The sequence below is a fragment of the Thalassophryne amazonica genome, chromosome 18, assembly GCF_902500255.1.
Source record: "Thalassophryne amazonica chromosome 18, fThaAma1.1, whole genome shotgun sequence".
NCBI lineage: Eukaryota > Metazoa > Chordata > Actinopteri > Batrachoidiformes > Batrachoididae > Thalassophryne > Thalassophryne amazonica.
The window spans coordinates 60,910,343-61,017,836 of NC_047120.1; the positions used below are offsets into that span (position 1 = coordinate 60,910,343).

Genomic DNA, 107,494 nt, shown 5'->3' on the forward strand with positions numbered 1-107,494 from the left:
TGATAGTGTGTGTTGATGTGTGCATTAGTGTGTATAAGTGTGTGTTGGTGTGTGCATTAGTGTGATAGTGTGTGTTGGTGTGTGCATTAGTGTGTATAAGTGTGTGTTGGTGTGTGCATTAGTGCGATAGTGTGTATAAGTGTGTGTTGGTGTGTGCATTAGTGTGATAGTGTGTGTTGGTGTGTGCATTAGTGTGATAGTGTGTATAAGTGTGTGTTGGTGTGTGCATTAGTGTGATAGTGTGTGTTGGTGTGTGCATTAGTGTGTATAAGTGTGTGTTGGTATGTGCATTAGTGTGTATAAGTGTGTGTTGGTGTGTGCATTAGTGTGTATAAGTGTGTGCTGGTGTGTGCATTAGTGTGATAGTGTGTATAAGTGTGTGTTGGTGTGTGCATTAGTGTGATAGTGTGTGTTGGTGTGTGCATTAGTGTGTATACGTGTGTGTTGGTATGTGCATTAGTGTGTATAAGTGTGTGTTGGTGTGTGCATTAGTGTGTATAAGTGTGTGTTGGTGTGTGCATTAGTGTGATAGTGTGTGTTGGTGTGTGCATTAGTGTGTATAAGTGTGTGTTGGTGTGTGCATTAGTGTGTATAAGTGTGTGTTGGTGTGTGCATTAGTGCGATAGTGTGTATAAGTGTGTGTTGGTGTGTGCATTAGTGTGATAGTGTGTGTTGGTGTGTGCATTAGTGTGTATAAGTGTGTGTTGGTGTGTGCATTAGTGTGATAGTGTGTATAAGTGTTGGTGTGTGCATTAGTGTGATAGTGTGTATAAGTGTGTGTTGGTGTGTGCATTAGTGTGATACTGTGTATACGTGTTGGTGTGTATGATAGTGTGTATAAGTGTTGGTGTGTGCATTAGAGTGATAGTGTGTATAACTGTGTGCATTAGTGTGATAGTGTGTATAAGTGTGTGTTAGTGTGTGCATTAGTGTGATAGTGTGTATAAGTGTGTGTTGGTGTGTGCATTAGTGTGATAGTGTGTATAAGTGAGTGTTAGTGTGTGCATTAGTGTGATAGTGTGTATAAGCGCGTGTTGTGTGTACATAAGTGTGATAGTGTGTATAAGTGTGTGTTGGTGTGTGCATTAGTGTGTATAAGTGTGTGTTGGTGTGTGCATTAGTGCGATAGTGTGTATATGTGTGTGCTGGTGTGTGCATTAGTCTGTATAAGTATGTGTTAGTGTGTATCAGTATGTGTTAGTGTGCATAAGTGTGTGTTAATGTATATAAGAATGTGTTAGTGTGCATAAGTGTGTGTTAGTGTGTGTATTTGTCTGTTTGTGTGTAAGTGTGTCCATTAGTTTGTATTAGTGTGTGTGTTAGTGTGATAATGTGTGCATTAGTGTGATAGTGTGTATAGGTGCGTGTTAGTGTGTGCATTAGTGTGATAGTGTGTATAAATGCGTGTTGGTGTGTGCATTAGTGTGTTAGTGTGTATACGTGCGTGTTGGTGTGTGCAATAGTGTGATAGTGTGTATAGGTGTGTGTTAGTGTGTGCATTAGTGTGTTAGTGTGTATACGTGCGTCTTGGTGTGTGCATTAGTGTGTTAGTGTGTATAAGTGCGTATTGGTGTGTGCATTAGTGTGATAGTGTGTATAAGTGCGTGTTAGTGTGTGCATTAGTGTAATAGTGTGTATAAGTGCGTGTTGGTGTGTGCATTAGTGTGATAGTGTGTATAAGTGTGTGTTGGTGTGTGCATTAGTGCGATAGTGTGTATGTGTTAGTGTGTGTCAGTATGTGTTAGTGTGCATAAGTGTGTGTTAATGTATATAAGAATGTGTTAGTGTGCATAAGTGTGTGTTAGTGTGTGTATTTGTCTGTTAGTATGTGTAAGTGTGTCCATTAGTTTGTATTAGTGTGTGTGTGTTAGTGTGATAGTGTGTGCATTAGTGTGATAGTGTGTATAAGGGCGTGTTAGTGTGTGCATTAGTGTGATAGTGGAGTACACACGGAGGAAGACGTTGCATCAGAAGTTTGGCTCTCTGTTGGAACTGTTTACACAGAGACTGCTGTCGTGCGTTACCTGTGCTGCTCCACAGCCTGTCTAGTGGATTTTTATTTTATTTTAGCACCGTTGTCGTGCGTTCGCTGTTGCCGTGCGTTACCTGTGCTGCTTCATGGCCTGTCTGGTGCCTTAACTAAAGCACTCCTTCTGCTGAATCACCTCTAAATTATTTACACATTATTCACTTTGTGTGTTTTTAGGAATCCGCTAGGTTGCGTAGCTACTAGCTCTTAGCCGATTTAGCATGGCGGCTTCTCCTGTCTCTCCTGCACTTTTCTGCTCTGGGTGTGAAATGTTTAGTTATTCCTCGGCCTCCTTTAGCAGTAACGGTACTTGTAATAAGTGCAGCTTATTCGTAGCTTTGGAGGCCAGGCTGGGCGAATTGGAGACTCGGCTCCGCACCGTGGAAAATTCTACAGCTAGCCAGGCCCCTGTAGTCGGTGCGGACCAAGGTAGCTTAGCCGCCGTTAGTTCCCCTCTGGCAGATCCCGAGCAGTCGGGAAAGCAGGCTGACTGGGTGACTGTGAGGAGGAAGCGTAGCCCTAAACAGAAGCCCCGTGTACACCGCCAACCCGTTCACATCTCTAACCGTTTTTCCCCACTCGACGATACACTCGCCGAGGATCAAACTCTGGTTATTGGCGACTCTGTTTTGAGAAATGTGAAGTTAGCGACAATAGCAACCATTGTCAATTGTCTTCCGGGGGCCAAAGCAGGCGACATTGAAGGAAATTTGAAACTGCTGGCTAAGGCTAAGCGTAAATTTGGTAAGATTGTAATTCACGTCGGCAGTAATGACACCCGGTTACGCCAATCGGAGGTCACTAAAATTAACATTAAATCGGTGTGTAACTTTGCAAAAACAATGTCAGACTCTGTAGTTTTCTCTGGGCCCCTCCCCAATCGGACCGGGAGTGACATGTTTAGCCGCATGTTCTCCTTGAATTGCTGGCTGTCTGAGTGGTGTCCAAAAAATGAGGTGGGCTTCATAGATAATTGGCAAAGCTTCTGGGGAAAACCTGGTCTTGTTAGGAGAGACGGCATCCATCCCACTTTGGATGGAGCAGCTCTCATTTCTAGAAATCTGGCCAATTTTCTTGGATCCTCCAAACTGTGACTGTCCAGCGTTGGGACCAGGAGGCAGAGCTGTGGTCTTATACACCTCTCTGCAGCTTCTCTCCCCCTGCCATCCCCTCATTACCCCATCCCCGTAGAGACGGTGCCTGCTCCCAGACCACCAATAACCAGCAAAAATCTATTTAAGCATAAAAATTCAAAAAGAAAAAATAATATAGCACCTTCAACTGCACCACAGACTAAAACAGTTAAATGTGGTCTATTAAACATTAGGTCTCTCTCTTCTAAGTCCCTGTTGGTAAATGATATAATAATTGATCAACGTATTGATTTATTCTGCCTAACAGAAACCTGGTTACAGCAGGATGAATATGTTAGTTTAAATGAGTCAACACCCCCGAGTCACACTAACTGTCAGAATGCTCGTAGCACTGGCCGGGGCGGAGGATTAGCAGCAATCTTCCATTCCAGCTTATTAATTAATCAAAAACCTAGACAGAGCTTTAATTCATTTGAAAGCTTGTCTCTTAGTCTTGTCCATCCAAATTGGAAGTCCCAAAAACCAGTTTTATTTGTTATTATCTATCGTCCACCTGGTCGTTACTGTGAGTTTCTCTGTGAATTTTCATACCTTTTGTCTGACTTAGTGCTTAGCTCAGATAAGATAATTATAGTGGGCGATTTTAACATCCACACAGATGCTGAGAATGACAGCCTCAACACTGCATTTAATCTATTATTAGACTCTACTGGCTTTGCTCAAAAAGTAAATGAGTCCACCCACCACTTTAATCATATCTTAGATCTTGTTCTGACTTATGGTATGGAAATAGAAGACTTAACAGTATTCCCTGAAAACTCCCTTCTGTCTGATCATTTTTTAATAACATTTACATTTACCCTGATGGACTACCCTGCAGTGGGGAATAAGTTTCATTACACTAGAAGTCTTTCAGAAAGCACTGTAACTAGGTTTAAGGATATGATTCCTTCTTTATGTTCTCTAATGTCATATACCAACACAGAGCAGAGTAGCTACCTAAACTCTGTAAGGGAGTTAGAGTATCTCGTCAATAGTTTTACATCCTCATTGAAGACAACTTTGGATGCTGTAGCTCCTCTGAAAAAGAGAGCTTTAAATCAGAAGTGTCTGACTCCGTGGTATAACTCACAAACTCGTAGCTTAAAGCAGATAACCCGTAAGTTGGAGAGGAAATGGCGTCTCACTAATTTAGAAGATCTTCACTTAGCCTGGAAAAAGAGTTTGTTGCTCTATAAAAAAGCCCTCCGTAAAGCTAGGACATCTTTCTACTCATCACTAATTGAAGAAAATAAGAACAACCCCAGGTTTCTTTTCAGCACTGTAGCCAGGCTGACAAAGAGTCAGAGCTCTATTGATTTGAGTATTCCATTAACTTTAACTAGTAATGACTTCATGACTTTCTTTGCTAACAAAATTTTGACTATTAGAGAAAAAATTACTCATAACCATCCCAAAGATGTATCGTTATCTTTGGCTGCTTTCAGTGATGCCGGTATTTGGTTAGACTCTTTCTCTCCGATTGTTCTGTCTGAGTTATTTTCATTAGTTACTTCATCCAAACCATCAACATGTTTATTAGACCCCATTCCTGCCAGGCTGCTCAAGGAAGTCCTACCATTATTTAATGCTTCAATCTTAAATATGATCAATCTATCTTGTTAGTTGGCTATGTACCACAGGCTTTTAAGGTGGCAGTAATTAAACCATTACTTAAAAAGCCATCACTTGACCCAGCTATCTTAGCTAATTATAGGCCAATCTCCAACCTTCCTTTTCTCTCAAAGATTCTTGAGAGGGTAGTTGTAAAACAGCTAACTGATCACCTGCAGAGGAATGGTCTATTTGAAGAGTTTCAGTCAGGTTTTAGAATTCATCATAGTACAGAAACAGCATTAGTGAAGGTTACAAATGATCTTCTTATGGCTTCGGACAGTGGACTTATCTCTGTGCTTGTTCTGTTGGACCTCAGTGCTGCTTTTGATACTGTTGACCATAAAATTTTATTACAGAGATTAGAGCATGTCATAGGTATTAAAGGCACTGCGCTGCGGTGGTTTGAATCATATTTGTCTAATAGATTACAGTTTGTTCATGTAAATGGGGAATCTTCTTCACAGACTAAAGTTAATTATGGAGTTCCACAAGGTTCTGTGCTAGGACCAATTTTATTCACTTTATACATGCTTCCCTTAGGCAGTATTATTAGACGGTATTGCTTAAATTTTCATTGTTACGCAGATGATACCCAGCTTTATCTATCCATGAAGCCAGAGGACACACACCAATTAGCTAAACTGCAGGATTGTCTTACAGACATAAAGACATGGATGACCTCTAATTTCCTGCTTTTAAACTCAGATAAAACTGAAGTTATTGTACTTGGCCCCACAAATCTTAGAAGCATGGTGTCTAACCAGATCTTTACTCTGGATGGCATTTCCCTGACCTCTAGTAATACTGTGAGAAATCTTGGAGTCATTTTTTATCAGGATATGTCATTCAAAGCGCATATTAAACAAATATGTAGGACTGCCTTTTTGCATTTACGCATTATCTCTAAAATCAGAAAGGTCTTGTCTCAGAGTGATGCTGAAAAACTAATTCATGCATTTATTTCCTCTAGGCTGGACTATTGTAATTCATTATTATCAGGTTGTCCTAAAAGTTCCCTAAAAAGCCTTCAGTTAATTCAAATGCTGCAGCTAGAGTACTGACGGGGACTAGCAGGAGAGAGCATATCTCACCCGTGTTGGCCTCTCTTCATTGGCTTCCTGTTAATTCTAGAATAGAATTTAAAATTCTTCTTCTTACTTATAAGGTTTTGAATAATCAGGTCCCATCTTATCTTAGGGACCTCGTAGTACCATATTACCCCATTAGAGCGCTTCGCTCTCAGACTGCAGGCTTACTTGTAGTTCCTAGGGTTTGTAAGAGTAGAATGGGAGGCAGAGCCTTCAGCTTTCAGGCTCCTCTCCTGTGGAACCAGCTCCCAATTCAGATCAGGGAGACAGATACCCTCTCTACTTTTAAGATTAGGCTTAAAACTTTCCTTTTCGCTAAGGCTTATAGTTAGGGCTGGATCAGGTGACCCTGGACCATCCCTTGGTTATGCTGCTTTAGACGTAGACTGTGGGGGGTTCCCATGATGCACTGTTTCTTTCTCTTTTTGCTCTGTATGCATCACTCTGCATTTAATCATTAGTGATCGATCTCTGCCCCCCTCCACAGCATGTCTTTTTCCTGGTTCTTTCCCTCAGCCCCAACCAGTCTCAGCAGAAGACTGCCCCTCCCTGAGCCTGGTTCTGCTGGAGGTTTCTTCCTGTTAAAAGGGAGTTTTTCCTTCCCACTGTAGCCAAGTGCTTGCTCACAGGGGGTCGTTTTGACCGTTGGGGTTTTTCATAATTATTGTATGGCCTTGCCTTACAATATAAAGCGCCTTGGGGCAACTGTTTGTTGTGATTTGGCGCTATATAAAAAAAAAGTTGATTGATTGAAGTTGATTGATAGTGTGTATAAGTGCGTGTTGGTGTGTGCATTAGTGTGATAGTGTGTATAAGTGTGTGCATTAGTGTGTTAGTGTGTATGTGTGTGTTGGTCTGTGCATTAGTGTGATAGTGTGTGTTGGTGTGTGCATTAGTGTGTATGTGTGTTAGTGTGTGCATTAGTCTGTATAAGTGTGTGTTGGTGTGTGCATTAGTGTGTATAAGTGCGTGTTGGTGTGCATTAGTGTGATAGTGTGTATAAGTGCGTGTTAGTGTGTGCATTAGTGCGATAGTGTGTATATGTGTGTGCTGGTGTGTGCATTAGTGTGTATAAGTATGTGTTAGTGTGCATAAGTGTGTGTTAATGTATATGAGAATGTGTTAGTGTGCATAAGTGTGTGTTAGTGTGTGTATTTGTCTGTTAGTGTGTGTAAGTGTGTCCATTAGTTTGTATTAGTGTGTGTGTTAGTGTGATAGTGTGTATAAGTGTGTGCTGGTGTGTGCATTAGTGTGACAGTGTGTATAAGTGTGTGTTAGTGTGATGTTAGTGTTGTGTTAGTGTGTATAAATGTGTGTTGGTGTGTGCATTAGTGTGATAGTGTGTATAAATGTGTGTTGGTGTATGCATTAGTGTGACAGTGTGTATAAGTGTGTGTTAGTGTGATGTTAGTGTTGTGTTAGTGTGTATAAATGTGTGTTGGTGTGTGCATTAGTGTGATAGTGTGTATAAGTGTGTGTTTGTGTGTGCATTAGTGTGATAGTGTGTATAAGTGTGTGTTGGTGTGTGCATTAGTGTGAATAAGTGTGTGTTGGTGTGTGCATTAGTGTGTATAAGTGTGTGTTGGTGTGTGCATTAGTGCGATAGTGTGCATACGTGTGTGCTGGTGTGTGCATAAGTGTGTGTTAATGTATATAAGAATGTGTTAGTGTGCATAAGTGTGTGTTAGTGTATTTGTCTGTTAGTGTGTGTAAGTGTGTCCATTAGTTTGTATTCATGTGTGTGTTAGTGTGATAGTGTGTGCATTAGTGTGATAGTGTGTATAAGTGTGTGTTGGTGTGTGCATTAGTGTGATAGTGTGTATAAGTGTGTGTTGGTGTGTGCATTAGTGTGATAGTGCGTATAAGTGCTGGTGTGTATGATAGTGTGTATAGGTGTTGGTGTGTGCGTTAGTGTGATAGTGTGTATAAGTGTTGGTGTGTGCATTAGTGTGACAGTGTGTCTCGGTGTAGGTGTGTGTGTGTCTGTGGGTGCGTCTTCACAGCAGACTCGTAGTTTGCCAGAATGTTCTTGGCTTGTCCGAGCTCTTTCCTCAGATCGGCCACTTCCTGCCTCAGTGCTGAGTTCTCTTTCTCCAGGAAGCCGGCCCGGATGGCGATCTGGTTCTCTTTAAGCCGCCGTGCATCGCGAGAACGTTTGGCTGCTAAGTTGTTCTTTCTGCGTCTGGCCCAATATTTATCATCCTGCTCAAAAACAAACAAACAAACAAACAAATCACATCTAAGTGAAGTTGCTGCAATTCAGGGCAGAAATATACGTGCATTTTAACTGAGCGTTCGCGTCGACAACTGGCTGCGTTGTGAACATAACTGTTCGCAGACTTGCCTCTGGACTCCGCGTGTTACTGGAAGATTCCACCAGAGGGCACACCAAGGTACCACACAGAACGTCTGGATTCGCAGACTCCAAACAGTAAACTTAAAACCTGACTAATCTCTAACATAGGAGTATTTGTCGCTGTGCAGCAGCAATGATGCATCACAGACACGTGGGTAATTGCAAACTTTGCCACACAACTTCTCTTAAAAACTTTCCATTGTTTTAAAGTGTTATTTGTTGCTGCTGATCGTTGTGATACTGCCCTTACTGTTCATGTGTATATTGCATCTTGCAGACCATCATGAATACACAGTTAAAAGCACATATATTTACGCCCATGTCTCAGGGATCCACCTGGGAACATGCATTGGTGCTGCATCCACCACACTATGGAACTGCCTCGGGTTCTGAATGGCAACCATCCAGGCAGACAACAGGTCCATCCCCACCTCTCCAAAGTATAACATCTGCTTATAGATCTATCTATATCAGGCCTATCTGTAAATCTGACTGGTGTTAAAGACAATGTGTCTGCAAGGACGGTTCCTAACGAATGAAGGCGGAGCTTGAGCAGAGTTTAATCCTCTTCAGGTTCCTAATTACCTTCAGGTCTTCTGGGATGAAGACCTTTCGAGCTTTTTTAATCATCGGCTGTGGTTTTAGCTCCTCTGCCGTGAATCTGCGTTTGCGTGGATCGAACATCTCTTGTCCCGGCACACTGGACAGCTCCAGGTCAGCTGGATCGGGCTCGTAGCTCACCGGCACCTGGATGGAGTCTGGGTCTATGGGGCTGGGTGTGTTTCTGGACTGGAGGCCTAAGAGGGGCAGAAACAAAGTGAAAATCAGCTCAGACATCACCTTTAAAGTCTTCGAAATCATTTTCTTCCATCTTTATTTCTCTTATATTTTCCTTTTTATACGTAAAACCTTTTATTGTTGATCGTTCATTACATCTTGGCTGCAGCACTACAGAGTGGCCAGCGTGTGGCGATAGAAACAAGAACAAACAAACAAAAAACAAAGAAACAAACCCCAAATCAGAATCACCAATTTTTTGTCCTGAAAAGTTTTTCTGAAAACATGCATACAAATCTAATACCACAGGACGTTTATCCATCCATCCATTTTCTTCCGCTTTATCTGGAGTCGGGTCGCGGGGGCAGCAGCTCAAGCAAAGCTGCCCAGACCTCCCGATCCACACACACCTCCCCCAGCTCCTCCGGGGGAACCCCAAGGCATTCCCAAGCCAGCCGAGAGATGTAGCCCCTCCAGCGTGTCCTGGGTCTTCCCCAGGGCCTCCTACCAATGGGACGTGCCCAGAACACCTCTCCAGCGAGGCGTCCAGGGGGCATCCGGAAAAGATGCCCGAGCCACCTCAACTGACTCCTTTCAATGTGGAGGAGCAGCGGCTCAACTCCGAGCTCCTCCCGAGTGACCGAGCCCCTCACCCTATCTCTAAGGGAGCACCCAGCCACCCTGCGGAGGAAACTCATCTCGGCCGCTTGTACTCGCGATCTTGTTCTTTCGGTCATGAGCCAAATCTCATGACCATAGGTGAGGATCGGAATGTAGATCGATCGGTAAATCGAGAGCTTTGCCCCCCTACTCAGCTCTCTCTTCACCATGATGGTCCGATACAGCGACCGCATCACTGCAGATGCTGCACCGATCTGTCTATCGATCTCACGCTCCATCCGTCCTTCACTTGTGAACAAGACCCAGGAGATACTCCTCCACTTGAGGCAAGGACACTCCACCGACCTGAAGAGGGCAAAGCACATTTTTCCGGTCGAGAACCATGGCCTCGGACGGATTTGGAGGTGCTGCTCTTCATCCCGGACACCCCACACTTGGCTGCAAACTGCCCCAGTGCACGCTGAAGGTCCTGATTTGATGAAGCCAACAGAACTACATCATCCGCAAACAGCAGAGACGAGATTCTGTGGTTCCCAAACCAGACCCCCTCTACACCCTGGCTGCGCCTAGAAATTCTGTCCATAAAAATAATGAACAGAACCGGTGACAAGGGGCAGCCCTGGCGGAGGCCAACGTGCACCGGAAACAGGTTTGACTTACTACCGGCAATGCGAACCAAGCTCCTGCTGCGGTCGTACAGGGACCGGATAGCCCTTAGCAAAGGACCCCGGACCCCGTACTCCCGGAGCACCCCCCACAGGGTGCCCCGAGGGACACGGTCGAACGCCTTCTCCAGATCCACAAAACACATGTGGACTGGTTGGGCGAACTCCCATGAACCCTCGAGCACCCAGAGACTTAAGGTACTCAAGACGGATTTCATCCACCCCAGGAGCCTTGCCACCGAGGAGCTTTCTAACCACCTCAGTGACTTCGGCCTGGGTAATGGATGAGTCCGCCTCTGAGTCCCCAGTCTCTGCTTCCTCTTCGGAAGACGTGACGATGGGATTGAGGAGATCCTCAAAGTATTCCTTCCACCGCCCGACAACATCCCCAGTCAGGGTCAACAGCTCCCCACCCGCACCGTAAACAGTGCTGGTGGAGAGCTGCTTCCGCCTCCTTAGGCGTCGGATGGTTTGCCAGAATCTCTTCGAGGCTGACCGATAGTCCTCCTCCATGGCCTCCCCGAACTCCTCCCAGAGCCGAGTTTTTGCCTCTGTGACCGCACGGGCTGTGGCACGCTTGGCCTGCCGGTACCTGTCAGCTGCCTCCGGGGTCCCACCTACCAGCAAAGATAAGTAGGACTCCTTCTTCAGCTTGACAGCATCCCTTACTTCCGGCGTCCACCACCGGGTTCGGGGATTGCCGCCGCGACAGGCACCAGAGACCTTGTGACCACAGCTACGAGCAGCCGCATCAACAATGGAGGTGGAGAACATGGTCCACTCGGACTCCATGTCTCCAACCTCCCCTGGGATCTGGGAGAAGCTCTCCCAGAGGTGGGAGTTGAAGACCTTGCTGACAGAGGGTTCCGCCAGTCGTTCCCAGCAGACCCTCACGATACGTTTGGGCCTGCCAGGTCTGACCGGCTTCCTCCCCTCCCAGCGGATCCAACTCACCACCAGGTCGTGATCGGTCGACAGCTCTGCCCCTCTCTTCACCTGAGTGTCCGAGACACGTGGCCCAAGGTCAGATGATACGACTACAAAGTCAATCATCGACCTCCGGCTCAGGGTGTCCTGGTGCCACGTGCACTTATGGACACCCTTGTGCTCAAACATGGTGTTCGTGATGGACAAACTGTGACTAGCACAGAAGTCCAACAACTGAACACCACTTGGGTTCAGATCGGGGAGGCCATGCTTCCTGATCACCCCCTCCAGGTCTCACTGTTGCCGCCCATGTGGGCGTTGAAATCCCCCAGGAGAACAATGGAGTCCCCAGTCCGAGCGCTATCTAGTACCCCTCCCAGGGACTCCAAGAAGGTCGGGTACTCTGCACTGCCCATGAGAGACCTGTCCCCGACCCGAAGGATTTTTAAACAGATTAATCAAATGTGCTTAACTTTGTTCATCTTGTTTTGTTTTTTGCACATCTCCTTGGAAGGATGTGTAAAATAATAATTCAAATATAAGACAACATAAAAAAAATGCATATTATAAAATTAGTAAAACAATATAAAAGATCCAAATTTTGTCCTTCTATTTGTTTGCTCACTTTTATTTTCTTTATTTTTTTGTCTCATTTTTATTGTTATCCCTAATTTTGGTCCTTACTTCCTTCATTGTTTCTTCTTTTCTTTTTTCTTTCCTTATTTCTGTCCCTGTTTGTTTCTGTCTTTATTTCCATGGCAAGTTGAAATCCAGATTGAAATATGTTCCTGCTACCTGGACAAGTGCAGGATCCCCCTTTGGCTGCGCTGGAAGACTGTTGACTTTTGAGGCGTTTGGCGTTCAAATCCCACTGAGAGCCACAAAAATATGTCAATCAGTGGCTACACATCTGTTCCGGAAAATGTCTCAAAATCAAGCTTTTAACAGTTTCTGATTAGCCGAGCCATGCTGCCAATGTGAGCAGGTTGATGGCCTTGTGGGGGGGAGGAAAAAAGATTTGTCATGTCCTCTCTTCTTTTCAATATGAATGCAAAAATAAGTTATTAGTAATTAAAGCACCACAAATGTTTGGGCATTTCTAGTTAGCAATGGTCCACTTCAACTACCATTATACCAATCGTAGCAATAGTATAAAACAAACAAACAAACAAACAAAAAGCCTCTCTCAAAATTATACCATTGGTCAGATCAACTTATTTTACTTGATTTGGAACTTGGACATCATTTCATTGGAATTAAAAATACAATTTGCAGTTGTTTAATTATTAAGATCCCATTGTCTTACACACAATTTGTACATGTTCAATAAAAACCCCTCTATTAATCAATCAATCAATCATAAACAATATTTACATTTTAATGGCGTCTGCAGGAGGGCGTGCATGTATGTGTCCACCTTTTGACAAGAGCGGAAGCTAGCTTTGAGTTAGCGGACGTTAGCGTGCACGCTGACATGCGACGTGTGTTGTAAATCCTTCCACAGGTGTTATCAGGTTACAAAAACAGCGTTTTCAGTTTTAGAAGTGTTTATTTCTCGCTGGCTCTTCCATAATAGCTGATGCGTTCACTGAGCATCGGACATTTCAAAGCGTCACAGAAATTCGCCTCGTTTCTGCTTAAAACAGCTTTGTCTCTGCTTAAAACTGACTTTAGAATGATTTAAGAGGTTTTACCTTTATCATCTGATGTGTTGGGGAAAGTGTAGTGACACGGACCCACAACGGGGGCGCAAATGAACGGTCAATAGATGAGTCAAAAGGTAACAATTTAATGTTGTGAATGTGCACAACGAGTATACAGACAATCTCAGAATCTGATAGCAGTCAATACACAAAGGTGACGTGTGGGCAGGCTCGAGGATAGAAGACGTCTGCCCTGAGAAGAGCCGGAACCACACGATTTCCGCCGCCACCGAACCTGGTGAATACTGGAGCCGCCAAGTCCCGAATTCCCAGGTGATCACCGTCCCCGACTGTCGGATCTGGTACTGCTGGCGAGGAGCACAAACAGTGAGATGTGGGTGTGTGCACACCCAGTAACAAAAACAGTCAGAAGGTGGAAAGTCACCTCCTCCTCTAATCACACACTCGTGCAGCTCCTGTTAAACCACTTATCTGGTTGGGGTGTGAAGCGAAGCCGTCGCTGATCACACCAAACGCCAATCCCACAGATAAGGCAACACCCACAGGAAAACAGCTGCAAAGAAGTTCAGACTATAAAGTCAGTGTTAAGTTCAGACACAGCAGAGAATATTACCTTCACAGGTAGATGATATCTCGGCAATGAGGTGGAGATGACGTCCAGGTTTTATGGAGTAGTATGATGAAGTGTAGATGGGTGACAGCTGTCATGAGATAATGAGTGACAGCTGTCACCCCCGGCTGTGTCCGTGGCGGCAGCGCCCTCTCGTGCCTGAAGCCCGCACTTCAGGCAGGGCGCCCTCTGGTGGTGGGCCAGCAGTACCTCCTTTTCTGGCAGCCCACACAACAGGACACCCCCCTCAACGGGCACCTCCTGGCGCCCGACCAGGTTTATCCGGGTGTCGGCGGTAGAAATCGGCCAGGAGGGCCGGATCCAGGATGAAGCTCCTCTTCACCCAGGAGCGTTCTTCGGGTCCATACCCCTCCCAGTCCACCAAATACTGGAACCCCCGGCCCTTACGATGGACGTCCAGGAGCCGGCGCACTGTCCAAGCCGGCTCCCTGTCAATGATCCGGGCAGGAGGCGGCGCCGGACCGGGAGCACAGAGGGGTGAGGTGTGGTGTGGTTTCAGTCTGGACACATGGAAAACCGGATGGATCCGCAGTGAAGCTGGGAGTTGGAGCTTCACTGCGGCAGGGCTGAGGATCTTGAGGATTTTAAATGGTCCAATGTACCTGTCTTTCAACTTAGGGGAGTCCACTTGGAGGGGGATGTCCTTCGTTGATAACCACACCTCCTGCCCGGGCTGGTATGCAGGGGGCGGGGACCGCCGGCGGTCTGCATGGGCCTTAGCCCTCGTCCGGGCCTTTAACAAGGCAGAACGGGCAGTGCGCCACACCCGACGGCACCTCCGCAGGTGGGCCTGGACCGAGGGCACACCGACCTCTCCCTCCACCACGGGAAACAATGGGGGCTGGTACCCCAGACACACCTCAAATGGGGAGAGGCCGGTGGCAAAAGACACCTGGCTGTTATGTGCATACTCGATCCAGGCCAGATGGTTACTCCAGGCCGTCGGGTGCGCGGATGTCACACAGCGGAGGGTCTGTTCCAACTCTTGATTGGCCCGTTCTGCCTGTCCGTTCGTCTGTGGGTGGTATCCGGACGAGAGGCTCACGGTGGCCCCCAGTTCTCTGCAGAAACTCCTCCAGACTTGAGAGGAAAACTGGGGACCACGATCCGAGACTACGTCAGTTGGTATCCCATGCAGACGGACGACGTGGTGGACCAGGAGGTCTGCTGTCTCCTGGGCAGTTGGGAGCTTCGGGAGGGCCACAAAGTGGGCCACCTTGGAGAATCGGTCCACTATCGTGAGGATGGTGGTGTTGCCCTGGGACGGCGGGAGGCCCGTGACGAAATCCAGGCCGATATGGGACCAGGGGCGATGAGGCACAGGAAGCGGCTGGAGAAGTCCTTGGGACCTTTTGTGGTCTGCCTTGCCCCTGGCACAGGTGGTGCAGGCCTGGATATACTCCCGGACATCGGCCTCCATAGACGCCCACCAGAAGCGCTGTCGGACAACTGCCACGGTCCTTCGCACCCCTGGATGACAGGAGAGCTTGGAACCATGACAGAAATCCAATACTGCAGTTCTGGCCTCTGGTGGGACGTACAGTCGGTTCTTCGGCCCAGTTCCGGGATCCGTGCTCCGTGCCAGGGCCTCCCGGACGGTCTTCTCCACGTCCCAGGTGATGGTGGCCACGATAGTGGACTCCGGAATGATGGGCTCCGGTGGATCCGACAGCTCAGTTTTGACTTCGACTTCGTGTACCCAGGACAAGGCATCCGATCTCTGGTTCTTGGTCCCGGGGCGATAGGTGATCCGGAAGTCAAAACGTCCGAAGAACAGTGACCAGCTGATATACTCCAGGTTCCGATGGTCAGTGAAAACCGTGAACGGTACAGGCGCTCCCTCCAACAGGTGTCTCCACTCCTCAAGAGCCTCTTTCACCGCAAAGAGTTCCCGATTGCCGACGTCATAGTTCCGTTCAGCGGGGGTCAACCTGCGAGAAAAGTAGGCACACAGGTGAAGAACCTTATCGGTCTCTCCGCTCTGGGATAGCACGGCTCTTATCCCTGAGTCAGAGGCATCCACTTCAACCACAAACTGGCGGCTAGGGTCGGGCTGCACCAGAACTGGTGCAGACGAGAACCGGCATTTCAACTCCTTGAACGCGGCTTCGCACCGATCCGACCAGGTGAAGGGGACTTTTGGAGAGGTCAGGGCTGTCAGGGGGCTAACTACCTGACTGTAGCCCTTAATGAACCTCCTGTAGAAATTTGCAAAGCCAAGGAACTGTTGCAACTTCCTACGGCTTGTTGGTTGGGGCCAATCTCTCACCGCCGCAACCTTGGCCGGATCAGGGGCGACGGAGTTGGAGGAGATGATAAACCCCAGGAAGGACAAAGAGGTGCGGTGAAACTCACACTTCTCGCCCTTCACAACAGCCGGTTCTCCAACAACCGCTGCAGGACCTGACGTACATGCTGGACATGAGTCTCAGGGTCCGGGGAAAAGATGAGTATGTCATCCAGATATACGAAGACGAATCGGTGCAGGAAGTCCCGCAAGACGTCGTTTACCAATGCTTGGAACGTCGCGAGGGCGTTAGTGAGGCCGAACGGCATGACCAGGTACTCAAAATGACCCAATAGGGTGTTAAATGCCGTCTTCCATTCGTCTCCCTTCCGGATCCGAACCAGGTGATACGCATTCCTAAGGTCCAGTTTGGTGAAAATTTGGGCTCCATGCAGGGGCGTGAACACTGAATCCAACAGGGGTAAAGGGTATCGATTACGAACCGTTATGTCGTTCAGCACCCTGTAATCAATGCATGGACGGAGTCCGCCGTCTTTCTTGCCCACAAAAAAGAAACCTGCACCCATCGGGGAGGTGGAATTCCGGATCAGCCCGGCAGCGAATGAGTCCCGGATGTAGGTCTCCATTGATTTGCGCTCAGGACGTGAGAGGTTGTACAGCCTGCTGGACGGGTACTCAGCGCCCGGGACCAAATCAATGGCACAATCGTACGGACGGTGCGGGGGAAGGGTGAGCGCCAGATCCTTGCTGAAGACGTCAGCAAGGTCGTGGTACTCAACTGGCACTGCCGTCAGATTGGGATGGACTTTAACCTCCTCATTAGCATTTACACCGGGAGGAACCGAGGATCCTAAACAATTCCGGTGGCAGGTTTCGCTCCACTGAGTCACAACCCCAGACGGCCAATCAATCCGGGGATTGTGTTTAATCATCCATGGGAAGCCCAAAATCACGCGGGAGGTAGAAGGAGTTACAAAAAACTCAATCTCCTCCCGGTGATTCCCAGACACTACCAGGGTTACAGGTAGTGTCTTGTGTGTGATAAAAGGGAGAAGAGTGCCATCTAGTGCTCGCACCTTCACTGACGAAGAAAGCGCCACCAGAGGGAGCCCTACCTCTCTTGCCCATCTGCCTTCCAGCAGATTCCCTTCTGACCCCGTGTCCACCAGTGCTGGGGCTTGAAGGGTTAAATCCCCGCTCAGGATTTTAACTGGGAGTCGTGTTGACAGATGTGTATGATCCACGTGAATGTTTTGACCCCCCCTCAGCCCAGTCTCTAAGGGCGGGCGTTTGTGTTTTGACCGTTTGAGGCAGTCTCTCTGCTGATGCTCACTCGAGCCGCAGACAAAACACTCCCCGCGGACCAACCTCCTCTGTCTGAATGTGGCCCTGCTCGTGTCCCTAGCACCGTCAGCAGGGGGAGCTGTAGCCACACGGAGGGCTGTGGCTGTGGAGCGTGGGGATGACGGCTCCCTTTCGAACCCGGGAGGAAGAGGGACGGCTTGTACCTGACCACGCCCTTCGCCTCGCTCCCGTCGGCGTTCTTCTAACCGATTGTCCAATCGTATAACCAAATCGATAAGCTCAGCCAAAACCCGCGGTTCCTCCTTAGCCACCAGGTGCTCCTTCAGGACCGACGACTGTCCGTTTATGAAGCGCAGTCATATTCCAGCCGGATCTCGCAGCCGTGATGCGGAAGTCGACTGCATATTCGGCTGCACTCCGGCGCCCCTGTCTCATTGACAGCAGCACGGTAGACGCGGTTTCGCCTCTGTTAGGGTGATCAGAAACAGTTCTGAGCTCCCTCACAAACCCAGTATAAGTGGCGAGGAGCCGTGAACCTTGTTCCCAAAGCGCTGTAGCCCAAGCGCGTGTCTTACCTCGAAGCAAATTAATCACGTAAGCCACCTTGCTGGCGTCAGACGCGTACATCACGGGACGCTGTGCAAAGACGAGCGAACACTGCATAAGAAAGTCCGCGCACGTCTCCACACAACCTCCGTACGGCTCTGGGGAGCTTATGTATGCTTCAGGGGATGGTGGGGGGGGTCGTTGAATGACCAGTGGAATGTCTGTATTTGGCACCGGGTCGGCAGGAGGAGGAGCTGCAGCAGCGCCCTGAGCGCGCGCTTCCACCTGCGCGGTGAGAGCCTCCATCCTGCGACTAAGGATGATGTTTTGCTCGGTCATCAGGTCCATCCGAGCGGTAAAGGCGGTGAGGATATGCTGCAACTCACCAATCACGCCTCCAGCCGACGCCTGTGCACCCTGCTCTTCCATTGGCTGTCCAACAGATGGTTGACGCCCCTCGGGATCCATGACGTTGGCCGAGATATCCTGTTGGGGAAAGTGTAGTGACACGGACCCACAACAGTGGGCGCAAATGAATGGTCAATAGATGAGCCAAAAGGTAACAATTTAATGTTGTGAATGTGCACAAGGAGTATACAGACAATCTCAGAATCTTATAGCAGTCAATACATAAAGGTGACGTGTGGGCAGGCTCGAGGATAGAAGACGTCTGCCCTGAGAAGAGCCGGAACCACACGATTTCCGCCGCCACCGAACCTGGTGAATACTGGAGCCGCCAAGTCCCGAATTCCCAGGTGATCACCGTCCCCGACTGTCGGATCTGGTACTGCTGGCGAGGAGCACAAACAGTGAGATGTGGGTGTGTGCACACCCAGTAACAAAAACAGTCAGAAGGTGGAAAGTCACCTCCTCCTCTAATCACACACTCGTGCAGCTCCTGTTAAACCACTTATCTGGTTGGGGTGTGAAGCGAAGCCGTCGCTGATCACACCAAATGCCAATCCCACAGATAAGGCAACACCCACAGGAAAACGGCTGCAAAGAAGTTCAGACTATAAAGTCAGTGTTAAGTTCAGACACAGCAGAGAATATTACCTTCACAGGTAGATGATATCTCGGCAATGAGGTGGAGATGACGTCCGGGTTTTATGGAGTAGTATGATGAAGTGTAGATGGGTGACAGCTGTCATGAGATAATGAGTGACAGCTGTCACCCCCGGCTGTGTTCGTGGCGGCAGCACCCTCTCGTGCCTGAAGCCCGCACTTCAGGCAGGGCGCCCTCTGGTGGTGGGCCAGCAGTACCTCCTCTTCTGGCAGCCCACACAACATGATGGCTAATAATCCCATTAATCCATTTGATTGCTTTGAGTGAAGAGACTCTGTCTCAGACATGCTGCTGTGGTCCGAAATGACGCATGCGCAGACACAAAAGGCGGACAGATTTTTAGGGGCAGACCATTCGGTCTGCGACACCGGTTCTTGTTGTAATACTGTTCCTTACAAAGAACAAACTCTTTTATAGAAAGTGACGCTGAAAAACAGACCTGGTGTTGCAGACTGAATGGTCCCACCTAAAAATTGGTCTGCCCTGCCTTCACTACGCATGTGTCATTTGGGACCACAGCAGCTTGTCTGAGACTGAGTCTCTACACCCAAAGCGATCAAAGGGAATAATGTGAGTATTAACCATCAGATGACAAAGTAGAACCATTTAAATCATTCTAAAGTCAGATTTAAGCAGAAATGAAACAATAATCGCCTCATTTTGCTACTGACGCACCGATATGACGTAGGTGCAACTGCTGTGCTCTGATCAGTCCGCTGTCTTTATTATGAAATAATGCTGAATTTATGTGAAAATGATTGTTGTACAAAAGCTTCAGATATCTGTCGCTGAGACAGATGATGAGTGGAGTGCACTTTGAAGCAGAAACGAGGTGTTAATCGGTGAACCGTGGCTGATGCTTAGAAATGATGATGCTGACACTCCAAAACGATGCATGCACAGTGACCATTCAATCGGTGACAGCGGGTACCCAGAGAGGCAGCCCACATAGTGGTTTTATTCCCACAACACCTAACCTTATTGGTTCGCATAGGGGTGATTCTTAGACTACGGGCACTTATTATGTCCTCTGATCATATTGTATGAAAAACAGAAAAAAGGGCAAATTTCACACTTTTATAGTTATCTTTACAATGAAAGTGTGTTAAGAAATTTGTTCTAGTAGTCTATGATGACTTTTTCACCTTTTTTCAGCATCATTATATGCAAATATTGCCGTTTTGTGCTTGTCCCACACCCAGACTTTTGATCTTCAATGATAAACATGAATGGTAAAGAAACGTTTTTTCTAATGTTTTAAAATATCTCTGAATAAAATATCAGTAAAATAATCAAAACATAATTGGGGTATTCAATGTCATACAACTGTTGTGATTTTTTTAAACAAAATGTAGTTGTCCCACACTATTGCCGTAATTTCCACCACAACACTGTAATGTCCCTTTAAACAGTTTGTATGAAAGATTGTTTGGGTAGTTTCTATGGAGATAAACAGTGACATCAGAGCACATGTATATAGCGCCAAATCACAACAAACAGTTGCCCCAAGGCGCTTTATATTGTAAGGCAATGGTGTGGTGGAAATTACATTTACAAGGCCAATAGTGCCCGTAGTTAAAGAATCACCCATAGACAGAGGGGAACCCCCCCTTATCTTCATCACAGTTGTTCGGTACCTGATAAAACCTAAACAGATAGCTAAAACTCACTAGAAAATACAACCATTTAAGCATAGCAAATACTTGATATAGTAAAAAATAAACACACAAATATATCTAACATATTTAGCCAAACATGAAACAAAGTTAGCAGCTAGCGACACCAGGAAGTGACATCACCACGCTAACTTCTGCAAGCTCATACCATAAAAATAGGAACAAAATGTGACTTTTTAACCTTTAAAATACGCCAAGGCTTTGAACTTGTCCAAGTTCTGTGTCCCAAGAATATTCCTTGTGAATTTAAAGACTCTGGCAGTAATAGGATTGGGCTTATGCTGAACACAGACAGACGGCTGGACGACAGGACAGACGGACGGACGAAAACCCTTCGCAATACCTGATGGCCATATTTGATGGCATTGGGTATAAACAAACAAACTTACATTTTGAAAGGTTTTAATGTGCATTAGTGTCTCTATAAGATCGTCACTACTGAGACTATTGAATGTCTCTACAAGTTCAACACTTTCACCAAATACAGGTACACTTCTGAAGGACCAGTCCAGGGAGTCACTGAAGCCGGGATCTTTGACTGGATCCAGGACCATCACAAACCCAAGCACTCTGATTCCTCACTCAGCTTCTCAAGTACTGGAATCAGAGGATCCATTGATTCCACAAAGATCACAGCATCGTCCATGACGTCAAGCTCAGTCAACATTTCCTCACCAACAAAAGCAGCTGATTGCCACAAAAAAACATGGTACCTGCAAGCATTGAACAAAGATTGATATACAAGAAGAAAGAAGCTTATTTTCAACTTGATTCATGCTAGTTGGGTTTTTGAGCCGCCAGTGAAGTGACCCCACTACCCAGAATGCATCTGTACGAACATCCACAATGTAATGGCAGTTACAATTCCACCATTTCAGCTGGAATGTGCAGAAGGATTGACCCCACTACCCAGAATGCATCTGTACGAACATCCACAATGTAATGGCAGTTACAATTCCACCATTTCAGCTGGAATGTGCAGAAGGATTCACTCTCCGCCGCATTACCTGCTCCCGCCACGCTGCCGTGCTGGCAGTTTGGCGACACTGTGCGCACAGAGATGGTGGTGCAGTTGCTGAGGTCCATCACTGAGCCTGACGGCGCTGGTGGGGGTTGGGGCACAATTGGCGGCTGGCACTGAGCATGTGGTTGATGTTGGTCATGATGGAACTGGGAGGGGCTGGAGGGGATGCCGTTCTCAGACAGAAACTCTTCAAGGTCCATGTACTCCAACTGGAAAGTGTCTCCATCGTAGGGCAGCGTCTTGTCCCACAGGGTGGGGCCCAGGAAAGCTGACTGGGTGGCTCTGTGCTCCTCATTTAGCTTCTTCTCTTTCTCCTGCTCCTTGCTGAAAGCTACATTAGAACACAGAGAGCATATTTAAATCCACCTAAACAAAAGCACTATCACAGAATGTTTGTAAATGGTTTTAGATTTGTTAAATTCCAGAAAATGTATTTTAAAAACATCTACATGGTTTACTCTAAAGCAACTGCATTTTTTCTTTAGTTTTCAAGACCTTTCATTGCTCAACCAAGTGAACATCTTCAGGAAATCACAAGAAGTCCACTTGTTTCATCACAAACTTGGATATCTCAGACTGCAACCAAATGGTCACATTTTATAACCATTTTTTTTATAATAATTGTATTATAATACAATTATTAATAATGTAATTCATTATTATCAGGTTGTCCTAAAAGTTCCCTGAAAAGCCTTCAGTTAATTCAAAATGCTGCAGCTAGAGTACTGACAGGGACTAGAAGGAGAGAGCATATCTCACCCATATTGCCTTCTCTTCATTGGCTTCCTGTTAATTCTAGAATAGAATTCAAAATTCTTCTTCTTACTTATAAGGTTTTGAATAATCAGGTCCCATCTTATCTTAGGGACCTCATAGTACCATATCACCCCAATAGAGCGCTTCGCTCTCAGACTGCAGGCTTACTTGTAGTTGCTAGGGTTTGTAAGAGTAGAATGGGAGGCAGAGCCTTCAGCTTTCAGGATCCTCTCCTGTGGAACCAGCTCCCAATTCAGATCAGGGAGACAGACACCCTCTCTACTTTTAAGATTAGGCTTAAAACTTTCCTTTTTGCTAAAGCTTATAGTTAGGGCTGGATCAGGTGACCCTGAACCATCCCTTAGTTATGCTGCTATAGACTTAGACTGTTGGGGGGTTCCCATGATGCACTGAGTGTTTCTTTCTCTTTTTGCTCTGTATGCACCACTCTGCATTTAATCATTAGTGATTGATCTCTGCTCCCCTCCACAGCATGTCTTTTTCCTGGTTCTCTCCCTCAGCCCCAACCAGTCCCAGCAGAAGACTGCCCCTCCCTGAGCCTGGTTCTGCTGGAGCTTTCTTCCTGTTAAAAGGGAGTTTTTCCTTCCCACTGTTGCCAAGTGCTTGCTCACAGGGGGTCGTTTTGACCGTTGGGGTTTTTCCGTAATTATTGTATGGCCTTGCCTTACAATATAAAGCGCCTTGGGGCAACTGTTTGTTGTGATTTGGCGCTATATAAATAAAATTGATTTGATTTGATTTTTTTGACAGTGTAAGTATGTTTTACATAAGGGACCTGCAAATGATTAGTGACCAACGTTTCCATCTTCAGATGTGCAATTTTCTGGTGATGCATTCATGAGGGCCAAGATAATTCAGGCTATTTGCATGACAACTCAGTCATACACAATTTTACAGTAGTCAAGAACTTTCCTCAGACTGGTCCGTGCGTGCTACCTTGTGGTCTGCGAGTATATTGGTAAAATATAGCATTTGAAATTAATATCCTATTCTAACTTAAAATTGATTCTCAGACTCTTAAAAAATGACTTCAAAGTGTAATAGATAGTGTAATACTCTTGTAATATCCTGTAGTGGTAAGCAGAGCTGTTGTTTTTGAAAACTTGGGGAGTTAAGTGGTCCACAAAATTTTTCAATTGGTTAAGTGGTCCTTTGTCTAAAAAAAGTTTGAAAAACATTGTTCTAGCCAGAACCACAACATGTCTCATAACAGAGTTATTTTTCAGTTTGATGTTAAATTTTATCCACTGAATTTCAGACTGTGACTTAGCCCAAGACTTTTTAGTGCTGCTTCATAAAACCAGGCAAAGGGGTATACTGGTTTTTAAGTGGTTAAAGTAAAGAAACCGGCTTACACTGGTTTTTAAGTGGTTAAAGTAAAGAAGGTGGCTTACAATGATTTTAAGTGGTTAAATTAAAGAAACAGGTTTACACTGGTTTTAAGTGGTTAAATTAAAGAAACCAGTTTACATTGTTATGTGTTTGTTACAAGTGTTAAAGTAAAGACACTGGTTTACACTGGTTTTTAAGCAGCTAAAGTAAAGAAATTGGTTTTTAAGTGGTTAATGTAAAGAAACTGGTTTACACTGGTTTTTAAGTGGTTTACATTGTTTTTTTAAGTAGTTAAAGAAACTGGTTTACACTGGTTTTTAAGTGGTTAATGTAAAGAAACAGGTTCACACTGGTTTTAAGTGGTTTACACTGGTTTTTAAGTAGTTAAAGTAAAGAAACTGGTTTACACTGGTTTCTAAGTAGTTAACGTAAAGAAACTGGTTCACACTGGCTTTTAAGTGACTAAAGTAAATAAACTGGTTTTTAAGTGGTTAATGTAAAGAAACTGGTTTACACTGGTTTTTCGTGGTTACAGAGAAAAAAAACTGGTTTACTTTGGTTTCAAAGTGGTTTACACTGGTTTTAAAGTAATTAATGTAAAGAAACAGGTTTACAATGGTTATGGAGTACAGAAACCGGTTTACGCAGGTTTTTAAGTGATTAATGTAAAGAAACTGGTTCACACTGGCTTTTAAGTGACTAAAGTAAATAAACTGGTTTTTAAGTGGTTAATGTAAAGAAACTGGTTTACACTGGTTTTCGTGGTTCCAGAGAAAAAAACTGGTTTACTTTGGTTTCAAAGTGGTTTATACTGGTTTTAAAGTAATTAATGTAAAGAAACTGGTTTACACTGGTTTTTAAGTGGTTAATGTAAAGAAACTGTTTTTTCAGTGGTAACTGGGTTACACTGGTTTTTCAGTGGTTTCCACTGGTTTTAAGTGTTTAAAGTAAAGAAACTGGTTTTTAACTGACTAAAGTAAAGAAATGGCTTTTTCAGTGGTTAATGTAAAGAAACTGGGTTACACTGGTTTTTCACTGGTTTGTCAGTGGTTTACACTGGTTACAGTAAAGAAACAGGTTTACACTGATTTGTAAGTGGTTAAAGTAAAGAAACTGGTTTACACTGGTTTTTAAGTGGTTAATGTAAAGAAACAGGTTCACACTGGTTTTAAGTGGTTTACACTGGTTTTTAAGTAGTTAAAGAAACTGGTTTACACTGGTTTTTCACTGGTTTGTCAGTGGTTTACACTGGTTACAGTAAAGAAACAGGTTTACACTGATTTGTAAGTGGTTAAAGTAAAGAAACTGGCTTACACTGGTTTTTAAGTGACTGCAGTCTTAAACCACCTGGATTCCGGGGTGGTGACTGACTTGGTGACGTTTATTTGCCGACATGTTCTGAATGACAGGGTGTTTTTAGAGGTGGAAAACTCTGGCTTCAGAAAGTAAAGGTCCACCTTCCTAATAAACCAGCTGATTGTAATTAGTTCAACTCTTCCGGCAGGTGGATGAGCTAATTATTGAGATCACCTGTTTTAGTTAAATAACACATGGGGGGGTCGTACTTTCTGAAGCCGGAGTTTTCCACTTCTCGTGTTTTTTTTAATGGTTTAATTGGGAACAGCAGATGAATGAAAGTCACAACTGAATCCGGTTTAAGTTCACCTTCGTGGAGCAGCGGGAGCTTCACGGGTCTCTCCAGCAGAGACTTCAGCACTCCTCCTGGTCCTCCTCCTGGTCCTCCTGCTGCTCCTGGTCCTCCTCCGTGCGTAGCAGAAAAATTGCTGCTCATTACGAGTCTGCACATTTTCTCCATCACGGCTCGTGCACGGAGAAAAAGAATAAAATAAATAAAATAAAAAAAATCCACCGAGCAGTTGACAGAGTCCTCAGAGCCACATGGAAGAAAACCGTCCGAGAGACGATCATCGATCATCGATCCATGTGTGAGGACAGACGTTTGATGACGTCAAACTGCGAGCCAAACAATGGCTCCCCTACACAAACTCTCTCTCTCTCTCTCTCTCTCTCTCTCTCTCTCTCTCTCTCTCTCTCTCTCTCTCTCTCTCTCTCTCTCGCTCTCTGCTTCCGTTAGGGGGCGCCACAGCAAATCATCTGTCTCCATCTCACCCTGTCCTCTGCATCTTCCTCTGTCACATCAACCACCTGCATGTCCTCCCTCAGCACGTCCATAAACCTCCTCTTTGACCTCCTTCTTCTTCTCCCGCCTGGTGGCTCCATCCTCAGCATCCTTCTCTCTACATACCCTGTGCCCCTCCTCTGCTCATGTCTAAACAATCTCAGTCTCACCTCTCTTTGTCTCCAAACCATCCTACCTGTGTTGTCCCTCTAATGTGTCCATTCCTAATCCTAAATCACAGCATCTTCAGCTCTGCCACCAATTCCTCATGTTTATGTTTGTGCCACCGTCTCTAAGCTGTACAACATAGCTGGTCTCACTACTGTCTTGTAAACTTTCCCCTTCACTCTTGCTGATATTCTTCAGTCACAAATCACTCATGCCACCTTTCTCCACCCACTCCACCCTGGCTACACTCTCTTATTCGCCTCTCTATCACATTTTTCATTTCTTTGGATAGCTGACCCCAAGTATTTAAATTCACCTTATCCCCCTCTACTCCTTGAAACCATGCTATTCCACTGGGCTCCCTATCATTTACACAAATACTCGGTCTTGGAACTACTTTAATTTACTTTCTCTCCAGAACAGATCTCCATCTCTCCATGCTCATCACAACCTGCTCTCTACTCACACTACAGATCACAATGTCATCTGCATTGTCCATGGGGACTCATGTTTGATCTTGTCCATCAACCTGTCCATCACCACTGCAAACAAGAAAGGTCTCAGATCTGATCCTTGATATAATGCCACCTACACTTTGAAAACATCTGTCAGTCCTACTGGACATCTCACCGCTGTCGCACTGCCCTTGTACATATCCTGCACCTCCTTCGCATACTTCTTTACCACTCCAGACATCCAGACTTTTATTACACAATCTGGTCAAAAACTCCACTGCCATCTCTCCTAAACATTTCCATGCTTCCACTTGACTAACTGCCTTTCCATTCTTCATCCTCTTCATAGGCATCCTCACTTCATCCTTACTCATCTCTCGTACTTGTTGATTTACTCCTTCCACATCATCCAACCTTCTCTCTCTCTCATTTTCTTCATTCATCAGCTCCTCAAAATACTCCCTCTACCTTCTCAACAGACTCTCCTTGCTTGTCAGCACTTTGCCATCTGCATTCTTTATCACCCTAATGTGCTGTACATCATTTCCAATTCAGTCCCTTTGACTGGCCAGTCGGTACAAGCTCTTTCCTCCTTCTTTAGTGTTTAATTTCATGTACAGCTTGCTATATCCCTTTTCCTTAACCTTTGCCACCTCTCTATTTTGCCTTGCACCACATCTCCTTGTACTCCTGTTTACTTTCATCATCCCAAGTCTTTTTTGCCAACCTCGTCCTCCTTATACTTTCCTGAATATCTTCATTCCACCATCAAGTCTCCCTGTCTCCAGATGTTACACCCAGTACCTTCATAACTGTCCTACAAACCACCATTTGATGCTGTCCAGCTACATCACCCTCTGCTCCTCCTTTTTCTGAAAGTAAGTATTCACCACAGTCATTTCCATTCTTTAAATAGGTCCATGCTCATATATATATATATATATATATATATATATATATATATATATATATATATATATATATATATATATATATATATATATATATATATATATATATATATATATATATATATATATATATAACTATTTCTCTCTGTTTCCTGTCAGCCAAACATCCATCCATCTTCTCAACCCGCTTAGATAAGGGTTACAGGGAGGGGTTCAAACCTATCCCAGTGGTCACTGGGTGAGAGGTGGGGTTGACCCTGGTCAGGACATTAGGACACCAGTCTGTCTCAGGGGCCAACATATATAGAAAGACAGACAGACACATCCACATGGTCCATCCCACTGATGGTCAGTTTAGAGTCTCCCATTCCCTTAATCTGCATGTCTTTGGAAGTGGGAGGAAGTTGGAGCAGGATACCTCAAAAAGTAACAGATGGATTTTGATGAAATTTGGTGAGCAGATACACTACGTTCTGGGAAGTAAATGACTCAGTTTTGGAGGTGATCAGGAATATATTCTGGAACTGAATAATATTTGGTACATAGCAATCTTTAACTTAAAAAGTGGGGAGAGGATGCTGATGAAATGTGGTAAGCAGATGGATAATCTACACAAGGGATATTATTTCAAATTACATCTGGAATATATTTTGCATCCAGAATAAATTTTAAGCAATATGTGGCCTTGGCAAAGACATGCACTCTCTGAGTGCCTTGTAGTTATTATTATTATTATTATTATTATTATTATTATTATTATTATTATTATTATTATTATTATTATTATTGTTATTGTTATCATTGTTGTTGTTAAATTATTTTGATTTGGCATTTTGGGTATTACTTTTACCTGAAATAGAAATCATTACAAATATTAAATTGTTTATTTATTTTTACTTAAACATGACCTGCAGTCATTAAAAAGTATAATTTATTCATTTTTGTTTGTATTTATGAATTTAGATTTATTTTTCAATTACATTATTTTTACAATCTGAAATGTAATCTGTCAGTGTTGACAGTACTATTTGTTGTTTTTTCAGGGTGCTGTACATCTTAAAAGTATTAATTTATCTTTAACTTGACAGAAAAACTGCAAAATGACGAAAACAACAGTTCTTACATTTTATGAATTTGTCACATCACAGCTTTCAGACTAAATCTACTTTTTTTGCGCTTTGATTTGCCTTCAGTGATTTGGTCCCCCATACGCACACGACACGCACACGCACAGCCTGACAGCCTATTGAAAGGAGTGTTCGGTCACATGACGTGGCGGGACTGACCTACTTTTATCCAGTGAGAAGCCACTGTGTGTCTGTCTCCTCCCTCCTCCTCCCTACTGCGTGATCACGTTGAATCTCATGTGTTCAGGACGTGAGAAAAACAAACCTGTGAGAGGACAGCAGCCAGAGGGAGACAGGAGAGTCGGGGGAGACGAGGGGAGTCAAGGGGAGACAGGAGAGTCGAGAGGAGACAAGAGGGAAGTCAAGGGGAGACAGGAGAGTCAGGGGGAGACAAGAGGGGAGTCAAGGGGAGACACGAGAGTCGAGGGGAGACAAGAGGGGAGTCAAGGGGAGACACAAGAGTCGAGGGGAGACAAGAGGGGAGTCAAGGGGAGACAGGAGAGTCGAGGGGAGACAAGAGGGAAGTCAAGGGGAGACAGGAGAGTCGAGGGGAGACAAGAGGGAAGTCAAGGGGAGACAGGAGAGTCAGGGGGAGACAAGAGGGGAGTCGAGGGGAGACAGGAGAGTCGAGGGGAGACAAGAGGGAAGTCAAGGGGAGACAGGAGAGTCGAGGGGAGACAAGAGGGAAGTCAAGAGGAGATTCAAGGGGAAACATGAGAGAAGTCAAGGAGATACAGGAGCGGAGACAGTAGGGGAGTCAAGGGGAAATATGAGGGAAGTCAGGAGGGGAGGGAAGTCAAGGAGAGACAGGAGGGGAGTCATGAAGAGACAGGAGTGGGGTCAAGGAGAGATAGGAGGGGAGTCAAGAGGAGATAGTAGAGGAGTCAAGTGGGGAGTCAATGGGAGAAAGGAGGGAAGTCACAAGGGGAGTCAAGGGGAGACAGGAGGGAAGTCAACTGGGGATTCACGGGGAGATCTGAGGGAAGTCAAGAGGGGATTCAAGGGAAAATATGAGAGAAATCAAGGGGAGACAGGAGGGGAGTCAAAAAGAGACAGGAGGGGAGTCAAGAGGAGACAGGAGAGGAGTCAAGTGGGGAGTCAATGGGAGATAGGAGGGAAGTCAAGTGGGGATTCAAGCGGAGGCAGGAGGGAAGTCAAGAGGAGATTCAAGGGGAAACATGAGAGAAGTCAAGGGGAGACAGGAGGGGAGTCAAGAGGAGACAGGAGAGAAGTCAAGTGGGGATTCAAGGGGAGATAGGAGGGACGTCAAGAGGGGATTCAGAGGAAACATGAGAGAAGTCAAGGGGAGACAGGAGGGGAGTCAAAGGGAGATGAGGGGAGTCAAGTGGGGATTCAAGGGGAGATAGGAGAGAAGTTAAGAGGGGATTCAAGGGAAAACATGAGGGAAGTCAATGGGAGACAGGAGGGGAGTCAATGGGAGACAAGAGGGGAGCCACAGGGAGACAGGAGAGGAGTCAAGGGGAGACTGGAGGGGAGTCAAGGGGAGACAAGAGGGGAGACAAGAGGGGATTTATGTGGAGACTGAAGGGGAGTCAAGGGGAAACAGGAGGGGAGAGAAAGGGGAATCAGTGGGAAACAGGATGATAGTCAAGAGGGGATTCAAGGGGAAACATGAAGGAAGTCAAGGGGAGACAAGAGGGGAGCCACAGGGAGACAGGAGGGAAGTCAAGGGGAGACTAAAGTGGAGTCAAGGGGAGACAAGAGGGCAGACAAAGGGAGAATCAAGGGGAGACAGGAAGAGAGACAAAGGGGGAATCAAGGGGAGACAGGGGGAGTCAAAGAGAGACAGGATGGGAATTAAGGGGAGAGAGGAGGGAAGTCAAGGAGATACAGGAGGGGAGACAAGAGGGGAGTTTATGGGAGACTGAAGGGGAGTCAAGGGGAAACAGGAGGGGAGAGAAAGGGGGAATCAACGGGAGACAGGAAGAGAGACAAAGGGGGAATCAAGGGGAGACAGGGGGAGTCAAAGAGAGACAGGATGGGAATTAAGGGGAGAGAAGAGGGAAGTCAAGGAGATACAGGAGGGGAGACAAGAGGGGAGTTTATGGGAGACTGAAGGGGAGTCAAGGGGAAACAGGAGGGGAGAGAAAGGGGGAATCAACGGGAGACAGGAGGGGAGTCAAGGGGGACATGAGAGAAATTAAGGGGAAAGAAGAGGGAAGTCAAGGGGATGCAGGAGGGGAGACAGGAGTCAAGGGGAGACAATAGTGGAATCAAGGGGAGACAGGAGGGGAGCATCATAGCATTTTATTTAATGTGTTCACATTCCTTAAATCATAATAGAAAAATATTTTCCACAAAGTATCAAGTAGAGAAGCTTGACTCTTTGACTGGACTGGGTTGCTTGTAGTAGTAAAGTACCAACACTGTTAAATTATCTTTCCATTCAGTATTTTGCTGTTACCCATAATGCAATCTGATGCTCATGATTTCCACTGCACAGGTGCGTGGAATCATTGGAAGCATCGCTGTTTGAGTAATTTTTGCCCCCCCTTGATCATCAAATAGACACACCCCTTTATGTGAATTGTTCTTTGTCATCCTGGGGGGAGAAAAACAAATATGTTTGCAGCAGTCTGTTTGTTCTTTTTGAGTGTTCAAGCTAAAAACACACTGCACAAGTCATTGATGATTGCAGTATGCAGTTTTGGAGATTTTATGACATATCCCCTGAAAGGTATCTTCATAGTTGCACTGAAAAACTAAATCTGTGTATGCCACAACAGGGAAACAAGTGCAAACTGTAACTCTTCCAATAATTCCACATGCATGTTGTTTGGCGCCTCACCACACTGCATTGTGGGTAATGTGGAAAAAAGTAACAAACTATTCATTAGATGATTTGTGCACATTTAAATATTTACATGAGCTGCACATATTGACTTTAGCGCCATGTTTTTAAGTACATGCTAACATGCTAACTTTTGAAAGTAAACTGACTAAAATCGAGGCGCGTAATTGCTTTTATTTGATAAATTTGTTTTTTATTAAATGTTAAATAATTTCATGAACAGATAAATGCAATTGAGTGGTGAAGACTGAATAGTACTAATAGCAAGCTAGCTGCATCAGAAAGGCTAACTTAGCTAATTAACAGAAAGTTGCTTCACCAGAGAGCTTGTTTCATTGTTTGGGGTAACAACCAATCAAGAACAAACTGACGTCACTGCTAAAATAAAATTGCCTGATATGAAAATATGATTTGAGTCAAGCTTTACATGCGTGATGAGTGTTTCAGCTGGTGGATATTTATAGCGTTACTGCTCAATGGAAAATCAATGCTAGGAGCCCGAGGTGGGGAACATCGGCTCATTCCTCTCACGCACGCGCTTTAAAAACGACATGTAATCATCAAATGATTTCTACAGCAACATCAAGTCTTTACTTCAATGCAGGTTTTACAGAACTAAACAACGTATCATTATTTAGTGAGAAAAGATTCAACACCGATCACATCAGACATCAAATAATTATTTGGATTTTTGGGTATTTTACTTTTTGGTGCTGAAAGGAAAACTGCAACAGCAGATGCTGTCATTCTCCATGCTGATATCATTTATTTTGGCTAAAAAACAAAACAACATACAACACTAAATATGAATAGTTGCTCTGACATTATCATGCTAATCACTGTAGCACGCCTGCTCATGGCGCATTAGAACCAAAATAACTGAATACCTGTTAGCTGCATCAGACTCTGGAGTTTGCTTTATTTGTGTCAGAGAAACAGAACTTGTGGGGACAAATTAGCTTGAATGTTGAATCCATTTTTCTGTTACAGCTAGCTGAATGCCTTAGCGATAACAACAACATCGAGTCTTGTTGGTGAAGGTTTTGCTGGTCTACATGTCTGTCTCCAGGCTGGGCCTGAGGTCTGACTTGTCGTCCCCGTCGCTGTCCGGCACTAGACTCTGTGAAGGCAGGGGAGGACTCGGCTCAATGACGCTTGACACAGGAAGACTCCATGACGTCGTCTGAGTCATGTGACTGCAACAGGTCAAAACACAAACGTGGTCAAACGTACGAACACATTGACAAAACATTCCACAAATTCACGTTAGATTTAAGTCACAGTTTTGTAGAAAAGATTGTATAATCACAGTAAACTTTTAAAGTGGTGTTTTGGTAATAACACATTCCTGGAAACACAACGCTGACCATCCAGTGCTGATTCTGTTCGTGACTAATCTGACATACTTGATGTAGTACTTTACGCCGTCCATAGTGTAGGCCTCCTCCCAACCATATGGCAAGCCTATAGAGACAAAAACATTCATCAGTAATCAACAGGACATTAACTGATGCCTACTTCCTTAACTGATTATTTCCTCAGGCTACTTATGTAGAAATTGAAAGGCATCAAAAGGCTGGTACATACCCTGCAATGCCCAATTTCAATTTCAGTTCAATTAAATTTCAATTTATTTCATTTATATAGCACCAAATCACAACAAAGTTGCCTCAAGGCGCTTCACACAAGTAAGGTCTAACCTTACCAACCCCCAGAGCAAGCATGCAGGTGACAGTGGTAAGGAAAAACTCCCTCTGTTGATTTGAGGAAGAAACCTCAAGCAGACCAGACTCAAAGGGGTGACCCTCTGCTTGGGCCATGCTACCGACACAATTGACAAAATGAATATACATACAGGAAATTTTGGTATCAAGTGATAAGATGAGATTATCAGAATTATGACAAAGAGGCAGAATGTGATAACTATGATATTGTCGTAATTATGAGACATAAAGGTGGAAAAAAATGATAATTATAATAAGACAAAATTGTAAAATGTTTTCATATGAGAAAGTGATAAGTTAGAATTATGGGATACTAAAGCATATTTATAAGTTAATTACAATTAATCAGAATCAGAATTAATCATAATTCTGAAATAGGAAGTCATACTATTAAAAATAGTCATAACTCTAAACTTAAGTTTGAAAGTTAAATCAACTCTAACTTACAAACTTAAGTTCAAACAACTTAATTCATTCAGGTTTTTACAAATTGTAACACTTTTTAAAGTTGGTTCAAACATTCTCTTTTTTCAGTGTGTGTGAAGTTTGCATTTCGGTTCACACTGGGTGCCGCTTTCTCCCCCTTCCAGAGACATGTAGGTTAGGTGAACTGGTGACTCTAAATAGACAGTAGGTGTGTGTGTGAATGTCTTTGTCCATCTTTATGTGGTCCTGCGATAGACTGGCATCCTGTCCAGGGTGTACCATGCCTCACACCCTATGACTGCTAGGATAGGCTGCTGTCCCTCCTGTCCACCCATCTCCCCACCTCACCCCCATGACCCTTGATTGGAGTCAAGCAGGTATAGAAAACGATTGAATGAATAATATTCTCACCAAATTTGAAGGAAATCATCCAACTGTTTTTGAGTTATCTAGTCCACAAACACACACACACGCCACTCAAAGCAATACACTGCTAGTGCTGCTTCACCAATGCACAGGGTAATAATGCTAAATTTAGTCTTGTTCCTGTGACATTTTTAATCTGTTTTACATAAACGCAAACTGTTTTAAAGTGATATTAAACAAGCTACTCGCTTTTGAAGTGTTTTTAAATTGTCGATTAAAACTGGTTAAATTTGGCAAAAAAGTGGTCTGGCTGTCATAACGGCAGAAAACTGCATTAGGATAGACAGATCCTTCATGCCATTATTCCTGAATTTCATAAAAACCTGCAGAGTTCAGTTACGTAAGCGCAATCAGAATGAATCTGTGAACTCGCGTGAACTTTCCCCCTAAAATAATGTGTTGTCATGGAAACAGCATCTGAGTTTCTGCTGAGAAACGATTGTGTTTGAGGCGATTGTTTTTCTGTTCTGAAAAGTGACAGAAGCAACAGAAGCCTCCTGCAGTCGAAGACCAACACGTATCCAGGCAACCAGCGGCAACACAAAGCCGCCACCTGTAAGACCTGAAGTGGACTGACCTACTTTGGGTTTTTTTTTGGGGGGGGGGGTTTGTGGTACTCTGATTACCTTATTGGTAAAAGTGGCGGTTTCTCTGCTGGTAGTCAGTGAAACTGGATCCCTCCCATTAATTATGCGACAACATCAGCATCTTTGATTCACTAAATGACTAAAACCGTCTTCATTAGAACGGGTTACCACAACGGCAACAACATACGATCTGGTGTGTTTGTTCCCGTCGAGTATAAACAGATGTTTTTTCTTCCCCAACTGTCAGGCGGGACAGAAGAAAGGCAGGAATTCACATTACTGTTTTTGATTTCAGTCTACACATGCCAGGAGCACCGTGCAGTCAGATACAGTCCTTAAACATCAGCTCAGTCTGTGGGACTGGATCAAATAAGCTTCTGTTTGTTTACTTCCGTCGTCTTCACGAAGTCTGTCTCTCGCCCTTATCTGGTGGAAAAGAACCCATTTTACGACAACAACATGTTATTTGCATTATTATCACTTTTTACTGAGATGCACAACACGTAACGCGTACATAGAAAGTTGGCTCAATTTAACTTTTATCGTGTCGGCTGGCACGTGCTGCTCTCCAAATTCGGCAGTGCGTCCTCATCAAGCTGGCTGCTGTTCATTGTCATACTATCCATGAGAAAATCATCTGGAATATCCATATTGGGACCAACACACACTTCTCGCCTTTTTAGTTTTTTTTTTTTCCCTCTGCGGACAGGTCTTGGCTGCGTGCGCGCTATGATGTCATTTGTTTACGCACAGCGGGCGGGTACAGCCAGGTATCGTCGACGTAAGTCTACGCTACCGGCCTAGCAACGCCTCGGTAAAGTGACAATAATATGTGGTACCGACTACACTGAGGTTATGCAGCCCTACGTGGCAATATGTTGTTGACGGACGCAAAGGGGTCTGTGAAATGGATCCAAAAAATTAAACGTTTAATTTTTTTTCGCAGAATTTCAGCACTGGATGGAGTGCTCTCCGCAACTCTATGCAACACTGTGCTACTGTATGCAAGTCTACGCAATACTGCGCTACTGTACACCAAGCCTCCGCATTTGTACCCTATGTCATTCCGGCGAAAAATCGTTTTCTTTTATCAGTTTTATTCATACTGCTGGACTCTGCTGACCTTTGCTGGCAGTGACGTTTCAAAACCACAGAAGAAGAAGGGCCAAGCTTCCGCCTGCGTGAAACATAGGATGCGTTCACAGGATGCAGGACTGCTCTGTGTTCCAAGGGTGAAGAAAAAGTCTGCAGGTCATACTGTGCTCCTGTTTTGTGGAATGGTCTCCCACCCTCTAGAAGACATTCAGATTCTGTAGAGACTTTTAAGAACAGACTAAAAACACATCTTTTTACTCAGTCCTATGGTTAGAATGTTGTGTTGGCATCTTTTTTAATTCTTTAAATTTTTTTTTTTTTACTTTTAACCCCTTAACGCCTGAATTTATATAGCTGTATATAAAAAAATGTTTTGTGTGTGTTTTTGCCTTTAAGTAGATGGTAAATAATGTTGAGATTATTCATTTCACTTTTGCACAAAAAATAAATAGTAATTTTGGTATTTTGGTAATGACTTTATGTTATAATGTTATAATAATAATAATGGTATGTTGCAAATTTGTGACAACGGGCATACAGGTCAATTTGGTATGTTGCATATTTGAGTCAAATATTGTAGCATATATGCGACAATAGGCGTTAAGGGGTTAATTGTGCTTTTGATCGTTTAATTTTATTTTACTTTACTTCAACTGTTTTGTGTGAGGTGCCTTGAGGCGACGCTGTCGCGAATTGGCGTGTTATAAATTGAATAAATTGAAATTGAAATGAAATTGAACATATGCAGCCATTCCTGCATACTAGATACGCAGCACAATGCAACTCTACATAGGCCTGGTGTGAAAGGGGCTAAACGCATGACATCATCCGAGTTCCCAGTCCTCATTTAATTTGTCGTCATTATAATCCGTTGTTATTGCCTCATGTCTGGAAAAAAAACCCAACAAATTACAGCACAGTTCACCAGTCAGCACATGGCACTGATGTGGCTGTTGTCATCAGAGGTACACGATTTGTCGGCTACGTCTTTTTTTTTCTTGGTCCAATCTGATTTAACGTATAAAAGATCAACAAATGGGTAAATCTGAGCAAATATTTCACTTTCTTATGCCTTGTCCACAAGGAAACAGAAAATTCCCTATACCATCTTTTTGTTTTGTTTTGTTGAGAGACAGTAGTAAAAGTACTTACCGAGTGTGTTATCATAAAGTTTCACATTTCTTCAGCTCATTCATGTTTCAGGTCTCTTTGTTACGGTGTTCCAAACTATGAGCCTACAGCCACTGAGCAAAAACATACAAGTGTACGTGCATATACGCATTATAACAATAAATGTAAATTCTTATTTGAAATCCCTAAATCTGTTCACATGACAGAGTTCTGGAGGCTTCTTTTTGACAGTGCAGCCAACGGAGTTTTGTATTTATGACATTTTATATCAATCATTAAATGTGTTGAAAATGCGTCTTTTTGTAAACCAGATTTCATCGACCAGTGAAAAATGAATTTGGAGAAATTTCACCACAATAATCCGTATCACTTCTGTTTAAAGCTTCAACTGAATGAATCACCCATTTAAAGAAAGAAATTTGCACTTTGTGATGCTTTAATAATGTAACCACATTTTCGCTTGTTTCAAAGTTGGTGAAAAGACGTTTAGACGGACATCAGCCAGTTTTCATCCAAAAATCAAGTTTGAAATTACGTCTTGTGCTCACTTAGCTCGACAACCGGCACTGAATTGGGCCAGATACTGGCCTGTCTCTGCTAGTCTGTGATTGGTTGGCAGCCGAGACGCTGACGTCAGCTTCACTTTGGTGTTGCGCCAGCGCTGCTCTCCTATTGGTCGTTTAGGAGTGGGAAGCCTCACTCCAAGATGGAGGCCAGTTTCCGGCCCACTTCATAGTCGGGCCAGTTGCATATTGGTAATATACACACACAAAGGCGGCTTTTTAAATATGGCTATTATATATGTTTATTATATGGCTATTTTATATATATATATATATATATATATATATATATATATATATATATATATAAACACACGACCTTCTGGTATCGCCCGAATATGAAAACTGTTGACGGTGTTGGGCTCATAGTCAAACCCGTTCGCTTTCTTCATCTCTGTGAAGAACTTACTTAAGAGCTGTCAGGGTCGTTCAATCTGTGTGTTTTTTCCGATGCCGTTTAGATATTTATGGAGTATGTTCTTGTCCAACTTGGTTTTTCTAATCGTATTTTTAGCTTTCTGTTTTGTAACAAAGTTTCCAATCTGTTCTTGACTGTTCGGAGCTGTGTTCTCATCTAGTTGGTCTTCAGTTTGCACGTCCACTTTGAGCTCATTTGCTGTTAATGCCTCCATTTTCTTTGTTCGCTTTTTGTTTTCTTTTTTTTTTCGTGCCATGAAAATTGTAAACAAAGTTGTAAATTGATTGTCATGGTCTGATATGGGAAAATATCAGACCGGAAATCAGCCAATCAGAGTACAGTCGTAGAAATATAATAATGAGATTTATCCACTCTGGGATCCATCTTCAAAAACGTTTTTGGCCTTCGAAAACGCTGGTTTCTTGTGCATGAAACGCCGATATGATACAAAACCTTTGTGGATACACCTAAATTCGTCTCCAGGTGAACAGGCCCGTACTGGTTAACTCACGGCAGCAATTTACACAGAAAGGTGTAACATTCTTGCCTGACTTTTAAAGAGCACGTTTGTCAAAAATGCTGTTTCTCTCTCTTTTGGGATGTTAAATTTTTTTCTGAAAACTGCCAACAAATTTCTCAACATTTTCATTATTTCATGAAAATGTTTTCTTCCGTTTTTTAGTAATTTTTTGAGATGAAAGCGAAAACATCGCCTCTTTTGAGTGCGTTCGAAAAATGTTTGTTGTGTACATAACTAATACAAACAGAAACACAAAGCAATTTGTACACAGAATATTTATTGAAGGAAAGACCGAAGCTGTCCTCACCAGACAAATTACAGCAAAACTCGTTTGTGCGACAAACAACGGCTAGCGTTCTCCTGGCATTGCCCTCTGGTGGCCATAACAGTATGCAACGCAGCTCCCCAAAGAGCAAGACTTTATTTTCCACAACTTTCTTCTGAGTATCGTGTGCACACCGGACAGCCCAGTGTATTCCAAAATAAATTTTAAAAAGTTCTTCACGTGTTCTTTTGGATTCTGTACAATGCAGCAAAGGATTCTGGTCAAAAGAGCTCTCCGGCAGGAAGTCAGAGGGAGACGATTCCACGCTGTCCACTTCCTATTCGGTGTCCCATCAACATCCAGCAAGGCTTTCCTCAAATCATCCCAATTTTATTTACTTAACTGTAATCATAAAAGATGTTTATTTGTTGATACATTAACAAACTGCTAATTCAGTTGTTTAGGTGCCTGTTAAAAAAGTTTATTTCATGTATTTATCGGCATTTTTGTCAGACGTCTCAGCTTCGATCCAACGAATCCCATCAACAAACAATTCCTTATTGGAAATTATGTCAATATAAAAAAAAAAAAGGCGAGATCTGCCTCCATATTCAGGAACAATTTGAGACATGATACGGGACAGAAGGAGGTGCTATTTCTTCATCTGTGTCACATTTCTTTTAATCAAGCACTGTAGTAACTTCCTTTAATCACCTTTACAATTAATGTCATTTTGGTTGCATTGTGGATTGTGGATTTTGTGGACATTTGAATTTAATATTGAAATGCCTCTTTGCATTACATGTTGCATTATATCTCAATCAAAAGTGCCTCAATCACTCATTTGTTTTGTGTTATGGATTTACCTACACCAACAAAATTGGATGGAGGCTCCAATTTTATGCCTGTTTATCCAGTTCTTCCAGTTATCACTTACAAACCAAGTACCAAAAAGCAATGACAGATTGTGCAAAGCAGAGATAACCAATGTTCTGTGAAAATAATCTGAAAGAAAAAAAAAAAAAAAGAATTTCAAACTTGAAAAGTTGAAAAAACAAAAAACAAAACAAAACCTGACAACACCACAAAAAACTTTGAGTCAAGTGCATGAACTAAATCCATACTCCTGACATTTGATCACTTCTATTTTAGCTTATGAAAAGTCACTTCTAACAGGACTTTGACCTTGAAATTTTTTCCAAGGCAAAAATTTTGTGGAATTGGAAACTAGTGTTGGCGGAGGTTTGCAGCACGGTGCTCTAGTTCCTCATGTGACCTCCAGCTTAGTCATCTTGTAACCTCTGAGTTTGAGAGGGGTCACAACCCTTAGATTGGGAAACACTGGCCTAAATGATAAGTGACGTGCTTCACAGAAACAAAACAGTATTTCATGCAGATCTGAGACAAAAGTCCGGTTCAGGTTGAGGTTATGGAGGAGTCGTTAGGGAGGAGACAGACATCTGGCATCTGGCTGATGATTTGTAGCTGGTTTAGGTTCTGGTCCTCTAGAAGGTCAGCACTGAAACGGGGAGGAGAGTCACTCACAGGATTGGCTTTAGTTTCGGCTTCATCTCATGGGAGGGGCATGCAGGGCACAGGAAGAGAGCAGGAGGTCACGTGGAGCTGCATGCGAGGAGGCGAGCTAAGGTCACTTACAGTCAACCTCCAGGATGGCTCTGACAGTCCTCGTCAGTTCCTTCGCCTCCTGCGCCAGAGTGGCCGCCATCCACTGGCTCTTCCTGTATCGAGGAGCGACGCTTTGGGACGACGCCCCGACTTTAACGTCTCCAGAGCTGCAAACAGAGAAGAAGAAAAGTGCAATTAGTAATTTCTCCATATTTCCCTTTCCACTTGTCACGTGGTCGTACATCTCCTTTCCTCATCCATCTTTCCCTCTTCTCTCCTCATTTATCTTTCACTTTTACTTCACTCTTTATCTTTTTTCTACTTTTTTCCCAATTCAGTGCCTTTATTGTAATCTCACAGTTGTACATTATGTAAAAAAACAGAAAACTTCATACACACATCTGTAAAAAACAAACAAACAAAACAAAATAGCAGCAGTAACTGTAAAAACAGGGATATTCAATAGCATGAAAAGTGATTCTTACACATCAGAAAACTGACTCATTGGATTGGATTTCCATCTAGTACATATATGTAGTCCCAACTAAATTAAATTATATTGCATGGATGGAAATCCTGCACATAATTGAATTGAGTTCATCCAATGAGTCATTTTTTGTGTGTACTATTGCACAAATACACAACCTTCCCCTTTATTGCACATATTTCTAGCATAATGCAAATTACAATGACAATAAAGGCGATTCTGATTCTGATTCTGATAATGGTTAGGAGTTAAGTTCCTTAAAGGCAGTGGACTCTTTGAAGGTAGAAATATTTCTGGAAGTGTGGGTTTCTAATGACCTGTAGCACCTTTCCAGAGGGCAACAAGGGTTCTCTAAATGTCCTCTTGTGATGGTAACTGACTGCCAGTTATTGTTGGTTCTGCTTTTCCTGTTAGCAGCAGTGCAGTTGATGAACCAGCATTCTGTAGGTCAGGAAGCTCTCAGTCGAGCAATGACAGAATGACAGAAGCAGCTGTTGGGACCGGTTGCTTGTTTTCAGTATCCTGAGAAAATAGTTGCCTTTCTTCACCAGTGTAGTGGTTTCTGGAGTCCATGTGAGGTCCTGAGAGATGTGTGAGCCTCAATATTTGAATGAAGACACTGTATCTCCTTTGATATATGATGGAGCAGGTTTCCCTGTCAGTTTGCTAAGACTGACCGATCATCTCCACTGTTGTGGAGATGTTGAGATCCACGTTGTTGATAGAACACCTGCTTATCAGCCGGCAGACCTTATCACCATATTGGATCAGGCCAACATCAGTGGTGTCCTCTGCAAACATGATTCTGGTGTAGATGCACAGTTGAACATATACTGTGAGAAGAGAAGAAGACTCAGCACAAGTTCCTGTGGAGCTCCAGTGTTTGATGTCAGGGTGGAAAAGTAACCAGCCCCCAACCTGATCTGTCTGCATTTCTATTCCGTCATCCTCTTTGTTTCCTTTATCCCTTCCTTCCCTTCATCATTATGTCTTTCTTCTTTTCATCCTGATGTTCTTGAATTGTTCTTTGGTCTTTGTCAGTGTTCTTGTAACTCTTTTCTTTGTCTTTAGATGAGTTGCAGTTGGTGGGTTTTATACAAGTAATCGTTATTTGAGTTTGACACACAAATCATTGATTATGTCGGCAGCATAACCTTGCGTTGTTGTTTTTGTCCTGAACGGTTGCAGAGTTCACGCTTTAATAAAACCTTATTATCTCTTTCTTGCTGCGCAGACATCAGGGTGACTAATGGGCTCTGAGTGAGCAACCTTCAGAATGATCAGACAGTTATTATGGTGGAGTGAATGGACCACACAGAACCGTTTATTTCTGATGAAGAAGAAGTGTTCGTGGAGCTTGCTGCCTCGCTGAGCTGCCCTTCAGCATGCAGTTATGCTTCCTACTGGCCTAGAAACACATTGATACCTGAATTAAAGACAAACAAAAAGTGGGGGTCCTGGTCTTATGAAACCTGAGTCCAGGTGTCCCACTGACCCGATAACAAGAAGCCAGGCAAGTGATGTTGTGGAGCAACTTCATAACATGACAGATCGACCTGATTTAGAGAAGGTGTTGATAAGCTGGTGGTACGGTCCACAAGCTACCAGATCAGAATTCACCATCAACAGAGGCTGGTATCACGCTGACAGTCAAAACAGTGGAAGACTGTGTCCTGCTCCATCATGAAGCTGTGCCTGCTGAAGCAGCAGATAAAAGTCTCTCTGATCACTGAAACTTACAACTCCTTCAGAATGGGCACTGGTATCTTGGTAGCTTCCCTCACTAGTCTCCTTTGTGAACACTTAGCTCTTAAGGCTCAGTCACACTGGAGAGAGGATTCATTGCGTATGAATTGAGCATACAAATTTTGGGTGTTCGTTGTCGTATCAGTATGAATTATGGATATATTAATAATGTATAGCGAATTTATGACGAACAATCACGGATGTATAACACATGTATTGAACAAATAGATCGGAGGCATTGCGATTATCATGGAAGTATTACGGATGTATTGAGAATGCATTGTACACGTGCTGCGGAAACAGTGGTTGTATTGCGCATGGGCGGCATCTGCATTGCGGTCATAAAAGAAGCGCACTCAGGCCTTTCGGCATCACTATTCACACCAACACCACAGCCTCTGGAGCAATTGCTGGACTTGGACAAGTTGATTAGTATGTTGTTGGATGGCAGCAACTATCACACTGCATCTTTAGGGATCCATAACTACATCTGTACGTCTCCACAGCTGGACTGGAAATGACTGACAAGTATGTTGATTTCTGCCACATTGGTTTACGTGAAGTGTTTATTATGCATTTGCAAAGTGTCCGCAAATCAGATGCAAAGGAGACGTAATACAGACGCTTTATTCATGGCCAATCTGTATGCATTCGCTACAGCTTATTTTAGTCCGTGATGTGGACGTGATAGGCATGTTATATATCCGTTTTACATACTGTCCCAGTCTGCTGTCAAGCCGCAATACCCCGTCAGTTGCAGATATCAGTGGATAACAGTGGATATACAGCGCATAGATTGAGTATGTATTGAGTATGTATTGCGTATGTAAGGCGGATCTCATCCGCAACCAAAATTTAGTGCAGCTCAAAAATCCTGGCAACGGAAAAACGTGCCTCTGCAGATAATTGTAGACATGTGCAGATGTCACCCAACTCATACAAGCATGTTTCACTGATATTGCGAATGTTTAGCGAATATAAACCAATTTTGTGCGCAATTCATACGCAAATCTTCCTAAACGCCAGTGGGACCGGGCCTTTAGAGACTCTTTAAATCTTCATAATGATGAAATTCACTAAACTACAGGAAAATGTTCTTTATCCATATGCTGACTGTCCAAAGACCGCTGGCTATAAAAATGAAGATTTACCACAATTAATCAAAAGCGCATCAGGCTTCTTTGTGTCAAAGTTGAACTTGGAGAATTATTAATCAGATTCAGCAAACTGAGTGTTTCCTAACATAGTAGAGCTGGCAGGTCAGTGGATAAAGAGTTGGTCTACCAGTATGTAGACCGGGGTTCGAATCCCGTTCATTCTTGTTGCAAAACCAGGCTGTGAACTCCCTTGCAGTGAACAACAATGTTTATGTAGATCCATCCATCCATTTTCTAAGGGCTGGAGCCTATCCCAGCAGTTTAGATAAAAATAAGATAACACAAGGGCAGCCCAGCAATAGCAGCAGTCCTGTCAACGGTGCCGCAGGAGGGATTTCCAGGAAGCTAGCAGGTCATTTACAAGAAGCAGTCCAATAAAGGTGACAGTATAGAAAAGACATTCAGCAAACTCAGGGATCAGGAAAATGTAGCAAACACAATAATCACAAGAATATTAATGATGTTTACTTCAGAACACTGAAAAAAATGCTCCCTTGAAGGTAAAAACATGTGATACAACCACAATGATCTGGCAGAGGACGTGTGAAAAGAAATGCCTTATAAGAATGCCCATATATTAATGGAGATGGAAATGATTGATCTGCTGTGGCGACACCTAACTGGGACAGCCAAAAGACAAGGAAGAAGAAGATTAATGGCAGAAGTAGTGAGACACAGGACCTCAGTGGACTATAACTAGGAAAGAGCACGAGGAAACTATGACAACAGATTTCGACAAGAACTACGATCACTGAGGGGACGTGAGAGAAAACACAAAAGGCACAGAGGAAAAAACATACAAACATGAGGCAGAAAACAGAACAAGGAGTGCACATCAAAACAAAAGTAAACCAAAAAGACACCAGCACATTGCTCCATGCACTGTGGTAAAAACCAACAGTGGAAGAAATGACAGCATGGAAACACACAGAGAAACCATGAGGTTGCTCTAAGGGGTAAAAACACAGAGGAAAAATGAAACAAGCAATAACAAAACAGAAACAAAACCAGGACTTGGACATGCGAACATCCACGCACCCTATGTTAGCATGTGCGTGAACGTGGATTGTGTACATGCCCGTATCCTTGGACAAGACACTGCATCGTCGCACTCCACCCAGCTGTAAATGGGAACTGGTTTTCACTGGGGATGTCACCTCTGACAGACTGACATCCTGTCCTGGCGGAGTTTACTACAGAACCCAGAGATGAACACTGACACCAATGGGCTTCTGCACATGTACAGAACTTACTCCCTAACGTGTGAGAGTGCTACATTAGCCACATGGTGCTAGAAACAAAGAGGCACCCAGTGCAGTACTGCCAAAGAAGATCAAGAAGATTTTTTCCTGTGAGCAGGATGATGTCCTCCATTATCTGGGATAAAGAGGGCATTGTGTTAATGGATGACCAAACTTTAAAGAGAGAACAATGCCAGGCTACAGAAGCAACCATGTGAGGCTATCAAGACCAAATACCCAGTAAAGCTGAAGAAGGGTCTATTTTTTTAATATTTCATGAGGACAGTCACCCAGCTCCCAAGTCATTGGCTGCTGTGGTTCACCCACTGTTCTCTTCTGGTTTGGCACCATCTGACATCAACTGGTATTTTGAACCTCAAAACTACACTCACATGAGCATCATATTTGAACTATGAAGCTTTCAGCCAACATTTTCATACAGTTTGAAAGATTACACTTTTCTAACGGTTACATCACATGGACCAGATAAGACTTTAACAACCTGATTTTTTCATCTCTTTTCATTTTCTTTTCTCTTTTCTTTCTTTATTTTCCACAGTTTGTTGGGTTTCCAGCTGTCAGTAGGTAACAGCGGCTCATCTCAGGAGTAAAGTGGGTCAACCAATGTTTGTGTCACCTGAGCTAAAGAGATTCTCAGGTATCAGGGTCAAACTCAAACACTTTAAATGATCACTTCATCTGTTTTTGCTGTGATTAATCATTTCATCTAGAAAACATCAGGAAGTTATTTAAAAAAGAAGAGCTGAAACCTTCATAAAGACTATCAGCTCACCATCAAACAGCTCAGAGGAATTAAAGCGTTCATGTTGTGCACAATCAGATTTTAACACACGCACACACACACACACACACACACACACACACACACACACACACACACACACACACACACACACACACACACACACACACACACACACACACACACACACACACACACACACACACACACACACAATTAGACCTGAAATAGTCTATTTTATATGTTTGTGACTTACATCACAGACATACCACATTTGGTCTCTGTTTCATTTATATATATATGAGTTTTGTAAAGATGAGTTTTGTGCTTTATATGTTGCTATATTGTAAATGTAAATTGTTCGGTAGCATTCGGATTGTGTCCTGTAAACTGAAGTGATTAAAGTGGTTGAAAAAGGGAGTGGGAATATATAAATTTTACTTCCCCCACTTCTTTTTGGACTAGATTAAACTGGATATATAATCCAGAAATATAAATTGTCGCAGTACTGAGCTGGCAGATTGTATTTTTAAATTGTGTGCATATTATGTTATCTTTTCATCACTTTTTCTATGGTCTGAATAAGCCATTTATATATATATATATATATATATATATATATACATATGATTGGAGGATGCAAATGTGCAGTCGAATCTGGCTTAAAATGAGTCTTTAAAAAATGATTTGTAGCCCACTGCAAAACACAAACTGACAGACAAAAAGTAGAATCATTTCAAAACATATTAATCCTGGATAAAAATGCAAAAATAAATAAATAATTGTTTAACTGGTTAAAAACAACCTGTTTTGGTTTTTGTATTACTGAATTAAGTAAAAAGAAGAAGAAGAAAAAAGAGTTAATCTTTTAAAATGAAAAAACAGCAATGTGCTGCAGATGCATTTTGAAAATTTTCATATCAAAACATGCTGAGATGCAGAGCAGGCTGTTGCTGCTGGCAACCAATATTTATCTCATTAACATAAATGTGTCTGTCAATCATTCTCTTGTTTTTACCTGGAACTCTTCGGGGGTCCGTGACCTTCGAGCAGGAATTCTTGAACATTCTGCAGAGAGACAGTTGGGGGGGTGTAATCACAGGTGATCTTTTATCGATAACGAGAAAGTGATTTAGATGACATCCTGTTTGTGGCTGCGGAACATGTTGGTGCTTGTCTGTGGTTTGAATCCAGATCAGATCAGGTTTATGTATTTAAACCGTTCTGTCATTTAAAGCTTCTAAACTGACAAGTGACAAAAACAAACAGATGAGATCATTTTGTTAAGAAAAAAAAAAAAGAAGTAAACTGCTCCTGATGGTCATTACCTTTTTTAGAGGCTATACCTTAAATTAGGAGAAAGATTATGACAAAATAAATAAAATACATAAAACCACCTCTTAAATCTTGACCTTTTAACTTGACCTCAGAAATTGTGGCTTACCTCCACTGATGATTGATGATTGCTTTTTGCTCTCTGCTGGTCACGTTAATAGTTCTTGAGATATGAAATACACATTTTGTCAACTTTTAAAGGTTAAAATGAGGCTCAAGGTCAAAGGTCAAATGCTTCTTGTTGTGTGCTGTTGGCTCTGTGTTGATATGTTGTACAGTTTTTGCGAGGTTTTCCTGAATTTGAACTTGACCTTTCTCTAAAAGGTAATGGACAACGTGTTGATTTGATTGAATTTTATTTGAGCAATCGAGCTCTATTACTACTGAGATGGTCAAGTCAAAGGTCAAAGATGTCTTACCAAACAGTGCCCGCCTGCTGTTGTGTCGGTTGTCTAACGGCTGCTGAAGGTTCAGCTCAGACCTGGATTTATTTTTACCTCCACAAAACTCAGCAGCTTTGCTACTGAAATCTCAAAACTCTTTTGGGTCCCTTCACTCTTCCGTAGCTGACACTCGAGGACTGCGATTCGCTTCTTCAGCTCCTCCGTCTCGTCCTGGATGAAAAAAAGACAACGAAGCGAGTTTGTCAGGAGGCAGGTGAATCTGTTGAGGGTTATTATATTGAATGTGAGAGCATTTTGCATTTGGAGGAGGAAGCTTGGTAACGTTGACTTCGTGTTTAGTCTCCATCACTCCATTACCAGAAAAACTTCTTTCGACCAGATCGTGGAGCAGCTTAGGTAAAATTTCCGTAGCAGTTGTTCATTTTGTCATAAAGGCACCAAATTTGGCACACATATGACAGACTTCAAGGTCTGGGTATGAAAAGTGTGACATTTCTGTGAAAAAAATCCTGTCGCTGCCACATGATCTGAACTTGTACTAGAAAGTGTCTTTCCCATAGTAAAAATTGTTTACTTTCTGTTGAAGACATCCCCAATAGCCTAAAATCAGCCCTTCATTGGGTATTTTAATGGTTTTAGCTCAGAAACATGCAAAAATTAGGAATTTTTGGTGACAAAAAGTCTGACTCTTTCACATACAATATGTTATATGTTGAAAAATATACCTGGAATGTTACTAAAAACAACTGTGGTTAAGTGGTGGTTTTGCGGTCTATGTATACTAACATTTTCAGCAATTTATATTTAAATTTCTGGGACTCGGAATGATTTTTCTTTGCAGATAACATCTTATGGTAAGAAAATTTTTTCTTTCTTCTAATCCCAGAGCAGTAACATTAAGAGAAAGAGCATGTATTATATATCAGTAATTTCAGAATTGAATGCACATTTGAATAACATATAGCACACATTAGTTATTATCATGTGATAAGAAAAAAAAATTAATTTAATAAGAGTAATCCCTAAAATTTTGAATGTGTGAAAAAAATACATGGTGTTGTAAAAAAAAATACTTCTCTTACAATTTTCATCGTATCATCACCAAAATCGAACTTGATCAAGCCAATTATATTTGCTACAAACACTTTATACTATTGAAGCATAATATTTCATATTGTGAGTGTGATTTTTTTTTTTTACAAGCGAAATGTTTCGTTTTCAGTTCAATGTTTTGTGGCCGAAAATTGATGTATCATACAGCATCTGTCTCTGTCAATTTTTTCTAAGCATGTGGAGCTGCAAGTATAGTTTTAAATCAAGTTTCAAGAGTAAACCTATTTTCAACACTTTCACTTAAAGGTTATTTTGTAATAATTGCATTTTCTAAATTTATGTTGCAGAGTGACTTTGTGAGAATAAATGTAAGATAACTTTAAAACTAAAACAGATTTTGCATTTCTGATTGCATTTTTGTAAATCTGAAAATGCTGAAATACTTGTTTTTTCACCCAAATGTCTGATTAGTCTGACTCAAAGCTTGAAGTGTATCATATTCTAAATTAACTAGTGTTTATTTTCAGATATTGAGGCACCCTGGAGCTGACCTCAAATGACCTACAGGGGTCAATGAAGAATTACATAGGGGTCAAAATTAAAAAAAATGTTCCAACCATACTGAAAAGTATACCATATTATTTGTCTCATCATAAAGCTTCCAAAAAGGTGTAGATTGGACTGTCTGTGAAAAGTAAAAAGCTTCATTTCAATTTGTACAGGGGTCAAAAGTTAAAGTTGCTCCAATTTTGGTAAAAAGTGATGCAAATTATTGTTTGGTTTGATAGGGTTCTAATAAGGAGTAGTTTGCACCATGTGTCATGCTTAGTTATCATTATACAGGGTAATGTGTCAAATGCCATAGAATCCAGTGGACAATGACCTTGTTTGACCTTTGCTTTGGGCACCAAGCATTTAACACAGTCAAAAGTATTCCACTTATTAATCCTATTAGCTCAACCAATAATTCGTATCACTTTTTACCAAAACTGGAGGAAGTTTAACTTTTGATCCCTGTACAAGCTGAAATTGACCTTTGTCACCATTTTTTGCTGTTTTTATCCCATAACTCCACAACATTCAGTCAAAGATAGTCCAAACTATACCTTTTTGGAATCTTTATGATCAGACAAACAATATGGCACCTTTCAATGTGATCTGAACATTTTTAAATTTTGACCCCTATGTAATTCTTCGTTGACTCCTGTAGGTCATTAGAGGTCAGCTCCAGGATGCCTCGACATCTAAAAATAAATATTTGTTAATTTAGAATATGTGTGCAAATTTGGGGCTTTTATGATGCAATGAACAATAGGGTAGCTATGTGCTGCCACACTAAGATTAAACCTTCACTCTAAATGGCAAATAGCAAACAAGTTCTGAGTTCTGTTGGCCCCACCCCTTAGTTGACTCACCTTGGTCTGTGACTCCGCCCTCTGGGCCTTTAGCTCAGCAATCTCTGCCTCCAGCAGGTGGATCACCTCCTCGTAGTCCATCTCCATCCCTCTCGCCTGCTTCTGCGCTGCCTCGGCCAGCTGGATCCTCGCCAGCAGGGAGAGGCTTTCCTCCGCGCCCATTTTGACGTCCTGTTGGGAGGAGGGCAAGCGTAGTGATGATGTCACTGAGACAACAGCTACAAAACCCATCACGTCACAAAAAAATTCAGAGTCTTTGTTTTGGACGATGGGTCATGACTCAGCATATTTTAGAATCCACTGGCAGCGGCTGCTAGCTGTTGCGGAGGGCTGTGTGTCATTATGAGTATTTTATTACAAACACCTGGAATAATACAGCGTGTTGTGTGTTGAAATGTCCTAATGCATCGTCTAAGACGTCCCTGCTGCAATATTTGTGTCGAGCTCTCACCTAATTTAATGTGGTACGCTAAGAGCATTAGCACTTTTAGCAGCTGTAGGTAGCTTCATCCGTTAGATCTATTTAATGCACACTTGCTGGGAACATAAGAGGCTCATAACTTTTTATGCCCAAACCAAAGTTAACCTTTAATAAACACCCGAACTGAGGTTAGCTTGTTAGCTTAGCTGGTTTGGACTCAAAGATAGGGTGTGTTCAGGCTTCTTTTGTCATATGGCGCCACCCACGTGGCATCTCTTTGTCCATTTATGAAATTTGTTGTGATATAACCAAAGTCAACGCTGCTACCATGGGCTTCATATTGGCTGTTCTGGGTCACTGTAGAAAACCTATGGGTGATGTCACTCAGGCTTTGTCCAGGATATTGTTGTTTCTTTATTTCTTTCCTCTTATTGCATTGCATACGTCTGCTGTATGCACACCAGTCCTGTATGTGGCAGTAATGCTGCATTAGGTAGCCAACTGCCAATAAGCACAGCCATAGAAGAAAAAAAAAACAAACAAACCAGAAGAAGAAGCTAGTTAGCTGCCAATCACAGCCACTACTGGGGAGAAATATTTCACTTGTCATCTTCTTCTTCTTTTGGCTTAGGGGGCGCCACAGCAGATCGGTCATTTCCATCTCACCCTGTCCTATGTATCTTCCTCTGTCACACCAACCACCTGCATGTCCTCCCTCAGAACATCCATAAACCCCCTCTTTGGCTTCCCTTTTCTCCTCCTGCCTGGTGGCTCCATCCTCAGCATCCTTTTCCCTACAGTAGTGTTCAGAATAATAGTAGTGCTATGTGACTAAAAAGATTAATCCAGGTTTTGAGTATATTTCTTATTGTTACATGGGAAACAAGGTATCAGTAGATTCAGTAGATTCTCACAAATCCAACAAGACCAAGCATTCATGATATGCACACTCTTAAGGCTATGAAATTGGGCTATTAGTAAAAAAAAAAGTAGAAAAGGGGGTGTTCACAGTAATAGTAGCATCTGCTGTTGACGCTACAAACTCAAAATTATTATGTTCAAACTGCTTTTTTAGCAACCCTGTGAATCACTAAACTATACTCAACAAAAATATAAACGCAACACTTTTGGTTTTGCTCCCATTTTGTATGAGATGAACTCAAAGATCTAAAACTTTTTCCACATACACAATATCACCATTTCCCTCAGATATTGTTCACAAACCAGTCTAAATCTGTGATAGTGAGCACTTCTCCTTTGCTGAGATAATCCATCCCACCTCACAGGTGTGCTATACCAAGATGCTGATTAGACACCATGATTAGTGCACAGGTGTGCCTGAGACTGTCCACAATAAAAGACCACTCTGAAAGGTGCAGTTTTGTTTTATTGGGGGGGGATACCAGTCAGTATCTGGTGTGACCACCATTTGCCTCATGCAGTGCAACACATCTCCTTCGCATAGAGTTGATCAGGTTGTCAATTGTGGCCTGTGGAATGTTGGTCCACTCCTCTTCAATGGCTGTGCGAAGTTGCTGGATATTGGCAGGAACTGGTACACGCTGTCATATACGCCGGTCCAGAGCATCCCAAACATGCTCAATGGGTGACATGTCCAGTGAGTATGCCGGCCATGCAAGAACTGGGACATTTTCAGCTTCCAAGAATTGTGTACAGATCCTTGCAACATGGACCCGTGCATTATCCTGCTGCAACATGAGGTGATGTTCTTGGAGGTATGGCACAACAATGGGCCTCAGGATCTCGTCACGGTATCTCTGTGCATTCAAAATGCCATCAATAAAATGCACCTGTGTTCTTCGTCCATAACAGATGCCTGCCCATACCATAACCCCACCGCCACCATGGGCCACTCGATCCACAACACTGACATCAGAAAACTGCTCACCCACACGACGCCACACACGCTGTCTACCATCTGCCCTGGACAGTGTGAACCAGGATTCATCTGTGAAGAGAACACCTCTCCAACGTGCCAAACGCCAGCGAATGTCAGCATTTGCCCACTCAAGTCGGTTATGACGACGAACTGGAGTCAGGTCGAGACCCCGATGAGGACGACGAGCATGCAGATGAGCTTCCCTGAGACGGTTTCTGACAGTTTGTGCAGAAATTCTTTGGTTATGCAAACCGATTGTTTCAGCAGCTGTCCGAGTGGCTGGTCTCAGACGATCTTGGAGGTGAACATGCTGGATGTGGAGGTCCTGGGCTGGTGTGGTTACACGTGGTCTGCAGTTGTGAGGCTGGTTTGATGTACTGCCAAATTCTCTGAAACGCCTTTGAAGACGGCTTATGGTAGAGAAATGAACATTCAATACACGAGCAACAGCTCTGGTTGACATTCCTGCTGTCAGCATGCCAATTGCACGCTCCCTCAAATCTTGCGACATCTGTGGCATTGTGCTGTGTGATAAAACTGCCCCTTTCAGAGTGGCCTTTTATTGTGGGCAGTCTAAGGCACACCTGTGCACTAATCATGGCGTCTAATCAGCACCTTGATATGGCACACCTGTGAGGTGGGATGGATTATCTCAGCAAAGGAGAAGTGCTCACTATCACAGATTTAGACTGGTTTGTGAACAATATTTGAGGGAAATGGTGATATTGTGTATGTGGAAAAAGTTTTAGATCTTTGAGTTCATCTCATACAAAATGGGAGCAAAACCAAAAGTGTTGCATTTATATTTTTGTTGAGTGTAGTATTTAGTTGTATAACCACAGTTTTTCATGATTTCTTCACATCTGCAAGGCATTAATTTTGTTGGTTTAGAACCAAGATTTTGCTCATTTACTAGTGTGCTTGGGGTCATTGTCTTGTTGAAACACCCATTTCAAGGGCATGTCCTCTTCAGCATAAAGCAACATGACCTCTTCAAGTATTTTGATATATCCAAACTGACCCATGATACCTGGTATGCGATATATAGGCCCAACACCATAGTAGGAGAAACATGCCCATATCATGATGCTTGCACCACCATGCTTCACTGTCTTCACTGTGAACTGTGGCTTGAATTCAGAGTTTGGGGGTCGTCTCAAAAACTGTCTGCGGCCCTTGGACCCAAAAAGAACAATTTTACTCTCATCAGTACACAAATATTTCTCTTTAGGCCAGTTGATGTGTTCTTTGGCAAATTGTAACCTCTTCTGCGCATGTCTTTTATTTAACAGAGGGACTTTGCGGGGGATTCTTGCAAATAAATTAGCTTCACACAGGCGTCTTCTAACTGTCACAGCACTTATAGGTAACTCCAGACTGTCTTTGATCATCCTGGAGCTGATCAATGGGTGAGCCTTTGCCATTCTGGTTATTCTTCTAGCCATTTTGATGGTTGCTTTCCGTTTTCTTCCACGCATCTCTGTTTTTTTTTTTTTTTTTTGGCCATTTTAAAGCATTGGAGATCATTGTAGATGAACAGCCTATAATTTTTTGCACCTGCGTATAAATTTTCCCCTCTCCAATCAACTTTTTAATCAAACTACGCTGTTCTTCTGAACAATGTCTTGAATGTCCCATTTTCCTCAGGCTTACAAAGAGAAAAGCATGTTCAACAGGTGCTGGCTTCATCCTTAAATAGGGGACACCTGATTCACACCAGTTTGTTCCACAAAATTGACGAACTCACTGACCAAATGCCACACTATTATTGTGAACACCCCCTTTTCTACTTTTTTTTACTAATAGCCCAATTTCATAGCCTTACGAGTGTGCATATCATGAATGCTTGGTCTTGTTGGATTTGTGAGAATCTATTGAATCTACTGGTACCTTGTTTCCCATGTAACAATAAGAAATATACTCAAAACCTGGTTTAATCTTTTTAGTCACATAGCACTACTATTATTCTGAACACTACTGTATATACCCTGGGTCCCTCCTCTGCCCATGTCCAAACCATCTCAATCTCACTTCTTTGACTTTCTCTCCAAATTGTCCCACCTGAGCTGTCCCTCTGATATGTTAATTCCTAATCCTGTCCGTTCTCATCACTCCCAAAGAGAATCGCAACATCAGCTGTGCCACCTCCAGCTCTCTGCCTCCTGCCTTTTTGTGCCACCATGTCTAAGCTGTACAACATAGCTGGTCTCACTATTGTCTTGTAAACTTTCCCCTTCACTCTTGCAGATACTCCACCCTTCCTGCACTCTCTTCTTCACCTCTCTACCACACTCTCCATTACTTTGGACAGTTGACCCCAAGTATTTAAACTCATCTACTTTAATCACTTCTACTCCTTGTAACTGCACTATTCCACTGACTCCCCCTCATTCACACACACGTACTCAGTCTTGCTCCTACTGACTTTCATTCCCCTTCTCTCCAGAGCATATCTCCACCTCTCCAGGCTGGACTCAACCTGCTCTCTACTAGAAATGTTTAGAAATGTCTAGAAATGTTCCACTTGTCATCACTGACTTAAATCATCAATATCAAAGTGTTAACAGCTGATTTTAAACTGATAAAAACAGTGCAGTTTTTGCGAGGCAGTGGATACCTGTATGTAGCAGTATTCGTATAGTGAAATTCTGTTTGTACGTAGCGTCTGTGTCATTGGTCAGTATAGATCATATGATCATGATGTTATGTACTTGTACATGTACGAGGTCTATTAGAAAAGAAACCGACAGTTTTATTTTTTAAAAAAACTATATGGATTTGAATCACGTGTGATTACATCAGCCAAGCTTGAACCCTCGTGCGCATGCGTGAGTTTTTTCACGCCTGTCGGTGACATCATTCACCTGTGAGCACGCCTTGTGGGAGGAGTGGTCCAGCCCCCTCATCGGATTTTCATTGTCTGAGAAGTTGCTGAGAGACTGGTGCTGTGCTTGATCAAAATTTTTTCAAGAACTGTGAGGCACATCCGAGTGGAGACCATTCGAGAAATTCAGCTGGTTTTCGGTGTAAATTTTAACGGCTGATGAGAGATTTTGGATTGTTTCTATCGCTGTAAGGACTTCCCATGGAGCGGGACGTCGCGCAGCACTCTGAGGTGACGTCGTCATCCTGTTTCAAGCTGAAAACCTCCAAATTTAAGCCTCTGTTGACCCAGGACGTCGTGAGAGAACAGAGAACTTTCAGAAGAGGTCGGAATCAGCAGTTTATCCAGACATTCCTCTATTAAAGGAGATTTTTTTAATGAAAGACGCCCGCCACAGGAAAAAACACCTTCGTGTTGATAACCATTTGTAAAATCCAGGCGGCTTTTGGTGGCTTTCAGTTGAGTGAGTATCTGAGAAATTGTTTAACAGCAGGGCATGTTCCAACTTGTCCTTAAGGCTTCCAACGGAGGTGTTTTTCCTGTGGCAGGCGTGCCGCGCCAGCTGCGAGCTGACGCGCCAATCCGTCCGCACGTCTTTCATTAAAAAAATCTCCTTTAACAGTGGAATGTCTGGATAAACTGCTGATTCCGACCTCTGCTGAAAGTTCTCTGTTCTCTCACGACGTCCTGGGTCAACAGAGGCTTAAATGTGGAGGTTTTCATCTTGAAACAGGATGACGACATCGCCTCGGAGCGCTGCGCGACGTCCCACTCCATGGGAAGTCCTTACAGCGATAGAAACAATCCAAAATCTCTCATCAGCCGTTAAAATTTTCACCGAAAACCAGCTGAATTTCTCGAATGGTGTCCACTCGGATGTGCCTCACAGTTTCTGAAAAAATTTTGATCAAGCACAGTGCCAGTCTCTCAACAACTTCTCAGACAAAGGAATTCCGACGAGGGGGCTGGACCACTCCTTCCACAAGGCGTGCTCACAGGTGAATGACGTCACTGACAGGCGTGAAAAAACTCTCGCATGCCCACGAGGGTTCAAGCTTGGCTGATGTAATCGCACGTGATTCAAATCCATATGGTTTTTAAAAAAAAAATAAAAATAATAAGGTCGGATACTTTTCTCACAGACCTCGTATTTACTATTGATACGTAACCACAACCATGAATCCTAACCATAACTTCTAACCCTAACATAACAAGGCTGTGTTAAGTACATATAGAATGTAGAATTTTTAATATGGGCATGTATGAATAGCCACTTCTTTTTTGCTAAAAGTTGCAGTTTGTCAAATGTTTAGAAATGAAGAGAAAAAAACTCAAACAGAAAGTGGAACCAGTCCTTGATGGGTAAGTTATTATTATTATTATTATTATTATCATTTCTGACCCTATATGTTTTAATGCGAGGTTAATCATTGACGAACTAGAACGGCACTTGGTGCATACCTCTGCTATGGTACCAGATTGCTGCTTTTTCTCATTACCTTCCTTTCATATGACTTTTAAAAAACAACTATCTTCTTCTTCTTTGTCTTTCGGCTGTTCCCGTTAGGGATCGCCACAGCAGATCAATCGTTTACATCTCACCCTGTCCTCTGTATCTTCCTCTGTCACACCAACCACCTGCATGTCCTCCCTCAGCACATCCATAAACCTCATCTTTGGCCTCCCTCTTCTCCTCCTGCCTGGTGGCTCCATCCTCAGCATCTTTCTCCCTATATACCCTGGGTTCCTCCTCTGCACATGTCCAAACCATCTCAATCTCACTTCTCGCCTCTCTGACTTTGTCTCCAAACCGTCCCACCTGAGCTGTCCCTCTGATATGTTCATTCCTAATCTTGTCCATTCTTGTCACTCCCAAAGAGAATCCCAACATCTTCAGCTCTGCCACCTCCAGCTCCGTCTCCTGTCTTTTTGTTAGTGCCACCATCTCTAAACCTTACAACATACCTGGTCTCACTACTGTCTTGTAAATGTTCAACATACTTCTCTGCCACTCCAGACTTCCTCATACAATACCACAGCTCTTCTCTTGGCACCCTGTCATAAGCTTTTTCTAAGTCCACAAACACACAATGTAACTCTTTTTGGCCTTCTCTGTACTTCTCCAACAGTATTCTCAGAGCAAACATTGCATCTGTAGTGCTCTTTCTTGGCATGAAACCATATTGCTGCTCACAGATCTTCACCTGTTTTCTAAGCCTAGCTTCTACTACTCTTTCCCATAACTTCATGCTGTGGCTGATCAACTTTATGCCTCTGTAGTTACTGCAGCTCTGCACATCACCCTTGTTCTTGAAAATAGGAACCAGCACACTTCGTCTCCACTCCTCAGGCATCCTCTCACTTTCCAAGATTTTATTAAAAAATCTGGTTAGAAACTCTACTGCCATCTCTCCGAGACATTTCCATGCCTCCACTGGAATGTCATCCGGACCACTCTGCCGCTCCTATCACCACTCTTTCATGCTTGGGCACACTCTCCACCACCTCATCTAACACACTCCAGAAATCTTCTTTCTCCTTCATCTCACAACCTACCTGTGGGGCATATGCACTGATGATATTCATCAGCACCCCTTAAATTTCCAACTTCACACTCATCACCCTGTCAGACACTCGCTTAACCTCCAACACACTTTTAACATACTCTTCCTTTAAAATGACCCCAACATTTCTCTTCCTGTCCTCACCATGGTACAACAACTTGTACCCACCGCCGATGCTCCTGCTTTTACTTCCCTTCCACTTGGTCTGTTGCACACACAATATGCCTACCTTTCTCCTCTCCTTCATATCAGTCAGCTCTCTCCCTTTACCAGTCATACTACCAACATTCAAAGTCCCCACTCTTATTTCCACCCTTCTAGTTTTCTTCTTCTCCCGCTGTTTGTGGAAACATTCTCCTCCTCTTCTATGTCGTCTTCGCACAGCAATAGCCCAATTTCCACCAGCACCCTGTTGGGCAACAGCACGGGTGGCGGACGGTATTAACCCGGGCCGTGACCGATCCGGTATGGAAATTCGATTCTTCGTCTGTATAGTTGGGTTGGTTTGTTTTACGCCAGATGCCCTTCCTGACGCAACCCTCCTCATTTATCCGGGCTTGGGACCGGCACTCAGAATGTACTGGCTGCACACCCCATGTGGCTGAGTTAAAAAAAAAAAAACAAACTATAATGCAGATTTTATTTATTCTGTAAGGCACTTAGTAGTTCATTTAAAATGAAAATATTGGAATGAATAAACTCCCTTTGTGCTGTTTTATCTTTAATTTGATGAACGAATGGATAAATTTATTTAGAATCACTAGCTTGAAGGCAAATTTCCCCCCTTTTTTTCTTTTTTGTATTTAGTTAGTGTATTAAAATCATTCACAGTCTAAATTTGTATTATGTGACTGTAAAGTGGAGTCATTAGTGTCGGGTAATTCCAGCAGTGCTAAATGATATAAATTTAGTAAATTTGTAGCTGACATTGTTGATTCATCTTATTGCTGTTTAAAGTAAACAGCATGCTGATGTTTTTTAAATTAATTTGATTAATTATTAATGCTATTGAAACAAATCGGATGACCTAAATAGTTTTCCTAATCAATTCCACGTCTTTATATGTACGTAAAATATGTATGATAAATATCTACACAAGAAGAAATAGCTCCACATTTTGTGGAAAAAGACCCCTTCCTAAAGTCAAGTCAAGTCATGGTGCATACACTTTGCCACATCCACAACACCATGGAACCACCTTGGGTCCTGGTCTTGGATGGCAACCACCCAGGCAGACAACCGGTCCATTCCCACATGTCTAAAATATCCACCTATCTGCCGCAGCCAGGTGAAACGTGGGCATCCCCGTGGCCATCTCCAACCTCTGGTTTCCTCAACACTCAGACACCTGCATTGGATTAATGCACAGAGAAACGGGCCACATGGTCAAACTGTCGAAGCTGACGCTCTGTCACAATGCAAGTGATACTCTTCAGCCCAGCCTCTCTTAGTAACAACAACAACAACAAAAAAAATGCTGAATATGATCTGACTCGACACACGTTCAAGCAACAAAATGATCCAAAAATGCACTTGAAATATTTTTGCAAGAATCAGTCACGGCACTAAAGTAGATCTGACTGCAACGAATGCACAAAGGCTTGTGTACAATATAAATTAAAAAGTCAGTTATGAACTCTTGAAGGACATGTCGCACCAAAATCATAACAATTTAGATTTAGGCTGTTAGTGACCATCCGCTGATCCACCGGATTAATTTGTGCACTTCCTTCACCGGTTTCAAAGTATACGAAAGTTTATAAATGAAAGTATACAAAACAAAGTACTCTCGAATACTCGGGTATTTCCAACAAGTGACGTTGCAACTAGAAGCATCCCAGCGTGTGCTTCAATAGAATGTAGCTGATAACGTTAAGAACGGAGGCACAGATTAATTCCAAAGTTGACATAAGTGTGATGTTGTGTTAGGATGACTCGTTTTTAAGTGATAACTGTTCATTTTGATGGAGTCACGGTAAAATCTGCAGCTCCAAGAATATTTCTGTGCACCTGCACGGCCATGAGTCATAAACGCAGCCTGTCAATAACCATCCCTGCTCCAGGATCAGCTTTATGCACAATTAATTATGAGTGTTGTTATCAATAAAATCTAAAAAAATACATCTGCTGTCAGCTGCACAGTGCACGTACACACACACACACACACACACACACACACACACAGAGTGAGCTTTGCAGCGCACATACACATGCACACATTCCAGCTCCAAATTTACACTCTCTCACAGTAAAAAAAAAAGAAAAGAAATCTAGCCACAAAACACAAAAGGGGAACATGCCACACTCACCATCGTGTTGTGGATGAATTTAGAAATGTAAACTTCATGTGATCAAAGAAACGCGTGCAAGTGAGATCACCATGGCTGCATCTCTGCCTCTCTCTCAATTGTGGCACATAAAACTCCTGAAAATAATGTGTTCTGACTTTCCAATGTAACAAATCCATCTCTGTGTTCAGGCAGTCCATTATAAACAGTGTCAGATGTCCCCACCTTCATGTACACAGCTTCAGTAAATCAGCATCCACACAAACAGCGCTTCACCACTTTAGGCTCCAAAATTTGACACTCTGAAAAAGTTAAGAGTTTTGGGGTGAAGCGTGTTGTCTGTTCTCTGTAAATCCGAGCCATCACTTTCGAACAGCAGCTCAGAAGCTTTGTTTTTAGACGGAGCAGGTTCGTTTCTCTGTCTGTCAGTCACTGGGATGTTTCTGTTTTGTTAATAAGGATGTCACACACTGAAAAGTGCCGAGAATTGCCAAGTGAAACGTTTTCCAGAAATGCACCTGCTAACGCTCAGAGTGAGCGGAATAAAATACATCAGAGATCACTAATTATTAGCACGTGTGCAAAGACACTTACAATTATAAGTACTTTTACGTTGTCTTACTAACTGGGATGTTAAAAACATGAGACGTGTCCTTTAAATGTCAACTTCATGGGTGGTGGAGATTAAATTGTTGACTCCCAGCAGTAACTGTGGCTTCTCTCCAGAGCGTGACCGGGAGTGCCCCCTCCAACCCCGGTTATGCACTCTGACCTGTGCTCTATTGACTGAGCACGTCAGCAGCTCTGCAGGAAGATCAACACAAATGATCAAATCTGTGGCAGCAAGAGCAAAATGAATAATAATAATAATAATAAAAAAAAAAGATTTACGGAATAAATATGAAATAAAAGTCCTGATGTTCCAACATCTTTAGAAGGCCGGGTTCGAACTGAACTTCCTCAGAAACACCTGATGGGGCCGGTCCCGGTCTAGATCCTTACATCTGTTGGCTGAGTCTAAATGTGGACATCGATCGGTTTATGCAACAATATCAAACCTGAGAGGCGAGTGAGTGGGAGCCGCGGACCTTTTGGCCATGAATCACGTCGCAAAGAGGAACTATTTCAGGACCAAAAAATGCTGCGTGTTCTCCAGCTGCTGTGTAGCCGAGTCCGCCTCAGCCTCCTACACACACGCACACAAATAATCAGTAGAGCTGAAGAGGCGCGGAACGCTCAGCTCCGTCCAGTTGCTATTTAAAAGCTGCAGGTTCAAGTGAGTGGAGGTGTCTGTACAGCGCCACCCGCTGAAGCATTTTGAAAAGCCCACTCAGCCCCACCGGAGGAACCCAAAATACTCACCACTCTAAAAACAAACAAACAAACAAACATTTTGCCTGGGTGGAACAAATCTGTCCACACCTGTAATTTAACAGTTCCTGACCTTTTGACCTTATAGAGGATGCTTGACTAGGCACTTTTGTTTTTGCTCCTTAAACATTTTTTAAAAAGGTTTTGATGAGTGAGTGAATGTTGCATTTTTACAGATTTTGATTTTGTTTTAGCTCCAACCCCCCCAGTGACCCTTAATTAGAGTAAGCAGTTGAAAAACCAAACAGGTGAAAAAGGTGAAAAATCCTGTTAAGTCGCACACGCATAAGTCTCGATTCAGCTTTACTTGCGGCCAAGTTGTGGACACCGAAAATTTAGAGCACTAATAAAAGTCGTTTGATTTGACCGTTTTTGGGAGGGATTGTCACTGTGGGCAATGATTCCTTCTTCCTCCTCTATCTGGCAATAAGGGTGAACGATTCTGTGTGGAAGATTCCTGATGATTCAAAGTTTTTGGATGCAACTCTTTAGATCCTTACCATCAGTTCAGATTGGGTCGGAATTTATACACACGCCCACCACACTAAAAAAAACAAAACAAAACACTGAATGAACTCAATTGAATTATGAGCAGGCTTTCCATTTGGCTTAGGGGGCGCCACAGCAGATCCCCCACTGATGTTTTTGAAATTAATTTAATGAATTATTAATGCTATTGAAACAAATCAGATGACCTAAATAGTTTCCCTAATCAATTCCACATCTTTATATGTATGATAAATATCTACACAAGGAGAAATAGCTCCACATTTTGTGGAAAAAGACCCCTTCCTAAAGTCAAGTCAAGTCAAGTCATGGTGCATACACTTTGCCACATCCACAACACCATGGAACCACCTTGGGTCCTGGTCCTGGACGACGGCAACCACCCAGGCAGACAACCGGTCCGTTCCCACATTTCCACAACCAGGAATGTGGGAATGGACAGCTGGATTACACCATTCCCAAATAACGCACATCCATTAGGGCTGTTCATGCTATACGAGTATAGTGAAAAAATAAAACTTATGAAAGACTTTGGGCCACATGTTGTTTTTGTTGCACTTGGGGTTTTATAGGCGCAGACTAAATTTGAACTCAGTCAGATAAGATTTATAGGTCCCCCAGAGTGACACATTTTCCTCTCCCTCCGCTGGCAAGGGAACGTCACCCTAATGGGAGAAGACACTGATGTCATTATTTTTCTTTTACAGGTACATGTGATGGGTTCTAATTGCAAAAAAAGTGGTGTTTGATTTGTCACCCAGAGCAGAACATTACTGGAATTACTGGATTACTACATTGCTTGTTTGGGGAAAATTGTTGCTTTGTGGGGGACCTCTAAACAATGTCCGATTACAATAAAATTTGGCACAGATCTTTTATTTTATTAGTGGAACAAGAACAATATGTGGCCCAAAAGATTTTGTTACAGTTGACATTTTGAACAGGTCTGACATCCATGCAAGATAATTTAATTTAATTTAGTTGGGACTACATATATTTATTAGATGTAAATCCAATCCAATGAGTCAGTTTTTTGAGTGCACACACACGCGTGCATGAACCAAAAAGTGCAAAAACTTTGAATCGTCAGGAGTCACAAACATGCCCTCACAGACAGATGTATATTTAGTTGTACATTTATATTGTGGTGTGATAAGCGTACAGAGCGTGAATCAGCCCTCTGGCGCCTTCCATTGCTCTTTGTGTTGTCATGATGTCACCGCAGACAGTAGACGGTAACCTCTGATTTGACTTTGACCTATGACCTGTGTTTGTGAGACTGACCTGTTTGACCCTGCTAAGCTCCTCCTCCATCTGATTGTGAACTCTCTGAGACTCCACCAGCTGCTCCTGTCATGGAGATTTGGGATCAAAAACACAGGTCACCAACACGTTGAGGAGATGCAGAGCCCACTGACCCAGAAGGCATAAATAATGTGGATTTTACTGTCACGTTGCCATGGCGATATTTGTCTTCCTGTAAAGCTTCCTTGCTGTAACACTGAATAGTTTGCGAGTTCAGAGACACACAAACTTGATTCCTGATGGTTTACAGTGAAGTTAGACTGAGATATTTCGAGATTTATTGACAAAATTTGAGGCACCATCATGCCTGATGATGACAGGGCCTTCATGCGGCGGCCAATCGCACTAATCATCAAACACAAAACATCTAACCTCGTAAGATTCAATTATTTAGAAAATCACTAAGTGGGAAGCAGCCTAAAGTCGTCTGAACATTTTTATCTGATTTTAAAGGGAGCTACACGTAAATTAATAACACAAGCTAATTTCACGAGCTGCCGTAGCAGCTAGCTTAGCTAGCAGTTAGCTTGGTGGATGTGTTTTTTGTAATTTTTTTTGTGTGGGTAGATTTTAAAGCTTTTGGCAGAGCAGAATTTTATAGAACAAGCTGCAATTTATAATCAGTAATTCTGTTGCCTCAAACCTCAGCAGTTTGGTTCTTATTTGGGCATCAGGAAATATATGTAAAAGGTCACCAAAATTAAACTCAAGTTCAAATGGATTGTGTGATAAATTAGAAGTAAAATTTGGATTTTTAGAATATGTCATAGTTTGGGTCAGCGAGTGAGACACGCTTTGTTTTTTTTTTTATTTTTTAATGGCAAAAATGGAAATGATTCATTAAAACACAAAATGTTTCACAATGATTTTTTTTTAAAAAAGCAAACAAATAAAATACGAACAAAATCAAGAAAAAATAAAATTACAGGCCCTCAGCGAGCATAGGCAGCCGAGAACACAAAATAATGAATAATAACATAAGATGTTATGATTTGTCAAATCAAGTAATTTACCAGAGTTAATCAAATCATTACATAAAATAAAAACACCAACAGAATTCACCATAATCTTCTGTATATTATACTGACAGTTTGCCACCAAATAATAAAAATCAAGAATCAATATAAACTTACTGACACCTCTGGGGGTTGGGGGCGACTTGAAATGTAATCAACATAAATAATGTGTTTGAGTTTTGTTATATTAGTGGTAGATTTTTAACTGGAGATAATTCTGATTTTAAGATGACAACTAAATTGATGTACGATGACTCAGCAAAACAGAAAATGTAATTTTAATGGGCCTGTGCATTATTGGTCTTTAGTGTGGTAAAGACCTGTGTCGTTGTTGTTGTCGTTTACCTGAAGCCTCTTGATTTCCCTCAGAGCCTCGATGTGCTCCTTCCTCAGCCTCTCCATCTCCTCCAGCTCCTCTGAGTCCGACAAAGATGACTGCGCACAAGCAACACAAAATTTATGCAAATTCGTGTCTGAGATTTTTTGGCAGATTCTGATGTCCTGGAATTGATTCCATTAAATGTTAAACCACATTCAGGGATGGAGCCAAACACTTAATAAATAAACAAATTAAAATATTAAGGCTGTTTGACTAATAAACATATTTCAGCGTTTCCCCTAGAATTTTATTTTATTACCAATGAAGTTGGAGGAGGTTGTTATCGCCCCTCTTTGTTTGTTTGTGAACAGCCTGGAGCCCACAATTTTTCATATATCATTATGGAATTTTTACTGAAGATTCATATCCTCATAAGCAAGAACTGATTCAATTTTCAAGGTCATAGTTTAAAGGGAAAAGTCAAGAAAAATCCTGGAAAATTGGAAAAATCTATTGTGAAAGTGTAGGAACACGGACCCACAACAGGGGGCGCAAATGAACGGACAATGGAGGAAGTCAAATAACACTTTACTGTTGTGAATAAGCACAACAAACACGGCAAATTACAATAGTAGACAATGAAGTCAAATCACAAAATGTGTCACGTGGGCAGGCTCGAAGATAAGGGACGTCTGTCCAAAGCAGAACCGGAACCACACGATTTCCTCCGCCACCGAACCCCGGGAATACTGGAGCCGCCAAGTCCCGAACTCCCAGGTGGCCACTGCCTCCGCTTGTCGGATCTGGTACTGCTGGCGAGGAACAAAAACAGATGTGGGTGCGTTTGCACCCAGCAACACGTATGGTGGGAAAACCACCTCCACCTCTCGTCAGGAAAAAACTGGTAAGTGCAGAGTGTGAGTACTTATCCAAGAGGTAGAAAAACAGTCCAATACAGTCTCCAGCTGTAATACTCACTATCTGCTATCCAACACACAAGCAACAAGGTATTATCGTCAGAAAGACAACACAGTTGGCTGAGTACTTTACCTCCTCGGTAGAGCGATATCTCGGCAAAGAGGTGGAGATGTCGTCTTGCTGATATACCACTGAAGATCAGATGATTGGTGACAGCTGTCGTAGGTGATAAGTGACAGCTGTCACCCCGGCTGCTCCTGTGAGGCGGCAGCGCCCTCTGGTGCCTGGAGCCCGCACTCCAGGCAGGGTGCCCTCTGGTGGTGGTGGGCCAGCAGTACCTCCTCTTCAGCAGCCCACACAACAGGGCCCCCCCCTCAACGGGCGCCTCCTGGCGCCCGACCAGGCTTGTCCGGGTGGCGGCGGTAGAAATCGGCCAGGAGGGCCGGGTCCAGAATGAAACCCCTCTTCACGCAGGAGCGTTCTTTGGGTCCGTACCCCTCCCAGTCCACCAAATACTGGAAGCCCCGGCCCATCCTACGGACATCCAAGAGCCGGCGCACAGTCCAAGCCGGCTCGCCAACGATGATCCGGGCAGGAGGTGGTGCCGGACCCGGAGTACAGAGGGGTGAGGTGTGATGCAGCTTTATCCGGGACACATGGAAAACAAGATGGATCCGCAGTGAGGCCGGAAGCTGAAGCCTCACTGCGGCTGGACTGATGACCTTGAGGATCTTGAAGGGACCGATGTAACGATCCTGCAGTTTAGGGGAGTCTACTTTAAGAGGAATGTCCTTTGTTGACAACCACACTTCCTGCCCTGGCCGATACGCAGGGGCCGGGGTCCGCCGACGGTCTGCATGGGCTTTTGCCCTCATCCGGGCCTTTAGCAAAGCAGAACGGGCGGCACGCCACACCCGACGGCACTTCCGCAGGTGGGCCTGGACTGAGGGCACACCGACCTCTCCCTCAACCACCGGAAACAACGGGGGCTGGTACCCCAGACACACCTCAAAAGGGGAGAGGCCGGTGGCTGAAGACACCTGGCTGTTATGGGCATACTTGATCCAGGCCAAATGGGTACTCCAGGCCGCCGGGTGTGCGGCCGTCACGCAGCGCAGGGCCTGTTCCACCTCCTGATTGGCCCGTTCTGCTTGCCCGTTGATCTGAGGATGATACCCGGATGAGAGACTCACCGTGGCCCCCAGTTCCCGGCAGAAGCTCCTCCAGACTTGCGAGGAGAACTGGGGACCGCGATCGGAGACAATGTCTGTTGGAATCCCATGCAGCCAGACAGGAGGTCCGCTGTCTCCTGGGCAGTCGGGAGCTTCGGGAGGGCCACGAAGTGGGCCGCCTTGGAGAATCGGTCCACTATCGTGAGGATGGTGGTGTTGCCCTGGGACGGCGGGAGGCCCGTGACAAAATCCAGGCCGATGTGGGACCAGGGGCGATGAGGCACAGGCAGCGGCTGGAGCAGTCCCGATGCCCTGCGGTGGTCAGCCTTGCCTCTGGCGCAGGTGGTGCAGGCCTGGATATAATCCCGGACGTCGGCCTCCAGGGACGCCCACCAGAAGCGCTGCCGGACAACTGCCACGGTTCTTCGCACCCCCGGATGACAGGAGAACTTGGAGCCGTGACAAAAGTCCAGGACTGCAGCCCTGGCCTCTGGTGGGACGTAAAGTTTGTTCTTCGGCCCAGTTCCGGGGTCCGGGCTCCTTGCCAGGGCCTCCCGGACGGTTTTCTCTACGTCCCAGGTGAGGGTGGCCACGATAGCGGACTCCAGGATGATGGGTTCCGGTGGATCCGACAATTCCGTTTTGACTTCGTCTTCATGCACCCGGGACAAGACATCCGATCTCTGGTTTTTGGTCCCGGGGCGGTAGGTGATCCGGAAGTCAAAACGGCCGAAGAACAGTGACCAGCGGGCTTGCCTGGGGTTCAGCCGCTTGGCGGTCCTGATATACTCCAGGTTCCGGTGGTCAGTGAAAACCGTGAATGGCACGGACGTTCCCTCCAACAGATGTCTCCACTCTTCAAGAGCCTCTTTCACCGCAAGGAGTTCTTGATTGCCGACGTCATAGTTCCGTTCGGCCAGGGTCAACCTGCGGGAAAAATAGGCACACGGGTGAAGGACCTTATCGGTCTCTCCCCTCTGGGAAAGCACAGCTCCTATCCCTGAGTCCGAGGCGTCCACTTCAACCACAAACTGGCGACTAGGATCGGGCTGCACCAGAACGGGTGCAGACGAGAAGCGCCGTTTCAACTCCTTGAACGCGGCATCGCACCGATCCGACCAGGTGAAGGGGACTTTTGGTGAGGTCAGGGCTGTCAGGGGGCTAACTACCTGACTGTAGCCCTTAATGAACCTCCTGTAGAAATTTGCAAAGCCGAGGAACTGTTGCAGCTTCCTACGGCTGGTAGGTTGGGGCCAGTCTCTCACCGCCGCGACCTTGGCCGGATCAGGGGCGACGGAGTTAGGGGAGATGATAAACCCCAGGAAGGACAAAGAAGTGCGGTGAAACTCACACTTCTCGCCCTTCACAAACAGCCGGTTCTCCAACAACCGCTGCAGGACCTGACGTACATGCCGGACATGGGTCTCAGGATCCGGAGAAAAGATGAGTATATCGTCCAGATATACGAAGACAAATCGGTGCAGGAAATCCCGCAAGACATCATTAACCAATGCTTGGAACGTCGCAGGGGCGTTTGTAAGACCGAACGGCATGACCAGGTACTCAAAGTGACCTAAGGGGGTGTTAAATACCGTCTTCCACTCGTCTCCCTTCCGGATCCGAACTAGGTGATACGCATTTCTAAGATCTAGCTTAGTGAATATTTGGGCTCCATGCAGGGGCGTGAACACTGAATCCAACAAGGGCAACGGGTATCGGTTACGAACTGTGATTTCGTTCAGCCCCCTGTAATCAATGCATGGACGAAGTCCGCCATCCTTTTTCCCCACAAAAAAGAAACCTGCACCCATCGGGGAGGTGGAATTCTGGATCAACCCGGCAGCTAAAGAGTCCCGGATGTAGGTCTCCATTGATTCGCGCTCAGGTCGTGAGAGGTTGTACAGCCTGCTGGACGGGAACTCAACGCCTGGAACCAAATCAATGGCACAATCGTACGGACGGTGCGGGGGAAGGGTGAGCGCCAGATCCTTACTGAACACATCCACAAGGTCATGGTACTCCACCGGCACCGTCCCAAGATTGGGCGGGACTCTGACCTCCTCCCTAGCCTGGGAAACGGGAGGAACCGAGGAACCTAAACATACCCGATGGCAGGTCTCGCTCCACTGAACCACTACCCCGGACGGCCAATCGATCCGGGGATTGTGTTTTAACATCCAGGGGAACCCGAGAATCACACGGGAGCTGGCAGGAGTCACAAAAAACTCGATCTCCTCCCGGTGGTTCCCTGACACCACCAGAGTTACTGGAGGTGTCTTATGTGTGATTAGAGGGAGTAGGGAGCCATCTAGTGCCCGTACTTGCACAGGTGAAGTAAGTGCCACCAGAGGGAGCCCTGCCTCCCTGGCCCATTTGCTGTCTAGCAAATTCCCTTCAGAGCCCGTGTCCACCAGTGCTGGGGCCTGAAGGGTTAAATCCTCATAAAGGATTGTAACTGGGAGTCGTGTGGCGATATGGGTGTGTCCCACGTGAATGTCTTGGCCCACCCCTAGCCCAGTTTCTAGGGGCGGGCGTTGGTGTTTAACCGCTCGGGGCAGTCCCTCACTTGATGCTCTATCGAGCCACAAACAAAGCAGACCAGCCTCCTCTGTCTTTCCGGTGGTCTAAATGTGGCCCTGCTCGTGTCCATAGCTTCATCAGCAGGGGGAGCTGTAACCACACGGAGCGTAGAGGCCGTGGAGCGTGGGGAGGGCGGAGCTCGGTCGGAACCGGAAGGGAGAGGGACGGCGCGTGTCCGGCCACGCCCTTCGTCTCGTTCCCGACGGCGTTCTTCTAACCGATTGTCTAATCGTATAACGAGATCAATAAGCCCGTCTAAATCCCGCGGTTCGTCCTTAGCCACCAGGTGCTCCTTCAGGACCAACGACAGTCCGTTTACGAAGGCGGCACGGAGGGCAGTGCTATTCCAGCCGGACCTCGCAGCCGCGATGCGGACGTCGACTGCATAAGCAGCTGCGTTCCGGCGCCCCTGTCTCATTGACAGCAGCACGGCTGAAGCGGTCTCTCCTCTATTTGGGTGATCGAACACTGTTCTGAACTCCCTCACAAATCCATCATATGTCTGAAGGAGCCGTAAATTTTGCTCCCAGAGCGCTGTAGCCCAAGCGCGTGCCTCACCGCGAAGCAGGTTTATCACATAAGCTATCTTGCTAGCATCAGTCGCGTACATGACGGGACGTTGTGCGAAGACGAGCGAACACTGCATAAGAAAGTCCGCGCATGTCTCCACACAACCCCCGTACGGCTCTGGAGGGCTTATGTATGCTTCAGGGGAAGGTGGGAGGGGTCGTTGAACGACCTGTGGAACGTCACTGTTGCGCACAGGATTGACAGGAGGGGGAGCCGCAGCAGCGCCCTGAGGGTGCGCTTCCACCTGTGCGGCAAGAGCCTCCACCCTGCGGTTAAGGAGGACGTTCTGCTCGGTCATTAGATCCAACCGAGCCGTAAAGGCGGTGAGGATTCGCTGCAACTCACCGATCATTCCTCCTGCAGACGCCTGTGTGCCCTGTTCTTCCATTGGCCGTTCAACAGCCGTTTGATGCCCCTCGGGGTCCATGACGTTGGCCGAGATATCCTGTTGTGAAAGTGTAGGAACACGGACCCACAACAGGGGGCGCAAATGAACGGACAATGGAGGAAGTCAAATAACACTTTACTGTTGTGAATAAGCACAACAAACACGGCAAATTACAATAGTAGACAATGAAGTCAAATCACAAAATGTGTCACGTGGGCAGGCTCGAAGATAAGGCACATCTGTCCAAAGCAGAACCGGAACCACATGATTTCCTCCGCCACCGAACCCCGGGAATACTGGAGCCGCCAAGTCCCGAACTCCCAGGTGGCCACTGCCTCCGCTTGTCGGATCTGGTACTGCTGGCGAGGAACAAAAACAGATGTGGGTGCGTTTGCACCCAGCAACACGTATGGTGGGAAAACCACCTCCACCTCTCGTCAGGAAAAAACTGGTAAGTGCAGAGTGTGAGTACTTATCCAAGAGGTAGAAAAACAGTCCAATACAGTCTCCAGCTGTAATACTCACTATCTGCTATCCAACACACAAGCAACAAGGTATTATCGTCAGAAAGACAACACAGTTGGCTGAGTACTTTACCTCCTCGGTAGAGCGATATCTCGGCAAAGAGGTGGAGATGTCGTCTTGCTGATATACCACTGAAGATCAGATGATTGGTGACAGCTGTCGTAGGTGATAAGTGACAGCTGTCACCCCGGCTGCTCCTGTGAGGTGGCAGCGCCCTCTGGTGCCTGGAGCCCGCACTCCAGGCAGGGTGCCCTCTGGTGGTGGTGGGCCAGCAGTACCTCCTCTTCAGCGGCCCACACAACAAAAATCCTTATCTTTAACATTGAACAAATGTCCAAAAATTCATAACTCTGTCAAAAATAATCAAATGTTTTTCATAGTTGAGAGCATTATGTAGGATGGTATCCTTTATCAACTGACCAAATTTAATCTGGATCTGATCCAGATTACAGATTTTGTGGCCATTTAAATTTAACATTGAAAACCCCATTTAATGTATATTTTACATTATACCTTAATAAAATGTGCCCCAATCACTCTCACATTTGAAAGTGCGGTGCAGACTGGCTCTCGCTGTCACCTGACAAAGTATGATCCGGATCTGATCCAGATTGTGAATTTTGTGGACGTTTGAATTTAATATTGAAAAGCCCATTTGATGTACATTTTGCATTATATCTCAACCAAAAGTGCCTCAATCACTCTCAGTTGTGACAATGAGGTTAATAATAATAAATTTGATCTGCATCTGATCTATATTGCGGATTTAGCGGATATTTGATTCTTTAACATTGAAAGCCCTTTAATCTATATTTTGTATTATATTTTATATTATCAAAAGTCAGTTCTAACAGGACTTTGACCTTGAAAATTTTTTTTCCAAGGTAAAAATATTTTGGAAATGGAAACTAGTGTAATTTTGTTTTTATTTTTTTTATTTAATTTAGGACACAAAAGCTAGACTTTATGAAATCCTGCCACAGCCCTGCAAAGCTTGATCATTGGTGGTTACAAAAACAACAAAACCAAACAAACTACTTTTCACAGAACAATATACAAGTATTTTTCATATTAAAGGATACACAAAGACTAGGATCACTCAGTTCCACACCAATAACTGCATGGTTAAAATGCATATTTATTGTCAGAATCCTTCCACTCATCAATGGGCATGTGCAGTCATTTTTCTTCAAAGTTTACATCCATCCACCCTACTGTATAATCACAGTTTTACAGTTTTTCCAGTGACACTTTGCCTTTAGCATCGCAGATGTCTGGTGTGAAACGGGAATTAATGAAAAAGATTTTTAATGGCATAACAGGTTACACAAACAGAGTATGTTTTGTTGTGTGGGCTGCCAGAAGAGGAGGTACTGCTGGCCCACCACCAGAAGGCGCCCTGCCTGAAGTGCGGGCTTCAGGCACGAGAGGGCGCTGCCGCCTCAGGAACAAGCCGTGGTGACAGCTGTCACCCATCATCCGTGACAGCTGTCACTAATCAACACATCTGGTATAAAAGCAGGAAGACACCTCCACCAAACTGCCGAGATATCATCTTCATCTGGAGGTAATATCCTCAGCCTTTTGTAAAGCTGTTTATTGTGAGTGTTTGCAGGAGAACCGGTCGTTTTTGAGGAGGCTGTGCAAGACGGCGCTCCTTTTCAGCTGAGACCGCTGCAACGCGCTGAGTGAGAGGTGGAGGTGGCATTCCCACCAGTGTTACTGGGTGTTCACACACCCACCCTTTGACTGTTTTTTGCTTTCTGCCAGCAGTACCAGATCCGACACGCCGGGAAGGTGGCCACCTGGGGACTCCGGGACTTGGCGGCTCCAGTATTCCTCGGGTTCAGGTGGTGGTGGAAATCGTGTGGTTCCGGTTCGTTTCCAGACGGGCATCTCCTATCGTCGAGCCTGCCCACACGACACCTTTTATTAATTGACTGTTGCACATTCTGATTCTGCTGTGTTTGGTTGTGACATTCACACCAGTAAAGTGTTATAATTTGACTCCTTCCATTGTCCGTTCATTTACGCCCCCTGTTGTGGGTCCGTGTCACTACACTTTCCCAACAGGATATCTCGGCCAGCGTCATGGACTCCGAGGGGCGTCACCAGGTTGTTGAACAACCAATGGGAGAGCAGGGAGCGCAGGCATCTGCAGGAGGCGTGATTGGTGAGCTACAGCATATTCTCACCACCTTTACGGCTCGAATGGATCAAATAGCCGAGCAAAACATCCTCCTGAACCGCAGGGTGGAGGCTCTCTCCGCGCAAGTGGCGGCGAGCGCTCAGGGCGCTGCTGCAGCTCCTCCTCCTGTCGATCCTGTGCTAGATATTAATGTTCCAGTGGTGGTCCAACAACCCCTCCCACCATCCCCTGAAGCATACATAAGCCCTCCTGAGCCGTACGGAGGTTGTGTGGAGACGTGCGCGGACTTTCTTATGCAGTGTTCGCTCGTCTTCGCACAACGTCCCGTCATGTACGCGTCAGACGCAAGCAAAATAGCTTATGTGATCACTCTGCTTCGGGGAGAGGCACGCGCTTGGGCTACAGCGCTTTGGGAGCAAAATTCACGGCTCCTTCACACGTACACTGGGTTTGTGAGGGAGTTCAGAACTGTGTTTGATCACCCTAACAGGGGAGAGACCGCTTCAACTGTGCTGCTGTCGATGAGACAGGGACGCCGAAGCGCAGCTGCTTATGCAGTCGACTTCCGCATCGCGGCTGCGAGGTCCGGCTGGAATAACGCTGCGCTCCGCGCCGCCTTTGTAAACGGACTGTCGTCAGTCCTAAAGGAGCACCTAGTGGCCAAGGATGAACCGCGGGAATTAGATGGGCTTATTGATCTCGTTATACGGTTAGACAATCGGTTGGAGGAACGCCGTCAGGAACGAGACGAAGGATGTGGCCGGGCGCGCGCCGTCCCTCTTCCTTCCGGGTCCGAGAAGGGTCCGCCCTTCCCACGCTCCCTGGCCTCTACGTCCCGTGGGGCGACAGCTCCCCCTGCTGACGAAGCTATGGACACGAGCAGGGCCACATTTAGACCACCTAATAGACAGAGGAGGTTTCCACACGGGGCGTGTTTTGTTTGTGGCTCAATGGAGCATCAATTGAGCGATTGCCCCGAACGGTTAAACACCAACGCCCGCCCCTAGAGACTGGGCTTAGGGTGGGCCAAAAACTTCACGTGGGACACACACATATTGCCGCACGACTCCCAGTTACAATCCTTAGTGGGGATTTAACCCTTCAGGCCCCAGCACTGGTAGACAGGGTCAGAAGGGAATCTGTTGGACAGCAGATGGGCCAGGGAGGTAGGGCTCCCTCTGGTGGCGCTACCTACACCATTGCAGGTGCGAGCACTAGATGGCACCCTACTCCCTTTACTCACACACAAGACACCACCAGTAACTCTGGTAGTGTCAGGGAATCATAGGGAGGAGATTGAGTTTTTTGTGACTCCTTCTACCTCCCGTGTGATTCTGGGGTTCCCCTGGATGTTGAAACACAATCCCCGGATTGATTGGCCGTCCGGGGTGGTGGTACAGTGGAGCGAAACCTGCCATCGGAGGTGTTTGGGATCCTCGGTTCCTCCCGGTTCCCAGGCGAAGGAGCAGGTCCAAGTACCCCCCAATCTGTCGCCGGTGCCGGTTGAGTACCACGATCTTGCTGACGTTTTTAGCAAGGATCGGGCACTCACTCTTCCCCCGCACCGTCCATATGATTGTGCCATCGATTTGTTGCCAGGCATGGAGTTCCCGTCCAGCAGGCTGTACAACCTCTCCCGACCTGAGCGCGAATCGATGGAGACCTACATCCGGGACTCCTTAGCTGCCGGGCTGATCCGTAACTCCACCTCTCCGATGGGAGCGGGTTTCTTTTTCGTGGGAAAAAAAGATGGCGGTCTTCATCCATGCATTGATTATCGGGGGCTGAACGAGATCACGGTTCGCAACCGATACCCGTTGCCTTTGTTGGATTCAGTGTTCACCCCCCTGCATGGAGCCAAAATCTTCACAAAGTTGGATCTTAGGAACGCATACCACCTAGTTCGGATCCGGATGTGAGACGAATGGAAGACGGCATTTAACACCCCGTTAGGTCATTTTGAGTACCTGGTCATGCCGTTCGGCCTCACTAACGCCCCCGCGACGTTCCAAGCTTTGGTTAATGACGTCTTGCGGGACTTCCTGCACCGATTCGTCTTCGTATATCTGGATGATATACTCATCTTTTCTCCGGACCCTGAGACCCATGTGCGGCATGTACGTCAGGTCCTGCAGCGGTTGTTGGAGAACCGGTTGTTTGTGAAGGGCGAGAAGTGTGAGTTTCACCTCACTTCTTTGTCCTTCCTGGGGTTTATCATCTCCTCCAACTCCGTCGCCCCGGATCCGGCCAAGGTCGCAGCGGTGAGAGACTGGCCCCAACCGACAAGCCGTAGGAAGCTGCAACAGTTCCTCGGCTTCGCAAATTTCTACAGGAGGTTCATTAAGGGGTATAGTCAGGTTGTTAGCCCCCTGACGGCCCTGACCTCACCAAAAGTTCCCTTCACCTGGTCGGATCGGTGCAAAGCCGCGTTTAGGGAGCTGAAACGCCGGTTCTCGACTGCACCGGTCTTGGTGCAGCCCGATCCTGGTCACCAGTTCGTGGTTGAAGTGGATGCCTCTGACTCGGGGATAGAAGCCGTGCTATCCCAGAGCGGAGAAACCGATAAGGTTCTTCACCCGTGTGCCTATTTTTCCCGCAGGTTGACCCCAGCAGAGCGGAACTATGATGTGGGCAATCGAGAGCTCCTTGCGGTGAAAGAGGCCCTTGAGGAGTGGAGACACCTGCTGGAGGGAGCGTCAGTGCCTTTCACGGTTTTCACTGACCACCGGAACCTGGAGTATATCAGGACCGCCAAGCGACTGAACCCCAGGCAAGCCCGCTGGTCACTGTTTTTCGGCTGTTTTGACTTCCGGATCACCTACCGCCCCGGGACCAAAAACCAAAGATCCGATGCCCTGTCCCGGGTGCATGAACAGGAAGTCAAGACCGAGCTGTCGGATCCACCGGAACCCATTCTCCCGGAGTCCACTATCGTGGCTGCTCTGACCTGGGACGTGGAGAAGACCGTCCGGGAGGCCCTGGCACGGAGCCCGGATCCCGGAACAGGACCGACGAACAGATTATACGTCCCACCAGAGGCCAGGGCTGCCGTCCTGGACTTCTGTCACGGGTCCAAACTCTCCTGCCACCCAGGGGTGCGTAGGACCGTGGCAGTGGTCTGGCAGCGCTTCTGGTGGGCGTCCCTGGAGACTCATGTCCGGGCTTACATCCAGGCCTGCACCACCTGCGCCAGGGGCAAGGCTGACCACCAGAAGGCACAGGGACTTCTACAGCCGCTTCATGTGCCTCACCGCCCCTGGTCCCACATCGGTCTGGATTTTGTCACGGGCCTCCCACCGTCCCGGGGGCACACCACCATCCTCACGATAGTGGACCGTTTCTCCAAGGCGGCCCACTTTGTGGCCCTCCCGAAGCTCCCGTCGGCCCAGGAGACGGCGGATCTCCTCGTCCACCATGTTGTCCGGCTGCATGGGATACCAACAGACATCGTTTCGGATCGCGGTCCCCAGTTCTCCTCGCAGGTGTGGAGAAGTTTCTGCCGGGAACTGGGGGCCACTGTAAGCCTCTCGTCTGGGTATCACCCACAGACTAACGGACAGGTCGAACGGGCCAACCAGGAGTTGGAGCAGGCCCTCAGGTGCACGACCTCCGCACACCCGACGGCTTGGAGTAAACATCTGGCCTGGATCGAGTACGCTCATAACAGCCAGGTGTCCTCTGCGACCAGCCTCTCCCCATTCGAGGTTTGTCTGGGGTACCAGCCCCCTTTGTTTCCTGTGGTGGAGGGAGAGGTCGGTGTGCCCTCGGTCTAGGCCCACCTGCGGAGATGCCGTCGGGTGTGGCGCACCGCCCGTTCGGCCTTGTTGAGGGCCCGGACGAGGGCTAAAGCCCATGCAGACCGTCGACGGTCCCCGGCCCCTACTTACCAGCCCGGGCAGGAGGTGTGGCTTTCCACCAAGGACATTCCTCTCCAGGTCAAGTCCCCCAAATTGAAGGACCGCTTCATTGGACCCTTCCCCATCCTCAAGGTCCTCAGTCCTACCGCAGTGAGGCTTCAACTCCCGGCCTCACTGCGGATCCGTCCGGTCTTTCATGTCTCCAGGGTAAAACCGCATCACACCTCACCCCTCTGTGCACCCGGTCCGGCACCGCCTCCTGCCCGTATTATCGACGGAGAGCCGGCTTGGACAGTTCGCCGGCTTTTGGACGTCCGCCGAATGGGCCGGGGTTTCCAGTATTTGGTGGACTGGGAGGGGTATGGACCCGAAGAACGCTCCTGGGTGAAGAGGAGCTTCATCCTGGACCCGGCCCTCCTGGCCGATTTCTATCGTTGCCACCCGGACAAGCCTGGTCGGGCGCCAGGTGGTGCCCGTTGAGGGGGGGGTCCTGTTGTGTGGGCTGCCAGAAGAGGAGGTACTGCTGGCCCACCACCAGAAGGCGCCCTGCCTGAAGTGCGGGCTTCAGGCACGAGAGGGCGCTGCCGCCTCAGGAACAAGCCGTGGTGACAGCTGTCACCCATCATCCGTGACAGCTGTCACTAATCAACACATCTGGTATAAAAGCAGGAAGACACCTCCACCAAACTGCCGAGATATCATCTTCATCTGGAGGTAATATCCTCAGACTTTTGTAAAGCTGTTTATTGTGAGTGTTTGCAGGAGAACCGGTCGTTTTTGAGGAGGCTGTGCAAGACGGTGCTCCTTTTCAGCTGAGACCGCTGCAACGCGCTGAGTGAGAGGTGGAGGTGGCATTCCCACCAGTGTTACTGGGTGTTCACACACCCACCCTTTGACTGTTTTTTGCTTTCTGCCAGCATTACCAGATCCAACACGCCGGGAAGGTGGCCACCTGGGGACTCCGGGACTTGGCGGCTCCAGTATTCCTCGGGTTCAGGTGGCGGTGGAAATCGTGTGGTTCCGGTTCGTTTCCAGACGGGCATCTCCTAACGTCGAGCCTGCCCACACGACACCTTTTATTAATTGACTGTTGCACATTCTGATTCTGCTGTGTTTGGTTGTGACATTCACACCAGTAAAGTGTTATAATTTGACTCCTTCCATTGTCCGTTCATTTACGCCCCCTGTTGTGGGTCCGTGTCACTACACTTTCCCAACAATGTTTCATGAAAAAAAACATTGTGTGGTGCAAAAATATATTTGGTGGTGGAGGTTAATGATCGATTTTGGTTGTTAGGAGTCAAAATTGATGGAGAAGATGTCAGATTCTGACGTTTGACGCCTTCTATTGAAAGTTTTGGCTGCTAACTTTAATTGAAGCAGCCAGCAGCAGAAGATTCTAACATCTCTCTGCTGTCAGATGACTGCTGGTAAGATCAAATAATAATAAGCCGATTAGCACCAGATCACTAGAAAATAAGTTACTTCACAGAAGATTGTTTGTGTGAAAGAATAACAGAATGAAAGTGAAACTGACATCCAAATTAATGTATATTTGGCCGTATTTTTGTTGGCATTATTAAAACAGTATTTCTTGCCTGGTGGGGGTTCTCAGGCGCCTAGTGGCTCGCCAGACCTATAATACTGAAGGGGAACACTTAATTTGTTGACCTTGGCAGAGGGATGTAGTCTGAGTGCAGCTTCAGTTACTTCATATTTTATGCACAGATACATTTTTAACGTTGTTTGTTTAGTTTTTTTTTTTTTTTTTGACTGTTGCTCATGTTGTTGGTCTGAGGCTGTGATTGATTGCTGATCTGACACTGTGTGTCCTCGGCGCTGCAGACGTTCTTTCCATCATGTTGATGACACTGTTCACATGCACCGCCCACTGACACCGTCAGTAAATCGATGTGGGATTGACCCTCCGCCCATACTGACATGACCGACCAATCATCCGTTGATGAGTTAACGAGATCAGGAACACAAGATGATTTAATCTGCTTTTATTCCTGTCACATTATTGCGAGTGAAAAAAAATGTTTGGAATAAGAACAGTTTAAATTGTACTTATGTATTTATTGTTGACTTTTTTACCGTACATGCAGGCCCAAAATGTTCTGCAGTTTTATCATGATACTGCATGATGTTATTTTTATAATGTAATCATCTTTTTCTGAATATGAACTGCACTGGCCTGTAGGAGGCGTATGCATTCTTTAATCCACGTGGTAGTCAGCTAACTCCTCCCCATCAGGTAACTATGCTCATTACTACATCAGTTGGAGCAGCATATATAACTTTACGTTTAAAGGCGTTTCTTTGGCCACCTGTTTGCTAAATCATTGTTTAATTTCCCATAATGCTTATGCTATGACTCAAAACCTTTCTTCTTTCTTCTTCACATCTTCCAACAGTGTGTAAGATGTGCTAATGCTAGGAGCTAACAGTGCTCATAGATGCCTTTACGGTGTCAAATCTCGTAGGTAATCACGTTCTCGCTGGGGAGGCCGAGATTTCGTTGTCAGTGTAAACAAGTGTTTGCGGCAACTTGTTTGCAACATTGCGTCATTATGGAGGTGAGTTCAACCGAAATATGTATTTATATTCCATTCTCCCTATTGACGTTTCAAATCCCGCAAAACCTCGGAGAGGTCGCCACGCTGCGAGATCTCAGTAACATTGAGAACTACATTGAGACGCTCTGATCACGATGCACTTTAACCGCTGCACACAGACAACACCATTAACATCGCAACATAAAACTATTTTTATATTGTGCCTAAAACTCTTATGAATATATTCTCTGGGTTTATAGACGTTATTGCATTTATTTTATGTAAACATGCAAGAATCACACTGTCTCTCCGTTATTTTCAGTGGGAGCTGCTGTCAGCTACGCTCGCTTCCTGATCATGTCGTTCTGGGGGAAAGTGAAGTTTGCTCTTTAACGTCTTGATTATTGTTCTTTACAACACTGTTTGTCCTCTTTGTGCCAGACTAATATATATAATACGTATGTCTGAAATTCAGTTTGTGTTTATTAAATTCCACGCAGATTAAACGTAACAGACACGGATTAGTTGTTATAATTGTTTTAGCAAGTTTTCAGGGTATCATGCAGCAGTCTCTTATTAATGTGACGAAAAGCATAAAAAATACATTTTTGTAGTATAATATTAATTTACAGCTGTCATCGTGTTGCTTCTCTATACGTTGTTTGACTGCAGTGACTCTCGGGCACGCAAGGGATTATGGGATACGTCAATAGGGCGAATGAGCCAGTCATGAATTTTGACCTAATCGGTACCACTTAAGGGGGGAAAAACAAAACGACACTTAGAATCCAGCCTCAGTGTATCATGGCCTACACAAAAATGTATGATAGTCATCCTAGGGTGGTAGCTGTAGCCAGGTAGGGGTCAATGACGAATTACACAGAGGTCAAACTTTAAAAATGCTCCAATCATGTTGAAAACTATATCACATCATTTGTCTGATCATAACGATTCCAAAAAGGTATAGTTTGGATGATCTATGACTGAATGTTGTGGAGTTATGGGGTAAAAACAGCAAAAATGGTGACAAAGGTCAATTTCAGTTTGTACAGGGGTCAAAAGTTAAAGTTGCTCCAATTTCAGCAAAAAATGATGCAAATTATTGGTTGAAATAAAAGGATCAATAAATGGAATAGTTTTGACCCAGGTCAGACTGAAGGTCAGTGTCTGGGTTCTTGCTACCAAAGGCATCCTGTGGTTTGGGTCCAGGTCTCATACCAAGTACGCCAAATCTGCCTAAAGTCTGCCTAAAGCCAGACATGATCAAAAAGGAACCACGGCTCTGAACACAAGGACATTGCTTAAGAAGAGAGCAGATGAAATCAATCCCAGCATGTAGGTGACTCAAGCTTTATGATGTCATAAAACAACAAAAATATGTAAGAGGCTAAGAATATGTATATATTTTTTATATCCACTGAATGAAATATCCTTGAAAGTGACAAAAAAAAAAACCCAAAATGAAGCAAGCGTTTGTACCGGCAGGTTGGTGGGTGATTCCAGCAAACTGGTGAGGTCGTCAGATGTGAACTTTGACCCTGGCTGGGTGATGGACAGCTCCTCCAATTGAGGTTTGAACAGCTCCCTGGTCAGACTCTCAAAGTCTGAAATGTGCACACCAGGAATATGGTTCATCAGATCTTAGTCCAAAAAATAATCCGTTAACGTGGGGAAAAAACTAATTAATGTTTCACATGAGAAAAAGAGCAATAAGTATGTATTAGAGGCCAGGAAACTACGGGGCTCTTTGATGATTTAAAGGTAAAGAGTCTCACCTGTGTAGGACACTGTACCGGCTGGATCAACCTGGAGCCGTGAGCTCAGTGCCTGCCGCTGAGCCTCTGTGGGTGTCAGACCGAGCAGGTCCAGAGCCTGGACACAAACGCACAGATCAATAAACGCACATAGACCTGAAAGCAGCAGCGTCACCGCTTTATAGGTCACAAAGAAAACAACTACACTGCCAATCGCAACCCAATCCCATGCTGATTTAACCTATTAGTTCATAATACCATCACATAAATGTGACGCATTTTGTGACAGTATTTGGGAATGAAACCAAAACATCATATATGGGTAATAAGATTTAAACTCAATGTTAAAACACCTGATTTCAATTTATGTATTTCATGAGGCAGTGTTGAAAATTAAAGTCTTCCTGTCAAACTAAGTTCAACATCAGTGGCTGCCTCCAGTGCTGAGAAATGAAGCAAACGCGGAAGCAACAGATCCTCTGATTCTGAGCTTGCTGAGATGAAAGAATCGTGGAGTTTGTACCTGCTCGATCCTCTCCTGTCTGAGGCGGCAGCTGCTGCTGATGAGGGAGGATTTGGACTGAAGAGTCTGACTGCACGTCTGCTCTGAGACAAACACAAGTCAATATGTTGCATGTCTGCATCCGGAAACGAGCACAAAACGCCACCGTGTCTTCTGAGTATTTTGAGGAATAAATGTCTGACGAAACAAAGAGTCTTGTTTTTAAAAATGATTGAAGCACAACTGTGGGATCAGAGATTAGTGAGAAAGAATGAAACGTTTGTGTTTTGCGTAAAACAAGATGTAACGACTATCAAAGTGCTTTTAATGAAAACATTTGGTGAAATAACCGAGTGTCAGTCCATGTGGGTATTTGCCCCGTACACTGCCCACAGAACAGCGAACCAGACCCGCTACACTCTCCTTTCAGCTGCAAGTCTACATGGAGGTGATGCCATGTTGTTATTTTGAGCTGACTCCAACTGAGGCCCATCGTTGTGGACACCTGGCCAACAGGCGCTCCCTGTAAGCCCACCCACCCCACCCAAGGCTTGGCTCCAGGAAGAGGCCAACGGTTTCCTTACTCGAGGCGAGGTGACTTCAACCTGGTCAAGGTCACGCCCACATTCCACCTGGCTGTATGGTGACTTTGGAGACATCAGAGTGATGGGAAAGGACCAGCTTTCTGCATGGGGGGCTGCCAACCAGGACCCAAGACAGCTGTATGGACCAATGCATTCTCCCAGACCTGACCTGATAAGTCCAAAATTGTGTCTTGTCATGAGATGGGCTCTTGGGGTACCTTCCAGGTTCACATTGGTGCAAAGGGACTCTGAAAAAAATACCCCAATTAATATCTGAGCAAAGCAGCGATAGATACCAGGGTTTACGCCGGAGACATCTTCACCGTGTGGTGAGGAAGACACTCGTGTCTGCTCCGTCCTACTTGGAGACACTCGAACCTGCAACACAAAACCAAGAGATTGAAGATTTTTAACCATCACCAACCTCCCAATCAGGTTGAGAACACAGGTTTAGACCCATCACAGTTGGCCCTTTAGTATTATACGTTTGCAAACGTATTGATGCCCACCACACACAGACTACCCATTCAATTAATTTTGTATTTTCTGCCACTAACGTTGCTCTGCACAGCCCTCACAGTGACCGTTTACAGGCCGGTTTGTTCTTTTCCAGGGATGAGGATCCAAAGGGCTTGACCCCATTCCCTTCAAAACATGTTTTTCCCCAACAGAATGCAGCAGCAGAACATCTTGTTTTGCATGATGTCTTACCTGAGGGTTCATGCCTAGTAGATTGAGACCCTTACAGTCATCTAAATTTGATAAATATCCTCCCTGTGGGAGTTTGTGGAGACTGGGGCTAGGGCTGGTACCTGGGTCATGTTCATCGCTGGCAAAGTCTCGCTAGCTGGGTTGCGGCAAGAGGTGATCTTGGTGACCCCAGCTGGCTGCAGAGGTGGAACACCCGGACCAGGGGCCCTTGTGTTGGGCACACCTCCAGCACTGGGGCCCTGGAGGAGGATGGGACTATGAGGCCCGCTGCTGGAGCTGGATGATGATCTCCGCCGTATGAAGGCAATTTCCACCGTAGGATCTGGTCTACATAGGTGACACATCCATCGTTTATGTGAAACCGGTGAACAGTTTTTACATGAAATGTTTTTAGGATTACATTAAAAAAAATGGACACACATGGTATCTGCAAAGAGCCGTTTTGTTTTAACGTTTTACCCTGAACATATTTTGGAGTCAGACTCTTGCTTTTTGCCAAGTTGTCCTAATTCTAATGGTCATACGTGTGTTGCACCTGAGTTTGGTGCGTGTCATGATGCTCCTGGCCTCCTCGTACGTCACGCCGATCAAAGACTCCTTGTTGATGGACACCAGCTGGTCTCCAACCTGCAATCGGCCATCCTGAAAATGCCCAAAAGATACAAACTGGTTCTGTTAGGACAATCAGAACCAATGGCTTGGCTTAGTTTGAGAAGATTGACAAATTTCTATGCACACTTAACTTTGTTGGAACATGTCATAGCTTTGTAAATAAGAGCTTATATAACACCAAACTACAGCTCAGCAAAATCCAGGATCAGGATTTGGATTGGGATCTGCTGTTTAAATTTAAACACCCCAGTGGGTGGGAAACCGGCACCTGGGTATAGGATACTCGTGCACATAAGCGCACTCCGAAAGGACACTGACCTTCTGGCAGTCTCCTCCTGGCACAATTTCTTGAATGAACACCATTGGTCCTTCAACTCGGTTAGCTCCGCCATTAATGACAATTCCTAGTCCTGTTCCCTTGGCAACACATATCAACTGAATGATGGTGTCACTGGAGAGAGGGGGGGATTCACCATAGTTAAAAAAAAACAACAACAACAACAAAAAAAAACACCTGGCACCAGGTCGAACCGTCGCGTCATAATTTGTTCTTTGTGCTTTCAGATATTTTTCGTCATGGCTGTTTGTGCATTCTGTAAACAACAAACAATATATTTGTGGGCTTTTTTGTGGCTATCTTGCACTGTACACAAACAACTTTTTCAGTCCTGTAGAATAGATTATTATTTTTTGCTTCAAAACATTTGATTGTTTATATGTACCGTCAAACAGTGTGTGTGTGTGTGTGTGTGTGTGTGTGTGTGTGTGTGTGTGTGTGTGTGTGTGAAATGTGAGTTAGGGGGCGCTGTGTTGAGCATCGTATTCTTAGTTCAGCTTCGTAGCCTTGTTGTCGCCCTGGTGGTGTTTGGAAAAACTGCAGCTGCATATTGAATAAGCTTTTACTCTGAATAAAACTATTAAGAGTTATTGTGAAAATCAGTTGAAATTTCATCGTTTCTATTTTTTTGTTCTAACTTTTTGAGTGAAAATCCAAATGGACTGCAGGTCTGCTGGGTGGTTCCATCAGGTGGCGGTGCCCCTGGACCTTACCTGGGACTGCACTTTTTCATTAATCTGTGCTGTCTGGCTGATTGTATAAAAAGTTATCTGTGAGTTTTAAAGCGATTAGACCAAAATCTGTTTTTTTTTTAAGTCAAAATAAATAACTGTCCACAAATCTTTGATTTGTCATTAAAGCATATCTTACGTAAAGGCGTGTGAGGGTGTGTGCACGCTGTATGGCGTGTTGGCGGTGTAGGTGGGGCTGTGAGTGTAGGTGGTGACCGCCTCCTTGGGGCTGAGGAGCTGTGGACTCTCTGATCTGGAGGAGGAGGAGGAGGAGGCCGTGTCTGTCAGCTTCCCTGAACCCAAAGAAGAAGAAAAGTGGGAAACAAACATATCTCACAATATTCAACTGTTTTTTTTTTTAAATCTAACAGCTGCATCCCTTTATTCAGGCATTTTCCCAAAATGTTATGTATTTATTCCAGGCCACGCCCAACAAGCAAAAATTATTTATTAATAAAATTTCTAAAACTTGTAACACGCTTATATAGAATATTTTGGCCTTACCCCTTATTTTACACCCTGTCCTGCAAATAAATAAATAAATAGATAGATAGGTTAAAGGCTCTCACGGCACCTCCAGTTTTCACAAATTCAGTCCAAAAGGTAATTGGTTTCTCTTTTAGGCCAAATCAGGTTCCTTGTGTCATTTCATTAAGGTTTTTTGGAGTGTTGGTAAATTATACATTTTTTAGAAAGCTTATGAAATGAGGAATCCAAATAACAATGTTTTCATTTTTTTCAAAGGTTGTTATGGCCGCCATCTTGGATTTCCTAAATTGGTGACCTTCGGAAAGTAACTTTTCACTTTCTTGACTTCTGGTTATTTGTGGTATGCAGTTAACAAATAACCGCACCATTCTTGGTTTAAGGATTCATAACCTTTATTACAAATTCCAAGAAGGGTTGAAAACATGTTTTGCGTTTTAATAACAGTTACAAATGTCTGAATCTGATAAGTTAGTAAAACACACCTACATGGATCAGGTTCCTATATCTCATAAGACACTGATATCAGCTACACCCAATAAAAATCCAAAATGGCAACACATTCTCTTACTGTTCATCAGCTTCAGTAATTTGTAATCAGTATATGTGGATCCTTGCCCTTGACATGTCTTATTTAGTCACTTCAGTCATGATCCTAGGTTAACCAGAAGTCCAGAAAGAGAAAAGTAAGTTGTCAGAGGTTTCCATTTTTAGAAATCCAAGATGGCCGTCGCACAACCTTTAAAAAAATAAAAGGAAACTTTGTTTTTTGGATTCCTCATTTCATAACCTTTCTAAAAATGTATACTTTATCAAATGTCCAAGAACTTATCGAAATTACACAAGGAATGTAAATATTTTTCAAAGGTCGCCAACTTTGGAAATCCAAGTTGGTGGCCATAACAACCTCTGAAAAAAAATGGAAGCATTGCTATGGCTCCTCGGCTGCCCCTGCTGCTCTGGGGTCCTATCTCATGCCTTCCCTGGTTCGGGGACCTCCGGGCAGGGTGGCCCGTCCATCCACAGCTCCCTGGCCCCCTGACCCCCCTGTTGGTTTGTTCCTCCCCTGGGCTTCTGGTGCTCCTCCGGGGCTGCCTGCCTCCCACCATCTCATGGATTTCCTGGTGCCTCCGCTGGGTCTGGGGTTGAGCCAGGGGCCCGGTGGAGCCGGTATATGTGGCCTGCTCCCTGCGCCGCGCCTCTCCTTCTGCCGGCTGCTCGGGGTCGGGCCTCACATGTCACACCCTTTTAATGCACTTTAGTACATGCACGCACGTCATATTGGGTTTTAATTAGCACATTATAGGGTTCACATAGTTTTGCAGTCAGGTGTTGGGGATGGGTCTGCAGGGCAGTCTGTGGCACAGCTGTGCGCTGCAGCCTTCCTCTGCGATCTCCATCCGTCACTACTGCACTGCCATTTTAATGCACACACTTTATTTCTACATATTTAGTAAACACACTCACAAATTTAGAGTCGGGGTCACTAGGCGGTGGTGAGTTTGAAGGGCAGGCTGTGGTGCAGCGGCGTGCCGCGGCCTCCCACGGCAATCTGCCACCTGCTGTCTCCTGCCCTGCTTTTAATGCAACACTTTATCTTTTCTCACTTAGGGGGTCGCACACAGCAAGGGAGATTAATTACAACAACTATGGTGGGGTTGGTAGGTAGGATGAGTGTGGCATGTGGGGTTGGCCACAATGGCTGTGGATGTCTGGGACTCTGGGGTGGGGGGGTCTGCCTCGCCGGTTCTGCCGTGGTCCCGGGGCCCTGCTCTGGGGCTGTGGGGCCCGGGGTCCCGCGTGCTGTCAGGGGTATGTTCCGGCACCGCTGGGCCGCTCCCCTGTTGGTTTGCTGGCTCTGGGTTCCTCCTGGGGCCCTGCGTCCTGGACCCATTTCTGTCATGCTCGCGGCCGGCCATATGGCTCCTGACAAACCAGAGTGGTCCATGTCATATGGTAAGGTTCTGTACTTTTGTCTTGGCTCAACACACCAGCCACAGCAGTGATCAGATATTTACCTGTGATCTGGGTCTCTGTGTGTGGATGGTTGCATGTTTGTGGTCGTCACCACAATTCGGTTTTTGGGTGCTCTCAAGGGGATCAAGACTCTGGTGTTCTAGACTAGGGTATGGATGCTCACTAATTAGACAACAGACTGTTGCTCTCACTGTTTGTTCATGTGTGGTTGTTTGTCCTGGTATGTCATATGATTGGGGTCCCGTCTCCTTGGTGTCTCACGTCACAGTTATTGTCTTCACCACTTGTCTTTCTTTCTTGTCTGTCTTCATGTTGCTTTGGTGGTCGTCCCTTCCTGATAGAAGTTGTCTGTTGGCTTTGAGTAGGATGGTGTAGGCTGATCAGGAAGGGCAGATGGGGTTCACACATGCACACCACGTTCACTCATGCACTACATACCTTCTGTCTTGCAAGAATAAATTGCATATATGTGTATTAATGTTCATAAATGGTTCTGCCAATGTGGCATTTACCATTAATATATATGCAGACAGGGGAAAAAAAATGGAAGCATTGATTTTTGTACTCATTTCACAAGCTTTCTAAAAACAAAAAAAAAAATGTAATTTTCCAAATTTCCAAAAAAATTTTAACGAACCTATGAATCTTTAGGTAAGGAACCTATCACCTCACTACTCTTCAGTTAGTTTTGAGAAAACACCGTAGAAATTTAATGGTTTTGGAACTAAAATGTCATTTCAAGTTCTAAAGAGCACAGCTAACATTTATTAACTGTTTCTTCTCAAAATATTACATTCTTTCCAACATGATTTTTTAATAAATCTTTATTTTAACAGTGGTACTTTACATTTGATACCTTATCAGTGTCTGTGATACTTTCTGTGAGAAAGCGGTAGAATCTCTGCTGTCTATTTTTTTTGGTTAGGGCATTTTATAATGTGGGAACTGTTCATGCAGTGTGGTAGAATGAGATTTGGGGTTTGTATGTTCTGGATCACCTGTGGACAGCTGAGGAGGGGAGATTCTTCCTGAAACTGGGACATTATTGGAGCCGTACTTTTCCATCAGTTCAACAAACTCCCTCCTGGAAAACAAAAATATCAGTGCTGTTATTTTGTGTTTATAGTCCTCAGGTATCACAATGCGAGTCTTCCTTTTTTCCTTCATCACACTGTAGTGATGAAATATGACATCTGTTATTGAAATACTGAATATTTGATGATTTGTGGGAAAGTCTCTTCGGCTGCTCCCTTGTTTTGCACTTGGGGTCACCACAACAAATCCAAGGTGGATCTGCATGTTGAATTGGCAGACGTTTTATGCCGGATGCCATTCCTGACACAACTCCACATTACATGGAGAAATGTGGCAGGGGTGGGATTTGAACTGGGAACCTTCCACACTGAAACCAAGGGCACTAACCACTTGGTATTTGTACTCTAAGTGAAGCTCAGACAATTTAGTGTGTGTTTGTCTCCCTCAGGTGGGCAAACTAAACCTGACACCTCATCTCTGTCCGATCTGTTTCAGATTAAGTTCTGGATAGGAAGACGAGGTTCAATTTACCAGCATCATCTGAAAAACACTTTGAAACTGAAGCTTCTGTGATGTCACTAAAACTTAATGCTGAAGCCTCTGTGATGTCACTGAGACTTATTTTTTTGTGACACTGGCTGAGACATACTGGCACTTCTGGGGGGGAATAACCTTTCATATATTTCAGCAGCAGCATTGGCATTTTAAAATGTATTCTTAAATGTTTCCTGATTGTTCTCAGAAAATTACCCACATTCCCTTAAACTGATATAACAGATTTTAACCTCTTGAACTCTGAGGCAGCAGAAAAAAAATCAACTTGTGTTTGTTTGTTTTTGTCCGTTGACCCTGTGAGGACAGCAGGTCGTCTCGCTGAGAACCAAATCCCTCTGACAGGAGATTTGCCGCTGGATGATTGCATCATCGCGTCCTCGCTGGGCCTCACCGCAGCAGCTGCAGATAATAAACATCATTTATTTAAGTGTGAAAGTAATCGCCAGAACAGTCGATATGGCGTGTCGGCGCAAAACGGCTTTCCCGTTCAATTTTATAATCATGTCAGTGCAGCGTCACTCCCCATCATGCATTGCAAACCATCAGGTTGGACCTTCCGTTACCTCATTTATTTTTTTTTAAACAGAAGTTTCTGCTTCACACCTGCTGAGCTGGAACAGATGTGCAAGCATCATGAAGAATAACTATGAGTGCCATGTAGTGCAGCAGATAAGACAATATTTACAGAGGAACCTTTCAAATGGTGAAACAAGCACCAAATTTGGCACAAATACTCCTTACTTTGACTGGCCACTTGAATTTTCAGTAGGCAGCCAAGTAGGGGTCAACTGAAGAATTACACAGGGGTCAAAATTTTAAAATGCTCTAATTATATTGAAAAATATACCACATTATTTGTTATGTGCCGATGCGAGTTGAGGAGCGCGACCAGCGTCTGACTGAACCCAGCGCTAAATAACCAGAAAGCGGTTCCAAAAACAAAACATTTATTTCCCTTTCCGTGCAATAATTGTGTACAACATAATATATAGCTTGTCTGGTGGAGTGAAGGACGGCGCGCTCTCCAGCGCCCAAAGGGATCGAAGCCCAGCGCTTCTGGACTCAAATTCACCGCCAAACACCCCCCAGGTGGACACGACAAACTGACTCTGTGAAGGATAGAAGAGGTGAGGTAAGTCAACAGCTACAACTAATATCCTTCAAAGGCACACGCTATCAGCAACACATTCAGGTCTGACTTTAACCTTTATGTAAATGAGCAGCTTCTCACAACAGGTGGAGGATCATCAGTTCGCACGCCACGGCCGTGAGAAGCGAGCTGCACAATTCTCGTCAATGTTCAAATATACTGCGTAACAAAATACCAAATTACTATTAACACTTATTCAGACAATCAATCACCTCTGATGTGTGCTGACAGCATGTGTCCCTCACCCGTCCTCCTTCACAGGCACGATGTGTTAAACGCAGGCGCGGTCCTCAGCGTCTCACAAACGAACGTCACAAGGTCGAGTTCCTGGCAATTCTGCTTGAACCACTCATGGCTTAAATGCAGAACGCCATTTAATTATCTGCTTCAGCTGAAAGTCCTTAAGTCTGCACATGAGCATCATCCACAGGTGCTGCGAGTCATTAGGCCTGCACGTGGACATCCTCCACAAGTGCAGCCAATAATGTTGATGAGGGTGAAGGATTCTTCTGCCAGCACCGTCTCCACAGACAAAAACCAGTTTGCATACCACCTGGAGAGCAAAGAAAAGAAAACAACACAAAAACATCCAGCCAAACCCCCCAACACACAACATTATTTGTCTGATCATAAAGATTCTAAAAAGGTATAGTTTGGACTATCTGTGACTGAATGTTATGGAGTTATGGGGTAAAAACAGCAAGAATGGTGACAAAGTTTCATTTCAGTTTGTACAGGGGTCAAAAGTTAAAGTTGCTCCAGTTTTGATGTTGAGTTAATAGGGTTTTAAAAAGGAATAGTTTGCAACATGTGTCATGCTTAGTTGTCACGTTATGGGGTAACATAGGCATACATAGAATCCAATGGACGTCAACATTGTTTGACCTTTACTTTGGAGACCAGACATTCAACACAGTCAAATTATTCCATTTATTAATCCTATTAGCACAACCAATAATTTGCACAACCTTTTACCAAAACTGGAGCAACTTTAACTTTTGACCCCTGTACAAACTGAAACTGACCTTTGTCACCATTCTTGCTGTTTTCACCCCATAACTCCAGAACATTCAGCCACAGATAGTCCAAACTATACCTTTTTGGAATCTTTATAATCAGACAAACAATGTGGTATAACTTTCAACATGATTATAGCATTTTAAAATTTTGACTCCTGTGTAAATCTTCAGTTGTCCTCTACCTGGACAACTATTGAAAACTCAAGTGGCTAGTGGTTTGTTTTTTTTTTTTTCTTTTCAAAAGAGTAATGTCTAAGGAGTATGTGTGCCAATTCTGGTGCTTGTTTCCAGAAATGAATGATTGTTACAGTTATCTGCTCCAGTAATGTTTCTGCAAATGTTTACAGTATGTCAACTACTGTTGATCTCATGATCAATAAAGACGATTTTGACCTTTTGTCAGTGACCTAAAGCTCTCTGCTGTGGATTATTGCTTTCCACATCAACAGAAATGTCAGTGTCACTAAATGTATTGATGACTATAATGTCACCGTCACTAAAAATGTTGCCAAACGAAAGAAATTCATCACTTTGGAGATGGTTTATAAACTGCACAGGTGTGAATTCAGATGCACCAGCGAACTCAACAAACGGCTACTGCTAATGTGATTGGCTACATTTGTGCACATCACGCATGTTCTGAAACATCGTTCCCAATTGTCAGTGACACAACTGCACCTCAGTCAACAAGCAAACAAAGATGGAAAGGATGGAGGAGGAAGTGGGCGTGGCCATTCAATCATCCAGTTAAAAGCAGACACAAAATCAAAAAACAAGGTGCCACAGTGATGAGGGAAGGAAACGAGGGAAGAAAAAAGTACCTGTCACCTTCCAAATTGTGGAATTTGAAGTAACAAACTGAAAACAGGTTTAATGGAAACACATACAGTAGTGTTCAGAATAATAGTAGTGCTATGTGACTAAAAAGATTAATCCAGGTTTTGAGTATATTTCTTATTGTTACATGGGAAACAAGGTACCAGTAGATTCAGTAGATTCTCACAAATCCAACAAGACCAAGCATTCATGATATGCACACTCTTAAGGCTATAAAATTGGGCTATTAGTAAAAAAAAAAAAGTAGAAAAGGGGGTGTTCACAATAATAGTAGCATCTGCTGTTGACGCTACAAACTCAAAACTATTCTGTTCAAACTGCTTTTTTAGCAATCCTGTGAATCACTAAACTAGTATTTAGTTGTATAACCACAGTTTGTCATGATTTCTTCACATCTGCGAGGCATTAATTTTGTTGGTTTGGAACCAAGATTTTGCTTGTTTACTAGTGTGCTTGGGGTCATTGTCTTGTTGAAACACCCATTTCAAGGGCATGTCCTCTTCAGCATAAGGCAACATGACCTCTTCAAGTATATTGATATATCCAAACTGATCCATGATACCTGATATGCGATATATAGGCCTAACACCATAGTAGGAGAAACATGCCCATATCATGATGCTTGCACCACCATGCTTCACTGTCTTCACTGTGAACTGTGGCTTGAATTCAGAGTTTGGGGGTCGTCTCACAAACTGTCTGTGGCCCTTGGACCCAAAAAGAACAATTTTACTCTCATCAGTCCACAAAATATTCCTCCATTTCTCTTTAGGCCAGTTGATGTGTTCTTTGGCAAATTGTAACCTCTTCTGCACGTCTTTTATTTAACAGAGGGACTTTGCGGGGGATTCTTGTAAATAAATTAGCTTCACACAGGCGTCTTCTAACTGTCACAGCACTTACAGGTAACTCCAGACTGTCTTTGATCATCCTGGAGCTGATTAGTGGGTGAACCTTTGCCATTCTGGTTATTCTTCTATCCATTTTGATGGTTGTTTTCTGTTTTCTTCCATGCGTCTCTGTTTTTTTTTGTGTGGCCATTTTAAAGCATTGGAGATCATTGTAGATGAACAGCCTATAATTTTTTGCACCTGCGTATACGTTTTCCCCTCTCCAATCAACTTTTTAATCAAACTACGCTGTTCTTCTGAACAATGTCTTGAACGTCCCATTTTCCTCAGGCTTTCAAAGAGAAAAGCATGTTCAACAGGTGCTGGCTTCATCCTTAAATAGGAGACACCTGATTCACACCTGTTTTTTCCACAAAACTGATGAACTCACTGACTGAATGCCACACTACTATTATTGTGAACACCCCCTTTTCTAACTGTGGTTATACAACTAAATACTAGTTTAGTGATTCACAGGATTGCTAAAAAAGCAGTTTGAACATAACAGTTTTGAGTTTGTAGCGTCAACAGCAGATGCTACTATTATTGTGAACACCCCCTTTTCTACTTTTTTTTTTTACTAATAGCCAAATTTCATAACCTTAAGAGTGTGCATATCATGAATGCTTGGTATTGTTGGATTTGTGAGAATCTACTGAATCTACTGGTACCTTGTTACCCATGTAACAATAAGAAATATACTCGAAACCTGGTTTAATCTTTTTAGTCACATAGCACTACTATTATTCTGAACACTACTGTATATACCCTGGGTTCCTTCTCTGCCCATGTCCAAACCATCTCAATCTCACTTCTTTGACTTTCTCTCCAAATCGTCCCACCTGAGCTGTCCCTCTGATATGTTAATTCCTAATCCTGTCCGTTCTCATCACTCCCAAAGAGAATCGCAACATCAGCTGTGCCACCTCCAGCTCTCTGCCTCCTGCCTTTTTGTGCCACCATGTCTAAGCTGTACAACATAGCTGGTCTCACTATTGTCTTGTAAACTTTCCCCTTCACTCTTGCAGATACTCCACCCTTCCTGCACTCTCTTCTTCACCTCTCTACCACACTCTCCATTACTTTGGACAGTTGACCGCAAGTATTTAAACTCATCTACTTTCACCACTTCTACTCCTTGTAACTGCACTATTCCACTGACTCCCCCTCATTCACACACACGTACTCAGTCTTGCTCCTACTGACTTTCATTCCCCTTCTCTCCAGAGCATATCTCCACCTCTCCAGGCTGGACTCAACCTGCTCTCTACTAGAAATGTTTAGAAATGTCTAGAAATGTTCCACTTGTCATCACTGACTTAAATCATCAATATCAAAGTGTTAACAGCTGATTTTAAATTGATAAAAAAGACAGTGCAGTTTTTGCGAGGGAGTGGATACCTGTACGTAGCAGTATTCGTATAATGAAATTCTGTTTGTATGTAGCGTCTGTGTCATTGGTCAGTATGGATCATATGATCATGATGTTATGTACTTGTACATGTATTTACTATGAATTTACTAATAGCCCAATTTCATAGCCTTAAGAGTGTGCATATCATGAATGCTTGGTCTTGTTGGATTTGTGAGAATCTACTGAATCTACTGGTACCTTGCTTCCCATGTAACAATAAGAAATATATAGCACTACTATTATTCTGAACACTACTGTATTTCAAAAATGCTCAGATATCCCCCCAAAAAGTTTTAACGTTTGCTTGAGATGGTTTTCCAGGCCATTTGAAAAAAAAGATTCTGTCCTTACAGGTCACATGACGTTCAGAAAGAGTGTCACATGTCGTACATGTGGACAAATAAGAGATGGAGAGCCTGTTAAGCACTATAAAACAAGATGTTACGGCAATATGGATTAAAAAAATTAACAAAACACCAATATTTAACAGGACTGAACAATGCATTGCCTTGACTTCTGGAATTACAGTTCTCGCAAGACCATTGCTAAAATGAAAGTTAGCGCGAGACAACAAAATCCAGCAGTCACATTCAGTCACTCAATAGAAACTCTTTTTGCAATAATTTTTGGTCAACATTCAGAACATACGGATAAACTTTTGCAGAAATCTGTTATGGGAACCCGGCAGCTACTGTGTCTCAGAAGACCTTTGTCCTGCAGCGCTGTCGAAGGTTCTGGCGTGGAAGTGCAACATTTGTGTGCAGTTATCATGAAAGAACACAAAGATGTTGAATGTTCAGACATGCAGGTGAAATATCTCAGAGTGGACTGATCAATCAATGGTTCAGCATGTCAAAGTGTGACGTCTGATCCTGGTGAGACTGCTGTTGCTCTGCCAGGAAGCTCAATGCTTTTGTGTCTTCACTCAAACCCGTCGGTTGGTCGCTGTGTTAGCACAGTTAGTCAAAAGCTGATAGTGAGGGTCATCTGGAATGCAAACCCTCATGTATTACTTATTAAATATCACTTTATCGTCATAGCAGCTGGAAAAATCCACTAGAACTCACTAACTCCAGCCAGTGGTCCAGTTCCCAGCTTATTCTGTGACCTCTGACCTTAAATGAAGGGTTGCTGCATGTCCTTCAGGCCCTGCTGGTGTTTTGGCTGATCCCCGGCTGCGCTGACAAACCCCGTGGACAGACAGCTGCGTCCTCATTGTGTCACTGCGGGTTTTGTTTGACGGGGAAAAGCAGCAGCGACAGCAGCCTGCCAAGTCGCTTTACCTCCTGCTGCCACGCTGCAGGGCGCCATCAGATCCACCTCAGAGTTCACAGAAAGGACAGATCCAGCAGAATCCAAAAAACTGACAGTCTCTGAGACCACATCAACAGCAAAACCCACAGCACGGGTCAAAAATCACCCACTTTTCCAGACAAGTGGCCTCCTGGTGGAGTGGGTTGTCCGCCACCCGTCAGGCTCAGGGATCGTGTGTGTCCACGCGTCCATCCTGGGTATGATGTTAAAACCTGAATTTGGTGGTTTAGGTAATTTCTGGTGTGTGGAAGATCCACTGGCAGTTTTGCATTCCAGCCATGGTAAAAACAATCATCCGGCTCCAGACCACATGGGAGCGCTGTGGTGCTAAACTGGCTCATATTGATGCAGCACATTCACTTTCTGTAGTCATACGAATAACGACTGCTGTGTCTAACAGCACGTTCTTATTTATTATCAAGGTAAACTTTAGGATGAATTCCGTTTCCTTTCCTCAGTCTCTGATCAGGTCTGTAATCATGCACTGGAGCCACATCCACAACATCCTGGATGGCAACCACCCAGGCATACAACCGGTCCACCCCCACTTCTCCAAAATAACCATTTCATTTGTTAATATACATCCATTCCTGCATTCCATATCGTCCAAACTCATCCCGATTTGGGTTGTGGAAAAGTGATGTTGTCCTAATGAGATGTTGTCAGGACAAGAGATGTTACATCATGTTTCGTTTTAGATTGTGTCCGATTTAATAAGAACTGTGATGGTATTTGGACTTGTGTACTCAGCAGCCTCTGTCACACAGACACACTCAGACAACAGAGTTGAGATGCATTTCATACCTGGACTCTTCATCCCTGGCAATCAGCAGAGACATGTGATTGGACAGTGATGCTGTCCTTAAGATCTCCACCGCCCTGTCAGCAGCAAACACAACAGACACATAATTACCTCTTTAAACACGTGAAACCAGACTCGTCTCCAGTACAGTCCAAAAACAATGCCGTCTTTTATTTGAAGTAAGTTTATATTAGATTAGGACCTTTTCTGACATTGGTTTTGATTACAAAGTCCTATCCAGGCCCTGAGGTCCATCAGCTTGGTGCTTATGCTCAGACATCACAGCGTGCAGCGAATGAGAATTTACCACTTCCCCTGGACGAGGCCACGCCATCACAGGTTACTTCACCAGCCAAAGCCAGTACCTGTTCACCACCGGCTGGACTGAGATGATGCAGGTTGAAGTGTTTGTCCACAGACAGGTAGCCTGAAGCACAGGCCTGGATTTGAACTATAGGTCGGTAGCTCCTATGCCTCAGAGTCACCATAATCCTTTTAAATAATACTGAAGCTAACGTGTTTAGCTAACATGTTCCTGATTTGTCTTAGCAATGTGACATGAGTAAGTTACTCGATCTAACTTATGAGGGTTTTGATATGAAGAACCTAATATAACCAAAGTAACCATCTATTTGCTGCTGCCGGGTGAAACGTGGGCGTGTCCTTGACCTTCTCCAGCCTTTGGGGTCCTCAACACTGAAGCACCTGCGTGCTGGATCATGTCCAGAGAAACACACTACATGGACAAAATGTGGTGTCTGATGTTCCCTCACAATGTCAGTGATCCTCCTCATCTGAGTCTCATTAAGTAACCGTTCATTTGACACATCATTCCAGCAGAACCCAAAGATCCAGTTGTCATCTTTCCTCAGTTAGACTCCAAGTCTCACAATCATACATTAAGACACTAAAAACTTGGACCTTCATTCTCCTCCAAGATATCAGCATCACCAGACACCTCTGACCTTTGACCCCATAATACCGTAAGCAGCGTTCTAGCCATGGTGGGTGATGCCCGCCCGGGTAAATTTCCACCAGGCTCTCGGGTTCAAATTGAATGTGCTGCCCAGCACAGAATTTCTAAAAAATGAACTGAAATGTTGCTGGAAATGTACAAATTCAATCATGTTTCAAGCTTATAGAGTCATAGTTTTGCAAATTTAAACCAATAATTAAAGTAATAAGAAATCTATTTCTCATTTTCTTTGTGTCAAATCGCAAACAGCCAAGATCAGAGAGTCAGCGTGTTCTGTGGTCCAAGTCCTTCTGTATCCATATCTGAAGATACATTTAGAAATTTGGTTTATTTTACAGCTGAAAGGCTACATGTTTCCAAAAAGCTCAGAGTTTTAAAAACAGCAGATGCAAGACAGAGAGAGAGGGGGAGGGAGAGAGACACAGAGAGAGAGGGAGAGAGAGAGAGAGAGAGAGAGAGAGAGAGAGAGAGAGAGAGAGAGAGAGAGAGAGAGCACTGTCCCAGTGAGATCAGATTTTAAGGTTCTGCTACTAACCTATAAAATTATTCATGGACTGGCACCTCCCTACCTAGCTGACCTAATTAAACCTTACGTACCGGTCCGGGCTTTACGTTCTCAGGGCGCAGGACTACTTTGTGTCCCTAGGATGAATAAGAGGTCTGCGGGTCACAGAGTTTTCTCTTACTGTGCCCCTGTTCTGTGGAATGGTCTCCCTGTGTCAATAAAACAATCAGATTCTGTGGAGACTTTCAAGTCCAGACTTAAGACGCACTTATTTTCCCTTTCATATGGCTAGCACACTGGTACAGTTTTGTTTTACGCTTCTTACTCTTTTAATTCATGTTATTAGTAATTGGAGCGGGCCGCGGCCTCAACTTCACCTAAATTCTGGGTCTTTTAGTGAAGCTTAGGGCTAGTGGCCGGCGATCACCTTAGTATTTCTCTGTTTTTCTTGTTGTTTAATGCTGGCAAATTATACAGTAGTTTTTGTCTTTCTGATGCCTGATTCTGTTTTTTCTCTGTTTAAGGTGCAGCTCCATCCAGAGATGGGAGTTGTGTTTCTGTTGGCGATCCTCCTGTCCTGTGCACCAACAGCAATTCTTGTATATTCGTCCGTGAATTGTTCTGTGAATTGTTTCTGTAATTTATGTTTGTAGCATGGCCCAAGCAGAGGGTCACCCCTTTGAGTCTGGTCTGCTTGAGGTTTCTTCCTCAGAGGGAGTTTTTCCTTACCACTGTTGCTCTGGGGGTTGGTAAGGTTAGACCTTACCTGTGTGAAGCACCTTGAGGCAACTCTGTTGTTATTTGGTGCTATATAAATGAAAATAAATTGAAATTGAAATTGAGAGAGAGAAAGAGAGAGAGCGAGAGAGAGAGAGAGTGGAGGAGGAGGGGATTGGAACAGTGTCAGTGAAAGGAAATTGAAACTCATTCACAAAGTTTTTCATTTAAAACAGCAGGTTTGACAAATCAGTCCAGATTCAGCTCTTGTTCAAACAAGGCAATTAGGTGTTATATTGTTTTTTTTTTAAAGTACGCGTAATGCAATCCCACTCAATTGTTGGGAAAAAAAAACTGTCAGGATAACGAAAAAACTGCCTGCTTTACTGGATTAAAAGCTACTGTGTGTCATTTTTGAAGAAGAGAGTAAATGCTATATCTATTAAATATTAATGTGTTTTTAACATTTTCAATGTTATTTAATTTATTAACTTAAACTTTGATTAGAAACATGCAAAAAATAACGTTGATCTTACAAATATTACAACATAAATATAATTTTTTGTTTGTTATTCTTGCATTCAATGCATCTAAAACCACCAAAAAATGAATTAAAATAAGGCTTGCCAAGAATGTTTTAGTGGTATAAAACCATATAGCTTCCCGAAGCTATATGGTTTTATACCACTAATACCATTAAAGCATTCTTGGCAAGCCTTATTTTAAGCTATGAGCTGCCATCACATAATTTACCCTGCACTAAACTGGTCCTAGCTAGAACCCTGATCCTAAGATCTTCCCAGGTGTCTCTGGATCTCAAAGACTGAGGACCCATAGACATGAACGTCACCGCTGAAATCAGTGAACGTCTCTGCAAGTTTGACACTTTCACCACATACAGATACACTTCTGACGGACGAGTCCAGGAAGTCCAGGAAAACCTAGATCTTAGTCTGGATCCAGGACCATCACAAACCCAGACACTCTGATTCCTCACTCAGCTTCTCAAGTGCTGCAATCAGAGAATCCATTGATTCCACAAACCACAGTAACCAAAACAATACTATGCAAGAGGATCTTGTTAGTATTGAATATTTTGTGAGTATTTCAAATAAACTCCAAATGTGAAAACATCCAGCAGCTTAACGTTTCTAAAATATATTTTGTCTTGCACAATGAGATCATAAATCTAACAAGCACATTTCTTATCCAGACTCACCTCTCATTGGTCACGCCCACCAGACTGATGTTATTGACATCCAGAATCAGGTCACCTGACTTAAGCCGACCTGCAGCGGAATCAGAAAGACAGGCAATGGAGGATTTGATTAATAACAGCCTGACTCTTCTTTATTAGTGGATGAACTGTCGTACCGTCCAGAGCAGCCAAACCGCCGCCAATCACCCGCTTGATGTAGACGCCGAACTCTTCCCCCGTTAGCTCTCGATATCCTCCGATTATTTTCACACCTACAGCACCAAATGAAGCCACTTCAATAGTTACTACTGAAAAACTGTCAATCAAGATGAAAAACAGTGATGATAAAAAAAAAAATCAAGAAAAATGTTCAATTTCAACTTGTTTCAGCTTCTTGTTTGGATTTCCTTCATTTACATAAACCAATTTTAAATTTAAAAGATGGCAAAGTGGATTCAAAGAGGTTAAAATTGCTGAGTTTGTAATCTAAACACAACAGTCAGATTTCATAAAGTGGTGTCAGTTCTGCTAAATTAGAGATGATCTGGTCCGAACAGCTTTTAAACCACTTTACGTTTTCAGATGTTCGCGGTTTTGCAGCGGCTGTTTGTTTTGGTTCTTTATTCCTGTTCCTCGTATATGCAGAATTATCTGTGTTGATCTTTCAGGCAGCATGTAAAACTCAACATTCTCTCCCGACTGCTCACCGGATTGAAACCAGATGTCGATTTATGTTCTGTCTGTGTTGTTTCCACTGGCCTGTATGTGTGTGTCATTGAACAAGATAACTCAAAAACAACTGGATGGATTTCTTTCAGACTTGATTGGAATATTACTTGGATCGATATCGAGAAGTGGTTAGATTTTGGAGCAATTAGGTGAAAGTTTAAAAGGGCAAGATCAAGGAAAACACCTATTTTTCTATATCCCAGCAACCAAGAATCCTCGATGAATCAGACTTGGTGGGAATATTAGAATAAATATCTCGAGGTGATTAAATTTTGGAGTCAAAGGTCGAGTAAAACATGGTCCAAAAAACACCTTTTTTAAGTGTATGTGTAAAACCAAGAAGCCTCACTGGATGATCTAAAGCATATATTGACGAGCAAAATATTTGTGATTGATTGGTATGAATGCCTTCATAATGAAGTCCCACAGAAGTCACGTGATGATGTCATACGTTGTAAAAAAACAACAACACTATAACAGAAGTGTATATTTACTTGAATATTTATATTGTGATGTGTGCATCAGCCGTCTGATACCATTCATTTTTACACAGGATTCAACTCCCTTTTTTTAGTCCTTTTTATTTCGTCTCTGGGTCTGAGTTGTGTGTTTGGTTTTTAATCTCAGTCTTGGTCATTTCTAATCCAAATGTAAACTGGTTAAAATTGGATTTGAAGGGGGCAAATTAGACAATCTGATTTTGCATATCTGCATGACTTCTGACAGGGTGAATTTTTTTCGTTCAAAAGCAGATTGATTGTGGAAAATAACCGTCAGCTGCAGCTGAGCTGTTGATGCTCTTGAAGTCTCATCACAATCTGTTTGACTGGTGCCTGAGGGGTCACAAAGGTCAGAGGTGCAGGATGCTGCTTACCGAGTCCTTTCTTGCAGTCGCAGAACTCCAGCCTGTGCACAGATCGACTAATGCCGTGAGGGCCCATGATCGTCCTGAAAAAGCAAAAAAGAAATGCAACAGAATCAAGACCACATCTCCTGCTCAGAGTTGCCGCCTGTTTACGGGAAAATAACCACCCTCCCTGCTTGCCAGTAACATCAGCAACCCTTAAAGTGCGCGGCAGGTGAACCCCGCTGCAGATTTGTGGATGATGAGGCGTTCCATTAAATCAGAATTCTTAAGTTCTCCTGCTGTGCTGCTTCTGCTGCGAGGCTCAGCGCCGGCTCACTGACTTTTCTCCACACACTTACGGTTGTGTGAGTGGCAGCTGCTGTTGCCGTGGACACACTGACTGTGATTAAGAGATATTCCCGACAGATGCACTAGCAGCACGCGTGTCGTTTTCCTGTCCAGTGCTCCTGAACCAGTCCATCCACGTCCATACTTGCTCTGATCTTCAAAGCTAATTTGATAAAAATCCAGTGAAGCTCCAACTCCAGCTGAATCAGAATTAATGTTTAATATTGTTCCTGCTAATTGTGATGTTGTCAGTTTGTGATTGGATTTTGGTCTTTTGTTGGGTGATCTAGAGCTGCCTCAAACCTTTTTCCTTTTATGTCATTGCAACATGGGCTTCCACTAACAATCTGCCCTTATGACATCATAGAGAATTCCAACCCAAAGCACATGGGGGGGCAGTGGGTTTATGTTGCAAAAAAGACACTGGTGCAAACAACGATTTGCACCGTGCGTGTGGTTAGGCTGATGCTGTGTTCACATGTTGGCTGTAAGCAGCAGATGGTAAATTGATTGTTGTTTTATCTTTAACAAGGAGGAAAGACGGGCAGTGAGAGATTACCCAGTTTTAATCAGGTAAACATGAACAAGTTGTGTGATATTACTGAGAGGAATTAATCTATGTCACAAAAAGGTATCTTTTTAAGTTGCCACTAGAACCAGGGCTTCCTGCTTTAATATAACACTGTACAAAATGCTAAAAACAGTTTCACTTTTCAGTGACATAAACTATTGTCCGTTGTTGGCATTGGAAAATTACTGTAGTTTTTCTACTGCCACTGTGAACGCAGTATAAATGCAGACATAATGCACCACAGAGTACATCCTCTGTCGCACAGAGCACATCCTCTGTTACACAGAGCGCATGCTCTTGCATTCAGAGCACACCCTCTTTCGCTCAGAGCGCATCATCTGTCGGGCAGACATCCTCTTGCATTCAGAAAACATACTCTGTCATGCAAAGTGCATCTTCTTGCATTCAGAGCACACCCTCTGTCGCACTGAGTGCACCCTCTATGGCACAGAGCACACCCTTTGTCACGCAGATCGCACCCTCTGTCATGCAGAGTGCATCCTATTGCATTCAGAGTGCACTCTCTGTCATTAAGAGTGCATCCTCTTGCACGCAGAGTCCACTCTCTGTCACTCTGAGCACTGCATGTCGCGCAGAGTGCACTCTGTCATGCAGCACGCACCCTCTGTCACGCAGAGTGCACCCTCTGTCACTCAGAGCACACCCTCTGTTGCTCAGAGCACACCCTCTGTCATGCAGCATGCACCCTCTGTCACACAGAGTGCATCCTCTTACATGCAGAGTGCACTCTGTCGCTCTGAGCACTGCTCTGTGATGCAGAGCGCATCCTCTGTCATGCAGCATGCACCCTCTGTCACACAGAGTGCATCCTCTTACATGCAGAGTGCACTCTCTGTCGCTCTGAGCACTGCTCTGTGATGCAGAGCGCATCCTCTGTCATGCAGTGCGCACCCTCTGTCAGCCAGAGCGCATTCTCTGTCGCACGGAGGGCACCCTCTGTTGAGCAGAGTGCATCCTTTTGCATGCAGAGCGCACCTTCTGTTGCACATATCTGTGAGAGGGAGAAAGAAAGAGATGGTGGACATAATCACATCTTCACCTGTTGGATGCATTTAGAGAGCTGTATCTGCAAAATATGAATTACTTACTGGAAACTCTGCTTTGTCCCTTTTTGGACCCGCCCCCACCTACAGCTGCAATATTTGCTGACCAAGGTTACCTGCACCTGCCTGCGGGTCAACCTTCAGTGTTACGGGTTGACCGTTCATTCTTTGTATACAGGTAGCAGGAAACTGTTATACCGGAGATTGTGTGAGCAAAGAGACGGTTTCAGAGTCCCAGGAGAATCAGGAGAATGAAGGGTGTGTGATCTCTGAAGACACTTATTTTCTTATAATATCATCCATCTTAATACAGAAACACTCACTAAGTATATCAATAATAATAAATAACTGTAAGAAGCTGTTTTATAGCTGAAAGATTAAAATGTACAGTATGTCCACTAGGGGCAGATATGCTAAATCCTTATGTTTTATTCTTGCATTTTCTGAAACTGTTTATTCCAATTAAGGGTCATGGTGGGCAGAGCCTGTCCCAGCAGTAGTTGAGTGAGAAGTGGGGTTAGGGTTACATCATTGGGCGAGGAGCAGGGTTAGGGTTACATCATTGGGTGAGAAGTGGGGTTAGAGTTAGGTCACTGGGCGAGGGGTAGGGTTAGGGTTACATCATTGGGCAAGAAGCGGGGTTAGGGTTACATCACTGAGTGAGAAGTGGGGTTACAGTTAGGTCACTGGGCGAGGAGTGGGGTTAGGGTTACATCATTGGGCAAGAAGCGGGGTTATGGTTAGGTCGTGCAAGGAGCGGGGTTAGGGTTGCGTCATTGGGCGAGACGTGGGGTTACAGTTATGTCACTGGGCGGGAAGCGGGGTTAGGGCTACATCATTGGGTGAAAACGGGGTTAGGGTTTGGTCATTGGGCAAGAAGCGGGGTTAGTGTTATGTCATTGGGCAAAAAGCGGGGTTAGGATTAGGTTATTGGGTGAGAAATGGGGTTAGGGTTAGGTCATTGGGTGAGAAGTGGGGTTAGGGTTACATCATTGGGCATATAAACTCACTCACACTAATGGTCAGTTTAGAGTCACTGGTTCACCAAACCTGGAAGCAAACTGGAGGGAACATCCAAACTCCACACAGATAGCACCATGTGGGAAAACAACCTGGAACCTTCAACAGTGTGAACCAATAAGACAACCTTCCTAATGTTTGTAGGGTTTTATATTCTTTATCAAAAACAAATCTATCTTTGATATCAGCAATTGCTCAGCAGCTCACAGACAGAAGACAACAGACAATAACGTGCAGCGAAGCAGCTGCTACAGACGAGGAACCTTTAAACTGATCACTTAATACCCGATAATCTGCAGTTACCTGCTGTAACCTATTTAATGACACAGGCGAAACACGCAGGATCATGGCTGGAGAGGCGCCAACAGGGTCTGTGTCGAGTCCACATCCTGGACTTTTGGTTTTGCTCTTAAAGTTATTTCTCCAGTCAGCCTCAGGTGAACTGGTTCAGGAGCTCAGAGCTCCTCAAGTAGTTCAAGTGAGAAATAGAGGATGAACTTATTGTTGGCCTGGAGAGTCCTTAAGGTGAAGACCACGACCAGTGACCCACTTGGAAACCAGGTCACGACTTCAGGACAACTATGACTTCTTTTTATGTTGCTCTCCTCCGCAAATCTATCAGCAGAGATACAGTGGAGGGTTCCACCTTCAGTTCCAAAACCACTTTTCTTTGAATTTTTGGAATAGCAGACAAACATTTTGGAGACCAAAACCATAAATCCAGTCACTTTGACACTGAGGTGACTGAAGGTCTTCATTCAGCTGTTTTATATTTTAAATCCAAATCATGCAGGGCTCCACTGTGGTTCAGTTCTGGGTCCAGATCAACTGGATCTGGACCTGGACCCAGACTTGGTTTCCAGATTTTGTCCCATGATGGGATCCTGCATATTTAGTGATATGATCGTTGAAGATCTCTGTGTGGATAAATGTGTTTGGAAAGTGCCCTTTCGTTCAAAGTGTGAAATAATGATGAAGTTGTTTGACCACAGCTGGGGAGGTATCAGGGTGAAGTTCGAGGACTTTAAAGTTAGCTCCTGGATCTCCAACCCCAGTTTCCACGTGTGTCACCATATGGATGCAAAGTTGAACCTTCCACCTAAATATGGTGACCCACTATATTTGATGCACTGGGAACGTGATCAGACATTAGTGTCGCAGGAGAAATCAAGTGTAGTACCCACAAAAACTCACATTCAGAGCTCTTCAAAAACAGCACTTTGGGGAACGCGCGGCATCAGGAGGTATTTAATCGAAGCTTAAACCCTTAAAACATACCAACTGGATTTAGCAAATACAAAATTTGGGGGTACTACTCACAACTTGAGAAATCTCTGTTGGAACCTTTTACATCAAGTTGATAGATTTGAAGAATTCATGTAGTTCTGGGTTCTGTAAATCTCCATATCACCAAAGAATCACTGTGATTAGGGTTTGGGCAGTTGGTCAAACAAAATAACGGAATAAAGAGAAGCATTAGTCGTGTAACGTATGAGGGGTTAGGAGTTGACAGCTTGGTATTACAGGGTTACAAACCAAAAATATCAGGAACCATTTGTCCATATGGTACTACAGCAGACATAGTGATGACATGGACTTGAACAACAGTTGTATTTTCCTGCAAAACTGCGCTCACATGTGTGACCTAGAACTGAGCACGTGGACTTAACTCTAAAGCATCTGTCACGAAACAGCAGGAAAAACTAAGTCAGGTCTTCTGGAGTCTGTGAGGATTGAGGACGAACGTGAAAAAACAAACACTGTGGACTACAGGGAGGGAGGAAGGAAGGAAGGATGGATGGATAGAAGGAGCTTACCAGTAGAGCAGAGACAGCCCATCGAGTCGCTCAGCGTGCTGAGGGAGAAATGGCATCGCACGACGGTCCAGGACAAAAAAACAACCAACCACACATGTATGCGTAAACCCATATACACACCCACACCCACACAGATGGACAAGCGTTATGCCGCCATGAGACAGACGACGAGACAGATGAGACGCAGTGGTGGTTCAAACCAGGATGGTGTGTGTGTGATCGGAGAGAGAGGAGAGGGATGGAAATCCTCCTCGACAGGGAGACACACACGCTTACCTTTCCGTGCTAATCCGTGCTGATTACACACACGCGCGCTCCTCTTCATCTAGCATTGTGAGGACTTAACGCATCCCTCACAATTAAGGCCGCAGCCACGTGACCCCTGTCGGACCAGGTCAGGTGTGTTTTCAGCGGCTTGTCCTCACACAGGATACTGATGGATAAAGTTTGCATTTTCCTCATTATTGTGACCTTGTTTTCTGATGTCTCACACCCACGGGTGGAAGATGATGTGCAAATAAATTTTAATGTGGACCAGAAAGAACACAGTGATGCTATGGAACAAACTGGCCAATCAGCACACAGCATTCATGCTGCTGCTGAAAGGTCACAGTTGAAAAGTTACTCAGCTATTCTATTTGTTTTTATACTAAAGTGATGGCTCATGGGCTCTTTTGAGCATTCTTTAACTAATTATAAAACCGAGTCTCAAAAGACTCTTTGGAAAGGTGATGTCCTCACAAAGATGTAAGAACAAATCCACATACAGTGTGTGTGTGACTGTATGTGCGTGTGTTTGATATATATATAGACAGATAGATAGATAGACTGTGCAAAAGTTTTAAGCACCCTAGAGTTATAAAAAAGGAGCATTTGATGCCCCTCCCCTCACTGCCTTTTTAAAAATTCGTTTCACCGTGAAATCAGCTCCAACAAAAGTGTGTATGTGAGCTATATTTTAATTACATAATAATAATAACAATCATTTTGTTGGGGAAAGTGTAATGCACGGACCCACAACAGGGGGCGCAAATGAACGGTCAATAGATAGTCAAATAAATACAATTTATTGTGGCAAATGTGCACAACAGGTCGAATACTGCTTTTAGACAGTCAATTACAAAATACAACAGGTGAAGTGTGGGCAGGTCCGAGGGTAGGAGACCTCTATCCAGAGAAGAGCCGGGGCCCACAAGGTTCCGCCGCCAACGAAGACCTGCAGTATACTGAAGCCGCCAAGTCCCGAGTCCCCAGGTGGCCTCTACTTCAGCTGTCAGATCCGGTACTGCTGGCAGGAACAAAAAAACAGGTTAACGGTGGGTGTGTGCACACCCAGCAGAACAATCAGCAACTCAGTTTAGTTCCTTTTGTGGGAGAATCTCCACCTCCGACACAAAAACGTGGAGACCGACTGTTACTTCTCTGGTTTGGAAAGAGGAGTGAAGTGCGTCACTCTTCAACGTCCAAAATCCAGCTCCCAGCTGATTTGAAGATAACAGGTCCTTCTGCAAAGGCTTCAAAGAAAGACAATGAGAAGTACGTTGAACACAGACACGGCTGAGAGTTTTACCTGAGTGGTAAACTGATATCTCGGCAGAGATGTGGTGTCTCCTCCAGGCTTTTATAGTGGTGATATGGTGATTGCTGACAGCTGTCAGTCCTGGCTCCTGGGTAGTGACTGCGCCCTCTGGTGCCTGAAACCCGACTACAGGCAGGGCGCCCTCTGTCGTTGGCCAGCAGTACCTCCTCTTCGGGCGGCCCACACAACACATTTCTTGGCAAGTGTACTGGCCAGCTGAATACCACACAAATGATCATGCAATATTTAAATAATTGTAAAACACTGTCATGTCGATTATCATCAAAGTTGAAATTCATCACACATTTCGTTTATGGATATATTTCACGTTTTCATTTTATTTTAATGCTTTTATAAGCATTAAATGTGCCTAAAACTTTTGCACATCGCTATATCAATCAATCAATTTTTTTATATAGCGCCAAATCACAACAAACAGTTGCCCCAAGGCGCTTTATATTGTAAGGCAAGGCCATACAATAATTATGTAAAACCCCAACGGTCAAAACGACCCCCTGTGAGCAAGCACTTGGCTACAGTGGGAAGGAAAAACTCCCTTTTAACAGGAAGAAACCTCCAGCAGAACCAGGCTCAGGGAGGGGCAGTCTTCTGCTGGGACTGGGTGGGGGCTGAGGGGAGAGAAC

At 44.3% G+C, this 107,494-nt stretch overlaps 2 protein-coding genes across 5 annotated transcripts; both read right to left on the reverse strand.

Annotated features, from left to right (window-relative positions):
• Positions 1-7,811: 7,811 nt before the first annotated feature.
• hlfb (HLF transcription factor, PAR bZIP family member b) lies at positions 7,812-25,413 on the reverse strand. Its single transcript, XM_034193506.1, has 4 exons — positions 25,148-25,413; positions 21,357-21,704; positions 8,809-9,020; positions 7,812-8,069 (listed from the first exon to the last, which is right to left on the reverse strand). The coding sequence occupies exons 1-4, from the start codon at positions 25,296-25,298 to the stop codon at positions 7,812-7,814; spliced, it is 969 nt and encodes a 322-aa protein (XP_034049397.1). The 5' UTR covers positions 25,299-25,413.
• Positions 25,414-39,591: 14,178 nt separating this feature from the next.
• stxbp4 (syntaxin binding protein 4) lies at positions 39,592-105,582 on the reverse strand. 4 transcript variants are annotated; one of them, XM_034193308.1, is made up of 21 exons: positions 105,548-105,582; positions 100,479-100,552; positions 99,052-99,147; positions 98,897-98,966; positions 95,482-95,556; positions 87,462-87,547; positions 84,140-84,293; positions 83,251-83,383; positions 82,856-82,962; positions 82,422-82,647; positions 81,906-81,987; positions 81,047-81,129; positions 80,545-80,641; positions 80,249-80,373; positions 64,079-64,168; positions 62,697-62,762; positions 49,472-49,648; positions 47,103-47,222; positions 46,289-46,338; positions 39,907-40,043; positions 39,592-39,769 (listed from the first exon to the last, which is right to left on the reverse strand). In XM_034193308.1, the coding sequence occupies exons 2-21, from the start codon at positions 100,543-100,545 to the stop codon at positions 39,756-39,758; spliced, it is 2,055 nt and encodes a 684-aa protein (XP_034049199.1). In that variant the 5' UTR covers positions 100,546-100,552; positions 105,548-105,582; the 3' UTR covers positions 39,592-39,755. The 4 variants fall into 4 exon arrangements, with proteins under 4 accessions (XP_034049199.1, XP_034049198.1, XP_034049197.1 ...); XM_034193307.1 differs by lacking the exon at positions 105,548-105,582 and adding an exon at positions 105,272-105,527 and having other exon boundaries at positions 47,103-47,219; positions 49,478-49,648; XM_034193306.1 differs by lacking the exon at positions 105,548-105,582 and adding an exon at positions 105,272-105,527.
• Positions 105,583-107,494: the final 1,912 nt, after the last annotated feature.

What these genes read in the sequence shown, in the direction of transcription:
- stxbp4 (XM_034193306.1), bottom strand. Translation starts at nt 105,327, where the DNA reads ATGCCATTTCTCCCTCAGCACGCTGAGCGACTCGATGGGCTGTCTCTG. An exon ending in GGGCTGTCTCTGCTCTACTG is followed by an intron (nt 100,553 to 105,271) that starts GTAAGCTCCTTC and finishes TTGCTTTTTCAG; the next exon opens with GACGATCATGGGCCCTCACG. An exon ending in CGGTTTGGCTGCTCTGGACG is followed by an intron (nt 98,967 to 99,051) that starts GTACGACAGTTC and finishes ATTCCGCTGCAG; the next exon opens with GTCGGCTTAAGTCAGGTGAC.
- hlfb (XM_034193506.1), bottom strand. Translation starts at nt 25,298, where the DNA reads ATGGAGAAAATGTGCAGACTCGTAATGAGCAGCAATTTTTCTGCTACG. An exon ending in GCTCCCGCTGCTCCACGAAG is followed by an intron (nt 21,705 to 25,147) that starts GTGAACTTAAAC and finishes GTTCTAATGTAG; the next exon opens with CTTTCAGCAAGGAGCAGGAG. An exon ending in CGGCAGCGTGGCGGGAGCAG is followed by an intron (nt 9,021 to 21,356) that starts GTAATGCGGCGG and finishes TGCCCCTCTTAG; the next exon opens with GCCTCCAGTCCAGAAACACA.